Source organism: Elgaria multicarinata, chromosome 5 (genome assembly GCF_023053635.1).
Source record: "Elgaria multicarinata webbii isolate HBS135686 ecotype San Diego chromosome 5, rElgMul1.1.pri, whole genome shotgun sequence".
Lineage (NCBI taxonomy): Eukaryota > Metazoa > Chordata > Lepidosauria > Squamata > Anguidae > Elgaria > Elgaria multicarinata.
Genome location: NC_086175.1, coordinates 75,335,045 through 75,479,223, shown reverse-complemented (window position 1 = coordinate 75,479,223; position 144,179 = coordinate 75,335,045). Strand labels below are relative to the sequence as shown.

Sequence of the window (144,179 nt, the reverse complement as noted above, 5' to 3'; positions counted from 1 at the left end):
ATCATGAATGATTGAAAGAGCTCATCCAAAACTATCCACCATGTTGTAGTCCCCATTTAAAAACGAATTGGTTCTATCAGGGATGGGGCTCATCAGGCCCAGGGGCCAAATCCAGCCCTTCTGGGGTTCCTCAGAAGGAACCTTCCTCTGGCCCATCCCCTCTCTCAACCATGGTGGTTTTCCAGCTTTAGTGCCATTTTTTCTCCATACTGAAAGATTCTCCACCCCTGGTCCATCTAAATTTGGTTATTTAATATTGCATTATGATTTTTTCAAATTTTAATTTTTTAAATTAAATCTACCTTAGTTTGATCATGCAATTTATTTAAGAAGCTTTGAGAACTATACCTCATATATAGACCTCACATGCATCCTACACAACACAATTATCAATTTCTCCTCTACTATAACCAAAAACCAACCCATCCTACTTCTCAATTTTTTTATTTCTTGGTTCTGTAATAAAAGTGTACTTCATTTTAAGTGAATGAATTTTCATTACATTTTGACACAGTGAAGTTACTAGAAATTATTATATCTCATGATTGGTGTTTCATGGTGTTTCATTTTAATGTGTTTTCATAACACAGTGTTCTTATATTTTCACTGTGTGAGGAATAACTGCAGTTAATACTAAATCTTGCAAGATTTCAAGTGCAATTTTCATCACTCAAAAACTATGTTGTAATACTACATCATACTATATTTATCAAGTAAAAATAAAAATGGTGTATGAAATTAAGTCTTACATCAGAGTAACAAGATGACCCAAATTTCTACTTGCAGATATCGAATACAAATAGAAGAGTGGGAAAATGCAGCTTACCTGTGGTGGAGGCACCGTTATTGGTGTGGGTAAAGGAACAGGCATTTGAACTGACAACGGTTTAGCTACAGGTGATGTTTGTTCATTACGTGCAATGTCTCCACCTCCTGCACCTCCATTCTGGGCTACTTGGTTTTCTGATTTTTTGGGAATTCCTTTCCATTCTACAGTAAACATATGAATAATAATTGAAATAATGTAACATAATTAATCTCAACTTCAGCTTTATAAAGCAGTTGTAAGTCTTCATTTAATTAAAGTCTGTCCTACAATATATTGATGATGTGTTCAAATCCATCTGCCCCAATGGCAAACATGAATATTGTCTGAACTTACTGTGCTAAGAAACTATCAAGATACCCTACTTCCTTTCAAATACAGTAGGTTGCGTCCAGACTTAAGCCCCATTGATTTCAATGGGCCTACTCTAAATAAGCCTAAATCTGGATCCAACTCAATTATTTGTTTCACGTGATCAAAGCAAGCCACCGTGGCTTAAATAAATTCAGAATGGCTTGTTTTAATCTCTAGCACATACTAGGCACCATCCTGGCAATTTCCCTGCTCAGTGAGTAACACTGAGCACTTGACAGGTGGAGGAAAGTGCTTAACGTCACCCACTTAGCAAAGAGATCCCTAGAATTTAAAGAGTAGCCCTGACCCTTGGGGTGTCCTCCCCACAATCCACCCATCCCTGAGTCAGCAGCAACTCTTTTTCATAGAAAAATGCACACCATCCCATTATGTGCTGTCACTCACAGTAAGCACATCTAGTTTGATAGCTGTCAAACTACACATAATTACTGTGATTGGGAGTGAAAAGCAGAGCACTTTTCTATGGAAAACCACTGCTGGGGATTCAGGAAAGTGGGGATCCGAAGCAACATCTGCAGTCAAAGGTTGTCAAAGTAGCCTATATACAGTCTGGTCTTGCCTATTACCTCAAAAATACAAGGCTCCAAGGCAAGGCAAGCTGCAAATTTTTGACAGTTGTGCAACTCCGAAAACCCAGGTTAAAAAAATATATTTGCTGACATTCCCTGTGACCAGAAAAATGCAAAATAAAATTATTTCTTCCCCACTTTGCGCAAAGAGCAGAATTTAAAGAGAAGCTCCAGCTGCAAGCTCCAGTTTTGCAATTGGAGCAGGAATGGGGGACTTGTCCCCAAGTCCTCTTGAGTTGCTGAGTGGAGCCAGCTGGAAGACCAAGGGGGAAGGAGTGGGGAACAACTTGTCGAGCTCACCATGGGTTCTTACGACAATAACCAACACTGCAAGGCTTATTCTGTAGTGTGGGTTGTCATGATGTACGAACCCAATCAGTCTCTCTTTTTCAGCTCCATTATTTATTTTTACTACAGCCACATAGAATTTAAGTTGAAATCATGCCCAGAATTAAGAGAAAGCAGGTTAAGAAATAGTTTACAACAACATTGTGGCATGGAAAATATTGCATTTTTAAAATTAATTGTTTCATTAAATTAATTATTAACATAATGGCTGGGTTCAGACAAAACAATAAGCCACACTCATGGGTTGTCACTGAACTTTGGGTTGTGGATGAAACATCGGTTACTGTGTTGTTTGAATCCAGCTGTGCTAATAAACCATGGTTTATTAACCACGAATAACCCACAATTCACAACTAAAGAACAAACCATAGGCTCTTTTCATGGTTTGTCATTAACAAATCATTATTTGTTAGCATGGCTGGGTTCAGGCAACACAATAACCCATGTTCTAACAACAATCACACTCAAACCTCGAGTGTGGGTTATTGTGTTGTCTCTACCCAGTCAACAAATATATAAGATAGAAGTCAATTAGGGTGACTAGAATGGATGCATGACCACTCAAATCTAAAATCAAAGGAAATTTGCTTCCCATCCAGCAGGATTCAAATCATTCACAACTCCACAAGCACCTCCCAAGCTATTTCTCCACTCCAAGATGTCCTCCTTAAAAATGTCATCTGGATTTACATTTATGTGTAACATGCAGTTCAGCCTCAAAATAAGTGGAGCAAAATAACTAGATTTTTTAAAACAGATTTAAATTATTTCACATAGAAACTTTCACTTAAATATATGTTTGCTTTCTAAAGACATATCTTACTAGGACTCAGTGTTTCGTTGTCCAGCATTCCTCCTTCACAGAAGCTTTCCAAATCTTCAGGCTTAACTTTACCCCATGGTATGTAGGTAACACCTAATTCTACATCCCAATACTGCTTATAGTCTGGTTTAATTCCTTTATTTAAAGCCCATGCAATCTGAAGGAAAACAGCAACATACTTATTAGTCAGTGAAATATTTTTCCTACTCAGAGAAAAACTACCTATTCAGTCCAACATGATTTGAAACTCATGAAACAAAAGAACATTGTACACAATGGGAAATCTGCAAAGAGCAACATATAAATCACTGTGAAAAATCCTTGAAACAAGCAATCTAAGGGATTCTTCACATAAATTCAACCTCTACTTGTAAGGGATTATTCACATAAATTCAGCCTCCATGTAACAGCTATTCCCCTTGGTGACCCTTTTTGTTGACACTGCTCAGCCCCCACCCAATGTTTTACATACTACCAAAATTCCTTTTAGCAGCTAACAGCAGTGTGAAGACAAAACACAAAGATGACTTTTTATCCCCAATCTGAAGAAAGGGTGAACATGTAAAATGGTTTGCTATGTGAAACAACCACCATGTGCAAGTAGTTTTCAGATTGCAACTGAGTTGTATAAAGCAGCTCTAGGCACAAGAGAGAACTGAGAAGCTGAAACATTAAGAACAATTAAACCAATCCATAGTTAAAAGTGGGCTACAGATATTTAGGGTGGACAATGCTTTTGCTACCTTAGAATCCTACAGCAACATAAACTGAAGGAAGTCAGAATGGCCTCAAATAAGCCTGCAAACGGAGTTCAGTTCAGCACCTCTTGTTTAGATGGGGCATTGGCTTCTATTATATCTTAGGACACAGCTATGTTCCTTTAATTGGCACTGTACTAACACTCCTCTAGTGATAAAACCACATACCTTATCACATTTACTGTTCCAATGTTTCCAGTTGAAGACTTCCTACATTGTTACATTTTGTTTATTATGTGACCTACAAGGTGTCGGGGTCACACAATAAAGTAATACACTCACCTTCAACCAAAACAAAGAAAGGTATTCCATCTACTTAAGATATGATGGCATTTCACTCATCTTATGTAAAATTCTTGCCAATCAAGGTAAGGAGAGCCTTTTGTATTTTCTCAAAAACTATTCTGGACATATTAATTACTTTAAGTTTAATTTACACTGAAAATCCTATAATACCTTTATAGATTTCTGATTCACTTTAAAGTTACCACGACTCAGTTTCTGCAGGGCATGGTACGCATCTTGTCTCTCCTCCATTACAATATAGGCACATCCTCTTGGCGGTATCATCTATTTTAAGTTCAAAAATATTACATTACCATTAAACAAACAGTAAGTCTCATCAATTTTATAGGAAAATTTAACTGATTAGAATTCCATTTTAATTTGTGCCTAATACAAAAAAGGCACAAACCACCTCTGGCAAGTGCAGTACTGGGACTTACTCATTTTTAATATTGCTCATTTGTCTTTCTATTGTGCAAGTGCCTGAGGCAATGGCCCCACCAAATAAAGCCCACAATCAAGTAATTATACTCATTATATATTACTAGTATGCAAGACTATTTACTTTAATTTCTCTCAACTGAAAAAAATTAATTAAAATCTTGGGCAGTATCCAAATGGGCACTTAAATTCCTGCTGATTCTCCTCTGTCCCACAGATTGCCTTCCACAAGCAGCACCCACCACTTACGAAAGGGAGATTTAACACTTCTGCAGGCAACCTGAAATGAGTGGAAATGCTCGTTTTTTGGAAGGAGGCAGGTCAACAGAACTTGCCCAAGGGAGCTCTGCCAACCTGCCTCCTTCCAGAAACTAGCGTTTTTGTTTGTTTCAGGGCTTCCTATAGGAAACACTAAATCTCCCTTGCATAAGCAGTAGGTCCCACTCATGACATGAATTTGGCAGGACCACCAACTGTGGAAGGGGAATGGCAGAGCAGAAGGGAACTGGTGGGGGCATAAGTGCCCCATTGGATTCTGGTCCACATTTATTTATTTTTTAAAAATGCTAACATTAAGTAAAAAAAATTGCTTTTAATCAAAAATAAATATGAACTAGTATGTGTTACGGATGTTTACACTCAAAACTATTTCAACTAAAATGCCTAAATCGCTATTTATTGCACACTTCCTTGAGTCTCATACTCACATTTATAGATTCAATTGGGCCAAACTCTTCTAGAAGACCTCCAACATCCTGCTGTGTTGTTCGTTTGTCCAGTTGTCCTACCCAGAGTGTTGTACTGCAAACTAACGGGGGGAAATATGATATTTAAGTCTACTTCAGTATTAAGGACTACCACCTCTTGCGGTACACTGGTATCTTTAAGCAAGCAAACTTCTGTTGCAGTCACAATTAGACTATGCGCAGACTGAATCTGTTAAGCAAGCATTGCAGGTACAGAGCTGCAAGTACTATACTACACTGTGCTACAACAGACCAAAAGGTGACCAGCAACTTGAACTGGGAGCTAACAATAAATTGGAAAGAGTATACCTCAATCAAAATGGGCATGCCTCATGAGAGTCCTCAAGCAAACGAAAAGAACTACTACTAACAGTAATTGGAATGGGAGAGGGTAAGAAATTATTATTATTATTAGTAGTAGTAGTAGTAGTTCTTTTGAGTTTGGAAAGGGAGAGGCAGGTAAGAAATTATTATTATTACTATTATCATCATCATCATCATCACCACCACCACCACCACCATCATCATCTCAGAAGCAAGGCCAGAGCTTATCATGGTAATCAGAAACTGGATGGTGCTCACCACGACAAGTGTGGCATGAGGATTTGTGGATCCCTGGGCCATCTCCAACTTTTTAACATACCCACTTTGTATCATCATACTAGTACTCTCAGATAAAAAGGCAATACAAACTGGTGCTCGAATGCAGTAAAGCAATTTCACAACTCAGCCTTACACCCCGTTTTAGCATACTTTCAGGGGTATGTGTACAGTCCTCTATAGCAGGCTATTGTGACTGAAAACACACAAAAGAGGGAAATAACAAAGAGGGATGGGAATAAAAGTCAAAAAGAAAAGGTACCTTCTACTTAACCCCAGTGCATGCACTGCTTGAAGCTTAATCTTGTCTTGTATTCAACCTGGTGACCACTGAAAACCAGGAATTCCATGTAGCTTAGTGTCTGGAACTCACTTGAGGAGTGAGACAGGACAGACTGAACTATCCTTCCTTTGACAGACTGCTTGACCTCTGTAGTTGTTGTAGAGGAAGGAACTTACCTTCCCCCATGGCAAGTACAAAACTGTGTTTCTCTTTTGCCAACCTGCTGTGCTTTTATAGACTGTAATTTTTTTATCATCCTGCTTTTTTCTCATTACAGGGACCCCACTTTTTTTTTTTAAGCGAGTAAGTAATATTTTTTGCTAGCTAGTACCTTGGGGGGGTTGTAAAAGGGTTGGTTTAATCCTTATGAATTAAAACTTCAGTTGATCATCTTGAGTTTGCCTACAATCCTCAAGAGTGCATCTCATCTCATTCTTAGGACAAAGCAAGAATCAAGAACACTTGAAAGCAAGCATTAATACTGCCCCATTCGTGTTAGGAAAGACAGAGGTAATACTCACCACTAACAATTTCTGGCCTTATTGGAGGAAGGCCTTTTGTTCTACGTGCTCGATCTCTCTCCCTTTCACGCCTTTCCTGGGATCGGGACCTAGGAGAATGACGCCGCCTGTCTCGAGATCGAGATCGAGAACGACGATGTCTTGATCTTCGATTCCGAGAACCAGACCGTGATCGTCTCCTTTTGGGTGACCTAGTATTAAGCAAAAACATTAAAACGTTAGTATATATAGCAAGTATTTTTCAATCATTGATAAATTAGTGGTTGCTACTGAATCTTGCCCATTCCTTGTTAACGTGTGAAGCCCTAAAATCTACATTCCTGGCTAGCACTGCAACCCCTTTCCTTAGAAATTCCACAGCCCAGCCTTATATGTAACTGTGTGCCTTCTCCGGTAATGTGTTGGCCAATTATAGTGCAAGTGTCATAATCTTCATTTTGAGGAAATGAGATTTAAAAATCCCTGTTTTCAATTTTGTCCATTAAGTAGAGTTTGTTATATTATCTACGATTCAAAATTCAACTTTTATTATATTTTGGAGGTACTTCAATTTGTATACAACCAGAGAGAATTACTTCAGGTAATCACAGTGAAACAGACAGAACTTTTCTTTGGAGCCTTGAGAATCAATTTTGGTTAAAAGATGAGATATAAATAGTGTCTAGTAGCTTTTCAAATACTGAAGTCATAGGATGTACATAGGATGTGCCATGAAGCTGATTGGTGGGAGATTCAGGACAGATAAAAGGAAGTACTTCTTCACACAGCACATAGTTAAACTATGGAATTTGCTACCACAAGATGTAGTGATGGCCTCCAATTTGGATGGCTTTAAAAGGGGATTGGATAAATTCCTGAAGGAGAAGGGTATCAATGGCTATTAGTCCTGATGGCTATACGCTACCTCCAGTATCAGAGGCAGTAAACCTATATACACCAGGTGGGAGGGCGCTGTTGCACCATGTCCTGCTTGAGGGTGCCTGGTTGGCAGTTGGTTGGCCATTGTATGAAAAGAGTGCTGGACTAGTTGGACCCTGGGGGTCTGATCCGGTGAACTGGGGAAAAGAGGTGGAAAGACTGCTGATAGTTCCACTATCAATGGTCTTATACAGGTAAGTGCTTAAGGTGTCTTTAATATATTATGTACCAAAGCTGTCCAGTATACTTCAAAAACATCTGAACTATATAGTATTTCATAAAACCATCAATTAAAAACAATAAGCAATAAAACCAAACGCATTTTGACCCAATATGATCTTCCTCAGTGGTACACTAAAATATACATACATATGAAGTACAGAAATTTGTTTTTAAATCGTTTTAGCCACTATTCTGTTGCTTTTTGAAAAGGCTATAAAAAGCCTACTGGATTCAAGTTGTTTCTCAACACCTTGCAGCTTGAATAGTAACATACTGAAATATTACAAGCAGAGCTAGACCTGGTGCATAAAATAGCTCCTTGTAATTATAAAACCACCTTATCAGGTGGGACAGGAGGGCATATATAAAAGCCACTAGCTTGAGAACAACTTGAATCCAGTAGGCTTTTTATAGCCTTTCCAAAAAGCAACAGAATAGTGGCTAAAACGATTTAAAAACAATTTTCTGTACTTCATATGTACCCCTTTTCCTCAGTTTACCACTTTAATCGCAAGGGGTTAGGCTAGGTTTTTTGCTTCCCTGGGTTTGATCCAGCATGGCTCTTATGTTCTTATGTACATAATTCATTAATTAATGCAGTACAGATATTTCTGTGAACAGTGAAATAAAACCATATATAGACAACACCAGAGAAAGGAGGTTTAAATAGTTTAGTAACATGTGCATTTTCACTTTATAGTTTGATTTTGATATATTCTAGTATTTATTCTATAATGATAAATGTACACGTTTTTCTTTTTACCTTGATGCTGATCTAGATCTTGATTTTCTGTTCTCTTGTCTCTTTCCTTCTTGAACAGGAGGATGATCCACTTCCATATCCTAAAACATTTAGCAAGTATTTATTGTTATATTGCTATTACTCCCTTCATTTCATTTTTTGGGTCAGTTTCAATTTTAATGCTAGATAGTTAATAGCATTTGAAATGCAAACTTTAAATAGTCACTCATATGTAACAAACCTCAAAAGTTGGATTTTTGAATCCATATATATTTTTAGATCGAAAGAAGAAAAGATTGAAAAAGAGAAAGAGGTAAGAAAAATACGAAAAACGTCCTCAAGAGATCTATTTAGTCTATTTTGAGTAGAGCGAAGTTCCCTCCACACATCCAGCAAGGTGGTCAAAGAGAAACTGAGGAGATGGACAGGAACCCACCAAGACATGGACTGTAGATGGTGGGGGTTGGGGGATGAGTTCCCGCTCAAAAAGCATTCCTCAGCTTTAGAAGTTTCCCAAAGTGCGGCTCCACGCAAGCGCAGAGCCCATATGTGTAATGCACAGAGACCACGAAGAAGAACTATAGTTACATTAAGTACAGTTCCATTTTTTTGGTTTGTTCACTCATTCACACGAAGGGAGAAGCAAATAGGTTGTGTGTACTGCAAAGAGACTCATTCGTATCTCAGCTTTAAATTGAGGTATGATCATCCAAGCCCAACCTATATGCCATTTTGAACAAGGGCTAGATAGCTGAATGGTATGAGAGTAGATTCCTTTGCAAAGCACATTTAAGGTAGAAAGATTCTAATGCACTTGAGTAACAGCAAAAAGACAAGGAATATACCATACCAATTAAACATAATGCTCCACCATTACCACTTCAGATGCTTAAAGTGTATTAAAAGCATGAAATGCGCATTCTAGCCGACAGCAGAAATCTAATTTGACGAACATCTGAATAAAAATGTACACTATGGAACTTTTATGAGCACTGAAATTTCTCTTTGAAACCAACACATGGCACTATACCTAAAACAATGGATATTAAGAGCTTCAGCTATTGGGCAGTATAAAAAGGCATTAAATAAAATAAATAAATAAATATTTACCTGCTGGTGTGCTTTCTGTATATGTGGCTCACTTTGTGTTGTAAAGGAAGGTTGGAAAGATTGCTGCACCTGAGGGGAAGGCTGTATGACAGGCTGAGCCATGGGAGTAAACTGTGGTGCAGGTAGAAGTCCATAGCTTTGCATTTGTCCATTTGGAGGAAGTGGGACCTTGTAGGAAGAGAATATACAGGGATTTTCCATTAATTTAGAAACAAAAACAACCTCTCGAAGTCTAAATAATAAGTAATGAACCTGTTACAAAGGAAATTTTAACAACTGTTTCCAATACCTGGTGAAGCATAGGATCTTGTTGCATTCCCAGCATTCGCTGCTGAAATTGATCTATGTTTGGGAGCTGGGGATAAACTGGTTGTTGCATGCCTTCACCTGGAAATCCACTGGGCAATAAAAATGATTTTTAGCAGCATTTTAAGAGCATAAAATGTAGTATAGAATCTGAAAACTGCCATCAGTGCTCCCTCCCCATAATTTTTTTTAACTGAACGCATATTCTTCCCATTTACGCTAACATCCATCTTCCTGACCTCCTTTTCCTGCTTTGTCAAATTTGAGATTGTAATCTAGTCAGGGCAGGGTCCTGTTTTACTGATGTCACACTTCAGAGCACAATGCAAACACACACACTACTATCTGTCTATCTACAGACACACTTTACGCTGAAAGGCTATAAATATTCAAATGTAACTGCATTATAGCTGTCACTTTTAAACCAAACAGATGCATATCAAACACTGGCATAATAAAAGAATTTTAAACAATGAAGTCCAAACAACGAAGTGAATCACCTATATAATTTAGACTTCTATAATGCCACCTTTAATTTTAACATTTGTGTTTGCATCACAAAACTTACAATGTTGGCTGAGCGACGGAAGGAGAAGGCATTGTTTCCTCTTTCTTTGAGTCTTCCACTGCTTCTGGTTCATCATCATAGTCAAATCGATCCAACAGCTTCTGAAACATATTACATTGAGCCAACTCTATTCTCTTCAGTAATTAATAACAGACCAATAAACAAAATATTTATCTCACTGGCAATGTAAGGTTTTTCCCCCTGTATGTTTTGCAACTCTTGGAATATTAATGAAATGTTGCAGTTTAGATCTATCACAAGTGCCAAATGTCCTCAACCCAAATGACAACTTACTTCTGCCCTGCAATAAAGTATTACGCGCAACTGCCACAATACTGCATTTAATGTAGAGCTGCGCTCTAGGACTAGGAATGCATTATTGTGTGCATGTGCGCACTTCTGTCTCTCTGCCCTCCTTCCTTGTGTTAGAAAACAATCCATTCAAACTAGATGAAAAGGCAAAGCTTAAGCTGCAGTGATTTAAGTTAGAGGGCATGGATTTTGATTTTAATGAAGTATACTAGTATGATTGTTTAGCACTGAGCCTTGCCATCAAAACTGGAGCAAGCAAGCTGCAACTCTCCTCTTTCTCCAGGCATTAAATACAGTTTAATGTGCATTTGGCCCCAATAGTTTAAGGAGACCAGAAACATGGACTAGATTTTTCCCCAAACAGCCAGTAGCCAGTTGTAACAGACAAAACTGAGCTGTGGTGGCTGCATGCATGATTTGGCATTTAATTTTGTAAGCACCTGCAACAATACATAAAAGCTCATGCAACAATACAAAACTATTTTAAGTTGCTCAGGGCTTTATTATTCTTGTATCAGAGTGACAGATTTGCTCCTCTGGACTTCGTCTTTGTAACTGTTGAGATGCAAACATCTGTTTGCAACACAGCAACTGAACTAATGGATATGGCCAGGCTTTTAATAAAGAGTTCACATGGCCGTAAGCCAGAACAACTCAAAGTCTACAAGGCTCTTGTGAACTACACAGATCCCAGAATTGGAGGTATACAACCTAGAACGCAAAAGCAATTTAGAAGTTACCATGACATCTTATTCCATTATAGGCGATGTATGAGATATTTCTCATTAGCTTGGTTCAGACCTAATGCCACTCCATGGTCCAGCATTACATTCCCAAACCCTGGGGCTATGTGTTCCTTCCTCCCCTTGTGTACAGCAATTACCGCCCTCCTTTTTTAGCCTGAGACAAAATACAGTTTGCTAACTGAAGCATATGGCCTGCATGTGCCCTCCAAGCCACAGTCTGCTGTTTTGTCTGAATCAACCAGCTATAGTTTATCTGAAATCAGGAAATGTGGGGAGGGAATTGCCACATGCAAGTGAAAGAGGGAGAGGGGAGGGGGGATGATCAGTGATGAGGATCCCAAAGACTCATAGTACCAAACTATGGTTTGGCATGGCATTATATCTGAAACAAATAATTGGATTAATCCCTTTACAATACAAGAAAGATATTACCTTATCAAAAGATGTCTTTTGCTCTGGTGCTGGGAAGTCATGCTTTTGTTCTGATGGTTGCGTTGCTGTAGTCTGCAATTGTGCAGTTATAGCATGGACCTGAGCCATCACATTGTTATCTATCACTGGAGACTGAGGTTTTGGAGGCTGCTGAAAAGTCTGAAGTATCTGTTGGAGCTATCAGAATAAAATTGAAACTATTAATACTGATCTCTGAATGGACATAAGCAAACACCCAAATCATAACACATGTACAACAATTGCTGCTTTTCAGTGTGTGGATGTTCCCTTTCCCCCACAACCAGCCATGTGCTGTGTGGGTACTATAGTACAAGGCACCTGCTCTGGTGGCTCCTCCTCTGCCTTGTGGTCTCTTAAAGCTAAAAGGTAGAGAAGGAGCTGGAATGAGTAGCAACCAGAACGCTTTGGCATGGAAATGGAGTCAAGCACTATGACCATTAAAGATCTATCGGCCCTTTAGAGAAGTGCTAGCACAGTTTAAGTGACTTAAGTAGCTGTCAGTAGCATAGAAGGGATAATTTCCTGTCCTCAACTGAAGGTATTTAGGACTCTAATCAATAAGCATGCAAACTGCATGGCTGCACAATCATGTATTCAACATATGCATTATTTATTTCCAGACCAGATGTTATCTGTAAACAGCAGAAAATTTAGTTTCACTATTCATGAACGGAATTAATTCACAAATGTTCACAAATAGTTTTAAAATGGTATTACCTGTGACATAGTCTGCATTTAGAACAAATTAAAAATTTAAGTTTATATTTTCAAATAAACACTTTCTGCTTACCTGTTGTCCTTGTGTTGTTTGAAATAACTGAGCTACAGCTGCAAAGGCATCCGAACTGGGCAACTGTGGCACAGTAGGTACTGAATTAGAAGCAACTTGGGGAGGCTCAGATGGAATTGTCGTGGCAGGGGGTGGTGAACCTATGAAATAATTTATTTAAATACAATTTAAGACTGCAACTATTCCAATGTATAACACTGTATGCTACATTTTAATGTACATTTAAAAAAAATCAAAACCAGGGTGGTCAACTTTTACCACACTTGCAAATATGGCTCAAGGTTCTTTTTTGCCCTCCCCTGACAGGATCCTCTAAAGTGGACATCATATGGCCTTCACCATCACGCCATGTATTTCTTGGCAACGCTACCACATGCTGCATGCCACAAGACAGAGTCTGTATCCTATTTATAGGGTCACACAAATATAGGCCTGTAGAGCGTTCTTTAATATTCACTTAATAGGACCAAATTAAAAACGTTGATGCTATTTATTAAACAAAACCATCAACAGAACTGCCTCTCACATCATTATTATTATTACTACTATTATTTGCAGTTTGGCCTATAGTCCCATATAAATGTTCTCTGTAGTTCATTAGCCATATTTTCTTGTTTCATCTATCTTGTCCATCAAGGTGTTAAGATTCACAGATTTCACAACTTCTATACAGAAAACACTGGTCATAATTCTAAAATTAAGTTCAGGAAAACTACACATTCAGGAAAACAGTGGTCTCAGAAGCCAGGGAACAGCATTTCCACTCCACCCACCACACAGCCCAGTTGATTAGTTGGGTGCGGAGAAAATGTAGTGGGGTCTTGCTGGATTCAGGGGCCGAATAGGGAGCAACCAAGGGCTGCATGCAGCCCCAGGCCCATAGGTTTGCATCCCTGCCATAGAGACTACAAATTATGGAAGAAGCATTTGTAAAGAATGATGGCTACTGACTAGATATATGGACAGCAGCTAGGATGTTCATGGTTAACACACCATTCTACCCTTCACTACTGTTTGATTTGTACTGCTTAACTACTGAGCAATCTGAAGAGTGAAAATACAAATAATTTTTGGAAAGTCAATATCCTCCATGTCCATCCAAGACATTGTATATGCCACTTGTAACATTATATTTTCAGCCAGGTTTATCCAGAAAACAGACCACTTAACAGAAACCATTGAAGAAAAAGCTATGAGGTACAAAAATGGGTAATTCAGTCATTTGTTTTGTACAGCACCATGAAAACTCGATGGCGCTATATAAATAAATATTAATAATAATAATTGTGATTTCAAATACAATCAGTTAATGAGAAGGCTCTCTGCAGCTTTCCTGGTCTTTGATATATTTACTAGCAGAAAAGAGGATCTTTATCATCTTTTTAAAACCCCAAGTTACTGCAGAAATCAAAGCCCAATTTTTGTTTTAAATTAGTTCACACCATTCTATGTTGATTAAAGCAAATTAAGTCCAAGTCTGTCAAAATTGGTCCTATAACTGAAAATAAGACTTTTAATGAGAGTTCTACCTTCATTATTAGTTGCATCTTCCATCACTGAAGCTGTGCTGGTAGCTCCTGCTGCCATGTCCAGGAGAGGTTGAATTATTTCTATTTTAAACACTCCATTTTTCTGCCATAAGTTGAGGACACGAACTATCTTACTCTGTTCAAATAAGAGGCAAGTCAATACATTTAAAAAATTAATTTGCTTACTTTAATCAGGATAGAAAGCCTCCAAAGAAACTCCCAAATAAATAAAATCAAACAATTTCACAGGTCACAACACTAAAAAAGCACTTTCAGCTATACCTTATCTTCTGATGGACAAAGATATAAATATTGGAATGTGGCTGTTATGTTTTTACAGAATCTTGGCCCAAAAACATCCTTGTCTGTTCCAAATTGATGACGAGACTGACGAACAATAGAGTCAATAACATATAATCCAGGGACTTTATATTCTGGCTTACACTAAAAAGAGAAAGAGAGAAGGAATACATCACCATTTTTTATTATTCAATTCATATTCAGCATATTAACATAAGCTATATGATCATAAAACAAACCTATTTTATTAACCTGAAGTTGAAAGTCCAGAAAAGGGGAGAAAGGAACACATCCCTGCATGTGCCATACAACACTAAGGATATTCAAGAAAGCTATCAAGACTGATCTCTCTTCCAACAGGCCTATCCAGGAGAATTTTGGGATGTTTTTAGGATGTTTTAACAATGTATATTATGTTTTATTTCAGATTTATGTATTTTATAGTTACTGTTGTTCCCTGCCTCGATCAAAATGGAGAGGTGGGTAAGAAATAAACATTATTATTATTACTACTACTACAACATCTTTTCCCAAAATGTGAACATGAGTGCCATTCTCTTTTTAAACACAAATCTCAGGGGCCCACTCATCACCAAAGTGGGTATAATCGATGTGCAATGCGACAGAGGGAGCCTGCCCCAACATGCCTCAACCGTGTCAATTGTACATTACACTGAACACATAATACGTATCCATATCTACTGAAATTGAGAATGGACTTCACAGAAGATGAAGCCTATGCCCCATGTACGTATATGTCAGTTGCATGTTACAACAACTGTATACAAATGAGTATTTGTGAGGTAGGACACTTTGCCCAATGTGTGAGCCAGGCCTTGTTCAAAATCTTTTGGGGAATAATGTAGCTACCAAAAAGTTCAAAGTAAAACTTAACACACAAACAGAAAAATATTTTTCTGGGTTGCAATACATCAGAAATTTGAGAACCACTCACTTAGACCCCAAACCAAAGGATTTTTCTTACAAGCACATGTTTAACAATCTAGTATACAATACCGAGCTGATTGTAACTAGAAATAACCATATGTCTAGGTTTAAAACCATAGGCCCTATATCCCAAAGAGATAGTAACATCAAAGTAATCAGTTGTGATCAAGAGAGGCAAGAAGGGGAGATCCCTACAGATGTCTTATTTTCCCAACTCCCAAACAACAGACTCTCCTATGCTGCATCACAAGCTGCCTTCTCAACTCCTCCAAGTTTAAACAAAAAAAAAGGCAGTCTTGAAGAACATGGCTAAGATACAGTGCCGCAGTCTGGAAAAATAAAACAGAAGTGCCACTGTTTTCTTGTGATCTTTTACATAAATTAAATTATTTTTATCAAGGGAAAAGCTGTCAGGTTTCTAGGTTCCAGCACTATGGTTTTGGCACCCATGACTTCTCCAGTCCTGATTTCATAATAAAAATATTTTCATTAGATCTAGAAATAATTTTGAGTAGATAACACTGATTTCATACAGCCCTAGAATTAACAATATGCAAGAAAATTGAAGTCAGTGTACGGTTAAATAACGCTTGCATAACCCTACATAAGTAGCAGGATTGTGTGATAGTTGTTTAATCCTCAAATGGCTGGGTTCGCATGACATGACACAACCCCTGATCGCTCCATTTGGGGATTGATATTCAAAATGACAGCTGCACATGCCCAGCACATGCTGCAACTCATTGTAGGTTAAATAATCCACAATGAGCCAGCCATATCATGAGGACCAGCCCACTGCATTGTTCAGAAGAAAATGATTATCACATGGAAGAGTTGGAGGGGAGCTCAAAGGTCATATAGCCCAATCCCCTGCCACTACAGCATCCCAGACAGCTAGCCCTCCATCCTCGGCCTAAAAACCTCTAATGAAGCAGAGATCACCACCTTCCAAGACAGTCTTTTCTATTATTAAACTTCTTGTTTCATCAAGACATTCTCCCCAATTTTTAGTTTAAACCCTTTTTCTTTAAATTAAAAGGCTAAAGGTGGAACGAAAGAAAACAAATTTGCTCCATTACCTATGTTATAGTCCTTAGATGTTATAATCAAAAATATGTTAATAAGGTTAAAACTGTTAAAACTATATATAACTTAGTAAGTATTCATCATATAATTCCTTTTACCTTTTTAATAAACTTCTCTACAATCTGGACTACATGCTTGTAAAGCTGTAAAACAGAATTAAAAAACATTATAAAATAAATTAATTAGAAATGTTTCATGCTATAAAATATATAGAAAAATCTCAATTTATTACTATAAGGATAAATATGTAAATCAAAAATAAATATTTCTAAAATAGGAGCAAACAGGTCTTGTTATTAACATTTTCCACAGCATACTTACAAGTCTCTCAAAATTTGCTCAGTTGCAACAAGGTCCTTGCAATGAAATTATTAAAATGATAAATGTATGCATTAAGAAGTTTAGTAAAATTCTTCAGGAATAATTTTTTTCTAATAGTTTTCTTTGGAAGAACACATACTAACATACCATGAATCAGGTGTAGGGAAGGAACTATGCCCCATAGATCACATAAGACCCACTTTGTTCCCCAACTTGCCCACCAAGCTTCCTTCCCAAGCCCCTAGTACCAAGAGAGGGAAAAGGGCTTATCTCCAATCAGCTGACATTGCTCATGACTCCTCTCGCAGTGGAGGACAGGGAAAATGTCCCCTCCCCACCCCACTTCCCCCAATCTGCATGGATCAGCTGAGGAGATAGGGCTGGGAATGGTTTGTATATGTGAATGGTATGTGTATGTGACTCTGCCCAGGGCTGCCACGTGGTCCCTGATGCTTTAGCCCTTCAGCTAAAAACACTCCTACCCCTAGTTACCACCTCACCTTAATAGCTTTAATGGCAGCTTTAGTAATTAGAATCATCTTCGCACGAGAAATAGGTGGTTTCATCTCCATAAGCGAGAAGAGCTAAAATGAAAACAAAAGAAATAACAACACTGAAATGGAACAAACCTCATGTTGAACATTCAGTCATAAAGTTGGTGCAAACAGTTGTGTAACTAAGGAACTAGTAAAATAGTTAGTTCAGTTCGTAGTGAAACCATTCTCCAAAATTATTTATTTATTTTATTACATTTATGTGCCGCCCCATAGCTGAAGCTCTCTGGGTGGCTTACAAAAGTTAATCTGCATTTATTCAAATTTACATCCATAAAAAGTGATATTTCTGTACTTTTAATGAAGCTTAAAACCTGCATATCTTAGGGTGCAGCGTCTTACAGCTCCATTTTTAATGCTGACTATATTAATCTGTTTGAATGAAAAGTACAAATATTTTCTTTGGTCCATTATTTTATGGTCTAAATGCCGTGTATTTCATCTTCTTAAAGTGTTAAATGCAGTTTAAGTCAGTGAGCTTTACCCCAACAGCATCAAAAATTCCTGAATTTTCATATTTCTACCCTTAGAGATAGTTAAAACCATTAACTAACAGAAGAGTTAAAGTGTAAAGAAGAAGTGCTGGCTCTGGAAAGCTAGGCTCCTTCCCCTCAGCACCAGCAGTCAATGGGGAGGCAGGTGAAAGACCTATTCATGCCCAGCAATAGCATCACTAATAAGCCAGGAATTGCCATCACCTCCCGAAGGCTCCCTGTCAGCTGCTAAGAATGTTGGAGGTAAGGGTCAGACACCAAAAGTGTGCCATGCAGCTTAGGCTCCCCAATACAGCCTGCAAAATTGATTGATATCATACCCAACAGTGGTACAACTGTAATACAACCAAAATACACACACACTATTTATAATTATGCCACCTGGTCAAACACAGAGCTGGCATCAATTTTCCCATCTTGGAGATGTAACTAGGGACCAGGAGGGCCTTGGATCCACAGGAGCCTTCTCTGATCTGCCTACACCATGACTCCAATCCACCCTTTTTCCTTCTCTGGGCATCAGAGCACCAACATCAGGAAGGTAAGGCTGCAGGTGTTTCTGCAGGGATTGTGAGGGAGGATCTGAGATTGGATTTCAATCTCCTGAGGGCAGACCTCTCATTCCACCCTTAGAGGGTGAGAAGAAAAATCCTATGGTCCCTGGGATGCTCTCCCAGGAACCGTAGGATTGCAGCCTTTGAGAACTTGAAGACCATATGAACACTGATTTCCAAACATACTTCTGTGAATTTCCTATAAGGAGGGAGGCCAGTTAAGATGAAAACAATAACTGAAAATAGCTAGAGCAGGGATTAGGATCCTCCAGCCTATGGAGTTTCCCCATCCAGCTCACGGACTTCTTCAGCAGATCCCACCACTTCTCCCTCCAGCTCTGTGCAGGAAACCTCCAATCTTATCTCTGCTCATTGGTTGGAGATAAGAGCTGGAATTTCCCAAGAAAGACAGTCTTTCTTCAGCACAGCACAAGAAACCCAGCTTTTCTCTCTGATTAGTGACAAAAGATACCAGGGGATTTAAAGGCATTTAAACTTTAAATGCCCTGCTCTCTACCTTTAAAATTTAAAGAGCAAGGTAACCAGACCAATCCTGTAAGGAGGTGTGGAAACCAGAGGCTTGTGTTTTAAGAGTCAGTTTCTGTGGTTTATTCCTGAGTAACATGCATAGAACTGAGCCACAGTTTGTAGGCCTAAAAGATGTTGCACTTGAGCTTACCCTGTGTAAACAATAGCGTTGAACTGTGCATTGCATGCTGGGTGGGAAAATGTCCAAATTGGTACAAAATACTCTTGCCCTGCCCACTTTGCTTTGGCATAATCCAATACACTTGGACCTGCCTTTGTGACTTTAGCCCCACCAACTAATACAATGCAGCTCCCAAGACCCTTCCCAAATTGGAATTCAGCCCTAGCTAGCATACTAAGGCCAGAATCCAACAGTGACTGGCCGCATGCAGCCAGTCCTACCAATTCGGTTAGGCAAGTGGCCTCCACCGCTTGTGCAATGATGATTTGGCAATTCCAGTCATTTCAGGTTGCTCCTCAGAAGTGCTGTTTTCTGAAAGGGGGAAAGTCAGTAGAGCTCACGCAAGGGAGCTCTGCTGACCTGTCCTCTTCCAGAAAATGCAGGTTGCTTACCTGTAACTGTAGTTCTTTGAGTGGTCATCTATGCATTCACACATATGGGCTTTGCGCCTGCGCAGAGACCAAACGGAACCTTCTATAGCTAAATGGAATGTTTTTGGCGGGAACCCCTCCCCCACGCTACCGCGCATGTGCCTGGGGTTCCCGCCCTTACCTCAGTTTACAGGAGTCCGACACTGTGCCCCCATAAACATGAGTATATACAAAATAAAGTAAAGTTATACATATAACTGTGTCATTAAATTTCACACCACCAAGTGGGGATGGTGGGTGGGTTGTGTGAATGCATAGATGACCACTCGAAGAACTACAGTTACAGGTAAGCAACCTGCATTTCTTCATCGGGGTCTCTATGCATCACACATATGGGCGAGTAGCAAGCTGACATACCTTGGAGGTGGTTGGTGCATCATCTCAGGATTTCCGAGAGCACTGTCCTTCCAAAGGAGCAGTCTTGTCTCACGCGTGTGTCCAAACTGTAGTGTCTAACAAACGTGGATGGAGTGGACCACGTTGCAGCCCTACAGACATCTGTCAAAGGAACACCTCTGCTGAAAGCAACAGATGTTGCGACGGCTCTAGTAGAGTGAGCTGTCACAGGCTTCAACAGCTCTAGTTTTGAGAGGGCATAGGCCATCTCAATTGTCTCCACGATCCAGCGCGATAACCGCTGGCACGACACAGGGAGTCCATTAGAAGGCTCTCCATAACAAACAAACAATTGATTTGTTTTCCTAAAATTCTCTGTCCTAGCCTTGTAGAAGGCAAGAGCTCTTCTTACATCAAGTGTATGTAATGAAGACTCAACAGGTGTTGCAGGATTCGGGAAGAAGGCTGGTAGAGTGATGTGTTGGGACAGATGAAAGGTTGACACTACCTTTGGCAGGAAGGCAGGATCTGTGCGCAGCACAACCTTGTCCTTGTGGAAGACAGTGTAAGGAGCATCTATCCTGAGAGCTCTAAGCTCAATTGCACGTCTCGCCGATGTAATGGCTACTAAGAAGACAGTCTTAAATGTCAGGAGTCTAAGGTCTGTTGAGGCCATGGGCTTGAAGGGTTTCTTTGTCAGTGATTGCAATACGACTGACAGGCTCCATGGTGGAACGATACCCTTTACTGTCGGTATCGTATTCTTAAGTCCTTTTAGGAATTTTCTGGATATTGGATGGGTGAAAGGTGAAAAACCATCCATGCCCCGATGATAGGCAGTAATAGCAGCTAAGTGGACTCTGACTGAGGTGAGTTTGAGTCCCTGCTGATAAAGTGTCAATAAGTATCGAAGAATCAGTGATATAGGGCAAGATTCCGATGGTTGATTATTCTCTAAGGCAAACTTTTGGAACCTTTGCCACTTTGCCATGTAAGACTTTCTTGTTGAAGGCTTTAGTGAAGCCAACAATATATGGTCTACAGTTAAATTTTCAATACAAGGGGAGGAGTGGGTGATATTCTCCACGCCGTCATCTTGAGGGTCGACAAATTTGCGTGTCGAACCCTGCCCTGGTGTCGAGACAGCAGCGTCAGTATCGACGGGAGTCTGATATAATTCCCGTTCGACAGTCGAAGGGCGTGGGAGAACCACATCTGTCGAGGCCACCATGGTGTGATGAGGACGCAGTCCGACTTGTCCGTCTGGATCTTGGCTAGTACTTTCGTTAACAGCGGAAACGGTGGGAAGATGTAAAGGAGATTTCCTTTCCAAGTTCTGGTGAAAGCGTCTCCTAGAGAGTTCTCTCCTCTTCCTGCTCTGCTGCAGAACTTGGAACAGGCTGCGTTTTCTTCGGTAGCGAAGACATCGACAGCAGGTTGTCCCCAGCACCGAAATAAGTCTTCTCTTGTCTTGGTGTCGAGCTCCCACTCATGGTCGAGGTGGAAGGATCTGCTGAGGGAGTCTGCAATGGTGTTTTCCTTCCCCGCTACGTGGATCGCAGTCAGGTAAGTCTTTCTCCTTATGCACCAGTTCCAAATTCTGAATGCAGAACGGTTCAGAGGGTGTGATCTTGTTCCACCCTGTCTGTTGATGTAAGCGACTACGGTGGTATTGTCCGTCGTGATCAAGACATTCCAGCCTTCGATAATTTGTGCGAAGGTCTTTAATGCATTTTCCACCGCTAAAAGTTCCAGGTGATTGATGCGTTGTTCCCTCTGGGAAAGAGGCCAACGTGAGCAGTAAGGGAGTTGCAGTGTGCCCCCCATCCGATCAAGGAAGCATCCGTCGTAATCGTTACCGAGGGGGTTTCTTGTTGAAACGAGACCCCCTCCAAAAGATTCTTCATCGATAGCCACCATCTTAGGGATGCTCTTACTTGATACGGGATGGACAGGTAAGTTCGGCGGGCATCGCGTCGAAGATCGAACGTTCTTAAGAACCAGCCCTGCAAGATCCTCATTCTGAGTCTTGCAAATCTGATGACTGCGGTAGTCGCCGCCATTAAACCTAATAGTCTTTGGATCGTCCATGCCGAGACCTTTAGATGGCTCTCGGTAGTGATGACTAGATCCCGAAGGGTGTCTGCTCTGGTAGAAGGCAGGTATGCTCTTCCGTCCCGAGACGATAAGGTTACCCCTATAAAGTCCAGCTTCTGATGTGGAGTCAAGATGGATTTCTCCTCGTTGACCCATAGACCTAACGAGTCCAACAGGTTGAGCGTGGTTAGTATGTCGATCTGGAGTATGTAACTGTTGTCCGCTACCAGAAGCCAATCATCTAAGTACGGGTATACGTAAATTCCTTTTTGTCTTAGGTGGGCGCACACCACCGCCATCACCTTCGTGAAGACCCTCGGCGCCGTGGCCAGCCCGAAAGGAAGTACGGTGAACTGGAACTGGAGCGCGCCGATTGCGAATCTCAGGTAAGCTTGATGCGACTTCCTGATGGAGATGTGGAAGTACACATCCTTCAGATCCACCACAGCGAACCAAACTCCTTTGTGTAGGAGCTGCAGAATAGAAGTAACCGTTGTCATACGGAACTTTTTCGGGGTGATGTATTTGTTTAATTGCCTTAAGTCCATGATCGGTCGAAGACCTCCATCTTTCTTCGGGACCGTGAAGTAGCGGGAGAAAAACCCCTGGTTGAGTTCCTCTGCAGGTACGGGAGAGATGGCTCCCTTCGCTAATAGGGTTTGTACCTCGAGTAACAGAGGAGGGGACGGTGCTGTTACTTTCACTCCCGAAGAAGGAGGGGGGACATCGAGCTCGATGGCATACCCTGAGTTGATGATAGTGAGCACCCAGGAATCTGATGTTATTGACTCCCATTGGTGGTAAAATGGTGCTAGGCGGCATGCAAAGGGTGGTGGATCTGGGACCGAAGAGTCAAACCCGCTGCTTTTTACTGAAGTCGGGCTGACGCTTATCTTGCTGGTAACGGCCTTGGTAAGATTGTTTTCTCTGGAACTGATGTTGCTGCCTCGGCTGTCCCTGATATTGAGGGCGGTGTTGTTGTTGTTGGACAGGTGGTCTCGTCCAACATCTAGGTTTGTATTGTGGAGGAGGGGCAGTAAAGCCCATTTTCTTTGCCGTAGTACGGGCTTTATAAATCGAATCCAACGTGTCATCGGTCTTGGAGTTGAACAAGCCTTCTCCATCGAAGGACATGCTCTCGATCCTAGTTTTAGTCTCTTGAGTCAGATTGGTGGATCTTAACCAGGAGTGCCTCCTTAGAGAAATGGCACCCATCATGCTCTTGGAGTGACAGTCTACTTGGTGCCTCGCGGTTGATAGTTGCTGCTTTGCTATCGCTGAGGCTTCTGCCTGAAAGACCCTGGCCAGTTCTCTCTTGTCCTCTGGGAGGTAGTCACATAGTGACCCTATTTTCTCCCAGAGGAAGAGTTGGTATCGAGCCATGGTCGCTTGATATGTGGAGGCTCTGATACCGAGGGAGGCAGAGGAATCGATCCTTCTGCCTGTGAGGTCCAATTTCCTGCCCTCTTTATCAACTGGGGCAGAGTGGGTTCTTTGTGATTGGCCCTGGGCTGATTCCACCACAATCGAGTTGGGTTTGGGGTGTTGAGATAGAAACCCTGCATCCTTCTCCTGTATGCGGTAGAGGGTTTCCAGCCTCCTTGATGTAGCTTGCGTGGAAGTTGGAGTCTTCCAAGAGAGTTGCGCAGTCTGTTTCAAAGCAGGGGGTAGAGGAATAGCAATTGCTGCATTAGATGTAGTATGAAACACGTCATAAATCGGGTCCTCCTCTGGATTCTCAGGTTGCTGGATATCCAAGCCAAGAGCCTTGGCCATTCTCAACATATGTTCTGAGAACCTGCCCATGTCTTCAGATGGCGAAGAGGGGTCTTGTGTGTGAACCGCATCTTCCGGTGACGGTGCCGATGGTGTGACTGATATGATAGATACTGAATCAGATGGGTAATCGTCTTCAGGCGAAGGCGATCTGAGAGGCTGAAACTGTTGTTGTACTGGCTCAGTCTGTTCCTGATGAGCCTGTACCGTGGCGATAGTTGTCGACATCGGTACTGAAGAAGTGTGGCTACGTCTTCTATGGCTCGGTGTCGGGGAGGTTTGATGAGACGGAGGTGGAGCTATAGGGATTTGGAGAACCCTAGATGTAGGAGGAGGATGGGCGAAATAGGCTTCAGGCGGATACTGGTAATTCCGGCCATGTGGATAATAATGTTGAGGCCGATAGTAATCCCAATCATAATACTTGTGTCCGGAACGGGGTTCAGAGTAATGGGACATCCCGTCCCATTCACGCCTTGGTGGGCGACTGTCCGAGGTCGCCGGTCTCGGTGATGGTTGAGGAACAGCACTGGTTTCCTCAGTTTCTAAGGGCGCTGCTTCCCTTATCGAGGTCGCAGAAACCGAATCTCGGATTTCTCCTTCCGACAAGCTCGGGGGCCGAGCAGATATTGTGGCTGTGGCCTCTAGTGCCGGTAGCAAGCAAGTTCTCGGTACTGACGCAGTTGTAGAAGCTGTCGATACCGCTACGACAGTTGAACGGCTATGAGCTGGTTTCGCTGCCGAAGGGGACTTTCCCTCCTTCTTCCTCTTCTTTTTCCTCTTTTCCGGATCAGAGGAAGATTTTGGCGTCCGAGCCTTTTTTGCAATTTTCTTGCCAATGACCGCCCAGGCATGAGGGGTATCAGTGCCCTACTGTTTGCTCTGGTGTCATTGCACACTTCAGTGCTGCGGTCTCCAACGGTCTTATTTGATGCCATTTTGTCCATTTTCGTCGCGTCCGTTGCCTTGAGGGCTTTTTCCCACAAAACGGCACGCAAAAGGTCTACTCTGTTCTTTCTAGTCTGCTTGGTAAATGCCATGCAGTGATGGTAAGTTTGCACTACGTGAGCCTCGCCAAGACAGAGAACATACAATGAATGACCGTCTGTAGGAGGAAGTTTTGCTCCACACTTAACGCATTTGCGAAAAGGGGCCTTCACTGCCATACAGCTCGGGCGAGGGCGACAACGGGTCGCTGAAGAGAAACAAAAATATTAACTCTTTTTTTTTTAATAGCTAAAGTGAAAAGAGAAAAAGATTGAAGAATCTGAAGAAAAGTTTAGGAAAAACCAGAATTATGAAGGAAAAATTTAAGGAACGCTAGAGGTTCGTTCTATGAGTCTAAGCACAATGGCGGACGACGAAGAACTGAGGTAAGGGCGGGAACCCCAGGGACATGCGCGGTAGCATAGGGGAGGGGTTCCCGCCAAAAACATTCCATTTAGCTATAGAAGGTTCCGTTCGGTCTCTGCGCAGGTGCAAAGCCCATATGTGTGATGCATAGAGACCACGATGAAGAATGAGTGTTTCCACTCATTTAGGGGCTTGCATGCAAAAGCGCTAATTTGCCAATGTACAAGCAGTGAGGGGCACTTGTACAATGGAACTGGCAGGGCTGCCCATGCATGGAACAGAAATGGTGGGCAGGACTGGATACTGCCCATTGATTAGAACAGCTTTTCTGTCTAACATTTCTTTCTCATTCACTGCTGCACACCAGAATCACAATAAGTGCAAAAAGTATACCCTTAAGAACCCCAATTAAAATTTGCCCTCATCTTTTATATCCTATAGAGTACTCAACCAAAGCTTTAATTGATTCATGTACTTAAATGTTTTCAGCTGTACTTTTTAATAATATTTTTAGAGGATAGAACAGTATTTAAGACTGAATGATTAAGCAAAAATACAAATGTAGAAGTTAGCTAACACTGTGGTTTGAAATAGCCACTTTCAATAGAGCTGCTTGTATTATTGTTTATAAAAGCACTTTAATTGCCATACATACAGGAACCTCTCTTCTAAACTCTGTTTAAAATCATTGTTCCTTAAAGCAAACACAAGTGGTTGAGTGTGAACAAGATTGGGGGCCAACCAGGGCTACTGAAAAACAAACAGGAAGGGATCACCACAGTCAAATGAACCCCAAAGTATGCATCAGTACAAACAATCTTCTTTAAAATCCTACTGGGGGGACCCCAATATAGCCCAGTGAAAACTTAGGATGCTCTGTGGCTTCTGGGAGCCATTGAATGCTTGGTGTAAGTTGGAACAGAAAAGCTTCTTATTGGTTATAGCAGCCAGCCCCCAACATAGTACCTTCCAGATGTGTTGGGACTACAACACCCATTATCTCTGGCCAGCATGACCAGTAGCAACATTTACGAAGGATGGGAGCTTTAGTCCAACACATTTAGAGGGCATCAGGATGGGGAAGACTGACTTGTTTCTATGAGGACTGGCTTATTGTATCTTGACTGATGCTCTGAACATGCACACTATTCCTAGGGGCTGAACTTTTTGTTGCAGGTCCTACTTATTTATTTATTACATTTATATACCGCCCCATAGCCGAAGCTCTACTTGTTATGCTTAAACTAAAAAAACTGTATGTTCTTGGCTTGCTGAAATATTTGAACTGCTGTTAAAGAAGCAACACAAGGATACAATTTCTGTCAAAGTATGTAACCTTAAAAACCCTATTATTTTACGATCAAATTATACATTAAGAGGGGCATGCAGCTGATGTAGGGAACAGAGTAACACCTCATGAATGAAGGTGCATAGCATGACATCATCATGCTCAGAGTTTCCCTGCCCCATTCCATGGGAAACCACAACATGCGGAAGGAGGAGAGAACAATGATGTGACGTAATACTGCTCTCCCTCTTAACATCTAAGTTTGGCTCTTATACCTAATTTTATAAGGGACTAATCATGGCTTGAAAAAATTGTACATATTTTTAAGGTAACCATCTTAAACTATGAATTTACACTGGCAAATTCAGCAGCAAGCCAGAACTACGGAGAATCCTGCTTTACTGTGAAGAAGTTACAACTTAATACATTGTTCTTCATGCAAGCAGAAATGGCTAAATTAAACAATAAACCAAAAGGTTAGTAATGCCACTCAAACAGGGACTCCTACCTTGTTGCCTCCACATAAGACAGGCTTATAATGGCCCCACAATAAGCTAGGAATCCTGGTTCAAACAACAACATTAAGCTTTTGATTCCTGGTTAGTTCAGCAGTAGTGAACAGACTGTGTGAACAGGTTGTATGCACCAGGATAGTTTTACGTTAAACCAGGATTCTCTGAAATTCTGTTTAATTACATCTGAATGAAGCTAATGCAAAATTGTAATTTAAGATTGTTACTTTAAAAATGCACATAGTTTTTCCAAGCACATAATTTGTTTTCATACGATGTGAAAAAAGAATCCTAGCCAAAGCTAAACAGACTGACAACAACCCTGCAGTGCCTGTATCAGAGTTTTGTTCCTCCAGTTACCAGGATGCATTGATTTAAATCAGCAAGAAAAAAGGCCAACTTAAATCAATTATTTAAATCAAGTTTCCCACTGATACTACTTCATTCATTTCCTAAACAATGGTGCAAATCTGACTTCTACACCATGTTAATTTACTACTAAATACATTATTAATTATACTGTTTTATTCTTTACAACACAGCCTTGCATCCTTTTGTTGCACTGTTTACATTTTGCATTTTTAAAATCTATATGGGGAGTATCTTTAAAATATTCCCATACAGCAGGGGTGGGAAACCACTTTTGATCTGGGGGTTGGACTGCATCCCATTGGTAGGATGGATGACATCAAGTGCCTCTCTCTCCATGGAGAAGGGGACTCTGCCAGTGTTTCCAGGAATCAGTTCCTGCAACCACCAGCAGAGTCAGGAGCCTCTTTCCTACACCTGAATCAATTTGAACAGGAATATGAGCCATTTAGGTGGTTCTGGAAAGATAAGCAAGGTGCAACAGCAAATCTTTAAGAATTGGAAAACTCCAATCTTTAGATGGGTAGAAGACTTGCGTAGGGGTGGAAGAACTCTCCCTTTTCTCCCACAATATTAGGGGCATATGGAAGAAATATTTCTGTTCCCTCCCCTGCAACCCTAGGAATAGTTAAGAGAGAAATGGACTACTGAGGAAAAGATTACTTTGAGTAAAAGGAGAAGCTTGCTATAGAGGGAATCTCCCTGGTTTGTGGAGATGTGATGAGAGCATGGGGAGACTTGCATCTGGACTGTAGGGAAGGAGATATGATGAGAGAATTGAAGCTCCCCCTGTCAGGTATAGGACTAGTACCTAGTGGTTAGATTGGGAAATGCTTTGAGAATGTCAGATGTTCCCTGCAAGCTTATCTCTGTAAGCAGTTCCCATGAGAGTAGCTGGTTCACTCCTTTGCTTCAGCCTTGAAGTAGCCGGTTCTCTGGGAACTTCAGAGCGCTTTGGAAAAGGCGGGGGACACTCTTCAAAGTGGGTTGTAACATCCTGCCCTCTTGGCACGTGGGCATGGTTTACAGGTCAGAAGACCTGTCAAGTGACTTTGAATAGGCCTTAAAGGCTGGTGCAAAGCTGAAAAAGCTTTGCTAGGTTTCATCTCTCGACGCAATACCTGACCTCCCTCCTGCTTTAGATTCCATCTCCACTTGGGACTTTGAAAGCACTCTGCACATGGATGCTTTGCTATTTGGACTTTGGATATCTAAGAACTGTGCCATGAAAAGCAGTGAGGCTTTTCATAGACTTGGACTTGCATATGCTATGGATTCGGTGTTCGTGCCCAGACTCAGGTGGCAAGGAGTTCCCAGTCCTTAGGAGAAGGATGGGACTCCTGAGCCTGAGGCTTAACCTTTCCTGAAGTCATGGTAACAGGGTCAGCTACCCGGTTCTGGTGGCTCAGAACACTCTTTCCTGGGACTTCTTTTTAGGAGTTTGGCCATGTCCCTTTGAAGAGCCGGTGTCTGGAGAAGCTCAAAGCTGTTATTGGCGTACCCTATTCACCCCCCCTTCCGAGTGTTTGCCGTAAGGATCATTTCAGAAAAAAGAGCCTAAAGCTTCCTAACCATCATTCAGCTTTAAATGTGTTTTGGAGACTCTGTAACCATTAAGCTTGTCTACCGTTTGATTTCCTCAATAAAAGAAATCTCACTGATATGAGTGTCTCATGTCAGCTTGCCAGCATGTGTGAATGCCAGAGGGAACAGGCATGAACACGACAGTATGAAACCTAGCCACAAAAAAATGCTACTGCGACCCAGTAAGCTGGAGTTCCGTCTGAATTCGAAGACGTTGCAATGGCTGTCTCCAAAAACACAGAGACCTGCCTAAATTACTTCATAAGTGTCAGCAAATTCCCATTTGCTTGGATTTACAAAGTTTGCTTTTATGTTCTGCTATTTTGCTGCATGCCTGCCTCCTTCAGAAGATTGCTGTCCACCTGGAAAAAATTCCACCACCACCCCACCCGCCGTCCCCTTCGCCTACGAGGGGCTTTCGTTTTTGCCAGCTAAAGAGACTAATTTGCTATTTTGAATGTGTTTGGACACTCTGCTCTAGACTTTTCACCCTGGGACTGCTGGCCGAAGAATCTTTTGCTTGTGGACATTGCTACTGTTGAATCTTGCTGTTAAAGACGTGCTTTTCTTTGTACCAAGAGATGTTTTGTTTTAAGATACTTTTTTGGGGGGGTTCTGTACCAAACTGTTTGCCCTAAATCTGTCTTTGACGTTTCTAGCCATATGCTGAGTGTTTGTAATGTGCAACTTTTGAAATTGTAGCTTTGATCCAGGGTTTCTCCAATTCCCATTTGGACCCACAGTTAGTTCCCAACCCCCTGACAATGTTTTTGGTATGCTCCCTTGGTAACCACACCCTTTCACCAGCACCTCCAAGCTCTCAAGCTGGTTAAGGGTGGGAAGAAGGGAGTATGTTCTCTGGGTCAGAAGGCGTTTTGGGTGGGGGATAACGACAGGTATAGGTCTTGTATCTAGTGGTAAGATTTATTAGGAAATGCTTTGAGAATATCAGATGTTCCTACAAGCTTATCTCTGTAAGCAGTTATCTCTGTAAACTCCACTTGGGACTTTGAAAGCACTCTGCACATGGATGCTTTGCTATTTGGACTTTTGATATGTGCCATGAAAAGTAGTGAGGCTTTTCATAGACTTGGACTTGCATATGCTGTGGATTCTGTGTTCGTGCCCAGACTCAGGTGGCAAGGAGTTTCCAGTCCTTAGCAAAAGGATGGGACTCCTGGGCCTGAGGCTCAAGCTTTCCTGAAGTCATGGTAACGGGGTCAGCTGAGTAGTGGTAGGCTGAGACTGACAAGTGCGTGACAGATCTCTCTGCCCGGCTCTGGTGGCTCAGAGCAACCTTTCCTGGGACTTTGTTTTAGGAGTTTTGCCATGTCCCTTTGAGGAGCCAGCATATGGGGCGTCTGGAGAAGCTTAAAGCTCTCATTGGCGCACCCTATTCATCCCACCCTCTCCAAGTGTTTGCCTTAAGGATCGTTTCAGAAAAAGAGCCTAAAGCTTCCTAACCATCGTTCAGCTTTAAGTGTGCTTTGGAGATTCTGTAACCATTAAGCTTGTCTACTGTGTGATTTCCTCAATAAAAGAAGTCTCACTGATATGAGTGTCTCATGTCAGCTTGCCAGCACGTGTGAACGCCAGAGGGAACAGGAATGAACACGACACTCTACTTGTTTGTTCAGTCTTGGAGATCTCATCTTAACAAGTCCAAAAGAGGTACCAAACAGAGTGATACTTGAATTTAAGTCATGATTTGTTTATTTTTAAAGGTGCTACCTGCCTCGGAATCCCTGTTCTTTAATCCTTAATTTTGGAGGACAGGCTGAAGTAGTTCAAACTGGAGTGTGTGTTGAGTAGATTTAGTAAGCAAGTATCTAGTAACTCCTTGAGTTTTCAGCTTCTGGCAGGCAGCATGGGCAAAAGATTTACTGAACTTCTAGTGGTGATTCTTTATTTTTAAGAAAAAGGTCTGGATGTTTCATCCTAATTCTAATCCTGTCTACTCAGACAAGAATCCCATTGAAGCGTACCACAGCAGCTTTAGTAGCCAAATTAAAATAAAACAGCTTGTTTATGGAGCTTCTGTAAATGCATTTTTACAGTGTAGGGCAGTCCTCAGTAACAACCAGGTTCAATTGTGTATATCACTGACATCAAAGACACATGGGAAGTCTACTACAATTGAAAAACCTAATGGAGTGTCATGTCACTGCACACAAACACACCATGCCTTATTTGCTGCAAGGTAGCTGCTATTAATGTACTTCCACAACTATGTTATGTACACACAACACAATCCCAGACTTGTAACCAATTTTCTCACTTCCCTTGTTCCTTCTAACTGCCTTAATTCATGTCTTCCGGCACATTTATTAAAACTTTATAGAAAACATTTTTATTTACTCATACAAACCATTTATTATATTTAGTTATTAAAATATTTATAACTCAAATTTTCATTCCATTTAAGGAACACTCTAAGTGCTTATAATATTTCCATTAAAAATGATCAATCACTAAAACAATACAAATTTTCAAAAAGCTACAAATCTGAACAGCACTTTTTTAGTCACCATATTAATGAAGGAAGCAATTTAATTGGACTCCAAAGGTCCTATGAAAAAGTATGGTGTGTATCAGCCACCAGAATGTCACCAGGGAGGAAGCCATACATACAAGCCTTCTGAAGAAAGGAATTTCAGAGCCTGGATGCCACAACAGAGAAGGTCCTGTCCAGTGATGGTGCTATATAAATAAATAATAATAATAATAAAAATAATAACAGTGTACCCACCAACTCTACTTGACACAGAACAGGGCCTGTCCAGAAGATCTCAGGAGAATGTACAGGATCATGTAGGAAAAGACAGTCTGATAAATACTCTGGAGTCAAATTAGTTAAAAATTTTAATGGAGATCACCAACTCCTTGAATTGGATTTGGAGACAAACTGAAAACCAATATATCTAACGTTAGAGCAGTCACATGATATCTGGCATTTGTCCTAGTTGAAACTCTTGCTGCCACATTCCATACCAGCTGAGCTTTCCAAGTACTCTTTAGGAGCAGCTCCACATAGAGCAAGTTATGGTAATTAACCTACATCTGAGTAAGGCATGTGATATCCAGACTACACCACGCAAAAACTGAGCCTAGCCACTGCCTCTCAGATTGCCAACCTGGTTCTTCAAGGGGCGTACAACCCCATCTAAAACAGGCAGTTCCACTACAGCTCTCCCACTTAATGAGAATACCTTGTACACTTTAAAGACTAACCATTTTTATGGTATAAGGTTTTGTGGCCTAGAGTCCACTTCAACAGACGCATAAAAATATTTCCAGGCATTTAATGGCATATGATGAGGCATTTATGCCAGTTGTCTCAACAGATCTAGTATTTTATAGGAGGGCTTTCTCTGCTATGGCACCCCGGTTGTGGAATGAGCTCCCCAGAGAGGTTCGCTTGGCACCTACATTGTTTTCTTTCTGTCGCCAGCTGAAAGACCTTTTATTTTCTCAGTATTTTAACACCTAATTTAATTTAAATTTAAACTTTGCTGTTTTAATCTCATATTTTAACCTATATTAATTTTTGCTGTGTGGTTTTATTCTGGTTGTGCTTTTTATATTGTATTTTGTGTTTCTGTTTTAAATTTGTTGGTTTTTATGCTCTTCATGGTTTTAATTTTTGTGAACCGCCCAGAGAGCTTCGGCTATTGGGTGGTATAAAAATGTAATAAAATAAATAAATAAAATTCTAACAATTTTTTTTTTGTTATCTAAATTGTTTTAAATTTTGTATCTTTAAATTGCTGGATTCTAGGCTATATTTTATGCTGTATTTTATTATCTTACTAATTTCTGTAAACTAGCCAATAACTTCAGATATTGGGCAGAATAGAAATAATCATAATAATGGGATATCCCAAGTTCACAGGTATACAGATAATAGGTTTTTAACCCACTACAGTTGTTAATCAGCTAACCAATGCCAGAATGTTTATCAACATTGATTTGTGAATGGTCACTGTAACAATTCTACATACATTACTTTTTGCTTTTCATTGCTTACAATCTCCACAACTCCCAGCATTTCTGGCTGGGGTTGATGGGAATTGAAATCCAAAACATCTGGTGAGCACCAGGTTAGGGAAGGCTGCCCTACACACAACTATGTTCATATATATCTCTAAACTGAAGATAACACTTCATGCATCTGATAATGTGGCGACTAAGTCACAAAAGCTTATGCCATAACAGATGCCTTAGCCTTTAAAGGTACCACACTCTTTTGCTGCAACAAACTAATATTGCTTTTCATCTAGAAATTGTTATTATTGACAAACAATATTTTTGTCTTGTCTGCATTAATCTGTTGATTTGGCCACAGTCTCAAACCTCAATTGTTTCCATGATCTTGGAAGGAGATAGTTTGGTGTCATCAGCATATATATGAAATTCAACCCCAAACAAACTCTGTCTGTGGTTTTGTTTAGGTATTGATCAACAAAGGGAACATAATGGAACTCTGTGGAATCCCATATACCAAGAAGTCATGGGGATAAGCAGTAGTCCCCCCAGTACCCTTATTAAAGCTACCTTCCAAAAAAGACCAAATCCATTACAAAATGTTGCCCCCTAGTTCCATCTTGATGGGGATTACACAAAATATAAATGTAAAATCATGCTATGAACCATCATTACTTTAAAAAGTGATAGAATGACAAAGCATAGAACCTAGTTAACTCCATAAAAATCAAGAGACATTTATTAAATATTGTATTTGTGCAGAGTAGATTTAAATAATAAAGTACTTTAAATAATAAAGTAACAGGTCTAAATAGGAAAGGAGTGGCATTGATTTTCTCATCATAAAATGTAGGAAGGGAAAACCAAATGCAAACAGAGAAAATACATCTGACTGAAAGTGAAGGTACTTCAGAAGTAAAATGCAACAAGTTACTATAGAGTGACTGTTTTCACATTTATACTTTCAAGAAACCATTTCTACCTTGAGGAACCTGCCTTCACACCATTGGTCCATTGTCTATACTGGTTTCTATCCAACTGTGTCTGTCTGCCAGCTGTACAGACACCACTGGCAGAATGGATCTCTCCTCTGCACACCCACACCCTGGACAGAAGGGGGGAGGAAAGGGAATTTCCACTGCACAAGCAGGAAGCCCATTCATGTGATGCTGGATGTCACCCACTGACGATTAGTGGTTCTCAAGGGTTTCAGATACAAGTGTTTTCCAGCCCTACCAAGACATAACAGGGACTGAACTGTTACATATTTTCCTTGTTTGAACATGCTGATTTCCTTGAGAACAAAATAAATCCTAAACCACCAACTTTTGACACTTAGTTATTAACATTCCTTTAGAATATTTAAAGATGCATTTAAAAACTGAGCATGAGTCCAATCTGTGAATGGGGAGTCCAATCCCACTTTGGGTTTGTTTATTTAAATATTTATAACCTCCCTATATCAATAGATCCCAACGTAGGATACCATCAATAAAACAATAAACAATCAAATATACACTATAAATGTAATATCACAAGCATCATCAGCACAAAATCAATATGAAAACCCAAGCTAACAAATCCAAACTAAAGCGTAGTCAATAAACTGCAGAGCCAATCTTCACAGAGCTGGTCCAACTAGATACCATGGATGACTGATCTATTCCAGCAGGCCTATGCAGTGGAATTTTAGAATGTTTTTAGGATGTTTTAATCATGTATACTATGTTTTTATTCAGTTATGTGTTTTATATTCACTGTTATTCCCCACCTCGATCCAAGTGGAGAGGCAAGTAAGAAATTAATTATTATTACTATTATTACTGATGGTATCAAATATCACTGAGAAATCCAGGAGAATCTATAGGGTCCTATTCCCCCTCTCTCCCACAGAACAGGTCAGCCATCACAGCAACCTAGGCTGTTTCAGTCCCCAACCCCAGCCTAAAACCAGACTAGAATAGGTCTAAATAATCTGCTCCCCTCTGAGAACACCTGAAAACTGGCTGCCACTATCTTGAGCACTTTGTATTAAGAACTAAAGAAAGTTCTAAAGAACCTTCATTCCAACTCCTAACCCAATGTAGAATTATCCATCCTCTAGCCTCCCATAGATGAATTTACACAATCCTACATAACAGAGGTAAGAAACACAGAGTTTAGCCCCTGCAGCAAGTGCAGCCAACACTCTTACAGGGCCTAATCGTGTCAGCCACAGTATCACTTAATTCACCTACTCATCTTACAGTGTGATATATGCTATAATTCATCAACAACTTCCTTTTGCATTCTTCCCAACACAAACAGGTCAGTCTCTACCCAAAAGAATAAATGGAAACAAATCTGACATCAGAATGGGCAATATTCAGAAAAAAGTAAGAGAATATTTCAGTATTTATTTATTGCATTTCTATACCACCCAATAGCCGAAGTTCTCTAGGCAGTTCACAAAAATTAAATAGGCCTATGCAGGTATTTGCCTGCACGCGTGATGATTAAAACTGTATAGAGGGGCAAGATGCACATGGAAGCCCTGCCCCCAAGCATGCAGTCTCTTCTAAAGGCCTTCTATGTTGATCAGGAAGGTCTTCAAAGGGTTTCTATTTGCATTCATCCAAATGTGGTTAGAAGCCCCTGCGCAATCAAGAACCCTGCCATAGTCAGCGCTTCTGATCACATGGAGGCTGGCTTGCCTGCTCAATACAGGAAGTTCTTTAAGAACCCTCATGCATGGGGACAGTGGGCACGGCTTGCTTGTGTGTCCCTGCCTTTCAGCTAATCTTCCAGGCTGTTGCTGATCTTAAACTAGCTTTTCTTGAACAAAGGAACTTCAGCATGAAACTGCTGAAGTAATATCTATCACTAGTGATTATGAGTTTCTATTACACTATAGGTACTAATCAGTTTATCAATGAAGATTATGAAAATCACTTTATGGTCACTGCAATTATTTTACATACCTCTAAGCTTAAACATTATTAACATTGTCTGTATTTCTTGCATTTCATTCTCCTCATCTCACTAACATTTCTTCTCCTCCATGGATCTCACTCTCTAATCTGCCAACTCAAGATGACATGACATGAATCTGAGAAAGTGGTCTCAGGTCTACAACTTATGTCATAACAATTTGTATGTCTTTAAGGTGCCACAAGTCTCTTTACTGTTTTTGTTACAACAGACCACTACGCCTCAGAAATCTTGCTGAGGCCATGATCTCTGCTTGGAATGAGGAAATGTTATGGGCCATCTATATGATTGCTCCCAAACATCCTTGAACCAATCACAGAACTCAGCTCCTTCACATTCTGAGAATCTGAGAGAAATGAAATGTCAGTGTCAATGATTACAATACAAATGGCGGAAGACTCCTAACAATTGTGATCTTATTTTGTGGCAGTGATGGTGTTGGAAAAATTCATCACCACCACGTCTGTTAAACGTGGAGCTTTTCAAATGTTTAAAGGCCACTGCAGTAGAATCTAGAGTGCACAGCTTGAATCTTTGAAGACCCTCTGTAACAAATTTGCTGGACATTTTGCAGGTAAAGTTCCTGGTAACCATGTCAACCTGAACACCATACCATCGTGACAGCCATAGATGGAATGGGCTAATGCACCTTCTAATCATGTTATTATGGGCTCTTTTCAGCTTGTGAAGACTGAGGTGGACAACCTGCTTGAAGAATTAAGATTGACAACTTGCTCCTCGGATCCTTGCTCATCCTCACTTGTGAAATCAGTTAAGGCTGGCCTGGGTGTTTGGACTTCAGAGGTGGTTAACACCTCCTTGAAGAATGGGTAGTCTCCACTGTTTTGAAGAAAGCAGCGACGAGGCCACTGTTAATGAAATCAAATGTAGATCCTATAGTTTCTGATTATTACTTTACAGTGTCAAATTGGCCATTGTTGGGCAAAATATTTGTGTGTTGTTTTCTCAATCTCAGACAGTGCTGGATGATAACACTGATTTGGTTTCAGGCCTAGTTTTGGAACAGAAATTGCCTTGGTTGGCCTGGTATATGACTTACTCTGGGCAACAGATGGAGAGAGTGCAATCCTGTTTGTTCGCCTGGACCTCTCAGCAGCTTTTGACACCATCAACCAGAGTATTGTTCAAGTTTGCTTATTTGGGTTAGACTCGGGAGGTACATATTTCAGTGGTTCCAGTCCTGCCTGGCAGAGCAGTCCCAGGAGAAACTGAGGCCACTGGCCTATGGTGTGTCACAGAGTTTTATTCTGTCCCTCCATGCCTTTTATTTATTGATTACATTTTTATGCCACTCAATAGCTGAAGCTCTTTTTAAATGACCCAGTTCAGACAACATGCTAAGTCACCCTGGTTAAACATTTTGAGCTAAATGTTACAGCTTAGTGTGTCATGAACCATGACTTAGCATGTCATGTGAACGATTCCTAACCATGGTGGCTATATAACCACAGTTTAAACACACTCACTAACCATTTTCTGCAAAAAGGTTAGCAGCCTAACCATGGTTTAGTGTGTTGTTTGAACAAGCCCAATATATATTTACATGAAACCACTGGGGGAAACCATTCAGGTTTGAGTTGAAGTGTCATCATTATGCAGATCACACTCCTCTCCATCATGTTTGTATCTGTTTCTTCCATGGAAGCTGAAAAACTCTTGAACTGGTGTCTGGAGGTGGTTTTGTGGTGGGTCAGGGCAAGCGAACTGAAACTTAATTCAGCCAAGAAAGAGGTGGATGGAGCTGAAGGAAAAGTATGGTGAGACTTCTTACTGCAACTAAACCTTAGGAGAGGCATTAGAACCGGCCACACAAAATCCAGAAAACCACCAAATGATGGGCAGTTGGGAGAAAGGAAATATGGCCATCTGGAGAACTGGACTAAAACTCCAGATGTGCTAGATTTGACCCATGAGCCTGAATTTCAGCACCCTTATTCTAGTAACATCGAAACTACTGTAATGTGTCCAACATAGCATTGCCTTTAAAGGAAGTCCAGAAATATCAGCTGGTGCAGAATGCAACCATCGGAGTACTGGTTTGTGCCGAATGGTCAGATCATGTGCCACCCATACCATGCCAGCTGCACTAGTTCTGAGCCCAATTTAAAGTGCTGGTTTTGACCTTTAAAGCCTTAAAAGGTTTGGGACTAAGTTACTTGAAAGACCATCTTCACCCATATCAGCCTGCCTGCACTTGAGCAGCAATTGAGGCTCTTCTCATGGGTCTGCCAATAAGAACAATGAGGTTGTTGGGCACCAGGGAAAGGGCTTTTTCAGCAGTGGCCCCAAGTTGTGGAATGCATTTCTAATTGGGTTCAACAGGCCCCTTAGTTGTATGATTTTAGGAGGGCTTTAAAGACCAATTTGTTCTCCACAACTTTCTTCTAAGAGAGGTTTTATTGGAATGCTTCCTGTTGGCCTGCTTAGTAATCTGTTTGTTTGTTTTTACTGTTTTACCTGTATTTCTTTACTGTTTTACTATTTTTTGTTTGTTTTAGTTAATTAATGTTTTATTGGGTTGAAATTTTATTTATATTTTTCGGAAGCCACCATAGAAGAGTTTTCACCTTTAAAAGCAGTATGTAGAACCGTTCTAACAAGGTTTTATTAGATACACAATCAAGATTACTACATGCCACAAGAACAGTACATGTAAGCACCTTTCCACGGTACACATTTAAATAGCTAGGATGACTCTCACAAATGAGAAAGACCTCAAGCTGAAGACAAAAAAACCCAAGGTCATTACCAGCATGCTCTGGAAAAAACTTCTTCCAACCCCTAACATAACAATCGGACCCAAGGCGTAAGCACAAGTATCCACAAATTATTCTGGCACTAAATAAAACTGCACCTCCATTCCGCACCTAACACACCTATGACAGCCCCTGATGGCCCAGAGGGGGTGGGGGCAACAATATCATGTGCAGCGAAAACAAAGTTTATCCAGATCCCTATAGGCCACAACTAATACAAGAGCCCAAATCAATCAGATTAAAGGCCACATAGTGTCTGCTTTAACACTGGGATGTTATATGCTTTAAGTTTTGTATTGCTAATTGATTCTGATTGTATAATTGTGATTTTAAAATGCCTACTGAATAGCTGTGTAATAAGTGCATTAACTATTTTTAAAGTCTAATATATCATGGCATATAAATTTATCTTGGTAAGAGACTGAGCTATGATTAAGTCATCCCTGGTTCAAATCTCACCTGCCATTTGGCAAGCTATTCCCTCTTATCCTCACCCCCAATCTGCATTACAGAGATAATACTTACCTTACTGTGAAGCACTTCAAAAGTACTTTTCTAATGGCTAAATACGATTACTAATCCAGTATCCAGTTTCAAGGAGTAGCCAGCCTTATACTTCCAATAATCCCACAAGCAGAGCACAAAGGCCATAAACTATTGTTTGCTCCCAGCAGCTGGAATTAAGAAGCATAATGCCTCTGAGCATGAAACTGCTATTTATTTATCGTAGCCAAAAAAAAAAATATTCATGTCCTCCATAAATTTCTCCAATCCCCATTTTAGAGCTATCTCAGCTGGTGACCATCTCTACAACTTTTGACAATGTATTTAAATGGACAACCTCAAGTTGAGGGATATTATGGGGAGGGGCAGTTTCTATCTGGTTTCACCATGCCAGTGATATTTTTTTAAGTTTCATTCATCTCCCATCTTCGTTGTCTTTTTTCTAAACTAAAAAGTCTCAAATGCTTTAACTTTTCCTTGTATGGAAAATACTGCAACCCCTTGATTATTTTGGTTGAAACCAATTTACACAGCTTTAACTGCAGATTAAACAAATTCATAAAGGATAATGGTATCAATGACCTGTAGTCACAGTGGCTATAAACACTCTCCAGGTTACTGTTACTATTGTGTGTCAAGTGGAAGTATTCCTAGAAGCATAATGACTGCCAGAAAATACCACCTAAATTCTACTGTTAGTACAAGAGGTATATGGGGCCTAAAAGAGAAAGTCAACAACGGAATAAGCTGCCAAGGGAGGCTATAATTGAAGGTTTCTGAGAAAAGTCTTGACAGGTATTTGTTGGAAAAGCTTTAGGTATAAACCATGCTATCAAAGGGCAGCGGTTCAAACTACAAGACACATTGGGTATCTTCCAACTTTAGAATTTCACAACACATAAATAATCTACCTATCACTTTATTGGTTAACAAAACACAAATTACAAGAAAGGAATAATAGAAAAGATATGCTTGACACTCCTAAGGGTTGTCATGCGTATGTATTTTGAATGATTTGAGACTTAAATCCATTACAGCTCCTATTTTATTATTTTCCAATTTACCCTATTTCTCAGGAGAGCCCTTTAGGTGCATAACACACATGTATGATTACAGGATCAGAGCCACAGGCAGACCTGTATTGTAAACAACCTATAAGAAAGGCTTAGTCAGAATACATTGTTGCTTTTTAACATAGTCTACTCTGGGTAAAAAGGAATCCTCTATAAAGTTTCCCAGGTATAATTAAATTCAAATTCCACTCAAACCAGTAGAATTGAGACGAACTTTTCAGATATTGTTGTATTTTTAGCCTTCAGCGTGGTGGCACCCCTCCTGTGGAATTCCCTGCCTCTGGAGGTCAGACAGGCTCCAACCTTGTACTCCTTTCGGCGCCTCCTGAAAACAACTTTATTCCAAGAAGCCTTTCTCTAACATGCAGCCTTGGATTTCTGTGTTGTTGTTGTTTTGCTTCTTTTTAAATTTTGTTTTAACTGTTTTATTCTGTTTTTATTTTCATTTTACCTTGTACACCGCTCCGGAATTTTTTCAATGAGGAGCGGTATATAAATATTCTAAATAAATAAATAAATATTTTCTGAACATTAAACGTAAACAATAATTTCATTATTTCTCTGACAGGTAAAGCTTAACTTTGTTAAATTCACTACTTGTATTCAAGTCTACAAGTACAATCCAAATATGACTTGCATTTGTCTTGTTATTAGGCCCTGTAAATCATTACTACCCTATTTCTTTAATTCTAAGATGCACTTTTTTCCCTATATAAACATCTCTAAAAATGGGGTGCATCTTAAAATCGCGGGTGTGTCTTAGAGGTTTTTTTCTGTTGGTGCGTCTTACAATCGATGGCGTCTTACAATCGAAGAAATACGGTAAGTGGGTAAATTATTCACTCCTACTTGCCTTCTCCCTTTTTCTATCTGTACCACAAGGATGATGCATTGGTCTCACTTTCCTTTTGATCTTACAGAATAACAGTGTTATACTACCTGCCGTAGACCTGTGTTGTATTAAAACACAGGACAGCACACATGGCCTTCAAATAAATTATTGCAGGAACTGTGTTCAAGATGCTTGCAACTTCATCTGCACCTGTACCTGCTCCACTACTGCATGCAAATGCCCCCTGATCAAAGCCTGCCAACTGGGGAAGGTTGGTGACCTTGCCAGAGCATGAGGGTCGGTGGAATATATTTTCTACAGCAAGGGATGATGGGATAAAAGTGGGTGGATTGAGAGGGGGCAGGGTGAGTTAACCAACACACAGTAGCATAATAAGCTATGTACAGTATGTTATTTATCTGATCGTGGGGGGTAACCAGGGTGGATAAAAATCAATGATATTTTTTAAAAATCAATTTTTTAAAATAAAATGCTTTTTGAGGAAAAATCTATCTAAAGGAAGTTTTCTATTTAAGATGCATGATAGTCCAAAGGCTATTCATCATGAAATAAGGATTAGTTTTTAATTATGTAGCATGAGGCTGTATATTCATGCAATGTTTACATTTTTTGGTAAATGAATTCCATTGATCCATTCACAATGTCATGCTCTTCCAGAGGTTTCTGTAAGATTATTGGGCAATTTTTCTATCTAGACGATATTATCAGATGCTTGGTTTTACAGTTCTCAAAACTGTGAATTTGTGTCTGCAGAGATCACAATCCCATTGTTCCTTTGCAAATCTATGTACACAGAATCAATCCCTTACCTCTTAAGCGATAAGTTTCAAAAAATTCAATGACTAGATTGTTGGGAGTGGAATAGATTTGCACAAGAAGCTAAAATTAAAATTAATCTGAAAAGTTGTTATTCTAAAAATAAAACCTTCATCTGTTGTAAATATTAAGATTATACCAGCAAGAATGAGTCTTTGGTAACTCTGAGTTGTGTAAAATATAGCGAGGAAGAGTGCACTTTTTGGGGGGGGCGGGGAGTTACATGATTAAATCGAGTCTTTCTGAGTAGTGACTTAAATCGTGATTTAAAACCACCCTGGGGGTAACCATAACTTATTTTCAAAATAAGCTCCTGTGAGTATCTTATTAACCCATTGTGGGCTATCGTGTTCTCTGAACGCAGCCTTCTTCTCTCTGTGAGAAAAGAGCACTCCCAAACAACCACAGGATACTGAACTTGCACAGACATTGGTTAACAAAACACAAACTGCAATAATGGAATAATAGAAGATATGCTTGACACTCCTAAGGGGTTCTATGAGTACGTATTTTGAATGACATGAGACTGTTTTTTCCATTCCACAGAAATACAGACATGTACAGTCTGCTTTTGCTTCTTTTTAAACAGAAATCAGAAAAAGCAACCATAGTCTTGTACTCTGACCTCCCAGCTAGTTGGGGAGGTATCAGCTTAACCGATTTCTGCCACCAAAGAGTGCACAGATGCAGCAGTCATTCTGACACTTAGCTGAACACTGTGGCTATTAAATCTGTACTCAGAAGGCAGGATGCAATGGTGCCCATGTGCGGGCAGCCAGGTCGACTGGTCCCAAAGCACGTGTGGCCACTCAGCACACATGCAGGTCCTTCGACAGGTCACGATGTAGTGCTTCCATGAGCAAGCCCCAAAATGAGCAGAGACTTTCATTTCACGAAGGGGCGCAACCTGTGCCTTCCAGAAACAAGTGTTTCCACTCATTTCAAGGCTTGAACCCAGAAGTGCTATGTCGCCCCCAGCAGCCCTGGATGCTCATGCAAGGGCACCATTGAATTCTGCCCAGTACCTACACTTTGTTATAGTGAGGCAGACCTTTGAGCTATTTTACCTACTATGGGCAGCAAAGTAACTATCCATTCTTTTGGTGGATGTTTTACTCAAGCCAGGATGCTTTTTCTAAGATAATCAAACATTAATGTGGGCAGTATTTATGGAATATTTTGCAAGCAAATACTCAGCTACCTATTTTTTAAACAATACAGCCTTTCCAGTGTTATATCTGGTTCATGCCCTAGTAGTGTTATTTAAGATTCTATTCATTCAATTGAATTTATAGACCCAAGAAATTAACCTTGACCCTGTACAGACAACACTATGGTGGTTAAGCATTTTGAGCTATACTTATGGCTTAACATGCCATGTGAACCATCACTCAGCATGCTGTGTGAACCACTCCTAACCATGGTGGCTTCATAACCATGGTTTAAACATGGCCACTAACCATTTGCTGCAAAAGGGTTGGAGGCCTAACCATGGCTTAGTGTTTTGTCTGAACAGGCCCATTATTGGATTTCAACTCCTATATTTGCCTGGGTATATAAAAATGCCCCTGGTCAAGCACCTAAGTGACAAACTGAACTTGCCATTTATATACAGCTTCTTTAATCTCTTTTATGGAGAGCATAAGGACTCTGTAGTGCTCTATTCATTTCTGCAACATTGGAGTGTCTCTATGTTCATCTTTCTATCTTTAAAGCGCTAGCAGCTCCCTAGGGCTTAAAGAAAGAGAACCAGAGATGTATAAAACTGCCATAATGTAGACTGTGTTTAAATAAGGGCAGTGCTTAGGAAGCTGTTATGCCATGTGTCCTCCTCTAGCTGTATACAGCTTTAAGGTAGTCTTCTAACTAGAACGATGCAGTGATTGGCTAGCCAACCTACAGTTACAGTGAGTGAATTTTATATAGCTTTCCATTGAGGAAACATGCAGTGATCTATTTCAAAATCTGCTTTGTACTTTGGGTCCAAGAAAATCTATTTATGCAAGGTTTGATTTACCTAGCTAGCTGCAGCAGAAAACACATTCAACTGTAAAACGTATGCAAATGATACATTGACCCACGTTAATTGTAAATTACACTAAAGAAAACATAAGGGGACAATTTTAAAGGGATTCACCAAACACTTCAACTTGAAAATTTCCCAGCAATCAATTGACAGAATGTGGCCAATGCTACTTTCTATAAAGCAAGCATCTCTGAAATTAGCTAGAAACTTTATAGTAAGAAAGATCATCCGCTTTCCCTTCCTGCCCACCACTACCAACGTTAGGGGGGAAATAAGTCTCACAGGATTTCTGTTCACCCTCCCCCATTCTCCTCAATGATTTGAACAATGTGTATATTATCTAAGCCGTTCAGTATTTGATGCTTTATTCACTTCTAGATTCTGTAACAGAGATCTTTAGAAGTAGCTCTAAAACTCCAACGCTTTGATAGAGCGGGTATTGGGCAAGAAATGAAATAAAAGGACCCTCAAGATGTTCTATTGTGGATCTCCCATCATATCGTTACAAGGAAAAAGCTTAGTACTTCCTCCTCCTTCCCTATCGAAGCGCGCGCGCGCACGCAAGGTCCAAGGCCCACCCCGCCTACAAGCGGAGTGCGAAGCTGGCGAGTGGGGGCGCGCGCGCGTGCACGTACGCACACAAACTTCCATTCCCGTTCTCTCGGTTTCTCCCTGAGCCTATAGGGCTGACCTTAAGTAGCCCAGCCGGGCCTTCACAACGCGCGGGACCGGGATAGGCGAGCCAGGCCCGGATATCTGAGAAAAGTTCTTAGGCCGCTCAGGCTTGAGTGGGGACGAGCTGCTTCGCGGGGCGGAAGGTAGACTGAGGGGAAAGAAAGAGGGCTGAGGAGAAAGAGAGCCCGAGGTGCCCGGGTCACCCGACGCAGCAACTGCGCCGCCGCCCACACGCCGGGCCCAGGAGAGCCCGCTGTCCACAGGAAGGCCTTAGCGATTCTTCCCTTGCAGCGTAGGAACTCCTCCCTCCCTCACAGTTCAAGAGTTAGGAGCGGGCCCCCACCGCCTCCCATTCACCCACCCACCCACCAACCCAAGAGACCGGGCCCGGCGAGGCCTGGCCGCCCTGCACTCCCTTGCCGGGCTCCATTCCCACCTCCTGGTTGAAGGCGTTCACAGCCTCCATGTTGTCGTTCGGCGGAATGTGCTAGCACGCGCGCACGAAGGAGCCGGGAGGAGGTCGCGGGACGTCGTTTTCGGCCGCGTCCCGCCTTCAAGGCCTCGGCGCTAACATGTCCGTTTGGCGGTAGCCCGCAGCGTCTCGTTGGCGAAGCCTCCGCGCAGACTGTCTCTCCCCAGCGGGATGGTGGAGCCCACGCCGCGAACAGCACCCTGGGATAGCACAGGCCGCCCGGCCTCGCGCCACCCATCGGAGGAAGGGGGTGGAGGTAGAGCGGCGTACAAAACTCAGGCAGACGAACGAACAAGCGCACGCCCTCCCGGAAAACCACGTGACAAAGCTGCCTTCCCACTCCGCTTTTAATCGGCTATTTCCGGAGTTCTCTCCCATTTCGTCCCCTGCGGCCTCGAGGAGGCAGCAAATTAAATAAGGGCGCCACGATCCTATGCACTGCTAGACAGGAAAAAAAGGTCCTACAACTCCCAGCATTCCTCAGACAGCCATGCTGGTTAAGGAATGCTGGGAGTTGTAGGACCTTTTTTCTGTATAGGTTTGAGCTCTGAAGGGATTACAAATTGGAAGGAATTAGTCACTATATACCGTACATCCCTATAAAAATAAAATACAGTTATTTCCCATGTATTCTTACAATCCTCGCCTGAGTCAAGTCTCCAGAAGAAGAGACAATTAGTTGAGAGTAACTTTCATTGAACTCAATGGAATTTACTTAAAAGTGTACATACAGAAAAGGGCAACCTAAAATGATGAAGGGACTGAAGCATCTCTTCCATGAGGGAAGGTTACAACAGCTGGGATTGTTCAGCATGGAGAAAAGGAGACTAAGGTGTACAAAATTATGCATGGTGTGAAGAATGTGGATAGGAAGGAATTTTTCTCCCTCTCCCATAATACTAGAACCCGGGGTCATCCCATTAAGCTGATTGGTGGGAGATTCAGGACAGAAAAAAGGAAGCATTTTTCTCCACATGGAAGAATTAAACTATGGAATTCACTACTACAAGATCTGGTGATGGTTACCAATTTATTTGGCTATACAGGGGGTTGGATAAATTCCCAGAGGAGAAGGCTATCAATGACTACTAGTCCTGATGACTATGTGCTACCACTAGTATGAGGCAGTAAGCCTGTATACACTATTTGCTGGGAAACATGGGTGGGAGGGTGCTGTTGCACCATGTCCTGCTTGTGGGTTCCTGATCAACAGGTGGTTGGCCACTGTATGAGCAGATTGCTGGACTAGATGGGTCCTTGGTCTGATCCAGTATGGCTCTTCATATGCATGGATGGTGCTTCAAGTCCTGCTGAAGTCAGTAGCACTTGTGCTTTCTGACAGAGAACTTCTAGTGCTACCAAATTGTGTTATTATTTATTATTACATTTATAGCCTGTCTTTTTTTCTCTTGCAGAGAACCCAAGGCGGCTTACATGATCCTCCTCCTTTCCGTTTTATCCTCACAACAACCCTGTGTCGGGTTAGAGCCAGTGACTGGCCCAAAGTCACCCAGTGATCTTCATGGTCAAGTGGGGACTAGAAACCAGATCTTCCAAATCCCAGTCCAACATTCTAACCACGCTACCACACTGGCTCTCATATGGGTGCTTCCAGATGAGGTTTTATTTTGCAATCACCTTGCTTCGTTTATAGACTTTTATACAATGCCATCTTCAGTTTGTAACCCTCTCCTGTTTTCCCACAGCCTTTTCTATCTTTTGTTGCTTCCAAACGTAGAGGCCTAGTGCTAACAGCCAGAAGGCACTGTGCAGCTTTTCCTACTTTTTTTCCCCCTGAACAGGTTTTCTGCAGTAAGAAAAAACATGGAAAAGGCATGTGACAGAAGGCTTATGAGAGGAACTGGACCCCCTGTAAAATTCCACGGATGAGGTAGGGCAATGGTACCGTAAAAGGCCTTGTCTAGAAGCAGTCAAAAAATCCACTAAGGAGAAAAAAATGGAATAGTGCTTTCAATCAATGCCTTTTGATTGGAAGCACCACACACTGCAGACATTCCATCTTTTCCTCAATGGACTTTTGTCCCAATCATGCAATTGCACTGCCTCATTCTTGGAATTTTATAGCGGGTCCAGATGACATCTTCCATTTGTAGCTCTCCCATGTTTTCCCACTGTTTCTTCCATATTTTTTTCTTGCCAGGAAAAATTGGCTAAGGAATAAAAGACTGAATAGCTGCACAATGCCTTTTTATTGTTAGCAGTAGGGAGCTCCGAGATTAGTCTTTTATCGTGCATTCACCCTGCCTGTTCACCAAATTTTACAGGGGGTCAGGGTCCCATACAAAAACATTTTCCACTTATTTTATTTATTTATTTATTTATTACATTTCTATATTGCCCAATAGCCAGAGCTCTCTGGGCGGTTAACCACTTGCAAGCCTCCTATATTTTCCCACCACTTCTGTCTTTTTTCTTTCTTCAAAAAATCTGTTAAGGAGGAAAAGATAGAATTGCTGCACAATGTATTTTTTATTGGCAGTGCTAGGAATTACCATTTGTCTGGAATTACCCTTAGTAACAACAGATTTTACAGGATTAAAGTCTGTGTCTTTAGGACCAGGATGTCATACCCTTTGAACACAAAAGAGTTAAAAATGGTTATTAGGAAAATACACTTGATCAACCCAGTTCTAACTGTATGAAACCAGTTAGGAGCCATAACTAGTGACCCAAGGGGGAGATGCATGTCCCCATCTAGGAACACTCATGGCCATACTCACATCAGCAGCATACACAGAAGTTACTTCCACAAGATGATCTCTCTTGCTTCAAATGGATTGTGAATTACAGTCATGGTGATAATGTTTGGCAATGGGACAGAATTATGGTGGCAATAACTGCAGTCAGCGTGGTGGTAATAACGGGATTGCGTTTTCAAAAACCTATTACAGAAGGGGGGGGGGAACTCTTCATCGCTTTATGTCACCCAGAAGACCCAATGTTAGTAGAAATACTTCATATCTGCATCCATAACAGCAAAGATGGGTACATATAATTCTTATCAGATTATGTATTTTTTCCAGAGATCTCCCTGTTGACATCTACTTCACAAGGTAGCTATAATAATGCACATAAATCATGTTTCTGAGGCATTGAATCTTAACCATTCTAAATGTGCATACTGTTTCATGATATTTTATCACTACGCTTACAGCTTTTGTGTTAGCATATAACTTACTTTTGGTAAGGTACTATTATTTCTTGTTCTGTGTTTGTGTAATGCCTAGCACAAGGGGGGTCCCCTTCTCAGTCGCACTTAGCTACCACAGTCCCACAAATGCATAATATAGTAGAATGACAATGGAACTGTATAATTGGCATTAGAGTGGCGCTAGTTTTAACTTGACAGACCAACTATGGCTCTGTTCAGGCAACATACTAAACCACGACGGTTAAGCATTTTGAGCTAAACATTATGGCTTAGCGTGAACCATGACTTAGCGTATCATGCAAAATCTTCCTTTTTCTCACATTCTGCAGATTAATTTTCAGACAATCTTGGCCACTTAGAATAAGAGGGAAGAATAAAAATTGCCTGCAGGCAGGAATGCTTATGTATATTGGAAAGTTTTGTTCCTCATTCAAACCATCACTGACCCTGTTCAGACAACACGCTAAGCCACCAAGTTAAGCATTTTGAGCTAAACATTATGGCTTTGTGTGTCATGTGAACCATTCCTAAACATGGTGGCTACATAACCACAGTTTAAACATGCTCATTAACCATTTGCTGCAAAAGGGTTAGTGACCTAACCATGGCTTAGTATGTTGTCTGACAGGCCCTATATTATTAATGTTCTGTGCTTCACATAATTGGTGTGTTTATTTTATTCCAATTATCTTCTCAGATGGTTACGTTAGTTTATCCTCTTTGGTGTCTCAGTCACTGTCTGTACCACCTGCTTTCAAAGTAGGCTGATCTAGTATAATTTCTTGAGGCATATAGAACAGAAGAGACATTTGTATTATCAAATAGAATCGATTCAAGCTGGAGACGCAAGGGTAGAAGAAGCCAATCCTTTCTGGCCTTGCTAATACTGTAAGGATGTGATCCTATGCATGTTTAGACAGGAAAAAAGTTCTAATGGCTGCCTGGGGCATGCTGGGGGTTGTAGGCCTTTTTTTCTGCCTAAATATGCATAGGATTGCAAGTGAGATGAATCAAGCAAGAATCTGAGGGACAAAGTAGATGTGTGCTCACTGGAGTTGTCCCAGGATGAAATAATATGGATAACCTCATTAAAGCTTAATTGTTTTATGTGCCTGCATTCATACACTAACTCAAATCAATAATTATATGAGCAGAAGTGTTACATTGGAATCAGCTCAAAATATTTCAAGAATTACTGTTTATAATCTGTCCAGTGAACCTTTCTTATTGGGCAGATTAAATAAATTAAAAAACAGAAAGAAAATTGAGGAGGGTCTTTTCTACCCCTTACCAGCAAAAGAGGAGGAAAAAACTACATGGAAATATTTAAAAACAGGAGGTTTACATTTGTAGGATGAACATATTCTGAGAGTGCTTCCACTTCTAGTGCCACCACATAGGAGGCATTGCGCAGCTATTCCATCTTTTTCTCCTTGACAGGTTTTCTGTGGTAAGGAAAAAGGTGGAAGAGGTAGTGGGAAAGCACAGGAAACCTATGAGTAGTAGAAGAAATCTAAACCCCCATAAAACTCCATAAATGAGGCAGAGCAGTGGCATAATAAAAGCCTTGTCTAGAAGCACCCCAAGTCCACCACAGTGAAGTATTTCATTATGTCTTGTTTTGAAGAATTTATGCTGCTTGCATAAGGGAAGAAATAATACGTGCCCTTCATTATCTAATATCTCATGGGCTGCAGAAAGTGGGTGCGAAGGGAAGGAGATGAAGAGGAGAGAAAATAAGGCATCTGAACATAATTGAAGTGCATTGTATTGAAAAGACCAACAAAATCTATACCTCTATTCTATTTTAATAATTCTTTAAAAATTCTGTACTAGAGACTAACTCATTGGCTGTTTCCCAAACACACAGAGAAACACATGCACGTTTTTTCGTCTTTTTAAATAACTCGTTAGCAATCTCAAAGAGACTTCTGTTGGGGTAGACTAAAGTTATGAAGGATGATTCCAGACGTCTATCCTGCAATCAACTTGCCAGGCCTGCCTCAAACATGTAATATATCGGGGAGAGGCGGGAGGTTTGAGTGTTCCAGGGGGTAGTGGCTTCCATTGGTAATGCTCTCATTTTTTCCCACTGTTTCTTCCAATTTTTTAAATAAAAAAATCCATTATGGAGAAAAAGAAGGAATAAGTGCATAATGCCTTTTGATTGGTCATGCAGGGAGCCCTCCCTTTGGAAACACCTTAAATCCCTTAGTTCATTTGTTTCCTTAACCATTTTTGCTTTTAATTTCAACGTTATCAATAACATTTCAGATAATATTTTGGATATTTCAATGTTATTTTTGTGTATGTTCTGGTTTTGTTTCGGGGGGGAGGGAGGGGGATGCAGGGCATCCTTCTCCAACCTGGGACCCTCCAGGTATTTTGAACTACAACTCCCATCAGCCCCAGTCAGCAGTGTCAATGGTATGGAGTTCTTGGAGTTGTGGTCCCCAAAAATCTGTAGAGAATTCATTTAGTGAAGGCTGGTGTAGACAAATATATAGTGAAGCAATATTCATAAAAAACACCAGATGGCACTTAAGTACACACTGACTAAATCATCACCCAAAATACCAACTTCTACAATTGGCTATCCCTACAAATGCACAGATATGATTTGGTTTGTGATCCAGTGCAGTTCCAAAAATCCCTTCCCTACATACACATACTTTTTTAAAGGGTGGGCTCCTAGCACCACCAATCAGAAAGCATTGTGTAGCAATTTGTTCTTCCCTCCCCATAACTGATTTTCTGCAGCAGAAGAAAAAGAACAGAAAAGAAAAGGCAGGTAAAAGAACTGGTGAGAAAACATAGGACGGTTATGAGTGGAAGATAACCAGTGTCTCTACATTCAGGAGAAATAGTTTTGCTTACCCAAGGCTTTGTGCTTCCTGGTTCTTTGCTGCTATTGTTATAGACTGCATTACATGGGAGGAGAGGGGCGACCATGTGCTTTGAATTGAATACTTCCCCTCCCCTCCCTTCTATTGAGGCAGCACCATCTAGTGGCAGAAGATTGCCACTAAAGATTGGCCAGTCACAGAAGTTTTGGAGTCAATTTCATGATGTTGTCAACAAGTAGAACGTCTCCAATGGAATCTTCTGGAAATCCCAGGATAAAAAGAACCACTTTTAAAGTGGTAATAACCAGGAAACAGCAGGATCTTCTGCCATTACATGGCGCTGTCTCAGCAGAACTCAATGCAACCGAATGGAGGGGAAGTACTCAATTGTTGCCCTTCTCCTTCTGTGTAATGCTCTCCCATAACAATTGCGCTAAAGAACTGGGAAGTACAAAAGCCCTGGGTAAACAATGTGATTTCCCTTAATGTAGACATGCTCAGAGGTTCAAGGCTGATTTTCCCAAGCTCTAGGTGCCAAGAACCACCTATGCTCTTTTGTCAACTACACCCACGCAGGATCTACACTACTGCTTTATAACGGTTTATAACAATATTGACAACTGTTGGGGCCCATGACACATTGCATATACCATTTTCAAACCACTTTCAAAGTGTTATATCCTGCTTGCTGTAGATCTGGCCCTGAGGATGCACTTGCCATCAAATATCCAATTTTAGGTTGTCAGGGACAACCCAAAATTCAGTACTAGAAGGGGAAGCTGCTTTTCAAGTTTGTGTGTGTGTGCATGCAGCTTAAGAAACAAAACATATTTACTCAAGCAGAAGAATATCAGCAACCTGCTTTAAAAATAAAAAATGGCAGTCTTTGCACCTTTACTATCAACAGGCTTGTATGTGGTGATAAAACCTCTCTTCATACATGAGCCAGACTATGCCTCTGGGAAGATGCACAGAAATCTCCCTTTTCCATAAATATACTTCAGTACCTTTCATCCCCATAGTTACAGCGACACTTAGGTGACAGTGAGCAGCGCCAGCACTTTATGCTCTTCCTTCTTCCAAGAGCTGAAGCAAAGTTATAAGGGCTCCAAAGATGACTCTGACAGTGACAGGTTGCTGCATCCTGTACTAATCAAGCAAGGCCAAACTATGCTGATAAGGTGACCTTGCATCCAATTCTGCAGGCAACTGTCTTCTTCATCACTAGGAAGCTACATTTAGGTCTGCTAGTTCTCGAAGGCTTCCATAAGGGTATATAAAGTGCAAAGGGCTAGGAACATCCAGGGCTCCATGCCAGATTTGTCCAAAGTAATTGTCTTGACAAGACAGCTGGCAGAATCAATGCTTCTAGAGATCATGGGAAATGGAGAACTGGCTATGGTGCAAACTACTGCATAAGCTACAGGAAATAAAGGGAAGCAATATAAAGATGGCTTATCATTTATGGACAGCGGTTGCGCCATGCTCCTACCTCCAACCACCATGTGCAAAAACTTCACTTCCAAGTACTTCTATAAGTCTGGTTTGTTTTTGTTTAATGTGCATATGCTAAGGTTCTAAACATGTATAGGGGAGTTGTGTTTGTTTCCTGAGCAACAAGAATAAAAAATCCACATGCGTACACAGGGTTTCATTTTCACAGATGCACAAAGAGGCAGAGACACAACAGGACTTAAAAGCCAAGTGCACAGTAGCACAGCAATCGTGCTTGCTTGCCGCCTAGAGACCAGGGCATCATGTGTGGGAGCCATAGGAATAAGCCTCTCCAATACTACAGTACTTGTCATGGCATGACTTGAGAGTGCATGCCCATGAGGGGGGAGGGGAAGAAATATCAAAGGGGTGGTGCAATACCATTTGGGTGGAGGGGTGTTCTGATCAACCCTTAAAACATATTTCAGAAGTAATGCATTTCACAAGGGCCCTTTCTACACCTAAGGATTATTATCCCAGGGAAATGGAGGGATCGTCCCTGCCTGTTCCTGGGATCCCTTGTGTGTCATTTGGATGCACAGGGATGATCCGGGGGGGGGGGGGGAGAGGCAGATCTAGAAACGGCCAAGGTATGCTATATAGATTTCATTTCATGCTCAACATGGCAGTGTAGTAGGACTGTATTTTGTTTTCAGTACTCACTGTATGGTTGCTAGGCAACTAACCAGTAGCAGCAATTTGCATGGCTCTTTGTTTGGATTAACATGCAGGCATTGGAGCTATCTGGTGCTGGCAACATCACTGGTGACAAACAAGTTCCTTCTGCATGTCAGCCTTCCTGGTGTGTGTTTTAATCAGCCTGCGAGCTATGTTAGTGCTATTTATTTTGTGTGATATTGCCTTCTCCTTTTCAAGAAATATAAAATCCATATGCACATGTAACTAAATTCAGGTTTAAAACACAAGGGGCACTACAATGCAATAGTCCACACATATCTGTAAAATATGAGACATCGGCAAGCCTTATTTGTAACATTCAAGTAAATTATTCTTCCTTGCAGATAAGGAGCAATTATTCGTTTAGCAAGAAAGAAAAATAATTGTGAGCTGCAATTTAATGTAGAATGTCATGTAAAATTTTTCATTTTCCACTGACATGTAGGGTGTTTCTCCCCCCCCCCAAAAAAGAAAAAAACCAGCAATAAAGAAATCTGTTTCCTCTTCAAAAAAATCTCTCTGCCTGCTTGTCTAAAAAACCAAGCAGCCAGAGAAGAGCCAAGGGAGGACACATGGAGTAAACATTTTGTTGAATAAGTACCACCAATTAGTGTTGAATTAGCATCTTATTTTTAAAACGCTTTGCTTTAAACACATTTGCAGTCTCCTTGCTGCATAAACCACAGTGTAGCAGTTTTGATCATTCGTCCTAAAAAAGTTGAGGTGAAGGTAAATTGAGGGCTGTGATTAAAATAGAGCTATCATGCAAGCGTGTGTGCAGACCAAAATGGGAACTCAGAAAATAAGGATGAGTCGCGCAACATGTGAAATGTCAGCTGACACTTCTGAATAGCACAAATAAATGAACAGATACATTAATAACCAGGGATGTTCTAACCATAGAAAATGCTCAAATATAATAATCAACATAAAATCGAAACATTCCAAAGGGGTTATCATGTTAGTTGGTTGCCGCAAAAGGCTCAGGGCACCTTAAAGAGGAATGTATTTATTGTGGCATAGATTTTCACAGACTAGAGCCCTCTTCATCAGTTGCATGAAGTGTTATTCTCATTTGGCAAATATCCACCTATGCTCAGTTAGGGTGACTATATGTCTTACTTTGAGGAGAACAGTCCTCTGTATGAAGGGCTGTCAGAGGACAGGCCTTTATTTGATTTAAAGATCAAGAACCATAAAAAGGAAGGATGAGGTCCTTGAAGTTGTCCATCAAAAGTTAGCACCTAGACAGCAGACTGTGCAGGCAAATAGGTCACTTAGCCACAGTTTTCCCCACTGTACAGTGAGATGTATTGTATTTCCATTTAAGGGTGCAATCCTATGAAGATAGTTGGCACTGCAACTTCTGAACTCGGAGGCTGCCAGGTATCCAATGCAAGGTGGCCTCCAGCCACCCTGCATAGATGGGCGATGTACCCATCTAGCAGCTTTGGAGTGGGAGGGGAGGAGGTTGAGGAGGGCATAGGCAACGTTGCATGGCTGATGCCCCTGTCCCTTTCCCTCCCCACTCCCTGGAATGCCCCCTTTTCCCATCTCTCATGCTCTATTTCCAAGCTCAGAGACAGCCAGAACCGCATTCGCTACAAGGGGGAGCGTGGTTTCTGGACTCCAAGGTTGGAGGCTTGTTTCCAACTTCGGAGCCCACAAACCAAACTATTATATGATCCCCATATGCTGTCGGGGGGGGGGCGTAGAATTGCTCCTCCTATTATTATAATTATTTATACATATGAATCTATAGATATAAATTAGCATATGAAAGTTTTATTAAAATCTGCCCTCTTTTGTCTTTTTTGGGGGTGTGTGAGATTCTTTTCCTTTTTTGATAATGTTTGGGGGGCAGCCTACACATGGTATAGAGTGAGAGGGGGTTGTAAACTGTGGGGCTAAAATAATATGAAATGGAAGGGTTAGCAGTAGGTTTGTGATATTTCTATACAAAGCCCAAATGTAGAAGATACAAAATTTAGCAATTCAACAGCAGGGTTTTACACCGGAGGAAGAGGATTTTATACCATCTGATGCTGGGACTTCTTTCTTTGAGGATACATCCCCTCCAAACACTAGGTAAAGCTACCCAATTTGGCTTCTATTGGTTTCTTTTTCTTTTTCTTTTTCTGAGCACACCATCTAAAATGATCTCCAGCTTTGTTAATATAAAACCTGTCTAGTTTCTCTCTACCTTTGATTTCACCTACCAGGGGACAATCACGGAGGGGACATTAAGCCATGGTCTCATGCTGAGAGATTAGAATAATTACCCTCAGCAGCGTAGCTTGTTGTGTCATGCAAACCCAGCCATGGTGGCTTGCTGTCATTAACAAGCCACCCAGAATCCATCAGCTGCTGTAGGCCTTTTTGTTTCACCTAAGGATGGTGACAGCTCTGAGTAACAGCTGGATTTTATATTTTCAAAAATGAGAGATCAACCATTGTTCTTTTGTTTTTCCATCTCAGTAGCCCTGGGGAGAGTCCTAGGTGCAACCTGGAATAATCTCAATGAACCTAATTTTAATGTCTGCTGCCTCCTCTCACATTCCACCTTAAGACAGTGACTAGATACAGATTCAATGGCTTGAACATCAGACACTTTTCTCCTCTTCTTCCCCTGCTCTGACCCTTTTTGCTTTTTTAAAAATTTAGAATCTTGACTGATGAAGAGTCTTGGAGAGCACAAAAGCTTGTGAAGTATTTTGTGACCTTTAGTTGGCCCAATAATATATGATGGAGCACATCTTCATGGATAGCTTGCTATAGGGTATGTTTTGGTTCCCATTTGTTTCAGGCTAAGCTCTTTTCTGAGCCAGCACCCAGAAAACCTCATGGCTGAGTGGAGATCTGAACACAGGATGTCCTACTCCTGGTCCAGCATTTTATCCACTCCCCCATACTGGTTATAATTGTGAGTAGGAATAGTTCTTCTACCCATCAAGATGCAGTAAACATATTTTGCCAGCAATTTGAGCTTTCTTCATTCACTCATTCATTGGTTAGCCCATCTTGGGAAATTGTACTTGTAGAATTAATGCCACAGAATAAACATGTCTGCTCAGTTGGGAAGATCTTGAACAAATTCTGATGGAGTCAAAGTATGTAAAATTTCAATATCCAAAAATTGTTTGATGCTGACGGCAGTTACCAAGAATCAGATATTGTGGGAAAGTATTGGAGTGTACAAAAGAAGTGGGGATGGGGATGGCGTTGCCCTGATGGCTAAACCATGGTTTGGTGAAAAGAAGGGAAAAACAGGTTCTCAGAATGCAAAGGATTTATTGATACAAAGCCCAACGTGTTTCAGCCTGTGTCTTTTCAAAAGGCCTTCTTCAGGAAGTTTTATTTATTACATTTTAATTTTATTTATTACATTTTTATACCGCCCAATAGCTGAAGCTCTCTGGGCAGTTGTAAGAAGAAGTCTGCAGATTTTCCGCTAACACTGGGCTGCGTCATCTGATACTCGATGACGACTGGTTGACATCTGAGCCTCTGATCTGGGCCTTTTACCAGATGAGTTTAGTAGAGGATACTCATAAATTTACACCTGAAACTAACCTTATATTTCCCAGAGGTCCCTTATTAGGTAATTATTAAGCTTGTTTCTGCTTAGCTTGCTAATTGTAACTTAGGATGCAATCCTATGCATATTTAGACAGAAAAAAGCCATAAAACTGACCAATAGGACGTTTTTCTACCTTAACATGCATAGGATTGTGCCCTTAGATATATAAAAGGAACATATAAAATGAATGTGTAAAGAGCTAAATGAAGCAGTGCTCATTTCCTCCTTGTAGTATGTATATTAAATCTTGCTTTAAACTCTTCTTTAATAAACTAGCTTTACTTGTAAGATATTTCAAAGTATGCTAACTTCCTTGTGCATGCGGGAGTTTTCAGATCTGCTAATATAACATGTTCTTCATAAATGAATCCCTCAGCAGCAAATTTCTCTAGTGTCTTCATTAGTGATGAGAATCACACAGAGACACAACTGCAGCAAGTCAACTGTGATTTGCCACCCAATTATTGTTGAATTTCATTTGCAAGTCTCTCTGTGGACTGAGGAAGACAGAGAGAAAAAATAATGTTTTCTATTTTAGAGCACTGAATTAATATCTTAGAAAAAGATTGCTTTCACATTAAGGGTTTTCATTTGCTTAACAGTCACAGTATCTCCTACATCCTCTTAATTCAGTACTAAATATTTTAATTGGGTTGGTGTTTGCATTAGGAAGATTGTCAGGGAGTTTGTAAAAAACAACAACAGCCAACACACAGTTAGGCAGCTGCAATCCTAAATGCAGTTACTAGGAAGTGATTTCCACTGAATTTAGGGTGATTTTCTTTTGAAAAGACATACCTAGGATATGTCTTAGTTCAGTTTGGTTGTGTACTGAAATCTGGATCAGGAGCATATTCTGGATTGGGACTTCACTGCTGCTTTTTTCTTTTTCTTTTTTACAACAAAAACATTATTAATAGTACTTTTCTGGTCATTTTATATTAAACCATGCTCCAATATATTGTATTATACAATACATGTAATGTATTATATTACATTGCGGGGGTCCTGTTGCATTCATGTCCTGATTGTGGGTTTCCTGTGAACAGCTAGTCAGCCACTGTGTGAACAGAATGCTAGACTAGATGGACCCTTGGTCTGATCCAGCATGGCTCTTCTTACGTTCTTATGATATAAACAATAAGACTGAACAGGATAATACATACATATTTTAAAATTTTTACCACTGTGTTAACTGAGAGATTCCAACTTCAGACAGTCACAAAAATTGTGGGCTTCATGTAGAATAGACACAACACAGAGAATATCTGTTGAGTTATATATTTAGTGTCTCTCACACATAATAAAGCCAGCTGTAAAAGTAGCATTGGATGCAGATTTTTTTTTTATCAAATTCAATATCCTCCCTTTTTGTAATTATCCTTTCATTCTCCCCAACATGTTTATTAAGAGTGCCAAATGTTATGTTCACCCCCAATTTCTAGGATGGTTTGCACGTGGTTGGGGCTGGCTCTGACTCTAGGTGAAGTGTGGCAGCCACCTTGGGCAGCTAATTTTAGGTGCCATGAATGGACAGCAAATTATTAGTTTGATTTAATTTATTATTGTTGTATTTGTACTGCCAGGTAGTGGGAAAGGCACTTATCATGGGGTGGGTGGGGGTTGCCTCATATGCCAAAATAACATGGGTGGCCCGTGGTACTCTGCACTTTGACTGAGGTGGGGCCACCTTAGGCAGCTGAATGTCTTGGGCTGTTCCTGGCAGTGGCTGGATATTTGCTCTGATTCAACTGCAAAAAGACACATAGCAGGGCTATCCCCTCTGTGTCCTTTGCTTTATAGAGACCTAGTGCATTATCAAATTCAAAATCCAGACATTTGAAGACTAGAAATGCCAAATCTTTGTGGTATCAGCACACAATTAAGGTTACATCACATCAGACTTTCCATTGGACTACATTGAGGGGTACGAAAGTTGATTACCGTCCAATCCTATTCATGTTTACTTGCAAGTAAGTCTCTCTAGGTTTAGTGGGATTTAATCCCAAGGAAGTTTTTCAGCCTTTATTTAGCCTGTATTTTAGAAACTCAGTATAGAAAGCTTTTTAAAAGGCCAGTCTCTTTAATTAGTAATTGCAGCAAGAGAAGTGATCAGGAAAAGTCACTATTGGTGATGACTGTAGTGTGGAGTGCAGTGCAATTAAGACATTCACAGAAAAGAATAGAACCTTAACCAACCCCCTTTTGAGTCAGACTGCATTCTGATAAAGACAGCAGGAAGCAAATTTTGGGGTACCATTAAACGACAGCAAACAGTGGTTTATTTATTTATGAGTTGTATCCTAGGCTGCAAGTGTCAGTCCACTCATGCAAAGGGGCTTTCCTGCTCCCCTCTCCAGCCCCCTGCACCTCCTGAGAAGCCTCTCCTGAGAGTTGGGGGACTCTCATGAAAGCCCTGGGTTGTGGCATAGAGCATTGCAGTGGCAAGGGGAAATTGGCTGGAGGTAGCACTAGCAGGAAATTGCACAAGCTGTCTCCACCTGATTTTTTTAATGATTTCCCCCTCCCACTGCAGCTCCCCATGGCATGTCCCAGGCCTTTCCTGAGGGTTTCCAGAGCCTCAGGACCCTTTCAGGAGGTGCATGGGCTGTGAATGGAAGGACAGGGTCAAGAGGCGAAAGAGAAATACCCATGATATGATCCTGCCCATATAGTTGTACTCCTGGGTGGCATGAGAGTGCCCCACCATGAGGCAGTTTTCATGCCACTGAAAGTGTGTGATTAGGGCTTCAGACAATAAATGAATCACATATAAATCATCTTAGACTTCTGAATTTGATGTTTTTGATGTGTAGTTCTTTACATTTGTTCTTTTTTAAAACAAAAACAAAAACTTGTCTTGCTGTCAGCCTAGGTCATCCAGATTAGATAATTTTGAATATTATGGTTACTGTGCATTCTTCATCAATTAATGAAGCTCCTGAATAGCTCCTTATTTCTGCAAAACTGTATTTAGTACCTCTTTTTTCAAGTTTATAAATCACATTTTATGATTCACCACTGTATTTATTCCATCCTATCTACATTTACCAAGCCTTCTTAGGAGGATGTCACATGAGCCTAAATCAAAAGCTTTGCTTGCGATCTGTAAGGTATATTTAATTCCTTGAACCAAACTATTTACTCTAGCAGATAACTTTATAGTATTGTTCCAGATTCTACTTCTGTGTTAGTTAGCTATGAAACTGTTCAGTTTTTCTAGTATCCATGCACACACAAGTTAGTTCATGAACATTTTATGCTTAAAAGATGTTACACAGACTCTTACGGGAGCCACTGCATGCTTAATACTGCATGTTTCTAGTTGTCTCCATGTGGCCGCTGTAATATTGGAAGATCCCTTAGGATCTTGCAACTGGGTACAGAGTTGCAGTCTGTATATGCCCTGCTGGGACCATTGATATTCTTCATGAGTTTGCCTAGCACAAAATTGTTCTGACTCAATTTCCCAGCTATTCATATTCTCCATCATTTTGTTTATTACAGAATAGTATAGAGTGTTTTAAGATTCAGAATAAAGGATGCCATTGTAATGATTTGTAAAGCTGCAGCTGGGAATTGGTAAAAACAAAATGTTGAGAACATAAAATGGAGGCTTACAGCGGTAAATAAAAATAATGTATAATTTCTTCAAGCTGCCAAGGTAACTGCATTTTTAGCTTCAATTTCTTAACAACAGAAAAGGAAGGTGGGGACATTTATGCTTTTATTGGCAGAGCTGTCACGATCTCAGCTCTGGAGCACATTTCACCAGCAAAGGAGCTGAATGTGAAGTGAAATGCTTTCAAGCACAAAAGGTGTGTGTGTGTGGGGGGCGCATTAAAAATATTCTCAGGGAAGGAATAAAAGAGATCTTGAGAAAAATAAAACAAGCTTTGCTCGGGAAGGGTGTCACGCAGAGCGCCTGTCACTGCCTGAGTGTCCTAATTATAGAGATACAGCATCTTCCTGAATTTAAAGTGTCTTATTTAAAACTCTCTGGAAAGGGGACTTCTTTAGTAGTCCGTATTACACTTTAAAAAACGAGGTAAGGGCGGGGAGGTAAACGAATTTCTTAAAGATCACGGCTGCTGTCGAGTTGTTTTTTCATTACATCTGTTCCCAGCAGAGTGATCGGATTAAATTACTGCAAATTCAGCCTGAATGAAGCTTTTCTCTCCCCCTCCCTTCCTGACCCCTCCCCGCAGTATAGAGGGGAAGGGAGCCTGAAGCCCCAGCAGAAAGAGAGGCAGTTAGGCACCGTACAAGAGGGAGGGGGAAAGTGATCGACAGATCCAATGAGGAGAAGGCAGCCAACTGGCTTCCACGGAGACTGGAGACAATTGATCTGCGGGAGCTGGCTCAGGCTCCCTCTTCAACGTGATGCACAGCCTCAGCCTCGGCCTCGCCACTCGCCTTCGCCGGCTGCAGAGCTTCGCCGTTGCAGCTGGGCTAGCGGCGTGGCGATCGTGCTAGATCCCGCAGGGAAGCGGGCTTTTGGCTCTTTGCACGACATTCTTTTACCGGGAAGCGAAGCGCCTCAACAGTCAGTCAGCCGCCGCCGGGTCCCCACGTGGACTCGCGGGTGCTGATCACATTGGCAGGCTGGTGCTGCAGACTGGAGGTTGGGGAGTAGCAGCAGTAGCGACAGCGGAGGCTCGCGAACGACACACGCGCACATAGAGACAGAGAGAGACAAGAGCGAGGCGGGATTTGCAGAAGCCCCTTGGCGCGACAGCGGCGGCTCGCTCAGCCAAGGTCCCGGTTGCAGGAACGAGGCAAAGGGAAGGCGCACCCGCGCACCAGGCTTTGCACCGGGGCGCAGCGCTTGCAGCAGCAGGATGCCGGCGGCGGCTGGCGACGGGCTCCTGAGCGAGCCCCCTGTGGCGAGCTTCGGCGACGACGAGCCCACCACGCCTCCCCTCAGCCCGGAGGGGACTTTCCTGGCCGCCTGGGTCAACGCGTCCGCGTCCCGGGAGCGCCTCCGCGAGTTCCAGCATACCAAGCGCGTCGGCAACTACCTGATCGGCAGGAAGTTGGGCGAGGGGTCCTTCGCCAAAGTGCGCGAGGGGCTGCACGTCGTGACCGGAGAAAAGGTACGTCCCTGCAGCCCTCTCCGTCCGCCCCGCTTCCCGCGCTCCTTCGAGCAGCCTCTGCTCTTGGGCACTTTCCCGCCAAGTGACCCGAGGCTTTGTTACTCTAAGCGGCCCCGCGCATAAGCCTTCCCTCCCGCTCCGCCTTGTTGGAGGGAGCCGGACTGCTTCGGGCAATTGGCTAGCTGAAAAGGTAAAGACCGAATGGCTGCACCGTGCTTTTGGGTTGTGTTCACCTCGGGGCTTTGTCCCGCCACCGCCCTCTCTCTCCGCGAACGGAATCCGTTCTGTACTTTTCCCAACCAGCAGCGAACCCTGTAGCTCGGTAGTAGAGCGCTTGCTTTGCCTGCAGACGGTCCCAAGTTCTATCCCAGCATCTCCAGGTAGGGGCTGGGAAGCAGAAAGCCTGATGAGCTGCTGGGTCTAGACTGTGTAAGGCAGCTTCCTAGGCTCCCAAGCGGCTCATCTTCACGGTGTCGCCAGCAACCTCTGTCGGTTCCCGAGCCTAAACCCCGGCAAGCAATTCCTCCCTAGGGGGCGCTGTTCAGCCCTTTCCCTCAGGCCAGAGGTTTCTCTCTTCGGGTGCTCTCAGACTGAGGGCTCCTGTTGCTACCAGTCGAAAAGCATTGTGCAGCAATTCCATCTTTACTTTTTTAACAGAATTTTTTTTTCTGGTAAGGGGGGAAAAAGACAGAAGTATTGTGAAATCATGGGAGGTTGCAAAATGAAGACTGCACCATCTGGATCTTCCATAACATTTTGGATTTGAGGCAGGACAATTGCAGGGGGGGGAGCCCCCTTATTTACCTTTTGGGTGCTTCCAGACGGAGGACTCCTAATGCTACAGATCAAGATATATCATGTAGCAATTCCACCTTTTCCTCTTTTTGGGGTGTGTGTGTGCTTCCAAACAAGGCTTTTATTGTGCAGCGGCCCTGCCTGAAACGTAGACTTTTATGAGGGGTCCAGGTGGCATTGTCTTCCATTTGTAACCCTTCCATGTTTTCCCACTGCTTTTTGTGTCTTCTTACTACAAAAATCCCCCAAGGAGGGAGGAATAGCTGCATGATGCCATTTGATGGGTAGCCCAGGAGCTGTCTCTGGAAACACCTATTGTGGAAAGAAAAAAGACGGAAGAAGCAGTGGGAAAATATGCTGACATCTGGACCCTGGAAAAATATTGTGAACAAGGCAGGGGATTGCAGCATAAAGCCTTGTCTGGAAGCACCCTTTGTAATAGAGGATGAAAGCTGCAGGGAAGCAAGACATGTAGCCCCACCACCACCACACCCGTTAGGTTCTTCTGATAGCAAAGAAAAGGGCCTGGAAGTGAATTAGAAAAACAACAACAAAAACAAGCCACAGGGTAGGATGAGTGTTCGCGTGCTAAAGAACACCAAAAAGTCACTGAGTGCTTCCAGGCTGACAGTTCCTAGTGCTACCAGTCAAAACGCGTTGGGAAGTTATTCTGTCTTTCCCTCTTTGACAGATTTTTTTCTGATAAGAAAGAAAGACAGGAGCAGTGTATGGGAGGGTTACAAATGGAAGCCTCCTCATAAAATTTCATAAAAGAGGCAGTGTGATTTCCTAATAAAAGCCTCCCCTGGAAGCACCCACAGCCACCACAGACAAATAGTGCAAATCCTACACAGGTCTGCTCAGATATAAGTCCTATTGAGTTAATTGGAGCTTACCCCAGGTAAGTGGTGTAGGATTACAGCTGGAATGAAATACCTTCCAGAGCACTAACCCTATTAGTTTATTGCAATCCAATTGGGCTGCAATCCAATGCCCACATACCTGGGAGTGCATCCCATTGAATCCAGTGGTACTTGGTATAGGATTAATTATACTGAGACAGTCTTTTGCTCCTTTAAAGACTAATAGACCAATCTTTTGCATGTTTCCTCAAGCTGCAATTTTACACACACTTACTTGGGAATAAGCCACATTGAACACAGTGGGATTTATTGCTCAGTAAACATACATAAGATTGCACTGTCCGGACTCATTACAGCGTAAGCTTTGCTACACTTGGGGCCATTTTATCAGAAAAATAGTCCATCACAGCTTATGCAGTAATAAAATTGTTAGTCTTTAAGATACCACAGAATTTTAAAAGTTCAAATACAGAGGAAAGAGTTTCATGGCTATTGCAAAAATAGGTGTCTGTACTTGCACAACCATGCTCCAACAAGCCAACAATGGTAGGAGTAAATAGCTCAGTTGAGGAAAGTATTGCATTTCACCAGATATAAAGCATCCAGTGCAGGGAAAATGCAGTATCCCTACTACAGAACTCTGCATAACAATGAAGTAACAGCATTGAACCAAACATTTATAGTAACACATGACTGCTTTTTTAAAAGTCCCTCTGTGTTTTTTGTTATCAATATGCTGTTTAAAGATGGGGTAACTAATAATTTGCAACAATTTGTTCTTTTCTGCTTCTGTGTTAGAAACCGACTTTGGTTTTTAGAAGTTCTTGATCCTGTTGAAAATATACTGCTTTGATCACAACTGTATGACCCAAATGACAGTGCTCAAGCCACTGACCCTGAGTAATCAGTAGGAACATTGCAGGACAACTCTGAAATAACTGATTTGAAGATTACAACCCCAGAATATTTTGCAGACTCATTTATCAATCAGATATGAGTGATACTACTTGAATAGTGAAATTGGATACTTTGGTATTTGTCATTGTAACCCAATTACACAACATGAGGATGATCCCATTGATATATTAGCTTAAAGCGTGAATGTTTTTATGATTCTCTCTTTTTCTCTGAACTGACTTTAAGGCCACAATCCTATGAGTTTAAGCCCTAGCTCCAAGCAGTCCAGATTGTGTTGAGAGAAAGTGGACCTGGCCTCAATTATATACAACCTAGTTATATCCAGACTTCACTACTGTAATGCCTTCTATGTGTGGCTACCTTTGAACATTGTCCTGAAACTCCCAGCTGGTGCAGAACACAACTGCCGGAATACCTGTGGTGACCAGCGCTGTGTTGCACCTATTCTGCACCAGTTGCATTGGCTGCCTGTTAGTTTTCAGGCTCAATTTAAAGTGCTAGTCTTTACCTTGAAAGGCCTAAATGGTTTGGGCCTAGGTTATTTGAAGAATAGCCTTCACCAATATGGAGCTGTCTAGTCCTTGAGATTGGCGTACCTGCTCTCTCTTATCCACTATTAAGAGATAGTAGACTAGCGGGAACCAGGATCTTTTCAATGGTGGCCCCTCTGCTTTGGAATTTCCTTCCTTGGAGATGTATATGCCCTCTTCAGTGGTTTCCTTCAAGTGCACCTTAAATTTCCCCCCAGTCCTCCTTTTACTGAAGATTCTACTGACTCGTTTTTTTGCCTACTGCTGTTTTTCAATTGCTTTCAATTTTGATGTCTTGTTTTTAAGCGTTTGAATATATTATTTTATTATATGTTGTATGCTGCCTTATGAGAGTTCTCCCTAAAAGGGGGTTATAAATTTATTAAATAATAAATGTACATAGTATTATCAGGTGTGCTTAATTCTACTTATTTTGTGTATAGGACTAGTTTGTAAGACTGCACTATGTGTATATAACCTGGAAGTAACCTACACTGATCCTAGTAAATCTGCACAGGATCCGGCTTTAGTTTGCTTTTGTAACCAATATTAATTTTAATTTAGCTAAAAAAAATAGTTACAGCCTCATGCAAAGTTTTATTTCATTTGAAGATTCATTAACAGTGCAATCCTATACATATCTACACAGAAGCAAGTCCCATTGAGTTCAGTGTGGCTTACTCCCAGGTAAGGATGTGTAGGATTGCATCTTATTTTACTTAATAGATGCTGGTACAATGAGACATCATGTTGTTTATTTTGTACTGCATGCAACCTGATCTGGTGTATGCTTATACAAAAGTAAATCCCACTGATCTAAGTGAAGCTTCCTCCAAAGTAAGCATGCAGAGGATTGTCAAGTGCAAGTAATGAGTTATTTCATATCTGATACACAGATTGTTTCAACTGATGCCGTGTTTCTACAAAGTTGGGTCATGACCTTTAGTTGTTATCAGGAGAGTTGTGAAAACAGACATTGAAAGCAATCTCTTGTGGATAGGAAGAGAAGAAAGTGTAGAGTTGTTGCTTGAAGAACATCAAGCTTAGTTGTTACAGTAAGGAACTGTTTAACAACTAGGGCAGCAATGTTTAGTTGACAATTTAAAACAATAATTAATCCTCAATTAAATAGAGTGGATTAAAAATATTATTTTTATCATGAATACTTAAAAAAAACTAGAAATGCTAAGCTCCATTTCAGAAGAAGCAATCCATTCTCTGTGAGGGATAAAGGATGTCTACTCCATCTTCTAAAAACAAAGGAAGTATATTTTCCCCTAGGACTGTTGTTTTTTCTCATATGCAAATTAATGCAGATTGAATCAGTTAAGCAATTAATTGACTAAATCTCATACAATTAATCATTTGAGATTTCTTTAATTGGGTGACAGTCCTATTAACTGATTTACAACAGGGAACTGGATTAGGACTGAATAAATTAAGCCTTGTCTGCGATTGTCAGTATGATCTTGGAACAGGCACTTTTGTTTTTCCTTGTTCCTCTTTGTTCTTCTATTTCCTTCTTGCCTTGTTCCTCTTTGTTCTTCTATTTCCTTCTTGCCTAAGTGAATCTGGCTACATCAGTCCAGCTATCCAAGTACTGACTTGGAGTGAATGGGACTTGAATTGTTGGAATGGCTTGAAGGTCAGGGTAAAAGTGCCTGTCTCCAAACAGGATGCAATGTTATGACCTTTGTCATTGGCACATCTGTTATGTTGTTAATAATAATAATAATAATAAGGCAGTAGTAGACATAGATTGGAGTTTTAAAATGCTCAAATAAAGCAGTAGTCTTTGCACATCCATGCAACAAAGACCAGACTTTGTCTTCAGAAGACACAGATGCTGTAATCTGTATACAGAAGACATTGTGGCTGATAAGAGATAAAACACACCACACATATACACAAATGAGAGTGCTCTGTGCTCTTTCTTTGAATGTCATGTTTATTTTAGGCTCTTAACAGAATTCCTTCCAACACCCTATATAAGAAAGCCAAACCCAAAATTACTTCAAATTTATTGATTGATTGCATTGATATATTGCATTTCTGCCAAAGCACCAAAGGTGGTTTATAGTTAAAAAATAATGGCATAACTATCTAAGAAACATGACACAAAAAGAGGAAAAAAATAGCAACTCCTTCATAGACATGGTTCACATGTAACAACAATTCATGTGTTATTTAATCAATGAATTGCTGGGGCTGCAAGTGAGTTTACTAGTTTAACATAGAAAAGATATGCATAAAGGGAAAAGGAGACTGAACACAAGGAGTGTAACCTATTATCTTAAATGTCTCTACACCAATACACAAAGTATAGGAAACTAGCGAGCTGGATGTCATAGGCCACCAAGGCAAGTATGACAGAATAGGAATTACAGAAACATGGTGGGATGAATCCCACCAGTGGAACATTAGGCTTGATGGGTACACCTTGTTTCAGAGAAATAGGCAACACGAGAGGCGGTGGTGTAGCGCTGTATTTCAGGAATGCACTTACCTGTACTAATGGAAACACAAGTATTGAAAGCTTCTGAGTTAAGATAAAAGGGCAACTTAACAGAAGGGATATCTTGCTAGGTAAGATCTGAACAATAGTGGAACAATCTAACTATGGAAGTTGTGGGTTCTCCATCTCTGGAGATTTTTAAGAAGTGGCTAGACAGCCACCTCTCATGAATTGGTTTTCCTGCACATTGCAGAGGGTTGGACTAGATTATCCTTGTGGTCCCTTCAAACTCAGCAATACTATGACTCTAAGAAAAAGTGTGATAACCCTACTTCAGAGTCAGAAAGGAGCCCAAATCTATTTAACGGGGCTTTTCAAGTGCTAATAGTTATATACAAAGTGGCAAAGAGCTTTTGAGGGCATAGAACTCAACAATTCTTTCTGTTTCATAAATGTGGCATTTGGGGATTAATGAAGCAGCAGCAGCAACAGTGGTGTACTGGGTTAATTCACAAGTCAAAGTGACTGCCAAATCCAGGTTTTACCTTCCTAAATAATTTTGGGATTTTAACTAAAATAAATGTAAAGGACACTTCATCTGGCTTTAGGAAAATCTTAGTAATGAAACAATGATATAAGGTGAGCAAGATTTTTGTGAACCGCCCAGAGAGCTCCGGCTATTGGGCGGTATAGAAATGTAATAAATAAATAAGATTTCAATTTGTACTTTATAAACAAGTTTAAGCACAACAAAATCAATCCAGGCTAGCTCTGTCAGTCCTTGTTATATGTCCTGTTCTGTTTAATACAACTCTGACATCATTTTCATGTTGTTAGACTTATTACTAACCTAGTACTGCAAGCCCTGCCTGTGTCAAGCACTTCCTTCCCATCCCATTCCCATCCTGATCAGAGCATGAGCAGTGTGGGAAGGAACTTGGCAGATGCTTGAAGGACCCCTGCCAAGTGTGAGGGCATTCCCTTATTGCAGATTGGAGATAGCAAAGGGATTCCTCTTTGCAGGCCAAGGCATGGGTTTAGAGATGGAGAAGTCCCCACAGAGGTTGCCCAACCCTCCATAGGCCAGATGGAGCAACCCCATGGGCTAGATTAGGTCCATGGACCAGAGCTTGCCCTCCTCTAATATAAATGTGTCCCTGTAGCAGCAGTAGTGGCTAGGGATGTCCTCACTGGGAAATCTGTTTCTGTTTTAGCTCAGCGGAGTTCCGTGGCATGCCCAACTTGGTTTACATTTGCAGGCAGAGCCATGGCTTTCTCCTGAACTCCAGGAACATTTGGCATATTTTTGTTGTTGTGCCAAGCCATAATTTGCACAAATAGAGATTTGTGTAAATTATGGCTGAAATTTGCACAAATTGCGTCCAAAATTTACGCAACTTACACTAATTCGAGCAAAATGCTGCCGTCATTTGCACAAATTAAAAAACATGAAAATTGGCAAACTGGCCCAACTCTTTGCAGATTGTATTCGGCTCAACAGCGGAAAATGGAACAAAGGGGGGGAGAACCAAGGAAAGCTCATCTAGCTCCACCCCCCAAACAGATCCTTCCGTCATCCTTAGCTGTGGTCATAGTTGCTGGGAAGTAGGTGCATGTTCCCCGCAGGCCTTCTTTCCCAGCAGAATCACTGTGGCATGCTGGTGGCAATTTTCACTGGCATTACAGCAACTGTCCCTCCTCCACACAAACAGCTGTGGCAGACAGCAGGCAGGCTTCATATTGCCCAACTCCTGCTACAGAGAGACATTTCAATCAAGGATAAGTCTTCCAATCAGAAGGTTTAATTCCTTTATTTCAACCCACTGAAGAATCTGTTTATCCATATAATTAATGTTACTGCAAAGCTTTAAAAGCTTCATTCTTTGCTCTTTTGTATGAAAGCAGTTATTTGGAATTACAGTACCTGGTAGCCAGCTGCTAAAGATAAAACTTACCAGGTAGTGCCGTGCATATAGAGTGCCTAATATTAGAAGTGGTCTTTTTATAGAAAGTTCTGTTTTTAGGCTATATTAATAAAGCAAACAGCTGCTATGCGGTGTATTTTAGAACTTTGGAAATGCAGGGGTGGCTTGTGTGGGAAGAATGAGCACTCCACAGGAAGCTAGACATTCCTGTTAACTTTCTACAGGTTCATGTTGAATGAAGCAAGCAGTTTCTAAAAACAGCTGTGTAGCAGGTTCTGTTGTCAGTGACGGATCAATTTTTTTAAAAGTATGTGCTGCTGTAGCAAGCACATTTCCTTTGAACTATATGTCTTGCTTTACCTTTTGAAGCCCCTAAGGATTGTTGAAACGCGTAAGCAAAGAGCAATACAGCTCCAAAACGTCTCTTCAGGTGTTGACCTACCAACCATGTGTTTGGCTTTCAGGGAACCTTAATGAAGTTTAGCCCTAGAAATAGGTTGTTCCAAGACGGCTGAAAAGGCTTAAGTGGTTGGATTAACAACCACTTACTTTTAAATAGGGAATACAGAAAAAGTTGGGAGATCACATTCTCAGGAATGTGGCTGTGCTCTTATTCACTTTAAGTTATTGTAGTAAAAATGCTGGCAAAAGGATTACGTCTCCTGCAGCCATAATCTCCAAGGTATCTCAAAGTATTGTACACTGTGATTATCACATGTGCTTGTTTCTGCAACAGTGGAATATAAGGCTGTGTTAGTTCCAGTGTTAGCATTAAACCACTATATTATTGATGATCCCCTCATTAACTAGCCATGTGGAGGCTTGAGGGTTTCAGGTCTTAACCTGAAATTGTGGCTATACCTTTAAATCAGGGATGAGGAACTTCTGGCCCCTGAGTGGAGATTCTCATTCCAGCCTTTGAAGACCCCTGTCTTCCAAGCCCCACTGCATGGAATCCCCACTAAGCAATTGGAAGAGCCTTTCTTCCAAGTATTGGCTCAGTTCTTTTCTCTGTGCATAGCTCTTTGTCTCTCTCTGCACAGAGAAAGGCAAAATGGCTGGGCATGACATCAGGAAGGGGATGAGGCTTTGGCAGGCAGGTGGGGCTGATATTATCTGGTCTGACAGATTTGGGGGGAGATGGAATCAAGTCTCTGGATCAATAACAGTTTGCCCGCCCCGCCCTTAGTTTTAAAGATATCAGATCGGAGTGAGGCTGCTGGTGTTTCAGCTTATGCACACTTCTTCCAGTGTGATTTTCTTTGCCATTAACCTAAAGGGCAAGTTTTACACATCAAATCTTTGTAAAACACACGAAAATACTAGTGGTGCTTTTCCTCTCCCCATTCTCATGCACGCAGCCAGAGTGATGAATGGTATTCCTCGCAACTCTTCTTTTGACCCTCTGGTTAATGTGGGCCAGGTGTCTGGTCACCTGACTAAATTTCTTGCTATGGATGCTTTGTCTTTTGATGGCGATTTCCTGATAATAAGTATCTTCTTATCAGACTAAGAACTGGCAATGCCTTAGAGTAGTTTCCTTTTATAATTAAATGCAACATCCATTCTGTAAGTGAGCTCTCAGACAAGCCCAGATATGGTCACTGATTCCTTCTTGACTTGCAAAGATACTGTATGAGGAGCTGAGATCAAATAGGAAATCTAGCTGGCGATCAGCATGTTTTATATTTTTCTCTTCATTAAAAACAAACAGTTATCCAAATTAATGAAATGCTTGGAACCCACCTGGATTAAGAAAAATAAAATCCCCATAGGGTAAGTGTCAAGAAATCTGTTTGTGGGTTTTTTGTGTGTGTTTTAGCAGGCTATAACATTCCATTCTGTAAGACTGAGCCTGGGTGTACTTGTTAGGCTACCTGGGTGTGTTATCTCATGTCATCCCTGTCAGAGCCGAACCCTCATTAATTGGATTGAATGAATCCAGCTGAGTGTTGGTGGGAACTTTCGGACCCCAGAATGCTTGAGCAGATTGTTTCCAGCTAGCTGGTCATTGGCTAATCAGGATCACTTCAGATTTGCTAAAGGCTTTTGGGGATAAAATCAAGGAGATGCACAAGTTGCCTTGGTTTTCGTTTGGTTTCGTCTGTCCTGTCCAAGGTTTGCCTTGGAGGGTTCGCTTTCTGAGGTCCTGTTCTATTGAAGATCTGTGCCACTGGTACATATAGTTTAGCCAGTTTTGCAGTTTTGCCCTGTAAACGCTGTTTCCAAACATTGCTCTGGTTCTTTTGTATGTCATTCCTTGTCCCTTTTTGTAAATAAATTCACCACCTATTTGAATATATGTGCTTTATTCCTATTGGTCTTGGTATTAAGTCCAGAGCTTTCCTCTTCATTATTGCTGCTGTTAAGCTTTTAGGCCTAGGGCTTTGAAATAGAGGGTGCTGGCTTGAGCCCTTGTTTCATAAGCCTCAGGAGTGACCTGTAAGATCTTGGAGCCCCCTGGCTCTGGCTGAGTTGGACATAAGGGGTGATGGAGCCTACCTTGCTGGGTTGGTGTTCAGTCCAAGCAACATTTTGTCCCTGTCTACAGTGGTTGGAGTTAGAGGTAGGGTGACCATATGAAAAGGAGGACAAGGCTCCTGTATCTTCAACAGTTGCATAGAAAAGGGAATTTCAGCAGGTGTCATTTGTATGCATGCAGCACCTGGTGAAATTCCCTGTTCATCCCAACAGTTAAAGCTGAAGAAGCCTTGGTCTCTTTCGTATCTGGTCACTCTAGTATAGTTCTGTAATTCTTGAAACCTTTCAAATAAGTCCACAAATATTTTTACTAGCTTGCCTGTTGACATGTACTTGTGTTAATCATTTGTGTCGCTGTGGTGGCTTGAGTGAAGAACAGAACTTTCCAATATACATAAGCATTCCTGCCTGCAGGCAATTCTTATTCTTCCCGCCAAGTAACTGGCAATGATTGGCTGAAAACTAACCTGCAGAATATGAGGAAAAGGGTGGGTTCGCATGATCACAGAGGTAAAATAGGCTATGTGAACTGAGTCAAAGACTTAGACCCAGTTCACATGCAACATCTAACTATGGACTAAACAACCCATAATTAGTGGTGGCTGTACCTGAGTGAATGTGTGGTCATCTGCGTGCCCACAACAACCCAACACTCTGGGTTGTTGAGGGAGAAATAACCCCGAGTTTTAAGCCAACAACAAACCATGGGTTAAAACTCTCAGCAACCTAGAGTGCTGGGTTCACATTTCACAGCAGCAACTCAGGACCAGGGTGATCCTGGGTTGTTGGGAGGTCTTGAAAGAAAAGCAGAAGTGGTGGGCAGGAGGCAGTACACTTGCCCACTTGAGTGTAGATTCAGCTAACTATGGATAGCCCATAGATAGACACTACAAGTAATCTGGATCAGAGATCAATATATATGAAAGAATGTTTTAGAGAATGGACATGAAATAATGTCTTAGAGCAGTGGTCTTCAACCGGTGGGTCATGACCCCAAAGTGGGTCTCAAGTTCAGTCCAGGTGGGTCACGGCAAAGCTGTTGCCGCCATGTTGGGCAATTGTGAAAGTGGTTCCCATGTTGCAGGCTGGGAGTCTGAGGTGGGTCTTGGTCTGGATCAGTTGAAGACAACTCTCTTAGAGTGATTACTATGGCATAGTTTGTTTTGTAAAATTATGTTTATATTAAATCTGTGAAGACATATTTTACGAAAGATAGCATGTTATTTCAAAACACATCCTGTGGTAGTATGGAATAATGAGGGCTTATTGCTTTGTTAACATGGCATGTCATAACACATGCCAGGGAATTGCAAAGGGTTTAATATTAAGTCAGGATAAGTACTACACTGCTGATGTGCAGTCACCTGTGTATAGTTGTTATGTAATCAGCTATTTCCAGTTTGTTCATTGGGAGACATAAGTAGCAACCCTATTTTAAACTTTTCCTCCCCCCCCCCGGTGTCATTCTATATTGTACATTTGGAGCAAGGAAACTGGTATATACTGGCAAAGTCTGTTGACTGTAACTCCAGACGTACTGAATTCTAGGGAACTCATATTGATGTTTTTCAGCTGAAATCTCCAACATGTTCTCCAGCAAACTGAATTGGTAGTAGCTACTTATCCTCTTGAGATAATCTGCTTTCAAATGTACAGGTTCAAAGGTGTCCCAGGCAGTGTACATCAGTAGTGATCTACCTCCCCCTGCTTTTTCTCCCCATAGAATTTGTTCAGTTATGGATGGCCAGCGGTGGAAGTAATCCAAAGTTTAGGTTAAATTGACACCAGGTGAATTCTTGTGTGAAAAGCACATCTGGTTTCTTGGGTATGTTTGTATTTCTAACATTTTATGATGTGTAAGGCTTTGTGCCATTTCTTGGAGTCATGTTTTGTATATAAATGTCTTGTTAATTAAAACATGTCCTGCACAAGATTTCATTTATGGCAGGTGCCCTTTTGAAATCAGTGGAGTTACACTAGGGATAACTTTGGCATGTTCACTGGTCAATCATGAAATGTTGCTATTAAGCCTCATAAAATATTCTGCATGAAGTAAAATGTGTCTGTTATGTAGTGGGTGTGGGAAAGAGGGGGGTGAACTTTCCTTTGTCCTATTTTCTCTAGCACATTTAGCTGAAAGGAACATAAGAAGAGCCATCTGGATCAGACCAAAGGACCATTTAGTCCACATTCTGTTCGCACAGTGATTGAGTTCATACAACACAACAACAATAACTCAAGGTTGAGTGTGGGTTTTCATTGGACAGTGAGTTGTTGAAATGTGGTTTTTTGTGTTGCGTGGACTCAGCTAGTTAACAAACCATGGTTTGTTAAATGCAAACAACTCACAGTTCACAATAGGGCTGTGCAAGCCTCGGATTGTGCAAGCCTCGGAATAAATGCCCCAGCATACAATGTAATATGGCCACCTGGGCTGCTTATATCTGCAAGTATTTGCTGTGCTCTTCTTGGAGCATCTGGTTTGCAATTGTGCAAATATCAGTATGGGAGCTCACTAGGACAAAAAGGAGTGAGAGGAGGAGTGCTGTTGCAGCTTGGAAGCATTTTGTTACCAAAGTCATATTTTAGCATCGCTAATAATACTGAAATTGAAATCCTCCATGTGACAAAAGAGCAGCAACTCTTTATATTGGTACCATTTACTTTTGCTGTAGCAAAGCTATAAAGAACAATGAATCACTGTTTCTTTGGAATATCTAATGGTACGTTTCATCGCTGCATCTGAAATGGGAACATTTAAGTGTGTCGTGTCTTGCCGATCAATACATTTCAAGTTCTATAAATAAGGGCTTTCATGTTAGGCTGATTATTAAAATAACATTATTTATGATAATAAATAAGAGAGCCGGTGTGGTGTAGTAGTTAGAGTGATGGACTGGGACTTGGGAGATCTGGATTCTAGTCCCCACTTGGCCATGAAATGCACCGGGTGACTATGGGGGCAGTCACTGACTCAGCCTTACCTACCTCACAGATTGTTGTGAGGATAAAATGGAGAGGAAGTCTATGTAAGCTGTCCTGGGTTCCTTGCAAGAAGGAAGAAGACAGGACATAAATGTAATAATGAAAAAAAAAACATTATTTGGCATCAGTGCTCTGTTTTCATTTTGAGAATCCTCATCCATCTCATTTGGACAGAAGACATGTTCTGCGTTAAATCAAATTATTCTTTACCAGGTTGGATATGGATTTGTAACCCAGGTATGTTTGAGTTGTATGTGTTCCGTGTCATTCTTCAGATTGAAAAGGAATAGGTATAACTTAGGAAAGCCTCTCTTTTATAGCAATTGTAACCCTATTTCTTTCATGGCTAGTTATGTGTAGCTATCACCTTTCGCCCACAAAAGGAAACCTAGACTGTGCTTGTCTTAACAGGGTTTTCATCCATCACAGCAATCATGCAAGAGGCTCTTCATTCATTTCTATAATTGCCCATTGAAATTCCAATCCTCTTCGTCAGATGTACTTTGAGCTTAACCTGGATTTCTAGTTTTATGTGGCACAGAGAGCACGCATGTTTCACATTATTTATGCAGTGCCAAAATTCTTTGGAAAATATATGATGAATTAGTGAACAAATTCACTTTACAACTTCACTTTCCCGTGCTACTCCTAATACTGTTCTCCAGCACAGTCACTTTTTAGGGACTTCCTGTGCTCTAAATAAAGATTAGTTTTGATTTTAGAGATTGCAGATTCATTTGCACATGCAGAATGAAATAATCTTTATCAAAATACTAAAATAACAAGAATATAATAACAGCAACAAGGTCAGCCAGAAAGCAACAACAATGAGGTTAGCCAGAAAGTATCTTCAACTCCCAGCATTCCTGAGCATTAGTTATCCTGGCAGGGGATTCTGGGAGTTGAAGTCCAAAACATCTGGAGATCTACTTTCTGTCCATCCTTGCAGTAGAGGAATGCCTACAGTCCAATATGTTAGTATGAATAGACTTCAGTCTTATAAAGCCATAATAAATAAAGAAAAAGGGCTCAAAGTCTGACATGAACATAAGTGAGCAAATTGTCACTCATCACAAACCATGTTGCATGTACTGTCCAACCCTTAACACTCATAAAACCTCATTCCACACAACACTCACAAATGAGATAGGTACACGGGAGGTGGGGTGGAGTTTTTCTAGCAACAAATGATATTTGGGAAATGTAAAGCTTAAAAAAAAGACATAACGTATTTCTTCAATTGTAAGACGCCATTGATTGTAAGACGCACACTAATTTCAGTACCACCAACAGAAAAAAAAAAACTAAGAACACACCCGCGATTCTAAGATGCACCACATTTTTAGAGATGTTTATATGGGAAAAAAGTGTGTCTTAGAATCAAAGAAATAGAGTATAAACATTGCACGGAAAAGTCATTTGCAAAGGGCAAACAACTAGAATGTGTATCATGTTCTACTTGTGAATTGGTAAGGCGTCCTTCCCCAATCTTGCATGCTGCAGATGTACTGGACTGCAACTCCCAACATTCCCTGCTGGCTGGGGAGCATGGGAGCTGATATCCATTTGGAGGATGCCAGGTTGGGGAAGACTAGTAAGGCCATTTGTCTGATAACTTGGAAGCAATGTGCAGGACTAGGTTGTCTTTTGTCCTGATCTAATAGGGTTTTGTTTTTTTTACACATTCACATTTCACCCTTTTGGTCATGGGAACTGGACCGTAGTTAAAGTGTGGTAATCACTTAAATTGCTCCCATTTCAGTGGAGCTACTGAAAGTAAAGTAAGGCTCATGTTTCAGCACCTTACCAAATTTGGCTTATAATGCAAGAAATGTTATCTTGATGCATTTTTAAAAAATCATTTGAATCCACTTCTCTTTTGAACAGAGTAGTTACAGCTGTTTGTACACAGTTCATAGCCTGGCAACTTGAACGGAAGGATTTTCCTTAAAAAAAAAAGTGGGGGGGGGGGGGAAAGAACAGTGAAAGTGTTGATTGATTTCAAGTCATGGATTTGGATGGAAAATCCTTTCTTTAAACGTATAAATAGAGTTTTCTTAAGGTTTGAGAAGCCGACTTGAAATACTCATTTTGTCTCCTTTCAAGTATTTTTAATTGCAAGATTAAGCAATAAAGAACAAATACCAAATGAATCTGACACCATCTAATCCTTGAATAATCCCATCTTTAAATGATTAAATCTGAAGATTGCAGCTTTTAACTATGAGCCTCCACTTACTCAGTTACCATTGATTGTAAGAAGACAGATGGGTTAGGGTTTGCTGCCATAGGAGGAATTCATGCAATTAGTTACCGGGTGCTCCAACAAAATTTTAGCCTTTGTGTGATAATGTAAAATTCCTCATTCAGAGAGGACAACATGATATTCAGTAGTCATGTGTATGTGTGTGCGGAGGGTGGGGGGATAGTTACCCATCTTTAAAACAAGGGTCCCAGGAGAGAGAATCAGATATTTGTATAGATCTGGAGGGGGAAATTCACAGCCTTCAAAGCAAATCCTTTGCTAAAATGGTATAGCAGGGAAGCATTCAGCCTCTAAAGCAGAGATGGGGAACCTCTTCTAGTTCGAGCACCTAATTCAGTTTTGGAGAAGCCTTTAGAGGCTGTGTTCTAGTGGTGGGTGGGACTAAAGGAAAAAGCTCCCCCCCACACAAAAATACCATTTTTAGAATGGGGAAGAAATCACCCAAACCTGTGAAAACACCAAATAATAAGCAGTCGGGATAAGGAATCGGGATCCATCTGGTGATGTGGGAAAGGGGGAGCATGACCTTCTGTGCCCCTTAAAACTGCCCCGGAAGCTGAATCATAGAATCATAGAATAGCAGAGTTGGAAGGGGCCTACAAGGCCATCGAGTCCAACCCCCTGCTAGTGGAGAATGCAGTAGAGCTTGGCTGAGCTGCCGCTTTTCAGCATGCAACTGCTGAGGGAACTGCACTGATTGCGTATTTGCTACCAGGCAGGTTTAAGGTTCTAGTGTACAAAGCCTTGAACAACTTGGGACCAATATACCTGAGAGAGCGCCTTCTCCCTTACCAACCTGTCCAGACACTAAGGTCATCTGAGGACATGTTCCTGGAAGTTCCACATGGACCTATGGTCCGATTGGAGTCCACCAGGAGACTTCAGTGTGGTGGCCCCTTTCCGATTCTCTGCCTTTGGAGATCAGGCAGGTGCCAATGTTGTGTTGCTGCTGGCATCTCCTGAAGATGTTGTTGTTTCAGGAAGCTTTCCTTGAGTGACTGGCTGCGGTTTTACCAGAACTTGGATTTTATCAGAACTCTGTTCTTTAAAAAATAGTAATTTTTAATAAGATGTTTTTATTCTTTTATTCTATCTATTGTTCACCGTTCTGAATTCTTTTGGATGTGGAACAGTACTTAAATATTGTAAATAAAAAAATAAAAAAATAAATTCCTAGTTACAAGCACATTGTGTCATGGATAGTTTCCCCCAACCCAGATATTCATATTTAAATAAACTTTCATAAATTCCAAATAGTTCATCCCTCTTTGGGCTTTTTTAGTCCTGCAATCAAGTTGACCCAGCAGTGTTGATCAGCTTTTGCTGAAATGAGTTTTCCTGTATTTGTTTTGATTCAGTGAAGATCGGGGTGTTCTGATGATATGGCATGATTTTGGAACAGGTTCTGTGGTGGGGGTGGAAGGAATCTTTTATCATATAAAGTGTTGGAACACAGTCTTAAAATGCTTGAGTAAGTAAAGCTGTTCATGTGCTTCAGCTGTTACAAGACCAAAACCTGATACATGGTTAGGAGAGCATCTGAGGAATCCGACCTTAGATTCAGTTCTTCGCCCTCTGACCCAGAGATTTGCTGCTTTGTAGCCATAGGTATTTTGCTTGCATTGGATGTGACTTTTTTTAAGAGACAGAATCAGAAAGTAACAGAGAAACCTTTAATAAAAAGAAAGATTTTTAAGTGACAGGGAAGAGAAAAAGGCTTTCAGAAATACAACTGCCATATAGACTGATTAGAGGGCAAATTCTCCATGAGCTATATCTATCATTCCATTAGCACAAATGATGTTGCACTAGCAGAAACTAGAATCTGAACTACGCACAAGAGGAGAATCCAACTAAAGTAACATTTGCACAAGTGTGTTTGAGCAAGCAGTTTTGCATTATGCTGGTGCAACGTATTGTGTAACCGGTTGCGCACTCTGCTTGGGTTACACAACTGCTTACACTGATTTTACAATGTGTTGTGAAAACCATTGTGCAACGTGTTGTACAATCTATTGTGCAACTGCTTTCCATTCATTGTGCAGCTGCTTGCACAACTGGTTGCACAAGAATTATGGGCAACCGCTAGTGCAACAGAAAGATGCAGCAGAGCCCCGCTAGTGCTTTTTTTGTTTGCAGAATATCACCTTTGGTTGCTGCTCCATGTTAACATACCTCTTAAACAAAAATTTAGATAAGTTCATAATCTGTCCACAGAAATATTATTATTATTGCATTTATATCCCGCCTTTTTTCCTCCAAGGAACCCAAGGCGGTGTACATAATCCTCCTCCTCCCCATTTTATCCTCACAACAACCACCCTGTGATGTAAGTTGGGCTGAGAGTCTGTGACTGGCACAAAGTCACCCAGTGGTTTTCCATGGCTGAGTGGGGACTAGAACCTGGATCTCCAGAATCCCTGTCCAACACTTTAGCCAGTGCACCACACTGGCTCTCGTAGTGCATTCCTGAAAGGCATCACAATAAAGCTATTTGTGTCAGGCTATTTATAGCAGGGAGTGGGCAACCTCCAGGGGTTGGGGAGCCACATTGCTGCCACCAGGACATTTTTTTGTCACTCCACCGTTGCTGCTGCAGCAGCAAAAAACATGGCAATTTTGACTCTGGCAGCAAAAAACATGGCAATTTTGCAAAGACACAAAGGAAACACAGGGTTTGTTTGCAAGCAGAATTGTACTCCTGGGGGACTTCCAGCTACTCCTTTCCTCCTTTGGCACTTCAGTTGCTCACGTTAGTTCCATTATTCATGATACCCCCCATATCTGAAGGTGTAGCAGGCAGGAAACTCCAGCCACGCACAAATTGGAAGATATTTGGCACTCAGTTCTTGGTGAAGCCCACCAACCTCCTCAAAACTTTGGAGAAAGTCTCTTGAACCTCAGGTTCTTCTAGCCTCAGAGCTACATTAAAGCATTCCCTCTCCCCTCGCAGTCTCCCGGAGTAATCCTCGCCAGCACTGCAGGGTGGAGTTCCACATGCACTGTGGGGCGCCAACCATGGTAAATTAGCATCCTGTAATCATTCAGCACTGGATTTCCAACATGGGAAAATAACATGTTACTAGCCATTATTACCAGGGTGTTTTGTAAAAGGAGCTGCAGTTAACATTTTTATTCATTCATTAAAGTATATTTTAATGAGGAGGCTATGAGACTTTTCAGGAACAGCTGTAAAGAGATATTGACACAGACATACACAATGTAGAAAACCAAGTTGTGCATAAAGCTTTTGGCTCTTTATCAAACTGTACTGCTTTCAGTAATTTTGTATGCCATTGAAATTCAACTTTACAGTGAACTTGCTTTTTCTTTTTAAAGCCTTTTCTCAACTTAATTGTGGGAGCCAGTGTTTTGTTTCCCACCGGCAGGCTATTTTACAAGCACCATGACTTGAATTATTTATTGGAAGTAAAAACGAAGTTAGGCATAAAGAATACAAGGAGACGGGGGCTCTGGCACCATACGGTGTTTATAACGAACAGGAAGGAAGAAAGGAAGAAAGAAAGGGCTAAACAAGACAAGCTCTTATCTTTCAGGATTGTCTTTTCCTACCCTCTTGTCACAAATAGTGAGGCAAAATTAATTAGCTTTGTGCGTTCATAATGTACTAGCACACCATACTTTGTAGTAACAGAAGTGCTACTTTTAGTTCTACCCTTTGATACAGAAGAAAGGCGCAGTGATGTATAAACAGCAGTCTATAGTAATGGGCAAATGATGGTAATAGGACATGACCCCACATCTGAACATTGTGTCCATTTCCGCTGGAATGGAGATGTTGAACGGAATTTCTAAAAATCCAGGAAATTGTCTCAGAGAGCAATCCTATGGTCCGTGGGCAAGTGTCCCAGAGACCGTAAGAAATGTCGGAAAACCCCTTCTGAGGATCGAGGCAGTGCTCCAAGCTTGGAAGGGGGAGTCAGAGATCTGACCCCCAAGTCCTCGCAGCCAGTTCAGAGATAACCATGCCAGCTGCCTCTCCAAGGTTGGGAAATCAACCTTGGAGATGAAGGTGGGGAGGGTTTAGCTGGGCGGAGAAGAGAGGAGACAGAAGACGCCAGCATACAATTTAACCTGAGTCTCCTCCAGTCTCCTTTCCTCTCCATCTGAAGCACCCATGCTGGAAGGCTGAAAAGCCTGCCTAGCGAAAACTCAAAAGATCTGGGAAGCAAATATCACCTTCAACACTCTTCCTGCCCAAGCCAGCAGGGCGTAGGAATCTTGGAAGCCTCAGAGTTCAGGAGTTTCCAAGCAGCGAAGGCGCAGTCTATAGGATTACGCCTTAAGTGTCATTTTTGGGATTGGAAAGTGGGAGGGACATTTATCATGCATTTATCATCTTTAAAGTTAACTGCTGACACCTTCCATTTTAATTGTAGTTAATATATTTTAATAATTGTATTTTGTATTACATTTTATTTCATTTAATTGTAATTTGTTCAGCAAGCATTGGTGGAAGAAACCTATATAATATTGCAGCAGCTGGGTTTGGAGTTTTGATGGTGTTAAGAAGTGTTTGTGCTTTACCCACTCCTTAGCAAATGTTCCAGTCTTATTTTAAATAAAGTAGCCAGGGTTATAGCACGATGCATCTTTGAGGTAGAAGACACATTTCAATAATGATTAGGCTTTACTAACCACATTCTGAATTTTGCCTGTTCTAGTTGTGATCTTGGAAGAGGGTCAGGGAGGGAGGAAAGGGGATGTGACTGGAGGAGGAGAGGGGAGATGTGGATCCTCTAGATCCAAAAGCTTATCTGTTGCCTGTGCTGCCGTCAGCTAGATGGTCTGAGAGGCCTGTCTAACTGAAAATGATTTTTAAGGTGGACCTGAGATGAAAATACCACCGCTGGTACACCTGCCCTGCCTGCCTCGTGCCAGCAGGGTTTTATATGGGTGGAGGTCTCCAGTCCCAGAGCCCTGTGTCTAAAGAACATCAGTCCAGTAGGATTGCCCCCCACCCCGGTCCCCAGTCATTCTATTTAATGAAGTTGGAATGACTTATCTGGTACGAGGGAAGATGTGATTCATAAATCACTTCAAACAACAGATTTGTCTTCCTCTGTCTTTCAGTTATGGGAAACACCAATGTACTCTTCTATTTCCTCCTGCAAATGATATTTCCTATGCTGCCAACAGGACACAACCCTTCAATATGCATGAATTAATTTGCCTTCAGCAGACTAATCCTTAAGGATGGCTTGTTTAAGCGCATTATGCTCATCTCAGTTATTGTTCTAACTTCATTAAGGGAAAGCACATTCAAAACCAATTTCTTGGTTGAGACAGGGGGGTGGGATTCAGATGACAGTTAACCATGTGGGAGCTGCTTAAAAGCTTCTCCATTTGGTTAGTGATGCTTCACATTATGTTTTTAGGTCAGTGGTAGGCAACCTGGTGTCCTCCAGATATTTTGACCTATAACTCAGCATGACCAGTGGTCAGGGATTATGGGAGTTGTTGTCCAAAACATTTTGAGGGCATCAGGTTGTTTATCCATGTTTTAGACGATGCCTTGTGGTTTTGCCTGTATCCACTCTCACTTCATGTTTAACAAGTATATAAAAGCTCTGATGTTCTCTGTTGCCTTCTTTTACATTACAACCAAAAGATCTTACTTCATCACAGTGGTATGCAGCTTCTAGGCCTTTCTAAGAGTGTTGATGCACTAACATGTTGTACAATTCCATCATGCAGCTGCCTTGTGTGCATTGGTTGACCTTTTTGTTATCAAGTGAAACTAATTATTGCTCAGTTCTGCAGGCTTTGTCAGATGGCCAACCCATTCCCTGTCCCTTGGTTCCCCCAGGCAACTTTTCACTCTGGGTCACAGTGGTTAATCACTCATTCCCAGGCTTAGGAAACTGGTAGTACCAGGAGTTCAAGCTGCCACTGAGTCTTCCACATCAACAACTCCTCTACTCTTTTTCTATCTACTTTATCCTGCAGGCTGCTTCTGAGAGCTACTTTCTGGTTTGAATTAATGTTTATTGTCACATGGCCTCAGCATGTTTTCTGGAAAGGGACATTGAAATTGGGGGCAAAGCGGTAGTTATAACTTCATTATTAAATGTAGATATAGTAAAGGTTATTGTATTTTTAAGAAACCTCATATGTTCACAAGGAGAGGAATTTTAGGATAATTTAGACTTTCTATTAGAATAATAGGTTTGGCCAAAGGTTTAATACTAGAAGAAACACCATTTCAAAGAACTTTGGTGAGTGCAGCCAGTGGGAGCAATAAGAAGGAATAGTGAGAAGTCATGGACATAAAATAACTTATTTGAGAGACCTGCATGCATTATGTTCTTGCAAGTTTAGGGGGGAAATACTATATTTTAATTTTGAAATACAATACAGTACATCTCAAAATGGTGGGAAAGACTGACCAGGTGGCCTGTATGCTTGCTCTGTCTGTTATCCAGGTGCCAATCATAGATGGGCAACATCAAGGCCTCTGGGCTCTCACACCTCAGGGTTCTTGATCTTTAAACCAGACCTTAAACCAGGCAGCCCTGTAAATAAAGGACTGTCCTCTATAAAGTAGGACCCATGGCCACCCTATTTCCCTCAGTGCGTCCAACCTAGTATCACTCTGAGGCACTGTGGGAAATTAAAACTGTGTCTAGACTGGAGCCAAGAGCATCCCCGGCAGGAGCAGGTGGCTGTTTACCTTCCAGAAGTGGTTTTCCTGATTTTTATCCAAGCCATGGAAGAATTTGAGGGGTTCTAATGCCCGTGGGATGAGTAATAGAACTAACTGGAGAGACTTAGGTTCTAGAAAAGGAACATGAAGTACTGTGACAGGAAGACTTGACTCTCCCTTTCCTGCAGTTTGCTAGGAATAGATTTGTGTAGAACTGAATAAAGCCCTTACCTTTATCCTAAACCCTGCAGGTGCTTTATGATAATGAAACACACCTCTCCTTTGAAGTGAGCATTACCAAGTCTCCAAAACTTATTTCTGGACATGAGCCTGGCAGACTTCTCATTTATAATTGGAATACTTAGTCCCTACTTTCTTCTTTCTAAGAAGAGAATTTAAAATACATCTGTAGTTGGTTAAACAAAAAGTAGTGCTTGTTCGGCACTTTGGGAGTGGCAGTACCCTTTTTCACAAACTTGCCTGGAACATAGGAAGCTGGTGTGTCCCATGCCAAGTCATTTCTTTGTTCCATCTAGTTCAGTATTGTCTATACCTGGGCTCTCCAATGTGATGCCCAAGACCCACGGACACCTCGTTTGGAGCCCATCTTCAGCAAGACTTATTGTCCTGCTGAATTTCATTTTATTTTTTAAGATTTTTTTTCAAAATTAAAATCTTTAACTGGTGCCACCCTCCAGCATCATCTTTATTTGGGTTGAAAAGAGTGGTTTTGTGTTTTGGAGTTCAAAACCCATCTCTGTTTTATACTTAGGTACTTGGGCAAATTACTTTTGTTTTAGTCTTACCAGTTCGGCTTCTGTAAAATTAGGGTGACCATATTTTGGAAACCAAAAAGGAGGACAACATGGTCAGCCCTCAAGGGGGCGTGTCCAGCACCACGGGGGCGTGCCCACCCAAACATAGCCTTGGTCACATGTCTGATTTTACAGCACACATTTAAGACAAATCTGTTCTACATAACATCTTAATGTTAAAATCACTGAAATAACAGGTGAGAGATTCAATGTATCTGAAATTAACTTCACTCACTCCTACTTTTGTAGTTTTTGCTGTACTCTGAAGCTTTTGCTATACTCTCTGTGTTACATTCTCCTCTTCCCTCAAATATCTTTTCTGACTGTATCTTCACTCATTGCAAGCTGCTGTTGTTGTTAACAGGGTTTGCTACTGGCTGGCCGGATGGCTGGCTTTTTTAAATTTCAATTTTTTAGAAAAGCTTGTGTATAATTGTCACAAGTTTCTGTACTCCAACATTAGGGTGCGTGTTGTGGGCAGTGGACGCTACTTGGCCCATTCACACTTCTCACTTATATACATTAGCTTCTCAAGGCTTGTGTGTTGGCACCACTTCGCACATCCAGACTTTGAACTCCTGTCTACTTCCTGCACAAACATGCGACTCTGAGACCCTCTTCCTAATGCCCTGCGTTTCATGCCAGCACCATGGGGCTAAGTTACAATAGATGTCTCTGGGTTGTCTGTGCAGCCTCTGTTGTCTCTCACTCTAAGTCATTGCAGACAAACCAAAGCCTCCAGCCTCAAACAATCTCTCTCTCTCTCCCCACCCCCCCAAAGTCTCCCAATGGTCTAGCTAGGCTGCACACTTGTGGCTTGGGATATTGCTTATTGCAGGTTATTGCTTGGTCATGTCTGGTGACTCTTACATCATCATCATCATTATTATTATTATTATTATAATATCCCGCCTTTTGCCCAATACGTTAAAAATCTCTGCCACCAGCCACCTCCACCTCCTCTCCTCCTGCACAACTTTGATGCACTCTTAAAACACTCTGCGTGGCAAGCCAGCCTCAGGGCCAAGCTACAGGTGCATCTGGGTTGCCTTCAGCCTCTCTCTGCCTTATGCCAGCCTGCCAACATTTCCAGCCTCAAATAATCCCCCACCCACCCCTCTCTCTGCCAAAGTCTCCCAACAGTCCAGCCAGGCTGTGCACTTGTACCCTGTGGCTGGGGGTAGGGCAACAGCTTATAGTTTGTTTGCATCCAATGACTCTTGTTTTTTAAAAACACTCCACCACCAGCCGCCTCTGCCTGCACCAATACTGGACTCTGAGACACTCTTAAAAAGGCTCTGTGTGGTACAGCAGCCTCTCAGGGCTCAGCTACAGCCATCTCTGAGTTGTGGCTTCAGTCTAACTCTGTCTCTAAGAGATATGCCAGCCAGCCAAAGCCACAAATCTATGTATTTTTCTCTGGTATGCATTTCAAATGTTCTGCATTGCATCCCAGCAGTGCAATCAGAGCCTAGCTCACAAGTGTACAAAGTGAAGTGGAAAGGAAGTGGTAGCGAAGCAAAGCAATGATATTCCTGGTTCCAACATTCGCAGCAACAGGGCATCTGCAAAGAAGAGAGCCTCTCTCTTGACTGGCACCTTACTGTTGGTCGTGAGACTTTTTCTCTAAAGATAACCCTTCATCGCCCATGATGTGGAAATTTGAGAAAAAGGCCTCTGGCCCATTCTGTTTTGCCCTGTGGGCTGCTTTGACTGACCTCTCCTTTCCCACATTTTGATTTGTGGATGCCTTGCCTCTGCTGAGCTCCAGGTACCCGACTGCACACCAAATCTGCAACAGGAAAGGTGCCCTGCTTGCCCAGGACTTCTTACCTAAAGACTGGAGATCCCCTTAATGCCAAGGGCTGAAACTGCTCAAAGTGCAACACCCCAAAGAGGAGGTTTGACAACCTGAGTTTGAAGGATATGGCTCCAGTAGTTTTAAAAAACAATAATTTTAAAACTTTGAACTTTTAAAAAAATCTTAAAAAAACAATGTATGAACAGATCTGATTCAAACTTGGCATGGCTAAATCTCTCCTTAAGAGCTATCATGGTGCCAACTTTCAGCCCTTTATCTTTAAAATGTCATTTTTAAAAAATATTTTTAAAACCTCAAACTTTTTTAAAAAATCCTAAAAAATCAATGGATGAACGGATCTGTTTCAAATTTGGTATGGCTAAAGCTCTACCTAAAGCCTATCATGGTGCCAAGTTTCATCTCTTTATCTTTAAAAATGACAATTTTAAAAATAATAATTTTAAAACCTCATTTTTTAAAAAAAAATCCTAAAAAATCAGTGGATGAACGGATGTTTCAAATTTGGTATGACTAAAACCCTACCTAAGAGATACCATCGTGCCAAGTTTCATGGCTTTATTTTTTAAAATGACAGAGTTATAAGCATTTTTGTTAATTCCCATTAGAGCTGCTCTTTGGCTGGGGAAGTTTGGAAAAATCCAGATTTCCCTTCCCCCTCCCGGATTTGTCACCAGAAAACTTTACAAATCCGGGCAAATCCAGTCATATGGTCACCCTAGAGTGTTCCGTGACCTGCTATGTCCACCATGGCAGCCATTTTATGAATGGGCAAGATTCCCGTATGGCAGCTATGTTGTGAGAGCACCCATAGCACTCCACTGAGCCAAAAGGTTAGTCTACACTGACTGGCAGCAGTTTTCTGTAGTTTCAGACAGGAATCTTTCCTGGCTCTACCTAGAGATGGCAGAGATTGAATTTGCATGCAAAGCAGATATTCTACCACTGAGCTATGGACCTTCCCCACTTTGGACTTTGCTCTGTTTGGGCAGGTACCGGCTTGCAAAGCTCAGCATCCTGAAAGAACACTGACTTCCCTTTCTCATTCTAATAAGCTAAAATTGTCTCTGCAGTAATGAACAATGAGTTAATAGATGTCATTTGCAAGTTAAAATAATTCCCTTCACTATAGAACTCTGGATAAATATGGAGAAGCAGACAGCTTATTAGTATAATTTGTTTGCTGTTCACCTAATATTGTCCTCACGATAAGCTGGTCACCTGGAAATCTGCTTTGGTGTATGTAAATATAAAAAGCTCAGTAATGAAAGAAAGAATTAAAATCAAGAGAATTAAACATAAAGGAGTATTTATTGGATACCGTTATGTGTTTGATCACATCACGTGTCCAAGCAGACAGACAATTCAAACTTCGTTGGGTAAATTAGAAAACTTAACATTTAGTTTACTAGCTAAGTAATAAAAATTGTTAGCTTTAAGGGCTTTGCTGACTAAGCACAATTGCACTTGGTGGCTATAGCCAAGAGTGCCTTTGCCCAGGTTAGGTTGGTTTGCCAACTTTATCCATTCCTGACAAGTTTAGACCTTGCTACAGTGACACGTGCCTTAATTACATCTAGATTGGATTATTGCAATGCACTCTAAATGGGGCTACCTTTGGAGCATCTTTGGAAAATGAAGTTGTTCCAGGTTGTAGCAGTGAGAATGCTGATGGGTAATTGCTTATGGCATGATATACACCCGCCTCAGTTACCATTTTTTCCTGGGCACAATTCACAGTGTTTGTGATGCTCTTTTAAAGCCCTAAGTGGCTTAGGTTTAGGATGCCTTATGTACTGCCTCCTCCCATACCAGCCTGCCCATGCTCTAAGATCTAATAGAGAGGTCCTTTCTCCATGACCTAAATATGGTGGAGACTCAGTTAACAAGAGACAGGGCCTTCTCTGTGCCTGAACCTAAATTGTGGAACTCTTTGCCCTGGGAGGCTTTTTGGATGGTAAAAACCTGTATGTTCTACTGGACAGATAATTTTTATCTGATGCTTTGATTTTATTTGTTGCACCTGGCTTCTTCTTGTTTGGAATTTAATTGTATTTCATGCTTGTTTTTAATTGTTGCTAGCTGCCCCATGTGGTGTGTAAGCACCAGAAGGGCTGGATATAATTCTAATAAATAAATAAATAAATAACTCATACTATTTATAAATGAGCACCACTGGTAATGTATCATTTATTTATTTATTTTTAATCTGTCCAATAACAGAAGTTCCCTGGACAGATCGAAAGAACTAAAAGAATAACATACAATGTAAAACAATGACAGCTAAGGGAGCAATTCTGTGTCCCCTAGACAGCATCTGGAGGGGTACGGGGGACAGGAACATAGAGTTTTTTAGTTTTCTGGTTCTGAGTTCCTAGACAGTGTTCAAAGCTCAAAGCCGGGAAACTGCACTAATCTGGCCCCTCTCTCTCCTTCTTGCAGACAGCGCAAAGTGATCCATGGCAACTGTCTCTCTGTGCTCGTAAAACCAAGCGTGATGAGGGCGAAAAGGGGGCATTCCCAGAGGTGGGGAGGGGTGGAGGCCGTGGAGAGCTTCCTATGTGACACCCAGCCTCCCCCCTCCCACTCTGAAGCTGCCCAGGTAGACACTCAAAATTGAGCGTGCAACTGCAGGGTGTCCTCCATGCGACCTGCATGGGATACTCGTAAGTCCCTGATTTTGGAGACTTACGAGTACCAACGGCTCAAACCATAAGATTGGGTCCTAAAAGAATAAAATACAAAACAAAACAGCAAATAGGACAAGAATAAATATTAAGTATATAAAAGGTCAGTCATAAAATCTGAAAAACTAAACTCTAAATGCTATAGATGGACTCTTTCCCAAAACACAGGAGAGAATATCTAGAACCATATAGAGGTGCAGCATTAGTGGATTAGAATTCTATCCATATAACTTAGCTCTTCTTTGTATGTTTTCATAAGTGGAGAAGGAAATTAGAAATAAGTATAGTCTGCATACTGCAGATATGCAGGCTGATATAGTACATGTTTTCTCCTGTATTGCTTGAGTGTGAAGTAAGAAAATACTTTGGGGGCGGGAACAAAAGCACACTGGCTAAAAACATGTTAAAGTATAATAACAATGGCATGTCTTTGTTTCTTATCAGGTGGCAGTAAAAGTTATTGATAAGAAAAGAGCCAAAAAGGACACCTATGTCACCAAGAATCTGAGGCGGGAGGGCCAGATCCAGCAAATGATCCGACACCCTAACATCGCTCAGCTGCTGGATATCTTGGAGACTGAAAACAGTTACTACCTTGTCATGGAGCTCTGCCCAGGAGGCAACCTAATGCACAAAATCTATGAGAAAAAGAGACTGGAGGAGCAGGAAGCACGCAAATATATTCGGCAGCTTATTCTAGCAGTTGAGCATCTACATCGTGCAGGGGTGGTTCACAGGTAAAATCATACTTTGGTCCTTCCTCACTATTTCATCTCTTATGCAAATCTGCTAAAAAGCTAATTCAGTTAACGGTAGGAATTTCTTTCTCACTAGCTAGATTGTATGAAAGTGTATGAAAAGTCTTAGACCTGACTCTGTCTCTCTGAGGACTGCTTTTTTGCCATAAGTACACCATTGTGTTCAGTGCCAAACACCATAAAGTATGAAGGAGAGATGCAGGTCTCTAAATATTCATGGTTATGCACCAGAGAGCCATGGACCAATTGCATCTCCTCAGTGTGGGCCCAGTGCCCACCATATGTCTTCAAGTGTTTCAAGGTGCACACATCTTTACTCCCATCTTAATGGTGTTTAGTACTGCAGGCTGCCATATATAGTGTAAATTGCCATTTTAGTGATGGCCATATATAGTGTAAATTGATCCTGTATCTAGTATAAATACATGTGCAATAAAGAATCTAGTTAATTACTTCTGTCCCCATCTTGTCCTTTCTTCAGACCTTAGGTGAGTATAGTTTCTGCAGGAATGCCAATGAAGAGATGTGTTGATGGAATAGTTTATATGCCAGTTGCACCCCTTTCTAGAAACTCAGGCCTTTGCTAGACCTACCTGGGAATCTGTGCGGGAGGAGGGGCGAGCCCGCGGTACAAGTAGTGCAGGCCGTCGCTCCAATCCAGTCGTTAGAAGCGACAGGCTGCAGGAAAGCCCTGTTGTGTCCGCCATTATTATTTTTGTTTAAAGGGGCTGCTGCGCTGGAACACTCGAACGGCAATGGTAAGTATTTTTTTTAAAAAAAAAATATGTTTCCGCTTCCCCCCCCCGATCTCCCCCCCTCTGGCCGCAATCTCTCCCCCTGCCCCAATGGGCACAGCGAGTAATTGCGGTAGCCGGGTAAAGCGTTAAAACAGTCTACACACTGTTCCGTGTAGCTCAGCCCGAGGCCGCAGGAAATACCGGGCTACAACTGGAACCCGTTACCCCAGGCAAGGGAGGGTTGGCCCCTGCCTGAGCCCAGTATCCCCCGGGCTAACCCATGGTCTAGCAAAGGCCTCAGTCTGCAGAGCTATAATCACTTACCTGGGGTAAACCCCATTGATTTCGATGGGACTTCTGTGTAGACATTTTATAGGATCATAATATTAGCCACTGTTTTATACCGTTTTGTAAACTTCTCAACTTGACTACTGTCTACTATGTGCGCTGCTGTTGCAAACAATTAAGAAACATAATCCAGTCACTATCACCCATCAATTTATGTTGTTGCTATAGTTTTAAATTATAATGGGCCGTAAAAAGAGTGCTAAATCCATGTTTTAGAAAAGCACAGTTCATTATTGCCTTAAATACAGTTGGCAAGGAAGTTATTTTTAAACCCTAAAAATAAAAGCACTCGCGCCTCATCTGTGATCTGTAGGTGTTCATATTCTTGCTTCATGATAAACAAAGCATGATAGTTAGAGATCTACTGTGGGCTAGAATTTCTAGCTTCTGTACTTTCTACAGCATATTCCTATTATCCCTGAGCTTATTCAACAGTGAATAGAAGTTGTTGTTTGGAATGCATTCCTATAACACAACAACAAAATCAAACTTGTCAGGGCTGTTAATCACAAAGTGTTTACCCCGTGTTAAAGTGGGCAAAATATTAGAGAGGGGAAGGGGTGATGAAATTCAGTTTCCTAATCAACAGGACTTATGTTAATGAAAACTGACCATAGCAGCGAATGGTAAATACTGAAGAGACATAAGCCTTCCTGATTTTGAATTCAGCCTGATAAGAAAGTATTTCTGTTTTATGAAAGTATAAGATATTGTAAGCTCAAACAGAAGGAATTCTCCAAGCCAGTGGTTTCTAACTCTTCTACTAAGGACACTTTTTTTTCTTTTGTCCTTTCTGTCAGGGCCTAACTACACATTACATTAACAGTATGGCTTGCAACCACATGAAAGTATTTTAAAAATCTAATCCTTGGTATGTGCGTGTGTGTGTGTGTGGCAATTGCCATCTGGACTGCAGTGTGCAGGGAGGAGGGTGTTTTAACCTTTCCCTCCCCATCCTGAGAGAAATCAGCCCCTTACGGTATATTTATGGATAGGAAAAAAAAACCTCCCATTGGTGCCAATTACCTGAGTCTCCTTAGCCTTGTGAGCTGGTTCTGTATGCCACAACTGAAGGCTGGTTGGTTGTTAAAGCTGCAGAAAGCTCAAATCTAAATTAGATAGCAATTGTTGTCTCTTTCTATGACAAAAGAAAACAATCCAAACTGGCAATATATGATGAAGCGTTCTCTTTTTAGAAGGTATTTACACAGACCTTCATGCTGTCAAAAACAGGATGAATATTAAGCCTCCTAAGGGAGTAAAGGCAACAAAGACAATGAAGCAAAAGCCTTGGTGCTTGCAATAGCATCCCACAGGAAATTCTCAACAACCCTTTTAAAGTACTTTTAACCAAATTCAATCCTATTCAGTGCAATTACTGTCAGAATGTCAAAGTAAGGAATTTAATAATGTACCAGTAGCAAAGACAACTTCCTGTATATCTGGGTGGTTCTCCCCCCCCCCCCCGCTGTTCCTTTCATTGTGGAACTAGATGCATATCACCTTCTTGAACTTTATTATTAAGATTACTAGCAATGTTTTAGGAGATGGGAGAATATGCCATGAAATCCCTGAGTGGCATTGGACAAGCCACTATCTCTCGCCCTGATTCCCTCTCTGTATAGTGGGGTTAAGAACTACCTATCTCATACATCACCCCTATACCCTGGGTGTTGCCTATCACCTTTTCCTGCCTGGTCACAACCCATGTTTTCTTCATTAAGATGTCTGGTAGCAGCATGGAACATAACTACAGAAATGTATGTGTGGTATACACCTTACTAATTTCTTACAAATATCAATAGAAGAATGAAGTAACACCTTTTAGACCAGGGTTGGGCGACTTTTGGCACTCCAGACATTGTTCGACTGCAACTCCCATCAGCCCTAGCCAGCATAGCTAGTCATAAGGGATCATGGGAGTTGCAATCCAACAAAATCTGGATGGCTACAAATTGCCTACTCCATGTTTTGCAGGATGGATCAGCACCAGGATATGCTATAGTTAAGCTGTCTGGGAGCAATAAGTTGAAGGAGACTTTCCAAAAACATGAAAAGATGGCTTTCATAACATATTAACTGCAAGTCTACTCACACTGAAAACACTTTAACGTTCCTTCAAAATATAATTAAATTATCCTTTTGCTAGGGCAAGAGAAATGGTTCATGGACCCCTCCTCATGGAAATAATAAATATGTGGTATTTAATTACCATTCACCTTCACCCTTCATGGTGAAATCCTCAAGGGAAAATGCAATTTCTTCCTCCCCCACTCCCAACTACTGCAGTAGCATTGTATGGGGGCAATTGTACCTATTCACCTGTATGGAACAAAGATAAGAGGATGCTGTTTGGGAAGACACTTGAGGGGGCAGCATTAACACAATCTTTTGGTGTTGTTGCACCCTCTCCACAAATGTTTTCCAAAATAGCATCTCTTTTTCTCTGTTCAAGATGTTCCTAGGATCTGGGGTTGTCTCCTCCATGGTTTTCCTAACGGCAACCTTTTCCCTTCATTCCTGCTTCTTATGTGGAATGGCAGAGTAGAACTGCAGTTGGGAAAACTTTTGGAGAGGAAATACAGGGCCAAACTAGATATGTGACATTGATCCAGTTTGCAAGATTAAACAACCCGTGGTTTGTTAAGCATAGTTTGCTTTCCAGCACACAGTGATTAGTGAGCATGCTGTCTCCTGCCTGCTTACCCGCTTCTGCTTTGTTAAACAACCTAGGAATATCCTGTCTGAACCTGGAACTCTGAGTTGTTGAGGGAGAAACTACAGTGTTTAACCCATAGTTTGTTCTTAGATTAAAACTCTGGTTGTTTCTCCCTCAACAACCCAAGTGTTCCGGGTTTGGATGTCACAGAGCAAAGCAGATGCAGGCAAGTGGGTGGGAGACAACATGCTCTCTCCTGACCATTCACAAACAACCCATGGTTAATAACCCATGGCTTTTTTTTAATAGTGTGAACCAGGACATTAAATGTGTCTTTTCATTTAATGCCCAAGTTTTTAACAATGAAAATGCTTCCCTCCCCTCCCCTCCACTGACAAGAGTTCCCTGGAGATGTACCTCCTCTTCACCATCGCAACCTGCTTGTTCATTTGCCTCTCGTTCTGACCCAGACAACAGTGCTCCAGCATTAACAGATCCTCAGGTGGGCTGTCGTAAGGAAGATGGATATCATGACTGTAAAGCGTTTGAACATTACAGGGGCTATGAAATTGATAACAAAACAATAACCAAAAACATTGGAATGGTTCTGGTAGCAGCCCCTAGCTCAGTTATTTGGGTTACCTAGATTTAGTTCCTTGGTATTCATTGCTTGACCTCTTGAAGCATTCATCCTACTAATTTTAAGTACATGTAGTCTGACTGCTGGTGCAATATTTATGTCAGAAATCTGCCATGCTGAGAATTACTTCCCTTTGAAATACAAAAATGTCTTTTCTTCCATAGGAATCCACTTTAACTTCACATGGTTACAAATATCCCAAACTTTGCTTTGAAGTCAATGAGCCATGCTGCCCTCTCTTTCACTTACATTATGGCCTCATATGGATTTCAGCCTCATTACAACTGCATGTTGTTTTCAAGCCAAAGATTAGACCCACTAAACATTATTTGGATTTATAATTGAGCTATGTTTAAAATATTTATTTTTATTTATTTATTTATTTATTTATTTATTTATTACATTTTTATACCGCCCAATAGCCGACGCTCTCTGGGAGGTTCACAAAAATTAAAACCACAAAAATCATCCAACAGGTTAAAAACACAATTACGAATATCCATAAGCATTGAAACTGTTTTGTATGGATAAATAATGGGGTTAATTAGATAAACTTTTTTGTGTGTGTGCATGTGTTTAGTGGGGACTGGCTTATTAGAACATTTCAAAACCAATACTACTGTGCAGAATGGTGGTATTTAACTCCAATAAAATTAAACTTAATAAATAAAGAGAACTCGATACTTTGTTGGAGAGGATGTCAGGAGAAAGGAACGTATATACATATGTGGTGGAATTGTGAACATGTACAAAAATTATGGAAAATGGTGTATAGAGAAATAAATGAAATAACTGGAATGGATTTAGAAGAAACACCAAGTGTAACATTACTATCAATGTATGGAAATCTTAAATGTAATCAGATGGAAAAAGAATTAATAACAAACCTGTTAACAGCTGCAAGGTTAATGATATCCAGAAATTGGAAGGTTCAAGGAGATTATGATATAGAAGATTGGTATAAAGAAATATGGGATATTGCTATAAATGATAAATTAACATGAAATATCAGATTTAGAAGGGGAATAATAAAAAAAACAATGATTTTGAAGAGATATAGAAATTGTTCCTAGAACATGTATTGTTAAAAGGGAGAGGAACACCGCCAGAAGATTCAATGCAATTTTGGAAACTAGAATAAGATCCCGAGGGTGGGGGGCACGTATTAATGTGAATTAGTTAAGAAGTAGAATGTATAGCTAAGAAATAAGAGGAATGTTATGTTTGTATATGATTTATTATGTGTTGTTGTTAAATAATAAATTATATTAAAAAAAAAAAAGGATAAGCCAGTTTTTTTAAAAAAAAACCACTGTGCAGAATGAACACCACTGCTGCAGACAGTGTACAGCCATAGTGCTCTTACATCAGTGGAAGCAGGTGTCTCTGATGTCAGTGGGGCGGTGAATATGCTTTGGGTTTCAGTCAGAACTCTAAAGGTGTTTTGACTGATTCTGACTGAAACTCGGAGCCTCCATTGTCTTACACAGTTCCCTTGAATCTCATTGGGGCTTGTGCAGGAAAATTTCTCCAGGTCTTCTATTGGAAAACCACTTGGGTTGCAAGAACTCCAGAATAATAGATTAGCACTCTGTTTCCTGACCTATTTATTTTTTATGAGAACATTACCAAGGGTATTGCTTATTTGAGCCATATTTTATATAAGAAAACGAAGGTCATACCAACAATCGGGTACAAGTAGGAAATGACAGTGGTTAATGAAACTTCAAAAAATCAAAATATTTGAATTCTCATTAAACATGTTTTGTGTATTTCAGAGATTTGAAGATAGAAAATCTCTTGCTTGATGAAGACAACAATATCAAGCTTATTGGTATGAAACTCTTGTAGCAATTGTAATGACTGATATTTCTGTGAATGATATAAAGTGTCACTATACAATGGTGCTTTGGTAAAAGTGGTGGAGATTCTATGATCTTCTAAGTGGATGGAAAATAGTCCAATGAACAATGATAAGTAACACCAAGACTGAATGTGTTACTTAGAGGTAAGAGAACTTGATTTCAGTAAGCCATGTTTCCTCGTAAAATTGGAGTAATAAAAGCCATTTTTCACAAGTAATACCAGTGATTTTTTTAAAAAAAAATACTTGAGAGATTAATGCAGTATGTAATATGGGAAATAGTCATTTTTAATTTGAATGATAGTCTGCAGAAACATGACTTTAATTTGAAAAAGCTCCCGTTTTTCTGTATGTGGGAACCAGTCTTAAAAATGTGCATTCTCAGTCACCACTTTTGCATAAAAAATGCAGCCCCTCAGCTTTCCTCCTGGAAGCATGGTGCTTTCAGGAATGGAAAAATGCTGATATTTGAACATGCATAAGTCAAGCCAGTGTGACATCATAGAATCATAGAATAGCAGAGTTGGAAGGGGCCTACAAGGCCATCGAGTCCAACCCCCTGCTCAATGCAGGAATTCACCCTAAAGCATCCCTGACAGATGCTTGTCCAGCTGCCTCTTGAATGCCTCTAGTGTGGGAGAGCCCACAACCTCCCTAGGTAGCTGATTCCACCGTCGCACTGCTCTAACAGTCAGGAAGTTTTTCCTGATGTCCAGCCGGAATCTGGCTTCCTTTAACTTGAGCCCGTTATTCCGTGTCCTGCACTCTGGGAGGATCGAGAAGAGATCCTGGCCCTCCTCTGTGTGACAACCTTTTAAGTATTTGAAGAGTGCTATCATGTCTCCCCTCAATCTTCTCTTCTCCAGGCTAAACATGCCCAGTTCTTTCAGTCTCTCTTCATAGGGCTTTGTTTCTAGACCTCTGATCATCCTGGTTGCCCTCTTCTGAACACGCTCCAGCTTGTCTGCGTCCTTCTTGAATTGTGGAGCCCAGAACTGGACACAATACTCTGGATGAGGCCTAACCAGGGCCGAATAGAGAGGAACCAGTACCTCACGTGATTTGAAAGCTATACTTCTATTAATGCAGCCCAAAATAGCATTTGCCTTTCTTGCAGCCATATCGCACTGTTGGCTCATATTCAGCTTGTGATCTACAACAATTCCAAGATCCTTCTCGTTTGTAGTATTGCTGAGCCAAGTGTCCCCCATCTTGTAACTGTGCATTTGGTTTCTATTCCCTAAATTTTCTGAGTCATCACAAAGACTCAGAAAATAAGTAAATCAGAAAAGTTTATTGTGAAATTATCCAAAGCTATTTAATATATTAATTTATTATCCCGCCTTCCTGCCAAAATAGAATCTAATAATAATAAAATCCTGTTTAAAAACAAAATCATAATTAAAACATAGCATAAAAGCAATCAGTCCTTTAAAGTGAAGAAGAACCAAGCTCTACCATTAGCTTTTTATTGTATGTAGGTTTGAGGACTTACATTTTCAAAAGCTTCTCCCTGCGTTGCAGTCAGATGGGGTTCTTAGTCACACAGCATGAGGCAAAACCCTCTAGCTTTACAGTCAACATACTAATCTGCAAAATTAGAATGACAGGTTTGCCAAGAAGACTTTTTAATAATTTGTCAATGGCCCCTTGATTGTATAGCTGCCAGTCAACGGCATTCAGTACACTATTTGTCCACATTCTGCAGACACCATAGATTAGTCATCTTCTTTCACTATCTGTTTATAACTCCCATTAATGCTACTTGTGGGCATTGAAAGGAAAATGCTCCCCTTACAAGAACATCTGCTTCTGTATTTAATTCTATGCCTACACATTTTTAGAAGTAGTGAGTGTGGATGCTGTCAGATAACTGTTACTTAAAGAGAAAGGCTTCATCACCTCAGGGGTGGTGAAGATTGTTGCCTAAAATTAGTCCAGAAAAAAAAATCACTGAATGAGAAAAATCATTGTAGGAGACAGAGCTTTGCATGAGATGGCTTCTAGATGTTTAAAGGGTGTAAACCGTAAACTACTGAAGGGATTTAGAGCTTCTTCAGATGAGCATTTTATCGCACGCTCACAACTGGCCACTCACGGATCTTCATGGGTCATTTTGCTGACGCAGTGATCCTCCTGCGTGTCTCTCGCTTCGTCTGTTGTTTTTCGCACTACAAAAAGGGCCCCCCGAAAATCCATTTCTTCTTGGCTCTGATGATAATTGGTACCATTTCCTGGTGTGTGCAGGAGAAGCTGTGCTTTGAAAACGCCCACTGAATAGCCACATGTTCGCTACTTCCTTCCTCTTTCTTCCCTGTATGAACAAAGAGGAAGCTGCTTGTCCCTATTGTGGGAGATAAGCAGGAAGCCCAGTGATGATAGGGAAATGCAGTCCCTCACCCCATCTGAAAATGCTATTATTATTATTATTATTATTATTATTATTATTATTATTATTAAAAAAGAAAGAATGAACCTTTAATTCTTTACTTTTTATTTGATATACATAACTTTGCATGTAAAAGATAAGAGTCAAGAGCATACTAAAAATTAGTATATATCATTCATCAGTAATCACCCAACAACTCAATTTAATGGCTTAGTGAGACCAGATGGTTTGTAAAGTTGGACCAACAACACCTGATGGAATATCAATAGCTTCCTTGTTGAGTATTTGATTACTCAACAGTATATAAACTTGACATCTATATACAGACACTGCCAAAATAATATATACACAGGTAAACTAGGATATTGGGGAAAAAAGCTCCAGAATGTTTTGCACTTGCTTTACTTATATAAAGAGAATCATAGAATCATAGAATAGCAGAGTTGGAAGGGGCCTACAAGGCCATCGAGTCCAACCCCCTGCTCAATGCAGGAATCCACCCTAAAGCATCCCTGACAGATGCTTGTCCAGCTGCCTCTTGAATGCCTCTAGTGTGGGAGAGCCCACAACCTCCTTAGGTAACTGATTCCACCGTCGCACTGCTCTAACAGTCAGGAAGTTTTTCCTGATGTCCAGCCGGAATCTGGCTTCCTTTAACTTGAGCCCATTATTCCGTGTCCTGCACTCTGGGAGGATCGAGAAGAGATCCTGGCCCTCCTCTGTGTGACAACCTTTTAAGTATTTGAAGAATGCCATCATGTCTCCCCTCAATCTTCTCTTCTCCAGGCTAAACATGCCCAGTTCTTTCAGTCTCTCTTCATAGGGCTTTGTTTCCAGACCCCTGCTCATCCTGGTTGCCCTCCTCTGAATACGCTCCAGCTTGTCTGCGTCCTTCTTGAATTGTGGAGCCCAGAACTGGACACAATACTCTAGATGAGGCCTAACCAGGGCCGAATAGAGAGGAACCAGTACCTCACGTGATTTGGAAGCTATACTTCTATTAATGCAGCCCAAAATAGCATTTGCCTTTCTTGCAGCCATATCGCACTGTTGGCTCATATTCAGCTTGCGATCTACAACAATTCCAAGATCCTTCTCGTTTGTAGTATTGCTGAGCCAAGTATCCCCCATCTTATAACTGTGCCTTTGGTTTCTATTTCCTAAATGTAGAACTTGGCATTTATCCCTATTAAATTTCATCCTGTTGTTTTCAGCCCAGCACTCCAGCCTATCAAGATCACTTTGAAGTTTGTTTCTGTCTCCCAGGGTATTAGCTATCCCACCCAATTTTGTGTCGTCTGCAAATTTAATCAGCGTTCCCTGCACCTCCTTGTCCAAATCATTAATAAAAATGTTGAAGAGCACTGGGCCCAGGACTGAGCCCTGCGGTACCCCACTCGTTGCCTCTCCCCAGTTTGAGAAGGTTCCATTGATAAGTACTCTTTGAGTCCGATTCTGTAGCCAACTGTGAATCCACCTAATAGTTGTTCCATCTAGCCCACTTTTAGCTAGTTTGTTAATCAGAATGTCATGTGGTACTTTGTCAAAAGCTTTGCTGAAGTCAAGATATATGACATCCACAGCGTTCCCACGGTCCACAAGGGAGGTTACCTTTTTAAAAAATGAGATCAAATTTGTCTGACAGGACTTGTTCTTGACAAATCCATGTTGGCTTCTAGTGATCACCGCATTGATTTCAAGGTGTTTACAGATTGACTTCTTTATAATCTGCTCCAGAATTTTCCCAGGGATGGATGTCAGACTGACTGGTCTGTAGTTCCCAGGTTCCTCCTTTTTGCCCTTTTTGAAGATAGGGACAACGTTAGCCCTCCTCCAGTCGTCCGGCACCTCACTCGTCTTCCATGATTTTGCAAAGATAATAGACAAAGGTTCTGAGAGTTCTTGCACTAGCTCCTTCATTACTCTTGGATGCACTTCATCGGGCCCTGGAGATTTGAACTCATTCAAGGAAATTAGGTGTTCTTTGACCATTTGTTTATCAATCTTAAACTGTAATCCTGCCCCCTCAACTTCTGCTTCACTTTTTCCAGGGGGGTCATAGACCCGCTTTTGGGAGAAGACTGAGGCAAAGTAGGAATTGAGCACTTCAGCCTTTTCTTTGTCATCTGTTATAAATTTGGCATCCTCATTAAGCAGTTGAACCACCATTTCTTTCCACTGTCTTTTACTACTCACATATCTGAAGAAAGCCTTTTTATTGCTTTTAGCATCCCTCGCTAATCTCAGCTCATTCTGAGCTTTAGCCTTCCTGACGCCATTTCGGCACTTCTGCGCCACTTGTCTGTACTCTTCTTTTGTAGCCTGGCCTTCCTTCCACTTCCTGTATGTATCCCTTTTTGTTTTCAGGTCATCTCTAAGCTTTTTGTGGAGCCACATTGGTTTCCTCTGTTGTCTTCTATCTTTTCTCCTTGTTGGAATTGTTTATAACTGTGCCTTTAAAATTTCCTTTTTTAAATACTCCCACCCATCCTGCACTCCTTTTCTCATTAGGCTCATTTGCCACGGGACCTTACTTATCATAGTTCTGAGTTTATTAAAATCAGCTTTGCTAAAATCCAGAGTACATGTATGGCTACACTCAACTTTTGTCTCCTTCATAATCAAGAATTCAAGTATGACGTGGTCACTTTCCCCCAGAGTTCCTGTAACTGCCACTTTATCCACTAAGTCATCCCTATTGGTCAATATCAAGTCAAGGATTGCCAATCCTCTAGTTCCTTCCACAACTTTCTGTAGGAGAAAGTTATCACCCACACATGTCAGGAATTTCTTGGAAGGGCCACTTTTGGCAGTATTGGTCTCCCAACAGATATCAGGGTAATTGAAGTCCCCCATCACACTTCCTTGAAACACTGGCAATTTGTTTCTCAAAAGTTTCATCCACGTCTTCTCCTTGATTGGGTGGTCGGTAGTAGACTCCAATTATCATGTTCTTTTTATTCCTTGCCCCATTTATTTTAATCCAGATGCTCTCGATGGGGCTCCCAGTCTGCTCCGCCTGTATTTCATAGTGAGCAAGGAGGGCAGAATTGTACCGTAAGAATATAATGTCTCAAATAGTTCCACTAACCAGGGATAAAAATGTTTTGGACTACAAATCCCATAATCCCTTCCAATTGGCCATGTTGGCTGCGGCTGATGGGAGTTGTAATACAAAAACATGTGGAGGGTACCAGGTTGCTTACTCCTGACATAGGCACTTGAGCTCATGCTGTAATCTTTCTTGTGTGTTATTTCAATTTCCTATCTTATTTATATTTTGTCCACATCTACATGTGTCATTATACCTTTTAAGAAGCAAGAATCAAATAAAAACAACAACAACAACAACTTTAACTGAAAACAGAACCTTTAAGTGGACAAATCAAATCATGCTGATGGCATCAAAGCACGGATATTTAGAGGTTATTGTTCCTCCAGGGCAGTGTTTAAAGGTCTGTTTATTTTCTTTTTCACAGACTTTGGCTTGAGCAACTGTGCAAGTATCTTGGGCTACTCTGATCCTTTTAGCACACAATGTGGTAGTCCAGCCTACGCAGCACCTGAGCTTCTTGCAAGGAAAAAATATGGTCCCAAAATAGACGTCTGGTCCATGTGAGTTACTGTAATTGAAAAAGCTATGTGTTTGTTGTGGGGTGGGGGTGGGGGTGGTATTGCCCTTTCTTGTTTTCCCTTTATGTAAGCAGTAGCACGAAGTTCTGATTGGCGATGCTAGTAAAGTAGAATATTCCACGTTAGAAAATGGCTTACAAGTGCTGATGATTGTTAGCATAGCCATCAGCTCACCAGGTGCTAAAAGCCTCCTGAACTTAGAATGATGATACAGCCCATTCTCCAAAGTTACTGCACTCTAATGTGTATAGTTGACTTTGGTTGTCAGGATTCCCAAACTGCAGTCTCCAACCATCTGTGAACCAGAGGGCAAAAGTTTCCCAGGGCTCTTTTCAAAGTACTATGATGAAAGCAAAGAAGCATTAGCTGAAGAAATTTGGAGAAATATTTTGCTTTTATTGGAAATGATCTGAGGTTTTCAGTGTCTATGCAATGGAAATCATAAGAATCCAATGTACCGTAAGAAAATGAACATGGATTTTAAGAAAAATTCAGACTGCCCTGTCGGAAAATTTGAATTAATACCATTGATCTCAGCGCAGTTGGAGCAGATATGAGTTTTATTCTTCTGGGTTTAATAGGAGGCTGGGGGAGGGTTTGCAAGCAGCTAGTTTTGAAACCCTTTTTTATATTGCAGCCCATTTTGCAGTATCTGTGCTGTGAGAAAATCCAAAGTCATACTGGTCCTTAATTGGTCGCTCCCACATAGGGTCACCCATCCAGAGCAAGCTAGAGGTGCAGAGCTAAGGAGCTCTAACTGTTATATGAATTCAGACAAAGAGAATGTCACCATTCCTTGCAATTGCCCTCTAACCTTCTCAAGCAATGACTCCCTGCACCAATGAATTAAAGGAAAATTACAGTTTGACTCAGCATGTTCATCTAAAGGGAATGCTGTATTATAGGATCTAGTATCTTATAATACACTTGGGGGTTTGCACCTGCTTGGTGCCTGGAAGCAGCATGTGAGCCAGCCCTATATGTGGTCCCTGCGCATGCAAATTATCCTGTTTCCAAGTAACTGCAACAACATTGTGAACCAGCCCTTCTGGTCTCTTGTGCTTTTTTGTTTCCTTACATTTTGTAGCATTTGAAGCCAGTCTTGGCTTCTGTGTTATATACATGGCTTGTGGTGTTTGCCAGCAAGATGAGATATAATTTTCAGAGAATTATTTTATATCTGTTTTAAGAAAAAGAAACACTCGTAAGTGTTCAAATCAGAATTAATTCTGGCATAATCACATGTGACTCTTCATGCTTTGAATGTTATCCTGTTTTGAGAATCTAAAGTTAAGCAGACTCTCTGAGGACTTATCCAGATGACAATTTGTTGTTGTTGTAATGGAATATCATGGGAAACCAGAAATCTTCCTTCCAAGAAGGTATCACATTTTCCCAGCCTTCAAACTACCAAAAGTCATTGTGGGGAAAATGCAGTTGCCCCCTCCCATCAGCTGGCGTGATAATTTCTAAGTCTTTCTTCGCATAAGTGCTCCATGGCACTGAGAAAGCAAGGTGCTAATTGGTCTCACCCATACTATTTAATTCTTACATACTTCCCAGCAGAGTTGTACAGGCAGTACGGCTGTCACGAGCACAGTTGCCAAGCTGCTACCTGCCCAGTCCTCACCAGATCTGCCACCAGCCACTAGTCCACCTCATCTCCCTGTCCAGAGAAACCATCATAAGCTTGCAGTTCCCGGGTGCCTGCCACCATTGGCACAGAGTGTTTGCAGCATGCAATTACACCACGGGAAAGCAACCCCCATAACACTGTGTGTATGTGAGAGAGTGGATGTGGGGTCAGAGGCTTGCAATTGCGCGCGCACACCCATTTCACCCCATTAGAGCAAATGGAATGCAGCAGATCTCTATTTTTATAAGCTGAATATTCACAGCTGCTGTGCATCAGCAAAGTAAAGGAGAAAAGCTCCCTCCATAAATGCGCGGGGTGAATTAACACCAAATCAGAGAGAAGGGTGGGTGTCGCTGTGTTGGGGGAAGGTATGTTTTGAGGGGATTTTTTAAAATAAATAAATAAATCCAAACAATCAAGGGATGCACAGATCTGATTTAGACTTGGCATGGCTAAAGCCCTACATCAGAACAATCATAGTGCCAAGTTTCATCTATCTTTAAAAATGACAATTTTTTTTAAAAAATAATAATTTTAAAACCTCAAACTTAAAAAAAAATCCTAAAAATCAAGGGATGAATAGATTTGATTCAAACTTGGCAGGGCTAAAGCCCTACGTAAGAGCTATCATGGTGCCAAGTTTCATCTCTTTATCTTTAAAAATGGCAGAGCTGTAAGCATTTTTGTTCATCTCCATAGGCTATAATGAAGCGGCTGAGCTGTCAAACGTTAAAAAAAAATCCTAAACAAGGGATGAACAGATCTGCTTCAGTCTTGGCATGGTAAAGCCCTGCTTAAGATCTATCATAGCACCAAGTTTCATCTATCTTTAAAAATGACGGAAATGTAAGCATTTTTGTTAATTCCCATATAGACTATAATGGAACAGTTATCAAAAACACTGCCCCTACTAGATGAACCAAGGGTAGCTTCATAAGTTCACAAGCTCATTTCACAAGCTCATTTCACAAGTGATATTCATTAAGTAGGAAACCTAACATGTTCTTTGCATGCCTTGCTTCATTTTTAATAGAACTGCTTATGTGTCTTAACTGTTTTCCTCTCCACCCTTCTTTTACAGTGGTGTGAATATGTATGCAATGCTGACTGGGACACTGCCATTTACTGTAGAGCCATTCAGTCTGAGAGCTTTGTACCAGAAAATGGTAGACAAAGAAATGAATCCTTTCCCTACTCAGCTCTCCACAGGTAAATAATGCAATTACTGAAGTACTGCTCAATTTTGAGTCCCTACAGACCTCAGAATTAATGTTTGTTTGTTTGTTTATTTATTTATTTATTTATTTATTACATTTATATACCGCCCCACAGCTGAAGCTCTCTGGGCGGTTCACAAGAGTTAAAACAGTAAACATTAAAAAGTATACAAAATTTAAAAACCATCAGAAAAATAAAAACAGTATAAAAACAACAGTATCCATTTACTATACTAGCTATACTAGAGTGACCAGATTTAAAAGAGGGCAGGGCACCTGCAGCTTTAACTGTTGTGATGAAGAGGTAATTTCACCAGGTTCTCCATATATACAAATGACACCTGCTGAAATTCCCTTTTCAATACAACTGTTAAGATACAGGAGCCCTGTCCTCCTTTTCATACGGTCACCCTATGTGTGCTTGACTGAGCCCTGAGAAAACGTCCTTCCCTTAGTTTTCGCACAATTGTAGAGGTAATAAATCAAATTGCTGCTCTGGATTACTAAATTTCCAATTGCACCTTCTGAAACATTGGTCTCTTATCTTTTTGGCTTGGGAGACTTAAACAGAAGCTCTCTTTTGGAACTTGTTGCGGTTGCTTCTTGTTCAGCAGTATTTCCATGAGGCACTTTTTCTTGGGAAAGATCCATTCACTAGAATTTTATATGAGATTCAGCAACTCAGCTTATATTGGATACAATTAGGTTGCTTGGTATTTTTGTTTTGGAGATTTCCTGGCCGCTGCCATTTATATTCAAGCTTCAGGTGAGCACTTCAGTTACATGCAAAAGCATAATGGATGGGGCAGGATCCAGCGTTGTCTGTGTGCTAGCATTATTGGTGTTGTGCTAGTTTAAACTAAAGCTTCTGTAATGTCAGTAGTGTTTGGTAGCAAACAGGAAATTTGGTGGCATGACAATAGTGGTAAAATGGGGCTATTTTTCTTTAAAACAAGTCACACAGAGAGCCTTGCTATTTGTTTTCAAGCAAAATCATACTCCTATGAGCACAATTTTGGTTGAAAACAAGGTGCATGCTCCCCGGGTGCCTTTTTAAAAAGAAAAATAGCTGCTTTTTTGCCTCCATGCCACCAAATTTCCCATTGCATTATTAAGAGCTACTTACGTTGCACAGGTGTTGGTTTTATGCTAGCCCAACATCAATAGCACTGGCATGCGGATGGAATCCTTCCCTACCTGCTGTATAATACACTGACACTTTGGGCCAGATCCTACTCAAATCAATGGCATAACTCTTCTTGGCTTTAGAGAAGCCAACTTTTTGTATGTTGTAATAACAGTGTGTCGTCAAAGCCCATCCCTTCAATTCCATGTTTAGTTTCGGTCAGAGATTAGGAGAGATTACAGTGAGAATGCATCTGAAATGTACCATAAGATTTGTTTGAGGCATCTTGTTCAGTGTGGCAAGTGTGGATTAACATTTTGGAGCCCTTGTGTTATGAACCTGTTCCTTAATGGGTCATTTATTGTATACTTTGACTGTAGTAGTTTAAAACTAACTTGAATCTGTTTGCTTTGTTTCTTTGTGGGAACTATTGAAACTTTGATAATTCGACTAGCTCATTCTTCAAATGTTTACATGCATGGGTTGTTTCCAGTGGCCCAATGAATTAAATGGAAACTTTCACTTTTGCTTAGGGTTTTGGTTGTGTGGTATGGGTTTTGTGTGTGTGTCTGTGTTACCAATATAATTGGTGTCAGGAGTGGTTTATTAATATTAGAAGATCTACACAAATACACATATAATGTAAAGAATTAAGCACAGTGTGATGACAGGTTTATGAGTTGCAAATATTATTGCAGGAATTCAAATAGTGCTGGCAATGTCCCTTCTGCATTTTCTAAAGATGGGAAATTAATGGTGCAAACATAAAGATGCTAGCCTTTATGCCATGTTGTATAACATTATGCATTAAGACTTGATTTAAAGCAACACATTCAGTGATTGCACATTCAGTGACTCTTCTAACAGTAATTTAATATGATATTTCTTCTTATCTTGTTGGCCTTACTGCACCAGAAATACTTCAGAAATTGCTGTACTAGACAAGTTGTTAGATCAGGGTTGAAAACCTTTTATTTATTTGTTTGATTGATTCTCAGAGGACAATAGCACATTCCTAAATTTAAATTGACTGGTAGGCTGCACCAAAGAATACATGTGCTTATGCACTCATACTCCAAGGAAGAAAGTGCTATTGGGAATGGGAGAGGAGGAGCACAAGCCTTTTTTTTACAGCCTCCCCCCCACCCCCACCAGAAACTTTGTTTTTTCCAAGGAGATGTGCAGAGATCAAAGTAAAAGCAAGGATACATACAACCCACAACAGAGGCTACACTAAGAAATTACAAAGAACTAGACAGAAATCAGAAAGGGAACTAATGTGATACCTAGGGCTGACTTTATATGCCCCCATCTTGCAGTTAATTTGCTTCCTTTATGTGTCAGGTACAGACTGCACCCAAATCCAATCTGGAAGGTACAGTCTCCATTTTTGGGTTTTTGAGGTCAATGACATATACAGAAACTGGGACTTTAAGTGCAGCAAGCAGAATTCATTTTCCTGATGACCATGCATACAAATGGAAGAAGATGGACCAAAGATACATCTAGTCCAGGGGTGGGAAACCACAGGCCCCATTCTAAAAGGTTGAAATGTGTCTCCTAAGACTTAGTTATTGGCAGTAAGAGCTTTAAGCTGCATTATGCTGCTATTTTGGGCCCCACCCCTTTTGTCCATTCACACCACTAGAGCTTCTCCGATAGTGAATTCAATTCAGCCTTTTGCTGGAAGCGGTTCCGGAATCTAGTCCAAAATCCTGTCTCCCACAATGGCCAACTGGATGTCGCCAAGAAACCAGTCCCTGAACAACCTATTCCCTTCTGCACCTAAATAAGACTCTTGAGGCCTGAATGAATTGGAAGCTGCCATCTAGTTGAGTGTTATCTACACTGGCTAGCAGTGGCTCTCCTTGGTTTTGGGTAGGAGATTTCCCCAGCTGGGGATTGAACCTGGGACCTTTTGCATGCAAAGCATGCGCTCTACCACTGAGCTACAGCCTTTCTCCATGTGGTCTATAATAACATACCAGGTTAGCTCCCAACCCAGGAGCCCCAGGCCAGTTCTACACCAAGCAGGGTATAACACTTTGAAAGCAGTTTGAAAATGGTATATGGAACGTGTCCTGGGCCCCTACAGTTGTCAAAACTGTTATAAACCGTTATGAAGCAGTAGTGTAGGTCCTGCCCCTGACAATTGTATTTGATTTTTTTTTCTCTTTCAGAAGACATGTTTGGTCAAGGAAATGTTCAGAATGCATTATGTCACATAATTTCAGATAACTAATTACCTTTAGAAAGTTGTCCTATTGCCAATGGATAATATTGCATCCAAAGGGAAACAATTTCCAGAAGACATGGAATCTGGAAACAATAATATGTCAAAAGAAATGAGTAACAAAATATTCAGTAGGTTATATACAACACAGTGCTATGCATGTCTACTTAGAAGTAGGTCTCATTGGGTTGAGCCTCAGACGTCCTTCTTAAAGAAGACTTTCCACAAAGCCTTTTAGGAAATATAGCCATTCTGTTATTGATTTTAGATGGGCTGGATTCCAAAATTGTGGAACTTGGCTGTAACGTCAGACTAATTCATGGTTTCTCTTTTTATGGCTGCTGAGCTTCAGATGTATTCCATCTGCAACAGGAAAATGAAGTAAGGGTTAGTGGAATATCTCCAAAAGTGTTGTTCATATATAAAGCATGTTCAGGCCTTTCCTCTTCTCTGTTCAAAATTGCTTATGATGCAGAATTGTAGTCGGGAGGTAGTTGCTTGTTTCTCAGTGATCAGCGCTGAAAAATGGTATCTCAATAGTGTGTGAGTGTATAACTTATTAATCCAACTCAATGGAGAATTAAATTAAGTGCTGGCTTTTCTAAAGATGGAGCATTTTATAAAGAGGAATATGGCTGGTGAGGAATTGGAATGGAATTATCTGTTTATTCGGGAGCTCCTGCCTACATGATTAACATTAGGATAAATATAGCGAAGTTGCTTGTGTCAGCAAGAAATGAGAGATGCTTAATGGGTAGGATGGAACAGGGTTTAAATCAGGGATGCAGAACCTCAGCTTTGGTGGGGGGGGGGGAGGCAAATCCAGCCTTCAGGGGGTCCCCTTATCCTCAACCACCAATTGTTTGGTTTTCCAGCTTTTGCCCATTTTCTAAATGGTTGAATTGGCTAAGGCTTTGTGACTGGCAGTATGAGTTTTAAATTAAAATATGTTGGTATTTTTGGCTCTGCCCCTTCTGCCTTCAGCCCTGCCCACTGCTGGAACGTGGCCTCCAAGTACCTCTCTAAAATGGAATTTGACCCTTGGGCTGAAAGAATTTGAATGTCCATGGTTTGGATGAACTGGGCATCCCTTTCCAAAGCTGATTGAGTTGTAGCAACCATGGTGCTTTTGAATCCAGTTCCTGGTGCCAGTTCAATTTTCATAACATTGTGGTTTGGGGTCTCCAGTGAGTGGGCAGTTGTCCCTTTCATCTTGTTGTTTTACAAATGCTTGGAGTAAGTGAAGTGGCTCTCATTGAGAGCATCTGTGCACAGGAGGTTTCTCAGGGGTTGGGTGTGCATCCGTTCTTTGAATTTGTGCTTGCAAGTACATTGTGTATGTGGGCAGGGCCAAGGTTAGAGTAGGATTCTTCACTGCCACATCATCCCAACCCCTAGCAGTAGCATTTCTCTGCTTCTGTCAGAACAAGAAGCAGGGAAGAAATCTGTAAAGCCATGCCTTGGTAATCCTTATGTTTGGAAAGCTAGGCAGGCAGCCCTAGTGGGAATTTTGGTTGATATTTCTGAATTTATTGCCTTTTACCTGCTCAATCACTTCCCTGAGTGGAACAAGTGTAATTGCTGTTCATGTATCACTTTTTATGATTTCTAGCATTGGGATATGTTTTATTGTGGTGCTTTCAGACTTGAAACCAGCCCAAATCAGGACCTTTTGCCTTACTACTATTTATATTCACTGCTGCCTGTGGCAGCAGTTACACTTCCATGAAAACTCCATATTCTAGGCAGGATATATGAGCACGCCAAAAGCAATGGGATTTTTCTTCCCACTTTACAGTTTTGTTCACAGGAGTAAAAGCTGTAATATAGGAAGTGACCTTTAGTTATTTTGCAGACCACAACAGGAACCTGTTCTGGATTGGTTTGGTTATATCTTAAAACATTTATAACTTAATAAATAAATGCTGGGCACTTACTAGACCCTGAACAGTGGCTCCATGTTTTGCCAAAGGGGCTTCAAGATGTAGTTTGAACATCTGTTGCATGTTTAACAAGGAGCAAGTGTTTCCAGCTGTCACTTCCTTAACTGACCCAGCGCAGAGAAAGGAAAGTTAGCTTGAGCATCTGAAACTAAGCTAAGAAATACTATGGGGATTTATGGGATGTTCTCAAGTCTGATTCGTATGAGATAGTTTCTTACTTGACTAGGATAGTGCTACAGATATACGCACACACGTGCCATGTGATGCATGGCGGGTTGGGGCATGCCACAAATTGTAGGACTTTTTTTCTGTCTAAGCATGATAGGATTGCAACCTTAGACATGGAACTAAGTCAAAAGAGGCCTCACTACGCACACACAACCCAAATGTACAAAAACGAGTTATTTGTAGGTCTCCGTATGGAAATCTCTCTTTGACATCATACTTGGCTTAAACTGGATAATAACCAGGCCCATTTCAGCAGTATTACAATTCCTACAGGATGTTTATAAATGCCATGCCACATAGATAGCCCCTAATTCTGATTTATTGGATGAAACCTTTTCTCTTCCTTGTCCCCTGATCTGTTATGGAACATGAGCACATACTTCCTTTTCCTGACTTCATGTGGAAAGTCATTGACCTCGTTGTCTGATATGCTAAGGGAACATCCTTGTATGGTTGTGAAGAGGACTGGATGTCAGTGCAACTGCAGATGACAGCCTTTTAAACACCAATTCATCTTTTCTTTTGGTAAAACAAAAACCACAGACTGTTCAAGCTGTCACATCTCCTCCTTGCAAATCACTCTTTTACACGTGAGGCGCAGAAATACATGAAACCTGCCACTTTTAGTCAGATTGGTGTTCTTTATAGCAGAAGGTGGGAAGTATTGCTGTGGTCACGTTTTCCAAGCACTTGCTGTGGAATCCGTCCAAATTTATTTTGGCACTTGTTTCAAATGTTTCCTCCAGTCACCGGTGAATGGACCAGATGGGCTTCTCACACAGTTGCATGTGGTGGCTGTTCTGGTACAAGTGACATGCAAAGTAGACATGAGTTATAATGCTGAGTGCAAAGCCTCATTAATTTATTGTGGAGCACACATATAATTGATTAGGATTGCACAGTCATAGAGCAGGATTTATCCCGCTGGATTTAGAGTTCACAGCCTCAGGTTTTGTGCTGCTCAGCTGTTTTGTAGTTTAAATACTGAATATTTGGGCGGGGGAGGTTTCCCTTCTAAGATTAGGTTTTATGCCCCTCATCTAGCATAGAATCATAGAATAGTAGAGTTGGAAGTGGCCTATAAGGCCATCAAGTCCAACCCCCTGCTCAATGCAGGAATCCACCCTAAAGCATACCTGGCAGCTGGTTGTCCAGGTGCCTCTTGAATGCCTCAAGTGTAGGAGAGCCCGCAACCTCCCTAGGTAACTGGTTCCATTGTCATACTGCTCTAACAGTCAGGAAATTTTTCCTGATGTCTGGCTTCCTGTAACTTGAGCCTGTTGTTACATGTCCTGCACTCTGGGATGATCGAGAAGATCATCTTATTATTATTATTATTATTATTATTATTATTTATTTATTTATTTATTTATTTATTTATATAGCACCATCAATGTACATGGTGCTGTACAGATTACACAGTAAATAGCAAGACCCTGCCGCATAGGCTTACAATCTAATAAAGTTGTAGTAACAATAAGGAGGGAAAGAGAATGCAAACAGGCACAGGGAAGTGTAAACAGGCACCGGGTAGGGTGAGGCTAACAGTATAGAGTCAGAACAAACTCAACATTTAAAAGCTATAGGGAAAAGAAAAGTTCTGTGGCCCTCCTCTGTGTGACAACCTTTTAAGTATTTGAAGAGTGCTATCATGTTTATACATTAAATACATTAATTAAATACATGTTTATACATTAAACACATTTAATGTTTTTAAACCTGAAATAAATTACGATGCTTGCTGGTAATTTACTGACAGTGTGACGAGTTCATGTAAAAATAGGGTTCTCCTTGACATGAATTGAATTGACACCATTACTCAGGAATAAGTGCCATTTCAATACAACTTATTTATAAGCAAGTATGGCTTAGCTTTTACAGCTTTAAGGACACAATTCTAAGCATATTTAGAAATAAAATGTTCTACAACTTCCAGTATGCCTCAGCCAGCATTAAAGTGTGTTTAATAACTTCTAAAACGTATAAATAGCTAGTGTATAACTGTGCATAATTGGACATTGACTTGGAAAGTGAGTACCCAAACCTTTCCTTTAATGATGTTCATTAGCTTGGCTAAGTCAAACCACTAACTCTCATCTTCTTTTCACATATAGAAATTATAGTTATAGTGATCTACTTCACTGGATCCTTTGTAGGATGAAACTGGCTAAAAATATAATTTGCTGTAGAAGTACTATATAAATTATGAATGATACGTCATGTTATTTCTGCCTTAACTGCTGAAGTGATCTTTGTTCAATACTGTGGATTTCTTTACCTGACCATAGTTCATTTAGGGTCCATCAGATTTGTATCTGCAAGGCTTTTTTTTTTTGGTAATGTACAACAGCCATCCATAAAAAAGCAACAAGTGAATTACATCTCACGTTTTGTGAAAGTCCATATTAAGTTAAGTAGCTCTAGCCCACATAAAAATGCTGAGTTTGGATTGCATTCGAAGTATTCTCTTTTATCTCCTGTTTACTCTATACATAGTGTTTATTCTTCTTCTGAATTATACTCCTTTTCCTCCAACCAAGGTATTTCCAATGGGAGGTCACATGTACATGGGAGGTCACAACAGGCACCCCATTTAGTTCAGTGGAGGTCTTGAGTATAAGGTGGCTTCATATGATGCAGTCCATATATGGGGCAGCCCACATTAGCAGGATTTCCAGAGACTGTGTGCCGTCCAATAAACTTCTAGATCAGTCTCCTCTGTAATTTATACTGAAGACCATTGGAACACGTTATCAATAAAAAGGTTTGGGGGCAAGTGTTGATACATTTTTGTAGGGCTGCTTGCCCTTAATTATTCAGCTATGTCAAATTTCTAATAATTTTTGCTTTTGTTTTTCCTCAATGTTTTTGCAGCGGCTGTAAACTTCCTCCGATCTCTGCTAGAGCCAGATCCTGCAAAGAGGCCAAATATCCAACAAGCTTTAGCAAATCGCTGGCTTAATGAGAATGGCAAACCTCTGAATAATGTCACATATCCAAACAGGTAATTTAAAAAACTACAGATAGTGGCAAATAAAGCAGTATAGCTAACACGATAAAGCTCTACTGAAGTCATTGGAATTGCTCAAATGAGAAAGGGTAGAGGAGTTGTGTGTTCTTAAAAGTTCTTTCTGCAAGAGGACAAGATAATGAGAAGCAGGGTTTCTCTCTGATCTTGAAAATTTTCCTTAAGCCCTCATGATGGGCCCTTTCTACTCAGCTCAGTTCTGAATTGACTTGGCATTTACAAGCTTGGAGAATTAAGAACAAAAGAAGAGCCATGCTGGATCAGACCAAGATTCCAGTTTGTCTAGCATTCTGTTCACATAGTGGCCGACCAGCTATCGATAGGAAACCCACAAGCAGGACATTAGTGCAACAGGACCCTCCCATCCATGTTCCCCAGCATCTGATATATATAGGCTCTGATACAAGGTATCCATTGTAAGGTTGGTGCATGCACAGTGATGGTTGGTGCATGCATGGTGATGTCATGCACATATACCTTAAGTACATAAGAGCCATGCTGAATCAGACCAAAGGTCTATCTAGTCCAGCATTCTGTTCACGGAGTGGCCAGACAGGTCTATGGGAAACTCACAAACATGATATTACAATAGCAGTCTCCCGCTTGTGTTCCCCCAGCATCTGGTATACAGAGGCACAGTGTCACTGAAACTGGAGGAAATATATAGCCATCATCTAGTAGCCATTCATAGCCTTATGCTACAGAGTGATTCAGTCCTGCCTAAGTCTGAGTAGAAATGCAGAGGCTTGTCCTGCTTACTTCTTCGTAGGCTTAAAATTGGGAAGAATCACATTTTGGTCCAACCCATTCTGCCTCTGGCCATACTTACTTTGCATTTGGCTCTGCCCATGCAGCCATTGAGATCTCCCAGATTGGAATTTGGCCCTTAGACTGAATCAGGTTCCCCACCCCTGATTTATACTAAGTGTTCCAAGTGCTCAAAGGGCTTTACATTCATAATTACAATAATAGTTAGAACACACCTTAAGGTAGGCCACTATTAACATCCCAACGTATGAGATGCAGGGAGTGGAGGCTAAGAGAATAGTGGTTTGTCTGAGACAGTCTAGTGTGTGTTTATGGCTGCAGAGAGATTTGAACTGGGGACATTTCTGACTTTCACCTTTCAACTGAGAGAGCTGTGCAAACTCTCAATTTTCAATCTCAGATATTTTCTTAGCAGTATGGAAGGAGGAGGATAGGATTTCTGGTGGTTAGTATTCTGGGGCTGGCCTTAGGATTGCTAGGATCAGTTCCTGGTGTAAGCTTGGGCAAGTCACATTGTTTTCTCAGTGCCTTTGTCCCAGCCCTGTAGTGTGGAGGAGGATATTTCCCAACCTCAGAAAGGGTTTTGTGAGGATAAAAACCTTTAATAATGGTAAGATGCTAGTTACTATGGTAATGAGGGTTATGTAACACATGGATGGATATTAATACAACAGAGGAGGCTGATGCTTCTCTAAGGTTCCAGTGCAGATTTTATATGATGGATATAAACATTATTGTGATTACCAGAAATTCATGGTTGGCTGCTTCTAGCCTGTAAAAGTGTGCAAAGTGTACAAAAGTAAATGAACTGCAAAAGAAAAAATGGCTTCTTTGGCAGGTGTAACAGAGGATGGAAATAATAAATCATTTTCAAAGCATTATTGTTCTCTGGGGCACTTCAGATGTTATGAATTTTCTACACACAAACATCACTTGCAGATAGGAAAGCAATCACATGTAGCTCTACTTCGTTACGTGAACATGCATCAAGCCCCCCAAAATGTGTAGCAATAAAATGTGATGGTCCAAGTTAGGGATGTAAGAGGAGTCCACAACGGAATCTAATTAGTTTGGATTTCTATGAATTCGATCTGCGGATTCCACAGCGGAGCAGCTTTTCCTGAGTCAAACGGATTCCATGGACTTGCAGATTGTTTTTTGTTGTTGTTTTTACTTTGTGGAATTTCACGCAAATTTAGTCTTAGGAAAATACATATAATTAAAAAAATACCTGCTGAAAATACTCATTTCCCCATAAGACAAAGCATGAAAATGCACATTTGTGGGTGGGGGTGGATTTGTGCATTTTGCAAGTGCAAATTTGCATAAATTGGGAAATTGAAAAAAAAATCGGATTCTGCCAAATTCTGTCAAAAATCGAATTCCATCAAAGGCACCTGGAAACCCATGAAATGCAGCTAGAATGGATTTTACAAAATCTCTTCATCCCTATCCACACTTTGTCCCCATGATTTTTCCAATATCTAACTTGTTTTCCATGTAGGAAAATTATAATGTTTGAAGCAGTCCTTAGATGGGCTAGAGGATTAATTTGGCACATTGTCAACACACACAAAATCGCACGCGCACACACACACGTACAACATGTAGGTCTGAGAATATTTGGTGCAGTGATGAAAAAGATTGTGTTTTTAAATGCTGTGTATTGCAGGCAAAGTGCGTGGAGCAAACGAGTCATTAAGCTAATGTTACAACCTAATCAATTTACTAAATGACAGAATAGAAGAAGAGACCTGCTAGAGCAGACTAACAGTGTAGTCTACTCAAAAATATGCAAAATTGAGTTCAGTGGGGCTTACTCCCAGGCAAGAGTGTGTAGGGTTGCAGCCTAAACATTATCTTGCCCAGTGTCCTATCTCCCAAGAGTGGACAGCTGAATGCTTCCAGGAAGCCAAAGCAGCGCATGAAGGCAGCAGCAGCCTCTCCCTATGGTTTGTACTTCAGCATCTGGTATTCAGTCCCTGTTCATGGAGGTTCCATTTAGTTATCATGGATAATATAGACAGACTATGAATGCCTCTAATCCATCCTTAGATCCATTACTGCTTCTTGTGGTGCCAATGGGAACTTTTAAATCCTCCCAATGCAAACAGAATTGGAATAGCGATTTTCATCACACCCACAGTAGGGGGAGAAAAGGTAACTCTCTCTCCCCACCCACGGTTATCCCTATAATTGTCAGGCCCCACAATGGCTGCCATTTGCTTTTTTAAAAATGTGGATGTTAAATACAAAGATGCATTACAGTGCAGCCCTACATATGTCTATTCAAAAGTATGTCCTACTGAGTTCAGTGGGTCTTACACCCAGATAAGTATAGAACTTATCTTAATGTCACTTCTAGTTTGGCCCAAAGTCAGAACAAATCCAAGGATAGCTTCTCAGGAAGGACACATTCACTAAGGAGTTCTTCATGCCAAGTCATTTAACATTCTATATGGTGCTTCTTTGCTTCCTTTATTGCTCTTGCTGGTATTCTAAAGCAGTGCAGATACACAGGTGAAAAATATCAAAGGAAAATAGAAGTTACAGTAATATTTTCTCTAAAATGAGTTCCTTATAAGTTTGTTGTCAGTAGAATAATTTTCTGAAGACAAATAACTACTGGCATTTTACTGGGATGCTCCAAGAAACAATTGCCTATGCTTTTTGTATCCAGAAAGTGTAGTAATACACATAGAAAAGAACCATCCTTATATTAAAAAATGATGATCATGATGACAAAACAGATATGCTAGTCAAGATTTACAAATGCAGGACATAATTCATCTAAAATCAATTATTTTAATGAGAGAATTCAGCAGATGCTTAATTCCCTCTCATTGATTATCTCAAATTTAAAACAGTGGGACTTAGAAGTGATTCATACTGACTTGATTATGTCAACAGGCTTTGAATACATTCAAACAAATCTCATGTGCAATAGCATCTTGTCTAATAGGTATTAAAAATAATATTGTGGAAATTATATAAAACAGACATATTGACCACCTTTGACAACAAGGCCTTGGATGATGGTGCTAATTGACTTGAAAATCGTTTAACTAAATGCAGTATTTATGATCTAATGATATTTTTAAAAGCTGTACTTGCTGTTTTAGAGTCTATATACAGCTCATTCACAATCTTTGTTTGCAGTCTATCAGTGAAGATACCCCCTGTTGTTCCATTGATCTTCAGAATTTTTCCAGCAGGAGCCATTCCCTGTGCACATTGCTCCTTACCGGCACATTCAATTTATCCTCCACCAGTTGCACAGTGCATCACTGCAGCTGGCCTGTCAGGTTGCTCTGTCTCTTGGGCTCCTCTTACACTGCTAATTGGTTAATTGCTCCTGCATTCTCCTTTCCCCACCTCCAGCCACCTTACAGCTGATGAGCAGCAGGTCTCTTGACTCCCCCACCCCTGCAACTTTCTCTGGTAGCCCACAGCATAGCTGCCAGCCTTCTGCTAAAGCAAACAAGGAAAAGCTAGAGAGCCCCTCCTGAGTGTGAGCAGTTACTGCAAAGAGAGAGAGTGACTGTGAGAGGGAAACCATCAGTATCCTTTGGGCCTTGCGGTGGAGAACATTATCCTATTCAGTCATACCACCCCCTTTATGCAGTTAACAATTATGTGAAGTGGAGAGCAGGGATGCACTCCACATTATGGCTCTGCTGATCCCGCTCCCAACTCTCCATGCATTGGGTAGAGCACGTCTGAAGAGGAGAGCCTATGCACATAGAGTAGGTTGTCCCCTGCTGAGGTTCTCCCAAATTTATTTATTTATTTATTACATTTCTATACCGCCCAATAGCCGGAGCTCTCTGGGCAGTTCACAAGCTCTCTGGGCGGTTCACAGCTCTCTGGGCGGTTCACAAATGCATGGATTACAGGGGGGGCATCCATGCTTCTCTTCCCTCACGCAGGTGTTTAGCATCTGAGGTGGAATGACTCAATAGGGCTGATACTTGTTCACCACACCAAAAAGAGAAATAAACTTTGTGTGTGTGTGTGTGTGTGTGTGTGTGTGTGTGTGTGTGTGTATCGTATACACATTATTTTGACAAAGTACATAAAGAGTTAAAAGAAAAACAGCAAAAATATTCTATGTATGAAGAATGTTTAGCTTTCTCTTTTGGTGATGATGGAGCCTTCAGAAGGTCATCAACATGGTTAGATCTGTATACTTCTTGTTAGGTGGTGTCCTTTAAAATTTAAATGACATAGCTGTTTGACAATGCTTTCCCCAGCAAATAGCAAAAATAACCTCTTCCCATTTCTCATTCTGCAGAATTCACTTAGAAGACATGAGCCAAAGTGTGCTCCTCTACATGACTGAGAAGCTTGGCTATAAGAACAGCGATGTGATCAATACTGTCCTCTCTAACAGGGCTTGCCACACTCTAGCCATCTACATCCTGCTTAATAAGAAGCTGGAGCGCTATGTAGCAGGCCTTAGAGTAAGTTTGGCTTTGAATGTTCCAAGTCAAGTAAAAGACAGAATGAAACTTCTGTAATAGTGAACTCAGGGCACTATGTTAGGACAACTGTGTAGCCAAAATGGGGATACTGAGAAGCAAGAGGGGGAAATTAGCATGCTCGGCGGGGGGGGGGGGGGGGGGCAGTTTGCAGAAGTAGAAAAAATCTTAAGAAAAAAATGAAGGGTGGTGGGGGAAATGGGGACTCACCATTCTCAGGGTGCTTCAAGATGTTGCTTTTGTTATGTAATCACTCTACCTAAATCACAAAGGGTCCAGATAATACTGTCTTCATTTGTGATCTTCCCTTTCCTCCCCACACCATTTCTCCCAACTTGTTTCTTACTATGAGAAATCAATTAAGGGGAGGGAAGATGGAATAATTGTATTTTGATTGTTAGTGCCAGGAGCCATCCTTCTAGAAGTACCTTCCGTGATCACAAAATGCTTAGTATCTGTTGGAAGTGGGAAACCAAACACGGGGGAGGGGAAATGGAGTATCTTGAAAGAAGGCATGGCTAGCTGACTGGCTGGAACCCTGAACAGGACCACTCTACACTGCAACATTTTGTTGCAAATCCCACTCGTGAAATATCTCTACGCAAAAGCCATTTTCTCAGGATTCTGTTCCACTCTCCTGGCATTCCATGGTTTTCTATTATGACAAAGAAACAAAACCTGAGAGAGGATTGGCTGTTTTCGGTGTCTTCTCTTGAGTTCTATGGAACAATGTTAACACGCTGCCTTCCTCACTTATGGAAGGGCAAAACAAGTAAGACTTTAATTGAAATACAGATATTTGATGCTAATTGTTTGCAAGGAGGTTAATTCAGTCAGAAAAAATCCCAGCTGAGCATCATGTTTAACCAATTGACCAATTAATGACCCATTAAAATTGTGGGGGGAGGTAGTGTTTATGCCTCTCTTTAAGCAGACAGTGGATCTTACATTATTTTTCAAACATAAAGTAATTTGACTGTGTGATTTAGGAGAAAGAAGGTTAGCTTCAAAGTACCCATCTTCTTAAAAGCAGTTAATAGACTTACATCTCAGTCTTGAACTTGTTTCCTTGGAAGCAAGACCTTTTGATTTCAATGGAATTACTGCCAAGTAACTTCTCGTTGTTGAATGGCTTAGTGATTATTTCCTCAGATGTAAGGAAACTTGAGTTAAATTTTGTCTCTGAAAAAAAATCGCTCATATATTTCAAATACAAAATTACTGAGTCGAAGAAAGGACAGGATAGACATTTGTTTAAAAGAGCCTTTCATCTTGATTGTGTGTAGGTTTTTTTGAAACAAGGTTCTACTGAGTTCAATGTGTGATACCTCCAAGTAAGTGCGTATAAGATTATAAACGTCATCATTCTGAAACAAACCCTGTGACATCAAAGAAATGTGTCCTAAAACTGTTCTTGAATGACTTGAGTTCTGCTGTTTTAAAAGAACAACCAGTAGATAGGTCAAATCCCTCTGAAGCAGAAAAGAGAAACAATGTTACTATTTTAAGCAAATTAATTAAAGAGAAGGATTTTGTTGATTCTTGGAGAGTTCTCAGAGGGGCAGACCCAGGATTCACGTTTTATTCTTCAGTCCATCATACATACTCCAGAATTGATCATATTTTTGTATCTAGTGATTTTGTAACCAAGACATGTAGAATGGAATTAGGGACAATCAAGGTATCGGATCATGCACTGGTAAGCTTAGTTTTTGCAGTTAGTAAGGAATATAAAGAAGCATTAAGGTGGAGATTGAATACTAAGATATTTAAGAATGATAAAGTAATTGAGAAAATGCAGAAGGAATTGTCAGAAACATGGGAAATAAATGAGAAAGGGGGAACAAGAACAGCAGTGGTTTGGGATACCATGAAGGCTGTGTTTAGGGGGAACTGTATTAGGGAAACGTGTAAATTAAAAAGACAACAAGAGGCAAGGCAGGCTACTTTAGAAAAAGAGATAATAAAGCTGGAAAAAGAATATTGGCAAACTAAGAATAAACATAAATTAATAGAATTAATGGCACAAAAAAAGGAATTAGAAAATATTAATTTAGAAGAGGTACAGAGGAATTTAATTTATATGAAAAGGGAATATTTTCAAAATAGTAACAGGAACTCTAAGATGCTTGCCAAACTCACACAGAAAGAAAAAGCCAAAAATGGGATAGGGTTAGTAAAAAATAAGCAGGGTAATGATTGTCATTTGATGAAGGATAAAATAAAAATTTTTCAGGATTTTTTTGAAGAGTTATACAAGAAAAGAGATATCCAAATGAAGAGGACGGAAGAATATGTGGATAAATTTTTGAAGAAAGGATTAGAAAAAGAACATAAGGAAATAATGGATAATAAAATATCGCAAAGTGAAATAGAGGAGGTTATAGACCAGCTTAAAGCAGGGAAATCACCAGGGGCAGATGGTTTAGGACCAGAGTTTTACAAAAAATTTAAAACCTTAATAGTGCCAAAGTTGCTGAAATTATATAATGCAATAATGGAGGGGGAGAGGATCCCAGAGTCATGGGAGCATTCTATAATAATTTTAATTCCGAAACCAGATAAGGATCTAACTCTCCCCGATTCATATAGACCAATTTCACTAATAAACCAAGATGCAAAAATTTTTTCAGGCATTTTGGCTAAAAGGTTAAATAAATGTATAGCTAAATATGTAGGGGAAGATCAATGTGGTTTCATAGCAGGTAGACAGATGCACACATTAATAGGTAGAGTTTTGAGTGTAATACAGGGGATAAAAAAATCAAGGATTAAGGCGGGTATTTTAGCGTTAGATATATTTAAGGCCTTTGATTGTGTGAGCTGGCAAACTTTAAAGTTGGTTATAAATAAAATGGGATTTGGTACTAAATTTAGAACAATAATAGAACAGTTATACTCTAAAAGCACAGCTGTAGTGGTAGTAAATGATGGAATAACGGACAAGATACGACTAGCTAGAGGGACAAGACAAGGATGCCCACTCTCGCCAGTCCTGTTTGTATTGGTGATGGAATTGTTGGCAAATGCAATAAGAGAGGATGAAGAGATAGAGGGGATAGGTAATAGTAATAAAATTAAACTGAACATGTTTGCAGATGATACATTGATGACTATCAGAGATCCTTTAGGTAAAATGGAAAGAATTAAACAGCAGTTGAATGATTTTGAGGAAGTTACGGGGTTAAGGATAAACTGGGCAAAATCGGATTTGATGTTATTCAACTATACTAAAAAGGAAGAAAGGGAGTGGGAAGGGAAGGCTTCAGTTTTGAAAAGCAAGGAGAAAATTAAATATTTGGGTGTTAAGATTACAAAAAATTTAGAAGATTTGGGAAGTGAGAATTTAAATGGATTGAAAAAAGAATTGGAGGAAGAGTTAAAGAGGTATAAGAAACTGAATCTTTCCTGGTTTGGAAGAATAGCTTTAATAAAGATGAAAATTTTACCTAAGATTAATTTTTTCTTTAGAATGTTACCGATAAGAATTTCAGTGATAGAATTAAAAAGATGGCAGAATCTTATAAATAATTACTGCAATGAAGGGAAGAGATCAAGGATTAACAAAAGTAAATGGTATTTAAGCCAAAAGAGAGGCGGACTGGGTCTCCCAAACCTTGAGTACTACTATCTAGCTAATAGGTTAAGACATGTTGTTGAAGCAATTATAGGGGTAGGGGATTTGAAATGGATGGAGGAAAATACGCTAGGGAATATTGAGTTGAAATTGCAAAATGTGTTTTTTAAGCAAAAAGGGAAGGGTAAATGGCTTAATGATTTAGATAACCAATTTCTGAAGTTCCATTGGGAACTTTGGGATAATTATAAAAAGGAATTGTTTTCAAGTAATTCCCCCTTAACACCGGTGATAATGTTAAAGAAATTTCCTGAAAATTTAAAGATGAGGTTAAGCAAAGTTTTAAAAGAAAGAAATAAAATGAAATTAGGAGAGTGGTTAAGGGGGATGAATACAAGAGAGAGGTTGGAAGAAGTTTTGAGAGATTTGGAAATAACGTGGTTAAATTATTTTCAATTAGAACAATGGACTAAAAATTGGCTAAGAGAAAATGGAGAATGTAAAGAGAGGACGAAATTTGAGGAATTAATTGAACAAAAAGAAATAGATAAGGGACAAAACATAGGGATAAAGGGGTTAGTGAGTCAAATATATAATATATTAGTTGAGAAAGGAGGGCTGGATAGTGCTGGGAAAATGGTTTGGGAGACTGATCTGAAGATACAAATAGGACAACAGAGGTGGGATGGACTATGGAGACAGAGAGTGTTGAGAAATATGTCAGTAAGAATAAAGGAGAATTATTATAAACTTGTATGGAGGTGGTACTTAACTCCGGTTAGATTAAATAAGATTAATAAACAGTTTTCAGCAGATTGTTGGAGGGGTTGTGGAGAAAAGGGAACGTATTTACATATGTGGTGGGATTGTATACATGTGCAAAAGTTATGGAAGATGGTGTTTTATGAGATTGAACAGATTGTGGGATTTAAAGTAGAAGTTACACCAAGGATTGCATTACTCTCACTGCATGATGATCCTAAATGTAATAAAGAAATGAAAGAATTGATAACGAACCTACTGACAGCTGCGAGGTTGATAGTAACTAGGAATTGGAAAATAACAGGAGATTATTGTATTGAAGAATGGTATAAAGAAGTGTGGGACATTGCTATAAACGATAAATTGACATGTAATATAAAAATGCAAAGAGGCATAGTAAAAACGAATGATTTTGAGAGTATATGGAAAAAGTTCCTGGAGTTTGTATTTTCTAAAGGAAGGGGGGTTCCACCAACAGATGAAACTATGAGTTTTTGGAAACAAGAATGAGATCCCGAGGTGGGGGGAGCACTGTTATGTTTATTATATTATGTTTAATAGGTTAATATTGAATATATGATAGTAAGGTATGATAATATTTTGTATTAAGTGATTTTGATTTGTGTTTGTTGTTTTAATAATAAAAATATTCAAAAAAAAAAAAAAAAAAAAAAAAAAAAAAAAAAGAACAACCAGTAAAATGAGATGATCTGTGAGCTGGGAACAGGTCAAAGCAACCTAATAATTTTAGCATATTTGTTATTTTAAAAGTGGCATTGAAGACTGTAATCTATATAGCATTTCTTGACCTGTGATGGCTCTTTTAGCCACAGCAAAAGCCATTCAAACAAAACAGTTATCACCAATGACCTCATGCAATAAATCTTTGTTTTCCTTAAGCATGGATATCTGTTTCATTCTATGCATTTACTTCCTTCATGGACATCAGGGGAAGTTCCATGGTGGGAGAGAGATTAGATTATCTGTAGGCTGAAACTGTTCCTCTAACAATGCATATGCAGTAGTAGTACTGCATAGTGGCTGCTTTATGAAATTAGGTAGTTAAAATGGAACCTGTGTCATGTTGCAATGCTCCTGTTCAGAGTTTCAGCCAGGCACACCCTCCTCCAGGATATTGGGCTGAAGCAGGCTGGGCCGGGCAAAGCTGGTAATAAGCCCAGGCCAGAAATGTAGGCCTCATTTCGAACTGCTCATTAAGTATTTTTAATCAGTTCTAAATACATATGAACTAGAACGATTTATAAAAAGGGTAATGGCAAGCACTTTTATTCAAGATGTATATAAGACATCACTTCTTCACATTCAGAAATGCTTTCCGTGCTTTTCTTTGGGCAAATTCATCAACAACAACAGAAAAATCAAGCAACTTTGCCCAGGGGGACTCAGAGTAGGCCCCCTCAAAATCGTAGGCCCATGCCAACTGGCCCCACTGCCCAGCCCTGGAAACAGTAAAATCCATCCCCATCCTCCATTTTCTGATTTTCTTTCCCAATTGACGTGGTGCATTCCGTGGCTACTGAATATGCTCAATCCTCATTGGGGTTTTGCTTGTTTGGTTTTGTCCCCTTAGGTTGTAGGGTTTTTTTAAGATCTTTTGTATTTCTGCAAACTTCGAGTTCTGCCAGTATGCTGGGATCTCCCTCTTGTTTCTCAGTAGCCCTGTTTTGTCTTTATTTCGGTCAGCGCTCACTACCTGAGTTCACTATTAGAGGGAGCGGAATTTGTCACTTGTCACCTTATGAAAACACTTTCCCCTGAATTACAGTTGATTACAATTGAATGAGTTACAATTGAAAGAGTCACAATTGATTAATCAATTAAAACTTCATAAATTTGCATATGAACAAAAAAATAGGAAAAAACATATTTTATTTTTAGGCGATGCAGAAGGTACTATATTAGAATGTACTACATTCCTTTAAGTATTTGAGGTAAGGAGGTTTGCCTCTTCTAAAAAGGTATCTATTCACCATTTTTATAGTAGTAGTAGTAGTAGTAGTAGTAGTAATAATAATAATAAGGGGTACCTTTTTGGTCATCCTTTTATTAATCTACTAAATTAATTAATTTACTAATTGTCGCAGTCCTATTGGCAACAGTTGTAGGTTTTAAAAATTGTTTTAGGTTTACTAAATTCATTATTTTTACATGTTCTTTTTGTGTGTGAAGAAGTTCACAGAAAAATCTGAGTTTAAATCCTCGTTTCTCTTCTGCATAGGCGTCATGCCAAAATATAAGAAGCAATTCACAAAATCAATTTGGTGTGTCAGAAACTGGGTTATTATGTTTGTAGTGAAATTACTGCTCTCTTAGTAACTCACCATGAGCCCAGATTTCTTGGTGTGCCTGTATTGAAATGAATGTGGAAAATCACTTAGCTTATCATGGGCTCCTTAACACTCTGTACTCCGGTGGAGCATTCAGAGAGTGACCATTTAACTACAAGCACAATAATTCAGTTTCTATCATCCCATTCTGAGCCACATGATGGACGGGTCTTTTTCTGATATGTAGGAAGAGGGAAAATGAATGAAGAAGTTCCTTGTGACCCTTCTGTCCTTTGAGTGTTTCCTGTGTGGCCAGATTTAGAGTGGCCTTGAGGCCATTATTATTATTATTATTATTATTATTATTATTATTATTATTATTATTATTCAGTTTAAACATCAAGGAGAGTAGTGTTATATTTAAAATTTATTCATTTATTTATTTGATTTATATCCTGCCTCTCTGCCAAGAAATGGCACTCAAGGTAGCCATTTTTGGTATTTGTTTTCCAACTTACTTACATCTGATAGGTTTCTGCTTTACCTGAAATGAATTCCTTTAGTGAATAATAAAAAATGTTACATACTTTCTCTTAGTTATAGTAATATTGTATGTTTGTGTGTTGGAGGGGCATTTTAATATTCTGTGCAGTTAGCTATTCTTTTAAAGCAATTTCTAAAGTAAAATAAATCTAATATGTATGTATGTGACTAAACTGGTGAGAGAGAGAGAGAAAGGAATCAGTGAAATTTCAGTAACCATGTTTAACTAATTCTATGTTCTAATTTTTCCACATACATTTCACATAAATTTTTAAAATAAAAATTTATTATTTTACCTTTCCAGAAGACTGACGTTCCTGATAACATGTATATGAACCAGTTGTGTCGGATAGAAAAATGCAAATCAAACAAGGATTCCTATGAGGTAAATCTCTAGTTACATTCATTTGAGATCAAGCAGAATTTGGGCATTTCCATTGACTATTATTACAACTGACAGGGTTTTGAGTCTACAAAGATTACAAAAATAAATCCATGCCCAGGGGAATAGTGAAGTATGGCTATGCAAAAACATGTCAAGGCTACATGGTTGGTCATCTCTGGGGGGGAGGGAGGAATATTTCTTCTTTGACCAATATTGAACAAATCACTAAAAGGAAAGAATAATGTGTGCGCTAGTAATTTTTGTCTCACTTTAATGCTGTTAATACCTTTGCTTTAAAAACAACAACTTCAGTTATTGTGAATGTACACATTTTGGGGGTGTTTCTTACCATTTAGTGATATAGTCAGTATTTGCCAGATTCTGTAATGGTGGACCACAGGCATTGTATATTATAACTATCAAGGTCACCATGTTAGGAAATACAGTTAAAAGATCTTGGTTATCATGACGGACATTAGAGTCCAACAACATTTGAAGGGGCACCAGTCCCCGTCCCCCCTGGACTGGAGGATGGACCAAGGAGAACAGTCTAAGGGAGAGGGAAAATTCCTGAGGGAAGTTAGAAGTTTTTCGAATACAGGAAAAGGTGGGGCCATCCAAATCTCATCAGAGAGAAATTCCAGGTAAAAGGGGTTGAAAGAGAAAATGAGTGAAGTTACAAAATAGAATTACAAAATAGAAATCAAGGGGGCATTATTTCATGAGCCATAATTCAGCAGATCATCAGGCTTGGCTTGAACTCTGAGCTGCAACACTGTGCTGATTCCATGGACGAACAGTACATAGATGCAAACCTGAGATACAGTGAATGCACTCGGAGGTGGTGGTGCAAACGTTCATCGAGAAAGAGATTTTAAACCAGGCAACGTTATTTTGGAATTTAAATAATCAGATAATGAGCAAGACGCCAATATATTTAATTTATTAAGCAAACTCTTGGTCATCATTTCATATTGATAGAAGAGGGAATGCCCCCTTCACTGTTTCAAAGACTTACAATACAATAAAATACATTATGGGCACAATTCTATTGGACTGACTCCTGTTAAATGAAGGGGTCCAACTTGGAGCCTTCCAGCCATGCTACGCATTGCTGAGCAGTTGCTGGCAGGGTGGGAGTAATGGCAGTGGCTCTTTTAGCCTCTCTGTCCTTTGTTTGTGCTTTTTTCATTATAGGGATCTCTGAGGTGACTCTCTTTCTGGGGTTCAGGGACTCAGTCCAGAGACCTTTGGATCTGCTGGATCCATGGTCTCTTCCTGTCTGGCCCGCTAACACCCCCTCTCCTTTTCCATGCTTTTCCTGAGGTCAGAGCTAAAACCGCAAGAGAGGAGCCATCGTGGTGCTTTCTGTGGTGGCTCTGGGGGAGAGGGGGACTGAGAGCAAATTTTCCCACTCCAAGGTCGTAGTTTTGTCTACGACTTTGGAGGGGAAAATCCCCAGCACCCTATGCCCTCTCAGACATTGTCTAGTGGGCATAGGATTGCTTTCTAAAATCTATTTACTGCTCAGGTACTTTAGTAATGTAATGTAAACCACCTAGCTACTTGAAAAAGATAGATCTTCTGCTTTAGAAATCATCCTGAGATTCCATGTTAATTACAAGCCAGGTAAGGTCATCATTACACTCTGGCAACAATCCAGAAACTTAGCCATATTCCCCCTTCTCTGTTCTTGAAGGAGAGCAGTTCAGTATCACCCCTCCTGCTCCTGTAGCTCTGTTGATGCAAACATTCATGTGACTGTATTTATTTATTTATTTATTTAAAGCATTTTTATAGCGCCACCTCACCATTTCTGGCATCGAGGCACTTTACAATAAAACATAAAACAATTCCATTAAAACCCTCAACCCACATTACAACAATTACATTAAAACCCTCACCCTCAAACCATTACAAGCCCTCAACCCCAATTTAAACCACCCACTCCCCAGACTCTTGTGAAAATAAAAACGCCTTACAAAGGCATTTGAAGCAATTAAAAGTGGGAGCCTGTCGAATCTCCAGTGGCACATTGTTCCATAACCGGGGGCCAGCCACTGAAAAAGCCCTGGCCCCAGCACATTCCAATTTGTAGCGGGGGACCATCAGGGCACCCTGCTCCTGAGAGCGAGTCTGCCAATGGTGAGACACAGGAGAAAGGCGAGTGCTCAGGTATCCAGGACCCAAGCAATGCAGGGCTTTATACATGGTCAACAAAACCTTGTAGTGCACCCTAGCAGCCACCGGCAGCCAATGGAGCTCTTGAAGCACCAAAGTGATAGAAGACCACTTCAGGAGCCCCTTGACCAACCTGTGTGCTGCATTTTGTACAGCCTGTAGGCGTTGGATTTGCTTCAAGGGAAGCCCTGTATACAACAAGTTGCAATAGTCCAGTCTGGAAAGAACCAGGGCCTGGACTGCGGTTGTAAGATCAGCCTCTGACAGAAAGGGGCGAACTTGGCGGAGCACATGGAGTTGATAAAAGCAACTCTGAACCACGGCCCCCACCTGTGATGACATAGTTAGGGACTGGTCAAGAATAACACCCAGGTCCCGCGCCTCAGTCACAATCCTTCGTCGGATTCCTGAAATAGGCAGATCTACGAGCTCCTGCCTCAAATCTGCCAGCCGCTGACCTCGGCCAATCACCATCAGCTCAGACTTCTCCGGGTTAAGCTTTAGTTTACTATTAGACATCCAGTTACAGATCTCAGCCAGGCACCAAGACAGAGTAGCAACTGCCTCGCCGAGGTCAGACCCCACCGAGACGTAAAGCTGGGTATCATCAGCATACATATGGTACCTCAGCCCATGGGCTCTAATTAACTCTGCCAGTGGCCTCACATATACATTGAACATGAAAGGTGAGAGGATGGAACCCTGTGAAACTCCACAGGGGAGGGCTGTGGGGGTAGATGTACAGGTGCCCATGGTAACCACCTGAGCCCTTCCATCCAAGTAGGACTGGAACCAGCAAGAGCCAGGCCCTCCAGGCCCACCTGGGTCTTCAACCATCTAATCAACAATTCATGATACTGTAATATAGCTTGCAGCTCTTGCAAACAGAATAGATTTCAGAGGCCACTATTATAACCATAATATTAATTGTGAGGATTTTTAAAAATAAAATTCCTGGGCAAATAAATATTGTATTCATATGTATTTGCTGTTGCCATAAAAAAGAGATACTACAGCCAGTGTGATGTAGTAGTTAAGAGTAATGGACTGGGGAAATCCAGGTCCCTGTCCCCATTTGGTCTTGAAGCTCATTGGATGACTGACTGCCAGCCTAGCCTATCTCAAAGAGTTGTTGTGAAGATAAAATAGGAGGAGGATCATGTAAGCCGACGGGTTCCTTGTAGGATGATGATGATGATGATGATGATACAGCTCAAATGGACGTATTGGAACAAAACACTTAATTAATAGAAAGAGTAACACTTTAATGATATTTTGCTTATATATTTTGCTTGAAAGAAATCTGATTCCATTCCATCTCATGTTCTGCCTTAGTATCAAATTTGATCAAATTTGATCATCAATGCATGCTAACAGGTGGTAGTAGCATGCTTTAAAGGCTCCTAGATTTTCCCATTTGGTATAGACATGTGAAAAAGACACACATTTCAACATTCTTCTGCCATTACAAACAAAATATCCCTTTCAGTCTAGTTTGCAACTGCAGACATCCACTTGCAACAAGCTATTCTAAACGTAAGAGATACATAAAAGTGCATCCGTGTGTTACCATGGAGATGCAGGCAGACATCTAGGGTTCTGCAGCACCTTGCTGAAAATTCTTCAGCATATTTTTAACAATTTGAAAAAAATGCAAAGGAAAGTTCAGTCCCATTGCATTACCTTAATAGACTCCCTAGATGGCTTTGTTTGGCCACTGTCTTTCTGCTAGCCATCTATGTGGTGGGAATATTAGTGACCAATATCAGAAGATGGGTTAGATAAAGAATATTATACATTGAAACAAGGTTATTAAAAGGTTATTAATGATACTGTTAACAAGCCTCTATTTACTGCTCTCATAGCTGCTAGTCTGGCACATTGGTTTGGTCTAGAGCAGGGCGAGCACATTGCAGCTCTGTCTGACACTGACACCAAATTATTATTATTATTATCATCATCATCATCATCATCACCATCACCACCATCATCTTCATTTCTATACCACCCCATAGCCGAAGCTCTCTGGGAAGTTTACAACCATTCACAAAAATACAAAATACAACATAATAAAAATAGACTAACCTTTTTAACATAGAAAAATGAAAACAATGTAAAGGGCTGAAAACAATTTAAATAAACAATGCTTTTCTTAATAGACCAGATCTCAAACAGTGGACCTAGATGCCTCTTCATATTCCATTAAATGCCTGGGAGTAGAGGGTGGCCTTTATCTTCATATTCCATTAAATGCCTGGGAGTAGAGGGTGGTCTTTATCTTACCTGGCACCAAAAAGATGACAGTGTTGGCATCAGGCGAGTTCGCTTCCAGGAGCTGAATTCTGCTTCCAAACCAGACATACGCTCCTTTTCCAAGCCAAATTGCTGCTTATTTCAGTCACTGCAGCAAATTCAGCGGTGGAAGGGGGCAGTGGAGGCCACAAAAAGGGCCGGGGTGGGTGGGTTGTTGCATGCGCCCTACGGACAGCATGTTGCCCACTCTTAGTCTAGCATTTAGTCCAGCCTTTCCCAACCTAGTGACCCCCAGATGTTTTTGGAGTCCAATTCTTGGCCATTATGTCTGGGGCTGATGGAAGTTGAAGTCCAAAACACCTGGAGGGCACCAAGTTGGAGAAGGCTCGTCTAGTCTCTGACGGGAAATGTCTACCTATTGTGGTTGCTGATATCTCTGCAGCATTGTGACTGGATAAAGCCAGCAGGGAGGTGGAGCAATGGAAGACAAGAAGCAATCGGTATTGTGTGTGGCGTGGGCGGATGACGACGACGACACTAAATGTCTCATATTGGTGTAAATTAACCTGCCTATTCTGTGATGTAGGCTTAGTTCGTTATAAAACATTAAACTTATAAATAAGTTATATGTAAATAAGTTACCTTATAAATAAGTTATATCTGTTCCAAAAAAATTTGACCTTGCAAAATGAGAGATGATATGAAGCTAAAATGTCCGTAGTTTGATAATATTAGGAGGAAGCTTCAAACATAAAACAAAATTCCTCTCAGTAAATATCTAGGGAATGATCCAGTCCCCTGACTCATTGTAACTGATACCTTTTAAAATAGTCACAATGAGATCTGAATAGACTTGATTTACAATATATTTTGCGGATGCAAATGGCTACAGAAAGTTGTACTCGGGTAACAGAACCTGACTACAAAATGTATCATGAGAAGCTCTTATAAGAATGTAAGAACAGCCATGCTGGATCAGATCAAAGGGCCATCTTGTCTAACATCCTGTTGACACAGTCAAACAACTCCCTGCGGGAAGCCCATAAACAGCACATGAGTGGAATAGCAACCTCCCACTTGTGTACCCCAGCAATTGTCAAATAGAGGTTTACTGCTTCTAATACTGGAGAACATATAGCCATCAGGACTAGCCTTATCCTCCATGAATTTGTCTAACAGCCATTGAAATTGGTGGCCATCACTACATCTTGTGGAAGTGAATTCCATAATTTAACTATGCATAATTTAACTATGTGAAGAAGTACTTCCTTTTGTCTGGCCTGAATCTCCCACCAGTCAGTTTCATGTGATGTCCATGGGTTTTAGTATTATGCAAGAGGGAGAAAAAGTTTTCCTGTCCACTTCCTTCACACCATACATAATTTTGTACACCTTCACTTCCTTAATAGCACATGTGTGCCATAGCACCCACACACTATGCATAATTGTGTACAACAGCACCTTGGTCATGCTGGGACCTTATCAAGTCAAGTACATCTGGTGGACATGAGATACTTGAATCTCCAAAAAGCTTTTGACCAAGCCCTTTTCAGCATGGCATGGGTGGGCTGGAGGGAGGAGCTGAACTGCTCCCCTCCTCTTTTCTCCCTAAAATCACTCCCCAAGTGGCAGTTACTTCCATTCAAGGAGAAAAACCGTCTGGGAGAGGGATAAGGGATGCATGAGGAAAGTCTTCAGGTCTGCCTTCCTGGCCACCCATGCTGCACTTCAGATCTCCACTATCACTTTATAGCAGGGAGTCAAGCCATTACATTTTGGGGTATAGTTCAGGTTCAGCTGCAAATGAAGGTGTTCAAGTTTGCTTCCATTTGGCAATCCATTTGGCAAGCATAACCAACCACTTCGGTTCTGGTTCACTTGATGAAATTTAAATATAAGGCACAATATTTATAATGATCATTTGCACAATGGGGCGGCTCAATCTAAGAGATCTAAAGCTGTTGCAGCTAAGTACTAGGAAGCATGCATGAAACAAAAAACAAAGTGCTCAACAAATGAATTCTCATTTCATTTGTACAGTTTAATTTTGATTATATGATCAGAGATGTATAATAAGTGAAGAAGCAATCAAATCAGTTTTAAAGAGTCAGGAAAGGTCTTTATAATTGTCACTGTGATTAGCTAACTTCAAGATTATTATTTTTCAACTGACGAAACAAAGAGTGATCAACCGTAAGCAGGTGGATCTCCATGTTGTAACTTCTATGTTGACCAAGCCCCAACACAAACGGGAAGCAAACCTCCAGTCGAATCCCTACCTAATGCATCCAGGCCTTGAAGATGTCAGAGTATAGATGCCTGTACAAACATAAAATATATAAATCCTCCCACATATTGGTTTTATAGCAGCAGGCATTACACTTAGTGTCTTGTATGAATGTGTGAAGAGCCCCCCCTCTCTGTCATCGCATCTGTCACCCTGTAGGCATAAAAAGCTACAAATAATGGAGCTTTCTGTATTTGTAGAGGCTCTCCAAGGGATTAAGAACCTTGATTCTGAATTGTGTGGAGAACTTCCACAAATACAGAAGGCTCTCCTGTTCAGACAATCACTTTCCACACTTACAGAGCAACAGATGTGATGACGGAGGGTGGGGGGTGCTAAAGCCTTCCTCTCTTCATGCATTCATACAATGTGGTAAGTAGAATGCCTAAAGAGGGTGTTTATGTGCTTATTCTAGTTCCTGTGGGACCAATGATTGTACCATATCATGGATTTTATTCTTTGCTTGAACCTTTATTCTGAACCATAACCTAATTTCCCCCCAGTTCTGTTCCAGTTCAGGTTCAACAGAAGTGTTCAGATAATAGTTCAGGTTCTGTTCCAGTTCAGGCAAAAATAAAGGTTCATTTTGCTTTTGTTTCAGGTTCAGTTTGATGCTGCTTTATAGAGAATTAGTGATTATCTGATACTGACTCCTGAGTCTGCTGCTGTCACATCTAGTTTGACCCACATTTCAAAGTAGACAAGGGCTGTAAAATCACTCTGAAATTATCAGGAAAAAAGAGATACATTGCATGCATGGGGAACTTACTTCCATTAGCTTAATGTGTTTCTTTTTAAACTTTGAAAGCTGCTGAAAAAATGTATTTGTATTTATGCCATTTTTAAAGTTTCCTGAAACAGCTTCTGACAAACCAAACTTTTTTTCTTCGTATGTTTTTTATATATATATTTGAAGGACAAGAAGGTCAAGGAACAAGAAACAAAAGAAGAAGCTCTTCACCCACTTCTGAAGAAATCTGAGGCAAATTCCCCTTCCTACAAAGAGCCTTCCTCCTTCCTTATGACACAGATACAAAATACAAAAGCTCTGCTGAACGACCGCAGAGCTAGCCACGGTGGTGTTTCTGAGAAAGGTATGTGGCAGCTATTGATGTGGTCTGTGCTTATTTTGGTAAACCTATGCATGTATTCCACTGTGTTCAGTGGGAATTACTATTAGGTAAGGATGCATAGATAGCAGCCTTAAACTAGTTTAGTAGACATTAGCCCAGTTCGCACAATGGCTTCTTTAAGCTGTGTCGTGTACTGATACATGCCTGGAGCCATTTGCCTAATTACCCACCGGGTTGTGGTTTGTTGTGTAGTCCAAACCAGGGTGGTGCGGCCCACCTGGGTGAGTAATTACGCAAATGGTGCCTGGCATGCACTCTGGCTTGTTTAAGCCATGGTGACTGTGCAAACCAAGTAATTTACTCCTCCTGGCAAAAATCCTATTTTGTGAAGGGAACCAGAGTACATTTACACTTACATCAGTTTATTGGTCATGGCTTTCCCAAGAATCCTGCAAATTGTACTTTGATGAGGATGCTGATAATTTTTTCAATTCCCGGGACTATGACAGTTAAACTCATATAGAATTGATACAAGTGTAGGTACACCCTTAGAATACTCTCCCAAAGCAATGACATGATATTTTTAGTTTGGTCTTCTCCTCCCCGCTCATATTTTTCTCCAACTATTTGATTTCACAATATTTTGAGCCATTTTATATTTTACATCTTTTTTCATGCACACATATATTGTTTACGTGTTGATGTATAACTGAATTATATACCCTGAAAATATGCATGTAACTAGGTATATTACACAGATATATATCCTCAGGGAGTCAGGATTAGCCACTGCTCTTCAACTTGCAGTGATAAATATACTTTTACAGCTGCATTATTTTTGTCCAGCAGTAGACATCTAGATACATCCCAGAAAGACAAATCACATTTTGGGGTAATTGCATGTTCTGAAATGTCTCTTGTTTCCTGACTTCCACTATGATCAGATCATCCTAGCTTTTCAAAGAGACCTCCTTCCTCTATTCAAACTTGTTAGCGTACAATTATCTTTGCTTTTGTCCTAGGTAGTGGTTTGATTAGCAGGGGAAGTGACATGGCGATAGATTTCCTTTGCCTAGCTCTTGGAACACAGTTGGAATTCAAATTAATGGGATCTAGGAAAGCCTCTAATTCATGCAGAAAATCCCAGTATTCAGTGTGGGCGGGTGCATGTGTGCACATGTATATGTGTTTAGGAGAAAGGCTGAGTAGAAGGACACAAGAAGGAAGAAAATTTAAATGAATATAAAGTATCAAAACACAAGCAAGAGAAAAAAGAAGAAAAGGAGAGGTGGGAGGTTGGCAGCCTTAACATAGAACAGAGGTGTGGTGGTAATAATGGATATGTTCAGATGGGGCAGGAAAGTGATCAAGAGTGCCGATACAAAGTGGGAAAAGAGAAAGCAGGGTCATGTATCGTACCAAGAAGAAGCAGATGTATAGATGAACAATGGCACATTTTAAATTAAACCACCACATTGTTCTGAGAATATTTTCATGTTTAGGATTTGGATTTCAGTATCTCAAAGCCTGAAAACCTTGCACAACACCTTTCCTCAATCCTTACTCAGGCAGGTTCTTGTGTCATTAATTAGCTAAATCCTGGCCTTGTCTGTAAGGGATTTAAAAAAAGATCCCACAAAGTTTTTCTTTCTTCCCCTGACTCTTTTTGTATTGTTTCATAGATTCTCCTAGCGGTTTGAGCCCTTTCCATGAATCAGCAACAGGCAAGACAGGTTGTGTCACCTCCTATTCTTTGGAATACCTTGAAATCCAGCAACCTGTTCCAAGGACCCCAAGACTCACCAAACGGCAAGATTCACCTCAGCAAGAACCCTCAAGCCCTGGCAGCCAGAACTTGGATTCTCCTTTAATTCTGAACATTGTACATTCTTTTGAAACTGGTGATCGAGAGGACCAAATAGACCAAGTTTCTCCCAGTCATCAGTATCGAATGCTAAGCTCACCAGTCAATTTTGGTCGGAGAAGCTCCAGCGAAAGGACATTGTCTCCACTCCTCCAGCCTGGAGGTACTTCTCCTAGTCCTACTAAAAGTCCAGTTCACCCCACTCACCTGTCCTTCACATATGATGAAAAGAGCAGTTCTTTTAGAGAGGAAGCTGTATCTCCAACCCAGCTGAATAACACCTCAAATCCTTTGGGGAGCCCTAACTGTGTGAAAAGCAGAGGCCGATTCCCCATGATGGGCATTGGACAGATGATGCGGAAGAGGAATCAGTCGGTAGGATCACCCACAGAGAAGACTCTGGAAGCAAGAATGCCTCAGTTGCAACAAATGAGCCCAACACAAATTTCCTTCAATATAATGGACCCTATAAATGGCCAGTGCTGAGGTGACCATATTCAAAGTCTAAGTTTGTATAGTGGTGGTTTCTGGGACTTCTTCACAAAGATAGTGAAAACTTGCAAATGAAATGTTTTCTCTGTATAGTTTGTTACCACCTCTAATAAGAAAGTCACATGGTCACATATTTTAGTGCCGTTTGGCTAGTGCAGTTGACAAAAGGAGACCATTTCAAGTGTTGTGAAGACCTACTCGGTTTTAAAGACCTACTTAATCTCCCCAAGTAGGATCTTTTTGGCTATATCCTAATATTACATGCAAGTTTATGTCAACAGAAGACCCCTCCACCTAACAGCTTGATTGATCAGTGAAGCCATGGTCGATGGACTTCTTAGGCAATTGTGATCATCTCTGTTTCACTGGCCCAAGCATTGGTCACATCACTCAAAGAGAGGAAAAATAATAAATGACAAAGGGTTTCCCCCCCAAGTTTCTCAAGCAAATGTGTTCTCTTAATACATGACGAAGAGGAAATACACCTGAGAGGACCTAGGATAAAAGCACAAAAGCTAAACGTTCAGAGCAAGACACTGATCACTGTCTAATCATTTTCCACCACCTAAAATCAGTCTATATTTTTCCTAAAGAAAATGTTAATTTGGTAAGAGATGTGACTGTAAAGAGACATGTTCATCTCACAACTAGTTTGGCCATAAAGAAATCTGTGTTCATACTCTTCTCATGAGACTAGCTATGGGTGTTTTAAACAGTCCATATTCCTAAATGCTCTGCTTTAAAAACTTGGTCATCTCTTCTTTGTATAGTTGTACCATTTATGTGAAACTGTATGATCTCAGTTTTAGCAAAACTGCATTGGACATACTTGAAAGTGTTGCTGTGAAACTCTGCACTACATTAAGAGGAGTTATCAAAGGACACGTCTGCTAGCTCCAGTGCCATTTGCAAATGGCAGGAATGGTAATGCAGTTGGATATCAAAAATTCAGTAGTTCTACTAACTGTGAAGATTAACTTTCGTAAAAAGCAAACATGTTCTGTACTCTGCAGTTCTTTTTATATTTCACAGTAAAGAAACTGTCTGCATAAGAAAATAGACTTTTTGTGCCAATAATTTGCTATGAATTTACAGGGTTTTAACCAAAGACTATTCTATGGTTTACCTGTGCCCTGCTAGGACATGAGTTATGTGTACAGGATTCTTGATCATTTTAACGTTAGCCTGGCACAATAGCAGATTATCACAATACCATACGTACGCCCCTGATTCTTTAGCATACATATTATGTTGGTGTTAATGCTTTTTTAAAAGTCCAATCAGAAAAGTGATTTTTTTGGATTGAGGGATACTTGTTAAAATTATGTTTTAAAGTCGTGATGCCTTCATTAAGAATGACCATGATTAGATAACACTTTTTCTACCGAGATGCTATTGATACGCAAAGGATCTCGGCTCAGCTCCAAACATTTCTTCAAGATGAAGAGTGAGGAGCCAGGAATGCATGGGTCTTGAGGGCACCAGCACTCCTTTTGCAGCAGCCATCTTGAAATCTTTCCAACATGAATGGGGCCACATGTATGTATATGAGCATATCCAAGATGGAAGCACCCTTATCCATGAGTTGATACGCCGTATTAGAAATAGGTGCATGTATGAGAAGACTTGTTTTTGTTTCAAAGATGGCGGAGAAGGTGCAAAGAAAGGTCACTCTCCACTTTTCCATCCTGGAAGTTCCTTTATTACCTGAACCACAGACTTCCTTGTAGTTTAAGATTCACATAATTTTGTTCCCACAAATGCCATTGTGTAACTTGAAACGGCACAATACCCAGTTCTGCAGATCCTGTCAAAAAGTCTTTGTTCTCTTAAACAGCAGATGAGATGGTATTACCATAGGTGGGAACTTGCATGTCCAAATGCTCCTTGGTGGGAAAGCCCTTACATGTAGAAAGCAAGCTGATGGTTAAAAGCTAGATGGAATTCTAGCCTTCGCCATGACATGCTAGTTTTATACATGTAGGAATGTTAAACATTTTTCTTTCCCCATGGAGGAACATTCAGTTTCAACTTAGTAGTCAACATGTGCAGTCTGAAACTGTACAGGCCAGGTACAATTTTACTCCATCTTCTGTTGAGGGAGTAAAATTGTACTAGGCCTAAGCAGCAATGGGCTGGGAACATGCAGCTTGCTCAAGCCAAATGAATGCCTGCATTGACATGCAGGGCTGAGAATGTTTCAGAATTTTAGGTGGGAATCCATTTTTAGGCATCCACCATGTTCAGGCAAGTTCAGCAGGGGTAAAAAATGGGGATGAGAGAAATGCCAAAATTCTTAGCTACCGTTGCCCACTTTTAGCTGCCTGGGAAACTTCTAGGCAGGATCTACACTTCTGCTTTAAAATGGTTTATAACAGTAGTGACAACTGTTAGGGCCCAGGACACACTCCACAGACAATTTTCAAACCGTTATCAAAGTGTCATATCCTGCTTAGTGTAGATCAACAATAGCCTTGCTGAATTTGGGTACAATGGATTTTCAGAATCCAGACCCCCCCCCCCTTATTTTTTTAAGGCCATGAAGCCAAGACTCAATGCTCCAAATCTCTAATGTCTCTGCCTTTCATTGGCTTTATTTACATTTTCATTCCTGCTTTTCTAACTCTCCTTGAACAAATCAACCTGCATTTTAAATATGATAATATTTACTGCAGCACTTTGCAGTTCAACAGCTCAAATAAGGTAAAAAAAAACCCACCTTGTTGTAATAGGATTATGCCATGCTTTGTGTGTGCTTCAATCCATGTTTTAGAAAAACCTCTCCTTCAGTGTTTTGAGTGGTGTCTTCAAAATAAGCCAGAACATTCTGATAAAATACAAAGACCCATACGCCACTGAAGTTTGCAGAAAATATATTTGAATAAGATGGTAATAATCAGCATACCATCCTGTGTATGCTTCAGACTTATGTACCTGAACGTCTTTCAAATACTAACTTGAACTATCAACTCAGGTTTATTTGGAACCCAATGAAACATTGGGGGAAGCAAGAAAGCTGTATTTTTTGTGAACACACAGTAAATATATGTAATATCAGAATGAAACAATATTGTTGCTGAATCTTTATTATTGCATTATAAAATACAAATAATACATTGGTAAATGGAACTACATATACAGCTTATCCTACAAGCTGCTTCTTAAGGTTAACACTTGCCAGCACCCCTTTCCATTCTGTGGTTACTTTAGACTAGTAGAAGAAACTGGTAGCCAGATCGGGATGGTAAACTCCCAGGAGTAAGCAGAGTCAGGTCACAATAGGCAAGGTCAGATTAAGCAGGTGTACAACACAGCTGGGCCATCATGTGTTTTTTAACCTAAAACAAGCTGCAGCGTGTACACCTGCCATTTTGAATACAACCCCCAATTGTGCCAGGTCATGTGAACCCAGCCACCATGGGTTATTTGAGGGTTAAGCAACCCTCACATAACCCTACAACTAATCAAGGGTTATGCAAGAGTTGTGCAGGTTCACAACATGATTTCATATTCAAAACAGCTGCAAACGGGACAGCACATCGTGGCTTATTTAATCCTCAATAACTCACCAAGTTGTGCAAACCAGGTCAGTATCTGGTCAAGGTACAACAGGCAACATCAAGGCAGAAGAAAACAACCTTGCATAGCTTTAAGTAGGTCTTGCTGGCTGGAACTCTCCTACCAGAACAATAGGAGAATGTTATCTCTGCAGGGAACTAAAGCCTTAAATAAAATGACAAGATCTGTAGTGTGGTCAGCTCCACCTCTCTCATGTAATTTTGTAGTTTGAGACTTCTGTGAGGCTTGAAAGTTGGAGTTTCTCCCAGGGACTCATCTTTTGAGTCAGAGGACAATGGTAGGGCTTTGTCCTCAGGGCCGGAGGACCCTGAATAAAGCACTGACTGTCCTACCCTCGAGGGAGTAGCTTGTGCCTCAGCCTCATCACACTGAAAGGACAAAGGGTCAGGAGTCATGACGAAGCCTACACACAAACACATTGAGAGTGAGTGGGTTCACTCTGGGATTCATAGCTTGGCTGAAATCCTGTGAGGTGCCATTTGTGCAAACACATGTTTTCATATGGGGGCTGTATTTGTGGCTAGTGTATTTGTGGCTTTTATCTGTACGCCGCTCTGAGCTCTTAATGTTATAGGGTGGGATATAAATGTTTTAAATAAATAAATAACTATTGCAATTTGCATGATATGTTTCTCAGGTTTTCTCAGCCCTTTTTCCAGAATATGATAAAATAACAGGAACATATGCATTCTTTATAAATAGCCTTTCCTTAGCTCAAACTCTTGTCCAATGGGCTTCAGTTATGTCTCCAGTCCCTCTTTTTCCTCTATATGATGGTCATTGTAGGACCAGTGTGTAGTGGCACGTATAACTGCCCCTGCACTGGCAATTCAAGTATCCATTCACATGGTAGGATGCAGATATTAACTGGGCCCTAAAGAAAGCAGAAGAAGGTGTGAAGTAAAATTTGCTTGTGCTAATTATCCTAGGGAGGAACATAGTAAACATGATCAGTGGGAAAATTAAGCTGGTGCCTGGTCTTAAAGATCAAGTATGTTGTAGACTATTTGTTACAACTCTTAATTGAATATATATATATATATATATATATATATATATATATATATATATACATACATACATATATATAGTTTTGATTTGTGGCTTAGAAAACCCTAGTTCTCAAAAACACATCCATTTTTAAAGCATCATAAAACTACCTCTACTAATTGTTAAGACAATAGGATGCATTTGCATATGTGACTGTAGCTTTTGTAAGAGCTCCTTTTTAGGTTTGAGAAGGCCAGGTCCAAGGAAGCCAATCTCACTAGACACCAGGAGTAAGATAAGAAAGAGCTGCTGTTAATAATTAAGAGCATAAGAAGAGTTCTGCTGGATCAGAGCAAAAGCCTATCTAGTCCGGTGGCCAACCAGATCCCTATGAAAAGCTCGAAAGCAGGACATGGGTGCAACAGCATCCTCCCACTTGGGTTCCCCAGCAACTGGCGTATACTTCCTCTGATCCTGGAGCCAGCTTATAACCATCATGATAGCCGTATCCTGCATGAATGTATCGAATTCCCATTTTAAGCCATTAAGCCAAGCATTCATCGCCACATCTTGTGGTAAAGAATTCCGTGGTCGTGGTGGTGGTTGTTATTTCTGCCCACTAGCAGAAGAATTACACAAGAATTACAAGCCACAAATACAAGATAATAAAAACATAATATAAATTCATTAACATGCAAAAATTTTAAACATTTTAAACAGCTAAAGAACAATTACAGTAAGATACTGGATTTGGTAAGAACAACTGACATGAATTCCCCATCATATGCTGTCAAATGCCTGGTTGTAGAGGAAGGACTTAACCTAGCACCAGAAATACAACAATGTTGGCACCAGCCAGACCTCAGTGGAGAGAGCATTCCATATAACGGGGGCCACTAGCAAGAAGGCCTTCTCCCTTGTTGCCACCCTCCAAGCCTCCCTCTCAGAGAAGGGCCTCAGATGTTCAGCAGAGTGGTCACATCAGGGGAGTTTTAACTATTTACTTCTTTCTGTCTGTCCTGATCTCCCACCATTCAGCCTCATATTTAGAGAAAGGAAGAAAAACTCCCTACAGACCCTGCAGAATTTTATACTTCTCTATCATGTTTCCCTGTTACTCAACTTTTTTCCAAACTGAAAAGTTCCAAACGTTGTAACCTTTCCTCACATGGAATTCTTCCAGGCCCTTGATCTTTTTGTTGACTTTTTCAGCACCTTTTTCACTTCTAGAAAATCCCTTTGGAGATGCAGCAACCAGAACTCTTCCTAATAAACGCCATTATATCCATTGATTCCTCTTTCCATTAGAGATTACACTAGCGCAAAGGCTCGTGATACTTTTCTATGCAATATCCATTCTTTGTCCCTTTCCTCTCTCACCTCCCTTGCTTCAGTCATTACCCCTCTTGGCAATACAAAGTGACTAACCCTCCCAAAGTCAGGCCTTTCCTTTCATAGCTAAGTTTTAATGGGCTTTTAATGGTTTGAGGGTGAGGGTTTTAATGGAATTGTTTTAATGTGGGTTGAGGGTTTTACTGGAATTGTTTTATATGTTATTGTAAAGCGCCTCAGTGCCAGAAATGGTGAGGCGGTGCTATAAAAATGCTTTAAATAAATAAAATAAATAAGTTTTGAGTTGGAAAGAAGAGGTCAAAACCCTCCCCCTGCCTTGTGTCTCTGACATACACTGAGCAGGACAGCTCAGAATGTGACAGAGACAAAATGAGAGGTGCTGGCTATTAGATATGTGCAACAGTCCTTCTGATGTCAATGACACAGTTCATTCACTAACTCGTTTGGATTGGTGCATTCAGCCCTAGGGAATCTGGGCTTTCTGACTTCTTTGGTGAACTCAATCCTCTATCTGAATGTCAGTGCTTTCTTTTCTCTGGTAGACCCTTTTCACTGTTGTTCTGACCATCATCCTAATTTCAGAACTCAGTAAAAGAGCTAGGCCCAATCTACACTAGCATTTTATCCTTGATCTGTAACGTCTTGCTTATTCACGTAGCACCCAGCACATCCCCCAACCTGTTGTCCTGATGCTATTTCTCCCTTTTTACTCTAAAGTTATTTACAAATTCTGAAAGAATATAATTTGTGACGATCTGCATTTCCAATGCAGAAAAGGGAAACTAAAATGATCACGAGGCTGGAGCAACACCCCTATGAGGGAAAGTTATAACAGCTGGGATTGTTTAGCTTGGGGGGAAATGGTGAGTAAAGGGAGCATGCTAGAGGTGTACAAAATTATGCATGGTGTGGAGAATGTGGATACAGACACATTTTTCTCCCTCTCAAAATACTAGAACCCAAAGTCATTCCATGAAGCTGATTGGTGGGAGATTCTGGATCGTTAAAAGGACGTACCACTTCAATACAGCACAGTCAAACCATGGAATTCTCCACCATAAGACGTAGTGATGGTCACCAATTTGGATGGCTTTAAAGGGGGTTAGACAATTCCTGGAGAAGAAGACTCTTGAATGGCTCTTAGTCCTGAAGTTACTTCCAATATCAGAGGCAGTAAGCCTATGTAGACAAGTTGCTTGGGAACATGGGTGGGAGGGTGCTGTTGCACTTGTGTTCTGCTTGTGGGTTCCTGGTCAACAGCTGGTTGGGCACTGTGACAGAATGCTTGGTCTGATCCGGAATGGCTCTTTTTATGTTCTTATGTTCAATGTATTGGACACTGGAAGTCATGCTGTTGATTCTTTCAATTTTTTTCTGAAAGCTACATGAAAACAATTAAGTGGAACTGGTTCAGCTGGGTGAATTGCCATCACTTTTCAATGAGAGAAACAAGATCCTACCACAGAAAATGCATATGTTATGCATAAGAACACATCAGCCAAGGAGTATTCTGTGCACACTCTCATCTTCCTTTCGATATGATTTGATTGCACACAACTTTGTTTAACTATTGTGGGAAATGCAGTTAGGAGCCCCTTTAATTCTGCATTTCAGTCCCATTCAGCAGCAAGGATGTGGATACAATTAATTTTTAGTATA

The 144,179-nt window shown here is 40.7% G+C and overlaps 2 protein-coding genes across 3 annotated transcripts in view; one reads left to right on the top strand and one right to left on the bottom strand.

Moving 5' to 3' along the window:
* Nucleotides 1-45,395, bottom strand: part of SCAF4 (SR-related CTD associated factor 4) — a 64,545-nt gene extending 19,150 nt beyond the window's left edge. Inside the window, exons 1-16 of one of the 2 annotated variants that reach the window (XM_063126712.1) lie at nt 45,098-45,395; nt 17,427-17,510; nt 16,704-16,748; nt 14,554-14,715; nt 14,272-14,407; nt 12,743-12,882; nt 11,932-12,108; nt 10,442-10,542; nt 9,857-9,965; nt 9,568-9,735; nt 8,479-8,558; nt 6,576-6,766; nt 5,133-5,233; nt 4,156-4,269; nt 2,942-3,098; nt 827-990 (exon numbers count right to left, since the gene is read on the bottom strand). In XM_063126712.1, the coding sequence (XP_062982782.1) occupies nt 827-990; nt 2,942-3,098; nt 4,156-4,269; nt 5,133-5,233; nt 6,576-6,766; nt 8,479-8,558; nt 9,568-9,735; nt 9,857-9,965; nt 10,442-10,542; nt 11,932-12,108; nt 12,743-12,882; nt 14,272-14,407; nt 14,554-14,715; nt 16,704-16,748; nt 17,427-17,510; nt 45,098-45,127 (1,959 nt within the window). In that variant the 5' untranslated portion in view covers nt 45,128-45,395. The remainder of the gene's footprint in view (nt 1-826; nt 991-2,941; nt 3,099-4,155; nt 4,270-5,132; nt 5,234-6,575; nt 6,767-8,478; nt 8,559-9,567; nt 9,736-9,856; nt 9,966-10,441; nt 10,543-11,931; nt 12,109-12,742; nt 12,883-14,271; nt 14,408-14,553; nt 14,716-16,703; nt 16,749-17,426; nt 17,511-45,097) is intronic. The other variant, XM_063126713.1, reaches the window with a different exon arrangement.
* Nucleotides 45,396-61,744: 16,349 nt separating this feature from the next.
* On the top strand, nt 61,745-136,625 carry HUNK (hormonally up-regulated Neu-associated kinase). Its single transcript, XM_063127588.1, has 10 exons — nt 61,745-61,999; nt 89,650-89,942; nt 96,126-96,181; nt 102,080-102,215; nt 104,951-105,078; nt 113,491-113,620; nt 118,707-118,875; nt 126,368-126,448; nt 134,086-134,263; nt 135,925-136,625. The coding sequence occupies exons 1-10, from the start codon at nt 61,745-61,747 to the stop codon at nt 136,590-136,592; spliced, it is 2,094 nt and encodes a 697-aa protein (XP_062983658.1). The 3' UTR covers nt 136,593-136,625.
* The last annotated feature ends 7,554 nt before the right edge of the window (nt 136,626-144,179 follow it).

Bases quoted from the DNA above. Each gene is read 5' to 3' on its own strand.
- HUNK (XM_063127588.1), top strand. From the start codon at position 61,745: ATGCCGGCGGCGGCTGGCGACGGGCTCCTGAGCGAGCCCCCTGTGGCG. The intron at 62,000-89,649 runs GTACGTCCCTGC...GTTTCTTATCAG, and splicing joins ACGTCGTGACCGGAGAAAAG to GTGGCAGTAAAAGTTATTGA. The intron at 105,079-113,490 runs GTAAATAATGCA...ATGTTTTTGCAG, and splicing joins CCCTACTCAGCTCTCCACAG to CGGCTGTAAACTTCCTCCGA.